Source organism: Elaeis guineensis, chromosome 10 (genome assembly GCF_000442705.2).
Source record: "Elaeis guineensis isolate ETL-2024a chromosome 10, EG11, whole genome shotgun sequence".
In the NCBI taxonomy this organism is placed as follows: Eukaryota; Viridiplantae; Streptophyta; class Magnoliopsida; order Arecales; family Arecaceae; genus Elaeis; species Elaeis guineensis.
In genome coordinates, this window is record NC_026002.2 from 71,095,628 (window position 1) to 71,210,720 (window position 115,093).

Here is a 115,093-nt window from a genome sequence, read left to right on the forward strand (position 1 = left end):
GTTATCGCGTTAAGATTTTTGTTTCTTCACTCAGAGAGTGTGAGAGATTTGATTAAATAGTGAGAGCTTTTTTTTATATCTAAAAGTCTCTAGAGTAAATTATAAAATAAGTATAAACATCCAACTAGAATCTTTGCTCTCTGTTGTTTATTATGTCAGCTTCCAACCCTCTAGCTTGAATCTTAGATATCAACCATTTAACTGAAACTAATTACATAAACTAGCTCACAAATCTAAGAATGATTTTTAATTTTAGAAAACTAAGCAATATTCTTCACCAGATTATTCTAATGTTAACAGTCTGTCCAACTCAAAGTCAATGAGCTATACTTGATGAGTGGATGGACAATGACAATAAAGATAGGGCTATATGTTGAAGTCCATGTTAGATAAACTCCAACGTATGCATGAGCACATGTTCACTGTCAATAACATATTGATTCATCTACAAATATTGTGAAGTGATCAGAGTCGCACAGCATATGAGATGCATGATGGATAGTCAGTCTATCATCATTATTTGATAATGATCAAAGACATTAAGGAGCTTAAAAGGCTCGACATAACCATGCACAAGGAATTGCTTGTGGATTCGATCTTGCAATCTCTTTTTAGTTTATATGGATAGTTTATGGTAAACTACTATATAAATGACCTTATTGGCATCTTATCTGAATTGGTCAAAATATTGGTAACAAAAGAATCTTAAAAAGTTCAGGGGTACATACCTAGAGAGCCTAAAGAAATAAGGACAAGTCTTGAGTAAGCATGTCAAAATTGCTTAATACTATCCTTATAATTTTTTTTTTCTTAGTTGAGCTTAGACTCTAGTGATTTTTATGCACTTTAGTATAGAGTCTATGGGAAGATGGAGGGCTAAAGAAGTAACCCTTAAAAATGACAATAAGATAAGAATTGCTACTGTGGCCATGGGTATCTATTTTTTGTGATTATCATTTGGATTTAGTTCTTAGAGACAGTCTCTATCATTTGCATAGTGATGCATCTGTGAACTTAATTGAGCAAGCCGTGAATGCCATTGGATCTGAGAGATTCAGAGTTGAGATAAACTTTAAGTATATATGGAACCTTGGGTTAGATCGTATAAAAGAAGAAATAATTAACAAACTGAAAAAAAAAATATGAGTTTTTGGGCTCATTGACTGTTAAGTCATATCTAGTTTGTGCATCATCTCTTTGAAAAAAATGATCAAGCTACTCTTGTGGGATAAGAAGAAAAGGATCACTGAGATACTTATTCTAGTATACATTTAATGTGTGTAGCCTATTTGATGTGCTAATAAAGAGAGTTATCTCTACTTTATTATCTTTATCGATGATCAGTCATAATATGGATAAGTATATGAGATATAAATCTGAAATTTTTAGAAGGTTCAAAGAATTCAGATGTAAAATATAGAAGCAAATTGAAAAAATTTTGAAGGTACTTGGATCAGATCGAGGATGAAATATCAAAGAAAAATTTTTTTTGATTATCTCATAAAATGGTATAGTTTCATATTGGACCCCTCTTAGTACATGTCAGCTCAACGAGATAATAAAGAAGAGTCATGGGATTATATGAGATATGGTCCGGTCCATGATGGACTTCACTAATTTATTTTATTTCTTTAAGAATATACTTTATTTTTATGAAATTTGATTCTCTCTAAATCTGCTCCTATCACACCGTATGAGATATGGTATGGTGAGAATTGAATCTTGATTATTTTAAAGTTCAAGGATATCCAGTCTATGTCAAGGATAGCAGGTAGATATGTTAGAAGATAGGTCTATAAAGCTCATCCTAAAAATGTTTGGGATACTAGTTTTTCTCTGAAAAGATTACAATGTGATTGTAATCCATCATGCTATCTTCTTGAAAAATTATTTAATCAAGATCAAGCAGTGGGAGGAAAGTTAAGCTCGAAGAGAGTATCTTTGAAGAGTAGCGAGCCATAGGACCTAAAGAACCTATTCATAATGAGCCAGTATGCATATATTTTTCCTTCACCTTATACATATAGTAGGATCTCCCATCCTCTCGAAAGGTACTTAGGTATGCTTAACAGAGGATGTAAAGAAAAATTATTTCTCATAGGAGATAGGAAACATAAAGATGATCCCAAAACTTACAATGAGACGATATTAGACATTGACTCCAAGAAAGGGATGTGAAATAGCTTTTCTGACTAGATATCTTTTGACGATTTTTATATGGAGTAGTTTATGGATTTCACTTCTCATGATAAGAGATCACAAAATCTGTAATAATTTTGAAGTTAGAACATTCATCTCGATGATATGATCAAATTGTTTGATCAGAAATGAAAAATTCTGAGTTTCCAAAAGGGTCAGTCGGAGTGTCCAATACTGACATCGATTAAAATATGATTGTATATAGAATTATCTATGAAAGATATAAAGCAAGCATCTTATATTCTGAGAATATAAAGATCTATAGAGATGATACAATTGGATGCTTGTATTTTCACGGATAAAGTATAGAGAGTAGATGTTGAAAGGGTTTAGCATAGAAATCTCAGAGAGAAATCTACTACTCTCTGGGGCATAGATGTATGCCATGTAATGTACTTGAACTGATATAGTCAATACTATAAATGTCATGAGTAGATATTAGTTGTATCCAGACTGAGAGTGTTGGATTGCTGTGAAAACATCCTTAGGTACTTGAAAAGAACTAAGGATTTGTTCTTAATTTTTGAAGAAGGATCAAAGCTAGGAGTAGAAGGATACATCAATTCAGATTTTATATCTGATGTTAATGGTAGAATGTCTACATTATAGGTGTAATCATGTCGATGTCTTGGAAGGATTCTAAACAATCGATCAATAGAAGTTGAGTACACTATAGATGTGTAGGATGCATTCTGGTTCTAATATTAGTTGCAGAACTGAATGTCATGCTATCAGATGCCATGATACTATACTACAAAGATAATGGCACCATAATCTTTGCTAAGGAGCCTAGGTCTCACCAGATATCCAATCACATAGAGCAACAGAACACGCGACTACCTCAAGTAGAAATACATAGAGGTACAGAGAGCAATCTCTACATGAGATGTAGTTAACCCACTAGTAAATCACATAGCTAGCCAAAGATTAAAGCCTGTCTTGAGAAGATAGGGCTTAGTATATGACAGATTGGCTTTAGTGCAAGTGAAAGATTGTTGGATGTATGCCCTAGAAGCTAATCTTGGTTGATGCATACCATATTATTAGGATATAATTTTATATTTAATGGGTATTTATATTACCATTCATATTTTATGTGTTCATGAATCATCCAAAGGATCAACAAGATGATGACACATATTCTCAAAGAGTTGAGAATTTAAAACATGTATCATTGATGGTTAATTTCTAAATTGCTCCTAGTTATAGGATCATCATGGGGATGATGATTGATCCAGATAGACCAGTATATGGATCGCTTCCTTCGAGCAGATGAGTCTTGAGTCTGCGGTGTAGTAATACTGGAGTGAGAGTGTAGGTGGTTGTTTGAGAATAACTAGCACTGAGTATGACCAACATGAAAAGTCACATGGATGTCTGCTCGTTCATGACTTTCTCGATGCTGCAGTAGTGTGACTGATCCTTTGACTTATGGTGTTACAGCTGCTCATAGTGAGGCTACTGAAGTTTGACTATACATAAATATTGACTCAATGAGTCTTTATAATGGATGTTGGTGACAGCTGATCCACTGTAGGAGTAGGATATACACTTAGATGAAATTTATCGATCCTAGTAGAAGAGAGTAGTCCTATGGGATTTAAGAAGCTGAATCCTTAATTCTATGACCATAACAGTGTGATTGATGGAAAAAATTTTTTATGAAAATCACACATGGATTCGAGCTAATTGAATCTATCATATGATCGATAATGAGATTTAATAATTTATTCATGACCTGTCATCTGATCGAAACTCACGATAGAGAGATTGTATCATATATTAACTGTACCTAAAGATTCATTACCTTTTATTCTGCTAGATTGCTACTACATACTGTTAGGTGTTACTGATGGATTGTGAGATCCACGAGTATCATCTCAATGATTGATGATCCTTGATGGGCAGAGTTGAAATGATTCAAATCTATTAAAATGAGTTTTGATAATATTGTGATAGGGATCACAATATATCTCACTACCAGACAGAATAGAACCTATGGAGTTATACACAAAGAGACTTTGACTGATCAGATGGTTGAATTACGATTATGAATCATGATAGGATTTAATTATTAATTTGATTGATGATTAATCCAATGCAAAAGTTACAATTAAGTAACTCACTAAAGAGTTAGTGAGTTATAAGAGGATTAATTAGCAATTGAATTGCTAATTGACTCAATTCGATTGAGCAATGAGGCTTGCATCAAGTCTAATTAAATTAAATTTAATTTGACTTGACATGGATTTAATTTGATCAAGCCTAATTGGATTATGAGATAACATAATTGCATGAGAGAATAATTTTTTCTTTGATTAGGATTTGGGTTTGACTTAATTCCTAATTAGACTAGGATCTAACTAAGAGTGTTTGGGTTTTTGTTTGGACTAGAAATTCTTCTCTTCATGGGTGCACTAAATCCTAATTAGATTAGGATTAAATTGAGTTTGACTCAAGCACCAAGAAAGAGTCCAAAAAGATTAGGACTCCTCTAATTAGGTGACATCTAATTTCTAATTGGATTAGGCTTTAATCTAAATAGTTTGGACTCCTAATCAAATTAAGATTTTAATTTATTTGAGTCTAATCAATTTTCAATATGATTAGAATTGGTTAGAATTTTATTTGATTTAAATCAGCCACCTAAAGAGGAGTCCCATGTGGATTGGACTCCATTTTCTCCATGCGCCATAAACCAGCCCCACACCCACTTGAGTTTGGATGCCACATAAGACCCCATGCCCCTCTCCCTTGTGCATGTAAGAGTTCACGTTGAACTCCCTCTTCTCCGTGAGATATGTGGTGCAAAAGGAAATATGGTGTGGGCGGCATAAATTCAAGAGTCCAAAGGAGTTTGGACTCTCACCTAAACCTTATCTCTTCTCCTATTTAAACATGGGATCATGTGGGGTGTTAAAAAACCTGATGTGATCAAGTTTGGATGCCAAAAGAAAGAGAGCATGCGTGAGAAAAATCCTAAAAGAGAGGCACGGCATCAAAGGCTATGGCATGATTTTTGTGTATCCATATCCTTTCTTTCTTACCAACAACTAAATGTTGGTTGTTAGGGCCTCTTCTCTCTCTCTTTTATCCATGTTTGGACGTAAATTTTTTTCTCCTCCTTGTCCAAGAGCTGGACATAAATTCTTACATATCTAGCGTAGAGATTTGGTGCATGAATTTTAGGAAGAAAAGAGAAGAAAGGGTTCTTCTCATGATCTCTAGCGTAGAGATCATCATCCTCTTATTTTCTTCTTCTTCTCTAAGAGTGTCTTAAGAGAAAAGAAGATTTTTCAACTATCAAGATGCGATCTCTATAAGAAAGCTAGCACTCTAGTGAGATCAAGAAGCTTCTGATCAGATCGAAGTCTCGTATAGATATCTGTAAAGATCGGATACTTGTACGGTTTCAAAAAATCTTCGAAAGATATCCATGATCATCAATTATGGTATAGATCCATCCGTGTCAAGGTATGAAGATTAGATCTTCTTTATTTATTTTTCTCTATTTAATTTCTGTATCTGAATCCTATCTCACATATATAGATCCTGTTGTATAGTTTTAAGATTTGATCTTATGCATGTTTAGATTAAATTAGATTTAATCTGAATTTTATATTTTCGCTGCATACTCATTTTAAAAAAATTTTGCATGCATGAAACTATAAAATCCAAATAATTTTATCGATTTCAATCTTTATTATTGCTTCAATCTTTATTATTTTGTTGATTTTTGCTTCAATTATTGCTTTGTCAATTTCATGTAATGGATTAATTATTAGATGGATTAATTTTATCTCATGTAATGGATTAATTTTATCTCATGTAATGAATTAATTTAGATGGATGAAAAGTGTTTATTTAATTATTTTATATTAGTGGTATGTTTGTTCAATTAAAACCTTGTTTATATGCTTGTTTATAAGCTCATTTATAAGCTTGTTCAAAGCTTGTTTAAAGGCTTGTTAAGAGCTCATTTAGGAGCTTGATTAAGTCTATCGAGCCGAGCTCGTTTCGAGCTCGAATAACCTAGAAACTAAATGAACTGAGCTCGAACAACAGAAACAGAGCTTGAAGCTTGAACATGGTAAAAAATAAACAAGTTGAGCTCGAATAGCCCAATACTCGGCTTGGCTTGGCTTGTTTACACCTCCGAGTGTCCCAGTCAAGTTGAAAGTTCAGTCGCCAACTTTCAAGGGTAAGCAATTGGCCGGCCAAAGACCACGGTCCATGTTGCAATACCCTAGACTTAGCCTCCTCCGAAGCAAAATGAAACAATAATAAACTCTAAGATAAGGAGAACATATAGAACTAATCATCCATATTCCATCTTATCTTCATCTCTTTTTGCATAAAATCAAGTGGAAATCCACAACCAAGAAACTTATCAATCAACGAATATTTCTATCTTGCTGCAGATTGATCAATTTTCTTATTCGTGAATGCCACAATCTTACTAAAGCATCATTCCAAAGCCATAACTTCATCCTCAGACACCCAAGATGTCTCCCATCAAAAACATCTTTGACCCTGACCATGACCTTGCCTCTTCAGGTGGTCTTCTCTCCGATTGGGAGGAAAACCTCGATTGAGACCATGATTGAGTTGGAGATGTCGTAGCTCCGGATCTTGGCCAAGCTGGATTAAATGGACCAGCAACCGAATTTCCAAGTGAAGGAGGAAAACCCTAAAACCGTAACATCAACTGGTTCTTTCCTTTTCTCAAACATGATGAAACCTTTTTGTTGGGTGGATGTCTGGCCAGGACACCACCTCCCAAGATCCTTTCAGTACCACACGATGCAGCAGGAAGAAAGAAGAAACAAAATAAAAAGAAAAACAATCAAAATACGTGGATCAGCCACAAAAGGGCTCGCCTCTACGGGGCATGCAAACTTCACTATGAAAAAAAAATTTTATAAGAGGAGACCTCACCCTCAACCCTTGTATACCCAATTCTCTCTCACATAAAGTTCCCCTCACAAAAGCTCTCTCTCTCTTAGAGACCCCCCTGAACCCCTGAAGAGCCTGATGACCGCTGTCCAGGAGCCTCCTACTCCTTCTCTCTCAGCGCCCTCGCCCCTCTCTCTTCATGGGTTCGTACGACTCCGTACGATGCGAAAATCGAACCCCCTGTTCTCTCTGTTCGTCTCAGGCCTTTTTAAAGGCATAAACAGGGTTTAAACTTGATTAGACACGGATTAGGAGTCCTAAACAAAGCCAAAAAACTCCTGAACCGTCGGATCAAGACCGGGAGCCACCTGGGCCATTGGATCGCGCTCCGGTCTATGAAATAGTACCGTGGACCGTGAGAAATGCGTGGAAAATGCCCACGCGGTCCACAGGCCGCGCCGTGGACCACCCGATCCACGGTGGACCGGGGCAAGGGGCCAGCAGGCCTGGGTCGCGCGTCCCGCGCGGGCCTGGGCTTGGGTCGTGCGTCCCGTGCAGGCCTGGGCCTGGGTCTCGCATCCCATGCGGGCCTGGGTCGCGCGTCCCACGCGGGCCTGGGACGCACGTCCCACGCGCCGCCGCCTGCGGCTGCGCCGCTGCCGCCCGCCGCCGGTCGCAGGCGGTCCTCCGCCGCTTCGATTCTCATGCCGACTTCAAAAGCTCGTATCTCCTCCATCCGAGCTCTGATTCAGGTGATCTTGGTCTCGTTGGACTTCATTTTTCGCTGCAAACCTTGCTGTAGGCTTAATGTGAGCTGAATCTCGAGGCATCAAATCCTAACAATCTCCACCTCGACTCGATATTCGGCCTCCTCCAAACTCCAAGAGCTTCTGGATCTCCTCGCCCCCATGCCCTGGGGCAATCGCCTGCTGATCATGGATGGACAAACATGGGAGTCGAGCCAGGCTGCTCGATCCCATCTCCATCGTATGCTGTGCTCCTCCTGACCTGAGACCTGCTCGGGGCATCATCCTGCGGCAATAGGAATCTTACCTTGCGACGTCGCCTCTCATCCTCCCGAGTCTCCTGTCTCGTGTCCGATCCGCCTCCTGGAGCTCCACCTCGCTCTGAGCTCCACCTGACTCCCGATGCTCCACCTCGCACTGGGCTCCCTGCCAGGTAATAGTGTCCTCTGCTCCCCTTCTTCCCCTCCAGCACAATCCTATCGCCGCGTAGCACCCTCAGGATTCCTCCACCAGCTACCATCCTGTAGCCTCTCGAATCCAGTCTGCTAAATGAGATAAGATTCCGTCTGAAATCGGGTATGTATCGGACCTCCCCCAATCTCCTCACTGCACCGTCATGTGTTCTCCAGCTGACCGTCCCAATGCCTCTGATCGCACTGCTCGATCCATCCGACAGATATACAGTGCTCTCACTGTTCTCCAGGGAGTCAAACTGCTCCTCTCTGCAACACACATGATAGGAGCATGCAGAATCTAATATCCACTGCTGAAAAGAAGTAGATACCTCGTCAGATATCTCCAGAACATCTCCATCTGAATCGCTGCCGGCTGTCGCTACAGCAGCCACCGTCCGATTTTTCAGTTGAGGGCAATCTCTGGCTAGATGCCCCAACTCCTCACACCGGTAACATCTGGTTTTGCTCAAGTCCCACCTGGACTTAGACCGCCCTCGTTGCGATCTTCTGTCGCTCCGTCTACCGCCTCCTGCTCCTCCAGAAGCCACCAAAGCTGAGCTACCACCACCTGAGCTCGAAGCTGGGTTCTCCCTTCTGAGAACCTCGTTCTGGAGTATCGCTGCGGTGACCTCGTCCATCTTGATAGTGTTCTTCCCCACTAGAAGAGCAGTCACCAAGGACTCGTACGAAGAAAGAAGCGACGCCAGCAAAACCAGCACCCTGGTCTTCTCCTCAACGTTCTCGCCAACGCTGAGAAGGTCGGTGAGGATCTTCTGGAAGTGGCTCAGATGCTTCTGCACGCTCTGTCCCTCAGTCATCCGCAGTTGGTAAAACTGCCTCCAGAGGAAAAGTGTGTTGGTGAGAGACTTCGCCATGTACAACTCCTCGAGCTTCGACCACAGCATCGTTGGGGAAGTCTCGCTCAGCACATGGATCACCACCTCATCTGCCAGGTACATGCGGATGGTACTCACCGCCTGCATCTGTAGCCATTTCCAATCCCGCACCTCCATGGTGGTCGGCTTCTCATCGCACAAGAGAGCATCGATCAACCCCTGTTGGATGAGCACGTCCTTCACCCTTACCTGCCACAAGGAGAAATTGCTCTTACCATCGAACTTGTTGATCTCCATCTTGATTGTTCCTGTTTTCTCCATCTTCAGTCTTGCTCACCACCACTGCAATCTGCGTCCTTGTACCGCCTTGCTCTGATACCACTTGTTGGGTGGATGTCTGGCCAGGACACCACCTCCCAAGATCCTTTCAGTACCACGCGATGCAGCAGGAAGAAAGAAGAAATAAAATAAAAAGAAAAACAATCAAAATACGTGGATCAGCCACAAAAGGGCTCGCCTCCACGGGGCATGCAAACTTCACTATGAAAAGAAAATTTTATAAGAGGAGACCTCACCCTCAACCCTTGTACACCCAATTCTCTCTCACATAAAGTTCCCCTCACAAAAGCTCTCTCTCTCTTGGAAACCCCCCTGAACCCCTGAAGAGCCTGGTGACCGCTGTCCAGGAGCCTCCTGCTCCTTCTCTCTCAGCGCCCTCACCTCTCTCTCTTCACGGGTTCGTACGACTCCGTACGATGCGAAAACCGAACCCCATGTTCTCTCTGTTCGTCTCAGGCCTTTTTAAAGGCATAAACAGGGTTTAAACTTGATTAGACACAGATTAGGAGTCCTAAACAAAGCCAAAAAAACCCCTGAACCGTCAGATTAAGATCGGGAGCCACCTGGGCCGTTGGATCGTGCTCCGATCTACGAAATAGTACCGTGGACCGCGAGAAACGCATGGGAAACGCCCACGCGGTCCACAGGCCGCGCCGTGGACCACCCGGTCCACGGTGGACCGGGGCAAGGGGCCAGCATGCCTGGGTCGCGCGTCCCGCACGGGCCTGGGCCTGGGTCGCGCGTCCCGCGTTGGCCTGGGCCTGGGTCTCGCATCCCGCACGGGCCTGGGTCGCGCGTCCCATGCGGGCCTGGGACGCGCATCCCGCGCGCCACCGCCTGCGGCCGCGCCGCTGCCGCCGGTCGCCGGCGGTCCTCCGCCGCTTCGATTCTCATGCCGACTTCAAAAGCTCGTATCTCCTCCATCCGAGCTCCGATTCAGGTGATCTTGGTCTCGTTGGACTCCATTTTTCACCGCGAACCTCGCTGTGGGCTCAATATGGGCTGAATCTCGAGGCGTCAAATCCTAACACTTTTCATCAAGATATTCTTTTCAAAAGCTAGCCCCCGGGACTTTAGGCATCGATTGGCTTGGTTCAACACATGTCTATGTTGTCCACCAGCATACTTGTAAATCAGCTGTGGTTAAATGCTTCCCCACCCGTTCTTCACATGAAAAGAAGTTTTGAATTTGCATTCTATTTTTCAAGTTCTTGAAGCTTCAACTAGAATTGGTTGGTGGTATTATACTCTTACTCTCAAAAATAGATGAATGAATGAATGTGTATATAAATTTATGCTTCTTGTTTGTTTGTTTATATTTTTATTTTTCTTGAAAGAGAACTTTGGATGATGATTTGCCTCTTCAACTATGTAATGGAATTACTTCAGAAAACAAAGAAAAAAGTTCTACCAAAAAAAAAACAAAGAAAAAGCTACAGCTTAGAAAACTATAGGTAGGATTCGTTCACCAATCTCATTGATGTTCCATTCATCGAACCTGGCCTTTGCCATGGGTGTGTGGGTGGGTCATTTATCTTCTGTTTGGTATAAAGGTGGATTGAAGAAAGGATGGATGGAGGAGGCAGGATGGATGAGAGAGAGAATGGATAGATGGAAGATCTATCCTTTCATATGTTTGGTGAAATATAGAAAGATTGATAGAAATAATTTTTTTCTCTATTTAATATAAAAAAATAAAAAAAAAAGATGAATGATATTTATATAATATTTTACTAAACTATCCTTTGATAAAAATAATTACTATTATGAATTTATAACATTTACTTATACTAAAGAAATAAAAAATATATAAACTTATAATCATTATAATCTATAATTATATAAAAAAATTATATAAATATTTAATTTAATTTAATAAATAATTTAATAAATAATTTAATAAATTAATTATTAATGAATTAATTATATATTAATTATATAAATAAATAATTAATTTAAAATTTAATTTAAATATTTAGTTAATATTACATAAATAGCTAATTAAAAATAATAAATAAAAATAAAGAAATAGAAGATAATTCTAATTATTTAATTATAATTATTGATAATATATTATTTATAGTATATATAAAAAATATAAATAATATAAATAAAAAAATAAAAAATATTATAGTTTTGTTAAAAATTAATGAGAGATAATTTTATTGATGCAAAAATTCATCTATTAATGCTCCATCCATTCTTCCTTGCATCCTCCCAATTTGAGAAGATACAAATTGGTGGGCCAGGATGGAAGAACAATTCTTCTTTTTCATCCATCCTCTCTATAATTTTTTGAACTAAATAATGGATGAGGTCATCTATCCTTCTAACCTCATCTATCTATCTTCTCCTGACTCCAACCAAACACAGGGTCAGGGCTAGCTTTCATTTTTGCTATTGTTTGAATTTTGGAGGTTCAATCCTTTTAACCCCTTTTCTATCTCATAAATTTATTGGACTAGCCTTCAAGCTTGAACAGAGGTGAATCAAACAAGGATTCGTGCAATGGTGGGCTTTCTTGCTTACCATCGCCCAAAAGTAGACTATATTGTATAATCATTTGTCAGGGAAGATTTTTGGTGCAAATGAGAGCTACTTGAGATGGACTCGATTATTACCAACTTTGAATCAAGCTTGAGTACCTTCAATAGTTTTAAGTCGAGCTCCAATGGCAAATATTCGACTCAAATATTTATGAGCCAAATCGAGTATATATATATATATATAATAAAATTATATTTGTATACATATATTATTATTTTTATATTTCAAAATATAATGTTATGCTATATTTTATTTTAATCATATTTTTTAATTATGACTAAGACTTGAATTCAAACTTTAGTATGGCTTAGTTGATATGCAAGTTGAATTGAGTCAATCTTGAGTATTACTTTATTTTAATTGAGCTAAATTCGAGCTTAGATATTAGAACTCGATCGATCTCGAGTCGAATATTGAGTTCGAATATTTTGAATGAGTTGAACTCGAATCTCTAATTATTTGGCTTGACTTAACTCAATTGCACCTTAAGTTGAGACCTAGCAATAAAATATCTTTTTCCTTTACAAAAATCAAGTGAATTATAAAAGAAAAAAAATGCTAGAAGCAAAGAATAAATATTAATAGTTTTCTTAAAAAATCAAGGGGATTGAGGATGGAAAAATTAACAATTAAAATGAAACAAGTGGATTATAGAAGGAAAAATAAAAAAAAAATAAAAAAAGGAGTGAATTGGCTACAGTGGGAGTTGAAGCTAAAAGAATGAAAAAAAAAATTAAAAAATGTGATGACTTCTTTTTTTCCGTATGTGCCAAAATGGTCGCTAGAGGATTCTACTTGCATAGGCTCATACGCTAAATGTGTTTTGCTCGGTTTGTCTTCTATAGGGTCTATTCTTTCATGGATAAATATCATGAAAAAATTGATCAATTTTTTTATTGACCAATTTACTCATGTTTTCATACTTTTCAAGATAGATATGTTACTTTTTCAAGGATAGTATTTATCCATGAAATAGAAAAGAATCTTACTCGCCAGAGGAAGGCTAAATTATTTTCTCATCAACTGACAAAGTAACCTTTTTACTTCACTCCTAATATATCCTTAACCTTATAATAATAATATATATGATATGATATGATATTATATTATATTATATTACTATAAATAATAGTATTTATATAATATATTATAACTTATTATTATAATATAATATACCATATTATATTTTAATATATTATATTACAATATAATATTCTAATATTAATATAATATATTATAATATATTATTATATATAATAAAATTTAATAATATATTATAATATATTATTATAATATAATATACTATATTATATTTTAATATATTATATTATAATATAATATTCTAATATTAATATAATATAATCTCAGATATTATTTTATATAATAATATTTATATAATATATTATAATATATTATTATAATATAATATACTATATTGTATTTTGATATAGTATATTATCATATAATATAGAATATTATAATAATTTATTATAATATAATATAATATAATATAATATATTATTGTAATATATTATAATAATATAGTGTTATAATAATATAATAATATAATATAGTATTATTATATATAATAATATATTCTATTATATTAATATAAGATATCAACATATTATAATATACCATAATATATAATAATAATATAATATATTATTATATATTATAATATAATAATATCATAATATATTATATTATATATGATAATATTTATATAATATACTATATTATTATAATATATTATTATAATAATAATATAATAATATATTATTTTATTTTATTTTATTATATATAATAATATTTATATAATAAAGAGTATTATGAAAAATATAAATAGATCTTAACAACCTATTTAGAAAACTAATAATATAAAAGAATATGAGTAACAGATTTTTTCAATGTATTAAAGAATATAGGTAAATAATTTTTCTGTCAAATATTGTCCAAAAAATAGTTATCTAGAAAAATATAAATTTCTAGGTAAATTTTTTATCCTAAAAAGAATGGGCCCCTATGGGCCTAGCTGGATCTGTTCATTCTCTCTCTATTTTCTGTTCTATTTTTACTCCTTATCTATTTGTCTTCACCCCTTTGATATTATTCTCTCTCTAGGCTAAGTTTCCCTTACCTATCCTTCCATCGCTGCATCATCATTTCATTACCTTAAAACAAATTATTGCGGGTAGAACTTTGGTGTCCGAACCAAAGACATAGTTAGACTTCGATCGTGATCAATCTTGATCAGCTGCGGACCCCTACATCGGCCGTCGATCCCTACATCAGCCGCTGACCTATACACAAATTTTCAACTTCATTGTCAGCATTCCCATATATAAATCATCAATCCATACTTAGGCCTTTCGACCCTCACATCGGTGGTTGACCCCACCTTCGCACATATAAAGTTATTGATCTACGTCGGTTGTTGACTCTCATCATCAAAGCAACTTTTAGGCATTGGATACTAACCTAGGTCTCACGCTGATCCTCATGTCGGTTTGACCTATGCATCTATTGCTGATTTCTGTTTTCAATAGAATGCATGGCTAGTCACCGACCCATGCCCCCTCCAATTCCTACTGTGATCACCATATTCAGAAATATTGATGAGAAACTCCCATACAACCCCTTCAAATCGTATAACTACTAGGAGTAGTTGGCAACAAGCTGGATAAGGCAACCACAACCATCCAACTTCGAGAAATCAGATCGAAAATCCTAGAGAGATGCATTCAAAGGAGTTGGAGCATTCTATAATTCTTCTCTCTCACAGCTCTCATATCGACCTATGAATAGAGATAATCAGAGGACCATCAAGGTACATAATTTTTCTCTCTCGTGTGCTCCTCCTTTTTTATTTTATCAATTCCTGACTCGAGAATCAGAGGATATCCTATCGGAGCCGACTCCAATCAAGAACTTATTTTGCAGGTTTGTTCATCATCACCTTGCCCGTTGCTGCCTCTCTCCAACTAGTTCGGCCGAAGCCGAGAATCTGCAGCAACACAAATAATGGCAAAGTTTTTTTTTTTTTTTTTATAATTGTAAAGACCATGAAAGGTTAACCCCACCTTTTCTATCCTCCATGCACTTTATCCTCTATGGAAGCTAACTTTAAAAGCAATTGAATTTCTTATCACCTTGCTAGGATAAGGGTAATACCATCCAAGCAAACACTTGGTGATGATGCTAAGTTATTTTTGCCTAGAAAAAATTCGGACATAATTTTTATAATTTCGACTGCAAAAATTTGTTGCTCTCCAAATTATGTACCTATTTTATATTCTATATTTCTATAGTGTGAATAACTAGATCTTTTATGTATAATCTCACGCGTCCATCCTTACCACATGGTTTCGAAGTTGGTCTGCAGATATCATACTCCCTTTTCTTTTTTTGTTTATCACACATACTCTTTCAAGACTACATACTCCAAATAGTTTAGTTTCTATTCAAGAAAGAGAAACACCGGTGTGCAACAAATAAAAATAAGCTCAACTATCAATGTGTTCATCCAGAAATTATTTGGTTTGCAGGAAAATTTTCACCTCACTGGAAAGCTGATAGTTGGATATATAATGTCTGAAAAATTGGCTTTTATATGTTTGATTGATTGAAAAATTGCATATTTTAAATTGACTTATAATTGGTTGAGCATCTATTTTTATAAAAAAATTATGTAAAATTCTTATTTTTCTTTGATAAAGGGAAAGATCTTGTTCCATTCTATCTAAAATTTTAAGAGTGTTTTTTTTTAAAAAAAAAGAAATTTCAGCCCATAGAAAAATGATTTTTTTGTATCCTTTATGATTTTTTTCATGAAATATGGAAATTTTGTTTTTATAAAAAAGTTATTTTTCCATTTCTCTTTTGAAAATTCCAAACAAACGTAGCTATATTCTCTGTTTTCTTATTGACCATTTTTTTCTTTTTTTTCTTTTTCTTTGGATCAAACGAGTCCAAAGTGGTCATGGGTTTTTTTTTTTTTTTTCTTCCTCCATATACGTGGTAGCTAGTAATTAGTAACTACGGCCGTCTTTGGTAAAAAACGGAAAGACACTACCACAAAGCGGAATTTATGTGAACGAAATTAAGGAATGAATAAAGATATCAGACAAACAAAGGAATCCCTTTAATTAGTTTTCAAATAAAGATATCAGACAAACAAGCAAATGCATTTATTAAGTGAATGAATAAGATTAAGAGACAACCGTGTATGAGAAAATGTGGCGGCCTGTCTCATGTACAACCCACTGCTCGGGTTGGGGTGTCCCTTTGACTAGCTTCAGCTCACCCCAGCCCGATCCTCTGCAACTCCCAACATTTGACCCAACCAATCCATCGCAGTCAAAATACGTGGGCATTCAAATTTGCACCCGACCACCCTGGTCACTGGCATTGGACGCAAAACAAGGGGGATGGAATGTCACACTGCCAACCAATCTTGAAATTATGGTATTTGACACAAAAGCGCAACATATCCACTTCAAATTCATTTTTATCGAAGAATAACATTGACAAAAATCTAGATAGGTAGAAGTTAGCTGTATTAGATCAGATTAAATTAGGATATGTCTGCTTCTTTTTGAGTAAGGGGTCGAGTTATATAAATTGGAAGAAGTTTGAGCTAAAATTGATTTGGATCAAATGTAGCGAAGAAAGGGCCAGAATTGGTTAGTTGGGTGCACGCTTATGTATCTATGACCACCACAGAGTTACAACCACAATTACATTCATCTCATTTCATATTTAAAGGGATGGGGAGCAAGGACTAAATCCCATCACATGCAATCGCTTCATATCTAAACGAGCTAGTTGTTCTTTCCCACCCTTCCTTATATCCTCTGCGCTCTCTTCTCTTTTTCCTCTCCTCCTAACAATTCCATATTCTTGTAGACTCTTCCTTCTCATGGTACGTTCGCTTATCACGTAGCACACAATACTCCTCTCCCTCTCTCCCCCCCTCCCTCCTCTTTCTCTATATCTCTCTCCCACCGCCCTCCCCGCTCCTGAATATTATGTACGGATCCTCCTTTTTCTGAACATGTTATTATGAACTTTGCAGGCTCAAAACAACGAGAATATCAGATATGAAGAGGTTAGCTTTTAGCTATCAGAATCTTTCAGTTTTTGGGGTAACATCGATCTAGATGATTATCTTGTTTGTTATTTATATTTTTATTTTCTTTTCTTCTTCTTTGTGCAAGTGATTTCAGGAGTTTATAACGAATCCCCATGGATTAAAGCTCTTTACATGCAGATGGCTGCCGGAGAACAGCGACCCGAAAGCCTTGATCTTTTTATGTCACGGTATGTAAGTTCTCAAGTTTTGGTTTCATGTATGTAATCAAAATCTTGTCGATTTGTTACTATTCTAAATCTATATGTTTTGATTTTATGGCTGGAATTGCTAGGATATGGAATGGAGTGTAGCATATCTATGAGAGGTAATCACCGAATCTGGATATTTTATGCTCCTCTTCTATATTTTTGAATCTAAATATACATGTTATTATCCTTTTCTCTATAAAATTTAAAGTGAATATAATTTGTAATGGAGTATTAATATTTTATGAAATAGACACCGGAATTCGGCTAGCAAAGGCAGGTTATGCAGTTTATGGACTGGACTACGAGGGTCATGGGAAATCTTCTGGATTACAAGGATACATACCAAGCTTTAATGCCCTCGTTGACAATTGCTCTAACTATTTTATGAGCGTTTGTGGTATGAACTCTTTTTTCTTTTTTTCTTTTTCATATTTGGCTACCAAGTGGTGGTGTTATCTCCTTAAGAATGCAATCATCCATGTATATATATAGTTTTTTTACTTGAGGTTATAATTTTCTATTTTCTGGAAATTATCAGAGAGACAGGAGAATGAGAAGAAGCAAAGGTTTCTTATTGGCGAGTCCATGGGAGGAGCAGTGGCTCTTCTCCTCCACAGGAAAGAGCCAACCTATTGGAAGGGTGCCATTTTGGTTGCTCCCATGTGCAAGGTTTTCGGTCTTCCATCCTTTTTTCTTCTTCTTTCCATAACTTTTTCACAAGGCTTATAATATATTGTTTTATTGTTATATATATATATATATATATATATATATAGGTAGAACACAGTATATGGATTTAGGTGTTACTTACTAATTCTTTATGGTTAAGTTATATCTTTGTTTCTTGGTCTAGCATCCTGGAGTATTTATTTAGCTAAGAGCTACAGAAAAAAAAAAAAAAAAAAGCTATCTTATCTTAATATAAACGATAGCTAATTGGAGTTATTTATTTGGTTTCTTTAATATTATTTTATCATAGATTGCTGATAAGATGAAGCCTCACCCGATCGTGGTCAGCATTTTGAGAAAGTTGTGCAACATCGTACCAACGTGGAAAATAGTCCCCACACAGGATATTATTAATGCTGCGGTCAAAAATCCTGAAAAAAGAGAGGAGGTGAACGCACTTGGACATCCATGACATATCATTCTTTTTGAACTGTTATCCCTCTCTCTCCTCTCCCTTTCTCTCTTTTTGATGAGTAGCTGCTAATTGTACACGAATGAATCATGTTTGGTAGATTCGCTCTAATCCGTACTGCTACAAGGGAAAACCCCGCTTGCAGACTGCCCATGAGCTTCTCATGGTCAGCTTAGACATTGAAAAGAACCTAAACCAGGTAATATATTTCTTACGACCAGCATAAGCTTTGATCAATTAGTTATAATTTATTCCTTTATTTTAAGGCTTAATTAGCTCATTTTATTTCCCTAATTTCATATACCATCCACTGAAATTGATATCTGAGCAACTATATTAAAAGTCATTATTAAGAATAGCATCATCGGTCTCACGTCGGTTACGAGTCAAGAAAAAATTTAATTTATATGAAATGAGATATTCTTTTCTTTGTGAGGCATTGTTTGAAGTGCAAAACTGTAAGACCCCGTGCCATAATAGACAGAGGCCAAACAGATAATATCTTATATGTGTGAAAGTGGAGTCGATTCATCTGAATCACGAGCCTTTGACCCACAATATTGGCACACGTCCGTAGGAGCCAGACTATGATACACCTCCTATCTACATGCAGACTCTTTGATTGGATGATGGAATGTGACCTCTCTTCCGTAAGGTGCCAACATAATATTTTGATGGAAATTAATTAAGTTGAAGCTATGGATGCAAATATTCCTTAGATATGCACGTCTAACATCATTAGAAAAATATGGACAAAAGTTGCTCTTGAGCATCTGGTTTAACCAATCCCTAAAAAAAGAAAATTAAAACAAAGCAAAGAGAGAAGTATGCTTGATCCACAGTCTGGTGAGGTAGGACCATGCGCAAGGCTAGTTATGGAGACATGCCACTCTCCTCTTGTTTGTAAGATGGAAACGCACCTAAAATGCACCAGTTATATATTGAGTAATAATAATTCTGGTGTAGAGTAAAATCAACTTAGGTTAGAAGGAACTTGCCGCTCAGTTGATATATTTTTTTAATGGTGTACCAATAGACTTGGTATCACTTAGTTACCACGCAAAGCCTATCAACAAAGAGACCTTCTAAGGCTAATCCAAGGGAATTTTGGATCCATATGCAACACCTATATATGATCCTTCTGTACAATCAATATTACATTTGACTAAAATTCAATTACGCACATATTAGCATAATGTATGTTCAGCCTGCCGTTTCTAGCTTAAAACATAGGCTGCAATCTAAAAGCTCAAAATCTATGATCGGGCTCTACCACTCATAGCGTGGGTCCAATTTCGATCCTTTTTTATGCTGTTGTATCTTTTGTAATACTAATGTGGTTACAAAGCCTATAATGACTGGGCCAATATATCCATATTCATTTTTTTTATGGATATTAATATTAATTAAATGCTCAAATTTGTATCCGCATTTGAATAGGTTTAGATATGAAAATGGATTTTAGTTGATATATTTTCATCCCTGAATTCTCTCAAAACATGAATTGGTCCAACAAATATATTATTTTATATAATTAAAAAAGGTGAAAAAAATGATACCATTGTATTTCATTAAAAGACTGTTATAAATTCTAAGGTTATTATTTTAAGATGATGAAAATATTGTTGTAACTATTATTATTGATAATGACGTTTTTTATGGAGGCCATGTAATAATGGGATAATGCGTTAATTAAAACCTTGGTAGAGGGTACCTAAGATACGAGCCAATTGTTTTGTTGTCTTACATTTAGGACTAGGGAAGTGGATCAGTGGACATTAGGCATTGCATGAGAATTTAAGCAATTAACCTCACAATGCGTCACAAATTCTCGATGATGAGATAGACAACAAAACCAGTATCGAGGTTAATTGAAGCAATTAACCTCAATCCATCCTTATGAGAACGTATTGGATATCCACCTTATCCTCCACTACAGAGCTTGTGGGTGCCTTTGTTTGTTGGGAGTTCTTAATTCAGAGGTTATCCTGTCTTTGAATAGAATACTCAATGTCATGGTTGCACACCTAGGTGCGATTGATCATGTGTTTCATCAATTTCCATGCGACCTTTGAGGCATTTGGGCCAACGGGTGGTGTGTCATGATTGTCGGGTGATTGAGGGATGGTAATGGCGGATAAGGAGAAAAGGATGAGTGATGGTGGACGTTCTTGATCGGAGCCAAGCAGCGGGAAATATTCATGGGCTCATGTTGTGTAGGGGCCATCGAGACAACCCCGATGGATGGAGCATCAGATCACATCAGAGGAGAAGGAGTAGCTCCAACGTTTCTTCATCAAGGTACCGGAGTTCCCAGAGGAGAAGTTGGAAGTTACTCAGAGCCAATGGAGAAACATTTCAGTGCTAGCCCGTAGTCTTGGCTGAAGAGTGCCATCAGAGTCGGTGGCAAGGAAGTTCAAGCTTAAGGGCAATTACAATATGATCCGAAACTATTTGGCCTAGCGGAGGACCACCATCTCGTATGAGGAGGATTGCATGAAGGTGCTTGATGGAGAGCCATAGCTGGTCACCGGCCAACTCATGGCGGTGGATCTGTGGGTTCCAGAAATTGTCCCCAGGGTCAACAAAATCTAACAAATAATGGTTTGGATTCAACTTCCTAGCCTGTCGATGGACTACTGGGATAAGGACATGCTGTTATGGATTGTAGAGGAGGCCGATAGATTGTAGAGGAGGCCGAAAAATCTATCGGCCTTGATGACTTTACTGATCGTTATCGGAAGCTCGAATTTGCTAGGATCTGGGTGGAGGTTCTGCGGAGGAACTCTTGAAACTAGAAGTGTCCATCAAAGGGAGTGTAGGGTTGTTTTGGCAGCCATTTGTGTATGAGAATATGCTGGTGGTGTGCTATCGGTGTGGGCAGATGGGCCACGATGATGGTGACTGCAGCTTCTCATCAGAGGAGAGGGTGGATTGGGGTCATGGGCTTCAACCAAAAAATTTCCCCACGAGCCCCATGATGGTGGAGGAAGCAGCAGCAGAGAGTGAGTAACTGCCAAAGATTATTAGGCCTCAGATGGGGCCTTGGGTGGCTACCTTAAGAATCCAACAGCCTAAACCAACTAGGGCTTCGATGAAAGTGGGAAAGATGATCGATTCCAATCCAGATTCGTCGGCTCCAACTTCATCCCCTTCTTGGCCGAGCTCGCCGCATCCACTGGCTAGCTTCCCCAGATTGCCGCTGAATTTCGATGGCAGGCAAAAGCCAACCAAATTCACCCACCATCATTCATCAGAGAAGGCTCGAGAGAGCCCTAACTCAGCCCTAGTCGAAAACGGTGAGGGAAGCACAGGATTCAGGGTTCTGTCCAAGTTGGGCCTTGGCTCAGAGGCAATGGAGGTGGGCGTCGAGGTGAGCCCAGGCCCAAGCCCACACGACCATATATGGTGGAGGCTGGTGGGTCTTCCCTGAAGTGAGCTTGTAGCCCAGTTCGAAAGTCGGTCCAAGCAATAATTTAGCCTATTTCTGAACCAGCTGAGGTGGGATTGCATGTTGAGCTGAATCGAGGAGAGCTTGACCGATCTGGGGGTGGACATCTCGAGGGAGCGAAGCGACCTCTGGCTGTGGTTTCCACCAACATTCTGGGAGCGTCACACCAGCTGGCCGACGATGTAGATTTCGAGAATGGGTGGAGCTCAACTGACGGTGTGGTAAAAGGTCACAGTAATCTGTGTACGGATGGAGTGGGCATCTCCAGTGGTCAGGCGAAGGAGTCCTAGGGGTAGTGACCTGGGGTGGAAACAGGGAAGCCGATCTCAGGCACGGACATCAACAAGGAGCCCCCATCAAGCGAGAAGATGAGCGTGGGGTACAGTAAAAGATGGAGTGGGGCTCAGGAGCAGGGGCCAAGCAGCTTGTCTCATAAGGAGGCCGTGGGCTGGGTCAAATAGGCTCTATGCACTTTGGAGAACCAAGAGAAGGCTGTGAAGGGGGATCAGGCAGCTAGTGAAGGGGGTGTCTCAGTGCAAGGCTCTCCTACTCCTACACCTAGTTCCCCATGAAAGTGCTATTATGGAATGTGAGGGGGGTGTGGAAATCAGTCTTTCACTCTTCTTATAGGAGATAATTGCAGCAATATGATCTTGATCTGTGTATTTTGATAGAAACAAGATTGTCGTGGCAGAGCTTGGAGCATATCTAACATTGCTTCCCTACTACTTGGGGGATCTATGCCATTAAGTTTCAGGGCATCTTTGGGGGGACTATTGTTATTTGAAAAAATGATGCAGCTTTTGTGGATGTGATGCACCAATGTGACTAGCAAGCTATAATTATTATTTCTAAAATGAATGGGATCATTTAGCTTTTGTGTGGGGTGTATACGAGCACTGATCATATGGTGCACCATGCCTTGTGGCGTGAGGTATCAACCCTAATCAACCAGGGGATCCCAGCTGTGGTGGAGGGTGATTTCAATTGTATTGTTGGACCTCATGAGAAAGGAGGGGGCAAACCTTATATTGATAATGTGGAGGCCTGGGAGTCCAGGGACTTTATCCACGCTAATGATCTTGTGGACCTTAAGTTTGTCAGCCTTAGATTTACTTGGTGCAATAACCATTAGGGAGCGGCCAAGGTTTGGGAGAGGATTGATAAGCTCCTGACGACATTCTCTTAGATCAGTCCCATCCTGCTCATGTGGTTCGTCATCTGCTACGGATCGCTTCTGACTACTGTCCGATGCTATTTGTTACGGACACTCTCCTCTCTCATTACAGCCCCTTCTGGTTTGAGAAGATGTGGCTTTTCTACCCCTGATCCTAGGATATTGTGAGGGAGGTCTGGTGCATGCCAATCCATGAAGATATCAGGTACAGGATCACTCAGAGACTGGAGGTTGCAAGAAGGAGGCTTCGAAGATCGAATAGAGAGGAGGTCGGTAACATCTTCAGGAGATTGGAGGCCATTGAGACATCCATTGCTAAGCTCCAGGAGCAGGAGTATGGGCTTGTAGTTAGGGAGTTGGCTTCCCTTCGGGGGTTGTTGTCTGAGCATCACTCACTTTTGAGACAACAAGAGGTCTTCTAGAGGCAGAAATCCAAAGTGCACTAGATCAAGGATGGGGACCATAATATGAGATTTTTCTATCAGGTTACCACCATTTGGCGACATACGAGGAAGTCGGTGGATAGTGGCTGATGGATGAGAATTCGATCAGACAGGAGATAGTGAGCTTGTTCAGATCCCGATGGACGGCACCTCTTGGAATGAGTTAGATCTTCAATGCGCCTGCCCTAGAGCATTGGGTTATAAAGCAGGAGAATAGGGATCTTATTGGTGAGGTGACGGAGGAGGAGGTTCGAGGGACTCTGTGGTCGATGACAGAAGATAAAGCTCTAGGCTTTGATGGTTTTTCTTCACTTTTTTTTAGGTATTATTAGCCTATCATTTGCTCTGAGGTTGTGATGGCAGTGCGAGCGTTCTTCTCTATAGATTAGATTCTGGAGGCTTGGCAGTAGACTTTCATTATCCTCATACTGAAGAGACAGGATGCATCTAAGCTGGGGCATTTCAAACTTATCAACTTGTGCATGACCATATATAAGTTATGCGCTAAGCTGATGGCCTGCAGGATGAAGTATATTCTTCCACACTTGATCTATCCAAAGTTGAGGGCATTCATAGGATGTCACAGTATATCGGACAACATCCTTATTATATAAGAATTCATGCATGACCTTGTTCGTGCTCCACTCCGTAGGGCGCTCATGGCGATTAAGCTTAATATGAAGAGAGCCTACGATCGGATGAACTGGAGATTCATCGAGGAGGCACTGTGGTGCTTTGGATTCCATTCCCAGTGGGTTGCTTAGATCATGGTGTGCATCCAAAGCCCGACATTTTTCATTCTGATCAATGGGATGCCCTCGAAGTTCTTCTCTTCTAATGTGGGGCTGAGGCAAGATGGCCCTCTCTCTTTTTATCTTTTTATTATGTGTGCTGATGCTCTCTTAAGAGCTCTTCATGCTGCATTCTGGAGCCGATGATTGTCCCTTATGTGCCAGGTCCAAGGGCCCAACCGATTTTCCATCTCCCTTTTGTAAATGACTATTTGCTGGTGAGCCGGGCTACTATCCAGAGTGCTGTGGCTTCGGATCGATCCTAAGGACTATTATGGAGCCTCGGGTAGAAAGTGGATATTCTCAAGTCGGCAGTATACTTTAGTCCAAGGACACCAATGCAGCTGCACCATTTCATCAGGGAAAGACTAGGGGTTGTTGAGCACAATGGGACTTTGCAGTACCTGAGTGTGTCCATCTCCGAACATAGATTAAGGAGACTCGATGTCAAGATATGATGTGTGCTGTTCGAGAGTGGCTAAAGGACTGATAAGCTCGAACCCTATCGATGATGGGTAGAGTGACCCTAGTCAGGTCAGTGCTTAGCTCTATGCCTGTTTATCTACTTTCAAATGCTATCCTGTTTAAGACAACAGTGCTAAGGATTGAGCAACTCTTTTGGAGCTTTCTGTGAGATTCATGGCCTGGTGGTGGTGGGGGTGTATATCTGGTGGCCTGGGATGTGGTGTGTCAACATCAGCAGGAGGGTAGTTTGGGAATCAGTCCTTGATAGCTAGGTGGGAGGCCTTGATTGCTCGGTACGCTATCAGATTTATTCTACACCTAGACTCCACATGGAGCATAATGATGAGGACCTAGTATGGTACTTGGACAGTTGGAGGAGAGACCTAGGTTAGTCGAAGGGCCTTGGCTATGTGAAGAGAGATCTATGCTGGTGCCTCAGATATCAATCCCTAGACGAGATGGATTATTAGTGATGGGTGATCCATGAGCATTCTCTATGATATTTGGATTGTGGATATACCCTTGACCCAGTGGCCGACATTTGTGAGCTCCGAGGTGACTGACCAGATGAGGGTTAGTGAGCTCCTTTTTATTGAGGGTATAGGTTGGGACCCAATTATTGTGACTCATTTTTTTGGAGAGTTGTTGGATAGACGGGTGATGTCCTTGGCTATTCCTTTTCCCCGATGTCTAGACTCTAGGGTGTAGGGCTCCTCTACTATAGTGAGACCAATTACAGTAGATCTGTACTGCTTGTACCTATCGGAGGCCATCAGGCAAGTGGATGGAGGTTGGATCTAGAGATCGGGGGTGCACCCAAGAGTGAGTCTCTTCCTTTGGAAGGTCATCTAAGGTAGACTCCCGACCTGATACATCCTGAGGGAGAGAGGCATAGATATTCAGGTGAGCTGCCCTAACTATGAGAAGGAGGAGACGGTGGAGCATACTTTTTTTTTTGTCCATCTGCCAGATGGATTTGATTTTTAGCTGGTTTGTACCATCGAATCGTCTAAGCAGAGGATCCAATCGGGGCATTCATCGATCTCTTGAGGTGGAGGGCTGGAGACGATGTGTCTAGAGAGACTGCTGTTCGAGCTACCTATATAGCCCAGCATATTTGGTTAGCCAAGAACAGCATTGCTTTCGAGTCCAGAAAATGCCCAACAAGGATCACTTTTGAGGGAACCTCGATTTTGGCCTGGGAGCTGATTGATTCGACCTCCATGCCCTTGGAGACCTAAGAATTCCATCTTGCTCATGTAGCGACCTACTAGGTGTTCATTGTTTGGAAGCTCTCTTCTCTAGAATATATGATAGTTAATTTTGATGGGAGCATTGGGGATAGGAGAGATGGAGCCGACTTTATCATACATGGGCTCAATTCCAGATTGATGGCAGTAGAGGGTCAGTACTTGACTGAGACTATAGCTCCTGAAGTGGAGCTCCGTGCAATCTGGGTTGGAGTTTTCTATGTACAAACTGTGTTGGGGGACCATATAGCTGTTGAGAGTGACTCAATTGTTGTGGTGTCTTAGATTGAGAGGTCTCTGCAAAGGGCGTCCAATAATCTCTTCTTGCGGGACATATTTACCTTTCTCTCTGGATGTGCTGGATTCACGGTAAGGCATGTTTTTAGGAAGATAAATTTGGTAGCAGGTTGGATGGCGGTCAACGTTATGGAGTACATTGGAGATAGTTTGTGGACTTTCGTAGAATCAACCCTGAGGCAAGTGAGAGATAGAAGTTAAAAAAAAATAAAGCAACACTTTCAGTATCTATCTTTTGGAAAAGTAAAAAGTTATCATTACGGATACGACTTTGATTGTTGGGGCCGTTTCCTCCGATTTCCTTGCAATTCATCAATCAACATCATAAATTTTATTTAGGTAAAATCAGTTTTTCAGAAAATATTTTTTTATGAGACAATTACTTAAGAAAATAAATATTATCTATCCTAATATAGCTTAGAAAATCAAATATATCGCACTGTGTTTCCAAGGAGAAATGTAATGTTACTAAATTAGATAGAAAATAGTTTTTTGGCATCAAAATTTATTTGCTTTGCTTTTGTCTGTATGATAGTTCACGTAGCATATTATCCTCTCATTTAACCGATGCATGACTCTCTTGATCTATGACAAATAATAGTGGGACAACAAATACTTATGAGAGTCGCCCTTCGCACTTTATAGACCAACTTCATAATTTTCTTGGAAGGAAGACTAATTTTTGTAATTGGTCTCATTAAAAAAGCGTTGCTGTATGATTTATATCTACCAATTAGCTTATCTTGCTTAACCAATGACATATATATAATTAGAAGGGACCGAGATCATTTGATGAGAAAGTTCCCTTTAATTGTGTGCATGGTGTTGTTCATTAGGACTTGTCAAGGACTTTGACTAAGTCATTACAAATCCAAATATAAGTCGATTTGTAGTCATTTATTGCACCATCCGAACTTCAATTTTTGCATCTTCTCTATGTTGCTAGGTTTCTCTGCCATTCTTGGTTATGCATGGTGGAGACGATGCCGTAACCGATCCATCGGTGAGCAAATTGCTCTATGAATCATCCTCAAGCAAGGACAAAACATTCAAGCTGTATCCTGGAATGTGGCATGCTCTCACCTCTGGCGAACCACTTGAAAATATTGAACTTGTGTTTTCCGACATTGTGGCCTGGCTAGATGAGAGGGCTACGTCCAGGAGACCCACGGTCTGAAATGGCGCAAAAATCAAAACATGATGAGCATATCCTAGAGATACAATCCAAGAAGATGCTTAGAGATGCCTAACAAATTGGATTTTTATATGGCAGTCTCTGAGACGGAGAGATGGTAATGGGATTGTACATAGAATTAAAGGTCCGTTTGGGGTCCCTATGATCAATTTGCTATATTGGGTTATATGAACAGTGTCATCGATGTATACAAGTTTGACTCCTCCATTTCACATGAAACAAAGGTTGGGCTTCGCTGGCATTCGGCATCTTGTCATCTATTTCTGAAGAAATCGGTGGCCTTCTTAATGATGTACAAACTATAAAGGAGCTTTTGTTTTTCCGACTATCCATTAAAAAGGTATTTGATTGGGAAGAGTGGGGGTCTGAAATCGAAATCGGAATGGATGACTCCCATTCCAACCATTTGGTTGGGAGGAGTCTCGTTCCGATTTCGATTTCGGGATGGAATGAGAATGGGTCAATCTATATAGAGCTCAATTCCTATTCTCTTCTATGGATTCAATTTTTCATTCCGATTTCGATTCTGATCACGAACTAAATGCTTCGGAAGATTTGGCCATTTCAATTTTCATTCTCATTCTAATTTCGATTACCAACCAAACGCCTCCTAAATTTTTAATAGTCTTTTAAAGCAAGGAATAAATACTTGTAAATTTTATGCACACACAGATGTAAGGGTTTCAAAAATATTCTTTGTAAATTCCATTTATTTTTGAATCTCAAAAATATTCTTCTATATTTCTTTTTAGATTATCCATACAATTATAACTTCAAGCTATATACAAGTAAGGAAAGAAAATTAAGATGCTGGTTTTAGACAATAAAGAAATTCCATTATAGCAACAGATAAATAAAAAGCTCAAAACTCTTGGCTTCCGAATGAAATCGGGAAAAACTGGAAAAAGTTAGAAATATATAAGAGAAGGTTCATAAAATATATGCGGATAGAAACTAGTTTCACTGATATTGTCCGGTTCCAATTTTATAACAAAATGATGCTGGATGCATGGATGCATTTGAAGGCGGTTACAAGGGTACGATAAGAAGGGGTGCGCGTGCTAATGTCTGAAAGATTTAGCAGATGGTACGGTATCCTAACCATCTTTTCTCCAATTAGTTTGACCTGATCTAACTTGATCGAGTATTTTTATCCTAATACAGTTAACTAAGTCACAATTCCAATTTGATTAGAGCAATAGTAGAAGCCTTTGAAATACAAGTAGACATCGTTGTAACTTATAACATTTACCATACTACTCTTTACGATAATTTGCCAAAGTTTTCAAAACCCCATCTATTATCCAAACTTTTAAAATTCTTCGCTTGGAGAGTGTCTGTGTTTAGTTGGGAGAAGTTGGGGTCGCAATAGGAATGAGAATGAGTGATTCTCATTCTAACCATTTGGTTGAAGAAAATTCTATTTCAATTTCTATTTTGGGATGGAACGAGAATGGCCCAATCCCCTGAACATAATCCCAACTTTTTTCTAAGAATCCAGAATATTTGATTTTGGAGATTTAGAGTCTAGAATGAGAATATGAATGACATAATCCCAACTTTTTCCTAAGAATCCAGAATATTTGATTTTGGAGATTTGGAGTCTAGAATGAGAATATGAATGGATGACTCCTATTCCAACTATTTGATTAGATTTGATTTTAATTCCGAAGTGAAACCTAAAATTCAATCCTAACCATCTCTCAAAGATTTAAGTCTCCATTCTACTTTCAATTCTAATTATGAACTAAATACTTTGGGATACGATCATTCAAATTCCTATTTCAATCTATTCAAATTTTGATTACAATTTCGATTTTGGCCATATATCAAGCACCCTCGAAATCTTCCAACCGTATTCAATTTAGATTCTGATAATATATATATATATATATATATATAACAACACTCTGTAAAGGAGCATTGGTGTATTGTCAATTCAGCTTATCAAATGAGTTTTATTATACCATCTGAAAAGAACACCTCTTTACATTAAATTATATTATTAATATATAATATTATTATATTTTTATAATTAAAATTTATTTATATAAGTAGTTAAAAATATAAAATGATTCTTAAAATTTTACTGAATATTATTTTATTATTAATATATAATTTTTTAATTTAATCAAATTTTAAAAAAAAATTCTTTTGTAGATCTCGTGTAATGTATTGAACTTCGACTAGCTTCATTTATAAACCAAATAGCTGGGGGATGTGGTTATTTCAATTTCTATTTTAATCAATTCTGATTCCTGTTTCGATTTCGGTCGCGAACCAGACATTCCCTCAATTCCACCCAAGTGAATAGCCGAACAAAATCCATCAGCGAAACAGCATAATCCTCCTCCTCCTTCCTCCCCCACCCCTACTTCTCCTCCTCTTCCGCCAACGGAATGGAGATCGTGGTGACGGTCGGGGCGGGGTTCGTGGGGACAGCGTCAACGTCATCGTTTATTCTTCACGGGGCGGAAGGAGAACCTCCAGAGTCCTAGGTTCGAGCTGATCGCCACCACTTCGTCGTGCCTTTCGTGCTCCCTGTTTCGCCGGTTCTTCTTCTTGTTCTTTTTGGAGACTATTTTGATTTATAATTCCGGTTTTGTTTCTTTATGAGACGAGTTTAATTTATAATTGTTCCTCGATCTGTCCTTTGTCATTGCAAATTATGGGATGCTTGATGTAGTTGAAGTTTGAATTCTTAACTACGATTACAAGACAAATGTGATGGGAAATTTGCTGGGCTTAGCGAATACCAGTGAGGGTTTATGGAAATCCACTTGAACACACACAAAAGGAGACATATTGGGGCAATGTCAACCCTATAGTTAAGATACATGCTAATTGATACTTTTTTTGTGTGCTGAGGAGTTCTTTGATACTTTGTGATCTTTGAATTGCCTCTCAAACCTTGTGTTGATGCTTGGTGTTCGTAAGTGTTAGGAGTTGTTGTGGTGAAGGGAAAAGAACAGCAGAAACTTCAACCATGAATTACCATTTAGGAGCAAATGTTGAGGCAACCATGTTCAAGTATCTAGATGAATTAACTATATTGCATAGTAATGGTAGTTTTTTTGGAAGCAACTATTTATTAATGAACTGTTGAGAATCAAGTGAATGCCCTGAATTTGGCATGCTGTTCATTCATGAATCACAGTTAGATGATGAAGAATGCTAGAGAGTCTGAATTGAATAATGATGCAAAATGCTACATCTTTGTGCATGTCATCAACATGCATTGCTTAGCATGTATTCGGCGGTTTCCATGGTGGTCCTATGCTGAGGACCTGCAAAGTGCACACAGCAGGAATCAGTTTGTGGCAAATGGTGTATAGATTTCTAGAAACACTTATATCAATGATGGCATTGTATGCAAGATGCACAACAAAGTGAATGTCAAACACAGCATTGTTTTATGTTCCAGATTCCCTGAAATAGCGAACTGATTGAAGCATGATCGCTAAGCATAATACTGATGTAGTATCCCATATCAATATACTGATACTAGATATCCAGTACACCACAGTGAAAATTTAGTGATATTGGGACCTCGAGTAGTCGAAATTCCTGCATCCCATCTTATGATATATACACTCCTACTGGCTATTTTTCTGCCTAAATGTCTGTAAAGCTAGATAAGGCATTTGCAAGTGGTAGAATAATTAAAGCCTTGATTAATTCTAAAAATACATTGTTATAGTTGTCATTTAGGAATTGTACATATGTTACCTGAAAAAGTTAAGCAAGGGTTCTCATTTGGAGTGGAAAGGAGGTGGTGGCTCTGTCATCGGCACATTTAGAAACAAAATATCTTCAATAGTAAGAATTATATAAAAAGCAACCTTATTCCATTTATTCTGTGTCGGCTTTGTATTTTCATCCATGGAGTATTGAATAGCCTGCTATTGTTTTCCTCAACATTTAATCATCCTATTGATGCAGAAATTCGTCTCGAGGTCGAGATGGCTGGAGTGATTACAAGTCGGGAATGGTGGGGCAGTGGCAGCAGGACCTGCAAAAGAAGTTTCTAACCGAAGTTGGCTTTAGCGGGGACCCTTCGATGCTCAAGTCAAATTTTTGTTCAATAGAGGAAAGAGTGAGCATTTTGGGAGAGAAGAGATCACGTACCTCGAGGGTCGCTCTTTAGGTCTTTATTTATAAGTGGAGGTTGAAAAGCTGCGAAACAGGGAGTGGCTGTTAGAGATCTTTTCGCCCTCCATTGAATATCCTCGGAAATCATGTTGGGCTTCCTGATTTTTTGGATTTAATAGGTAGTGTCACCTTTTAGCATGTGGGGCCCACCTCCATTAATGGCATGGATTGACAACCAGCTGTTTTGAGAATGGAGGCCCTTCTTTTACTCCTAATTATTTTCATATTTTAATGGGATGATGTGACAGAATCAAGACTAGGCCAACCTTGATATGGCTTTATGTCCCCATATGTCTTACGTCTTCGGCTAGTGTGAAATTACCCCCCAACATAGCCTCCCTACTTTCGAGTTCGACTTAGAATTGGATCAGACGAAGGAAGTATATCAAGTCAAAGCAGCCAAAGACGTGGGGCGTATGCTCCTGTTTCAATTGAAATGAAGCGTTCTCCTACTTTAATTTGGTTGCTGAGGTCCTTGGAGACCAACTTTTGTCTTTCATATGATGTCGGTCGTCGATGTCCCATTTTGGAAGAATCTTTGGGCCTAAATTCATTCTTCGAGTAGTGGATATTTTCTTCTGGCGCTGTTCACCAAAAGATGAAGGGCCGTTGGGGTCACTGCTCACCGAGCTGAAGGGTTGTTGAAGGTGCTGTTCACCGAAAGGTGAAGGGCCATTAGAGGTGTTGTTCACCATAAGGTGAAGGGCCGTTGGAGGCATTGTTCACCAAGGTGAAGGGCCGTTGGTGCTGTTTGCTGAAAAGTGAAGGGCTGTTCTTTGTTGGCGCCGTTTGCTTAAGAGTGAAGAGCCATTCTTCGTTGGCGCTGTTTGCTTAAAAGCGAAGGGTCATTCTTCATTGATGCTGTTCGCTTAAGAGCGAAGGACCATTCTTCGTCGGCGTTGTTTGCTTAAGAGAGAAGGGCTGTGGGGGGTCCTCATAGGTTAGCCTTCAGCATGGTCTGACCTTTGCCTTGGTTTAGTTTTGGCATAGGGACCTATGGTCCTATAAGAAAAAAGAAGAAAATAGAATATATACTGGATAAAGGCTTGAGGGCCTTTTACCTTAAGGGATTTTGTTTGAAAATCTTTTGGTTTTACTTAGCTTTTTATTTTCCTTGGTTCAAGCACTCTTCACCTCGGCTTGTCCTTGATTTTGACTTCGGCTTGGCCTTGATTCTGACTTTTGGTTCAGCCTTGATTCTGATCTTGGCTTGGGCCTTAATCTAACTTTGGATCGGCCTTGATTCTGACCTCGACTTCGGCCTTAATCTAACTTCGGATCGGCCCAGGTCTAACTTCGGACTAGGTTGACTTTGACTTCAGATCTGCTTTAATTTGGATCTCAGATCAGACTTGGGTCTGACTTTGGATTGATCCAAGTCTAACTTCAAATTGGTTATAAGCTTGGCTTCGGATTTGTATGATCTCCACCTCAGATTTGTATGATCTCACCTCAGATTGGACTCAATTTGGCCTTGATTTGCTTAGATTGATCTTTTGATGATCTTAGCCTTCTCATCTTTGTGGCCTTGATTTTATCTCCACTTCAATTTAAGTGCTTAAAGACTTGTTGTTCAAAAAAAATAATACAGAATAATAGATAGGGTCTGAAAGTTTTTTACCATGAGAGCTCTGAGCTCTGTTTGAGAGCTTTTGGGCTCTATTTGAGAGCTTTTGGGCTTTGTTTAACTCCTTCCTGTTATTTGCCTCAGTTTGTACTGGGGCATTGTCTCAGTTTGGGCCTATTTTTGCTTTAGATTGGCCTCATTCCATACTTTGGATCAGCTTCATTCTCGACTTGGGCTCAACCAAGATCAGACTTCGGTTCAGCACTTCGGATCAGCTTTGATCCGGCTTCAGATTGGCTTAATTCTGAGCTTCGGATTGACTCAATTTTGACTTCGGATTGGCCTGCATCTTTACCTCGGATGGGCCTTGATCTGACCTCGGATGGATTAGATTTTTACCTCAGATTTGCCTTGACTTCACCTCGGATGGATTGGATTTTTACCTCGGATTTGCCTTGACTTCATCTCGGATGGATTGCATTTCACCTCGGATGGATTGGATTTTTACTTTGGATTTGTCTTGACTTCACCTCGGATGGATTGGGTTTTTACCTCGAATTTGTCTTGACTTCACCTCGGATGGATTGGATTTTTAACTCGGATTTATATGATCTCATCTCGGATTTGCATGATCTCGCCTCGGATCTACTTTGAGCTTGACCTTGGATGGGTCTTGAGTTTGACCTCGGATCTATATAATCTCACCTCGGATCTATTTTGACCTCACCTCAGATCTGCTTGATCTCGCCCGGATCTATTTTGATCTTGGCTTGACTTTGATTAGATTTTGGATCGGCTTCGAATGTGCTTGATTTTAATCTTGGATTGATCTTATTTTTGTCTCAGTTTGATTTTGATCTGCTCTCTTCTCTTTTTTTTTTTGTTTTTTTGGCACTGCCCATGGGGTGGATAGCTCTTTTGGCTGGACCTGATGGCCTCAAGGTCTGGATTGAGATCTTCTGTCATGCCTCCGATCCGAGATTGTGAATCGAGAGTCATGGCAACCGCCGCATACTCATAGAAAACTCTTCCCATAAGCATGCAAGGCATCTTATCATGTTATCTTAAAATAACAGCAGAATAATTAGTCAATAATTCAAATCCAAAACATAACGATCTAAATTTCTTCTTTATTATCTCAATAAATTCAACAATGATTCATAGACCTTACATCAAATTCAATAAGACTTTCAACCTAAAATAAAAGTATAGGGATTCTGCTTTTGATCACTCTTCCATTCATATCTTGTATCATTTTAATTCCTCAACATTTGTAAAAACAGTAAAATAGGAGATAATGAGCTAGACAGCCTAGTAAGCAATGATCACTTTTCAACAGATTTCATCAGGCATTTAAGTAAATAATCATTTATAGAAAATAAGCATATAGAGTTCATCAATTCGAAATCAATTTCAATTATGCAACATAATTCATGCCAAATTCATTTCTTTTTCGAAAATTCAAGTTTCTTTTCAGATTTCAATTTCTTTCGTTCTTAAATTTTTTTCGTCAATCATGAGCTATGACCATATTTTTCGGTCATAACACCGCGTATCTTCTTGCGGTGAGCTGCGAATCATCTGGCAGCAAAGTCCTTCGGAACCGCTGGTCTCTCTGGCGGTTTGTCGCTGGTCTCTCTGGTGACATGAACCCTCAGGATAAATCAATTGCCAACGTATATGCCCCCATTGGCGGGGTCCTTTACATAGTCAGGTTGTCAATTCATATTGTTATTATATCATAATTCTTCATAAATCATGTTTCATATTTTAATTTCGATAATAAAATATATAATCATGTAGTATCGAAATCAATCAATATAATGCATCATGAAATTAATATGTTCAATCATGCTTTATCATAACATTTCAAATAAGATATTTTCATAACAAAATATCATTCATCCAATTCATGCATCGTTTCACAAATCATGTCAGAAAAATACATTATAATTTATCGATAAATCTAGAAAAATTGAAACATTACTTACCTCGAACGTATTCCAATAAATCCACATAATTCTATAAATTTTTTTTCAAAAATTATGTTCATAGATCATATCGTGATATCCCATGATCAAACATCCACAATCCTATACAGAATCAATTTCAATAATTAAAAAGAATACGAATATCATATTTCAACAGTTTAGATTGGGTCCGATCATCTAATTTTATCTAATCAAAATCTAATTAGGACCTAAACGATCCAAAGTTTGACTATCAGATCAAATCGGATTTGAAGTGATAGGATCGAAGTTTCTTCATCGATTTCATAAAATAAGTGGAGAGAGAAAATCAGAGGAGAGAGAATTCATGAGTTACAATTTGAATTGATCAGGTGACACAATCCAACATTACGATTGATCCAATATCTCGATTGGTGAAATCAACATGATCAAATCAAGTCATGACTACATCAGGATCATGGATGATCAAATCTAAAGATTCATGGTCTGATCAAGGTGGGTGCCAGTACGCTGTCTGACAATCATGGATCAGGATTCTTCATTAGAATCAGATCAAGACTATTAAAAGAAATTTCTTCATTCACTAACCTTTTTAGAGAGAGAATCAATCAAGAGAGAGAATATTTTAGAGAGAGAAAATTTTAGAGAGAGAAAATTCATCTTGAATTCTTCAGATAATATGATTCAACAAATTCGATCGATCGGATCAAATCATGCTGAAATTATCATGTGGACAATTCAATAAAATCATGAGAAATAAAATCTAAAAACACCTGATCTGATCAAAGTGGATGTCGGTGTACCGTCCGACGATCACAGATCAAAAATCCATCACGATGATCATTTAAATTCATCATCATTCTTCTCAAAATTCTAGAAAATCTTAGGAGAGAAAAATACTAGTTCAAGCTGAAGGGAGAGAGAGAAGAGAGAGAAACTCTCTTTCTCATATTTTATTATTTATATTATTATTTATTAATTAATTTATTTTATTTTTTTTTCTTCTTTTTTTTCTTTCTTTTTTTTTCTTTTTCTTCACGGAAGAGAGAGGAGAGAAAATCCTATTTATTATTATTATTATTTTATTTTTATTCTTCTTTTTCTTCTTTTTTTTCTTTTTTCTTTTTTTTTTTCTTTTTTTTTCTTTCTTCTTCTTCTTCTCTTTCTTTTCTTTTCTCTTTTTCTTTTTTTCTTTTTCTTATCTTTTCCTTCTTCTTCTTTTTCTTTTCTTCTTCCCGGGCTTACTTTGACCGAAACAGGGGACCGGCAAGTCCCCTCCTTTTGAGTTCCGACCGGCGGCGTAGCCGACGTGGGGCGGCCGTCGGCAGGAGGGGGTGGCCCAACGACAAGAGGAGGGCCAAACCGGCGCCCAAACATCCAACAAAACTGGAAACCCCCCTTTTTCTCAAAGAAATCCGATGACTCCGGTCGCCGGCGAGCATGCACACCGGCATGGAAAGGAAAGAGGAGAAGAGAGGAAGGGAAGGAGGCTTACCTCCGATGCCGGCGAGGCTTTTCCGACGAGCAAATTCGACAGGCACAGGTCAGTCTTTCGCGGTGATTTTTCGATGATTGCCGCCGACTGGGCTTAGGATCTTCGGTGGAAGGGAGAGAGGAGGGATCTCCTCTTTAAATAGAGCGAGAGGAGGGATCTTTTCCGACTCCGATTAGGAGCCGGCGAGAGGAGGAAGAAGACTCCCTTCGAGAGTTCTTCTCCTCTATTTTTCTTCTTTTTTTTCATTTGGGCTTTGGCTGATTCTGGGCCCAATAAGACCGAGTGATCACATTCTTCCCCTCTAAAAGAAATTTCGTCCTCGAAATTTTTTTTGCTTGAGTCTTCATAGTTTCTTACTTGAATCTTATCCATAAATATTTCAATATTCTAATTCTTAATATAAATTCATTCTTAAATCATTTCATAAGAAAAAAAAAATCGGTACATCAATATCTATCTGAAATGGAACCATTCATTTTCTTATTTATCAAGATCAATATCTCAAAGATTTTTAATATTTCAAGAATTTCAAAATTATGCTCTCATTCCCTATAAAATAGTATTCAATACCTTATGACTAGATCAAAATCAAATCTATCTCTTGTAAATAGAAGAAAATCAATGTCTCTATTCTTGCATAAGAACTTCATTCATCATCATCATTCATTTTTTTTTCTAAATATTATCCATTCTTATTTTCAACCCATCATAAGATAGGAAAACATACTTCTATGAATCATTTGATGATATCCTAATCAATCAAAATTCAAAAATATTTTCTCTTATTCGTATTTTCAAAAGTTGAAAATTTATCATTTCAATCTCATTCTCGAACTTTTGATATTTAATTCTCGATACAACTTCATCATTAAGTCATTTCATAAAGATCAATATCACTATTGTTGATTGAATCAATATCACTATTTCTAGTCATCGAAATTTTCTTACTCAAACCCTCAAACTCTTAAATATTCTAATTCTTGAAGCAAATTTTATCATTAAGTCATTCCATAATAAAAATTAATAACTCAAAAATTGGTCTAAATCAAAACTATATTTTTTTTATAATCAAAATTAATATCTCTATTCTAAGTAAGTATATCAATTTTCTTTATCTAAATATTAACAACTCTTAATTAACCGATTCATTATCAAATTAAATTATAAATAACTTCAATCCATCTTTTATAGAATAATCATCAATATCAATAGATAATCTTAATCTTTTCCATTCAGTTAGAAGAATAATAATGATCAAAAGAGTTCAAACTTCAAATTTTATTATACTCTGGAGCTAAATATTTGAGTATAATAATTTAAGATCAAAATCATCATTCGATAAATGATCTCAAATTCTTTCTAATAAATAGAGAATTATAAAATTCAATTTTAGGATAGAGAAAATTTATCTCTAAATATTCTAAATCTAAAATCAAAAATTAAGGGTCCACTCATCTTAGAATTAGGATGCTAAATATATATATATTTTTTTAGCATAGTAGGTGGAAGCACTACTTTTAAAAATCACATTAGGATATCTAAAATAATTTAAAATTTTAAAATATTATTCTTTCTAATATCAATAAATTTTTTGTATCAAATCATATCATCTATCATAATTCTTTAACTCAAAGGGTCAACATTCCTGACTTACTCAAAGTAATCCAGATTACCATGCTTCCACTGCGTACTCTGATCTAACAATTAAAATTTTTTAGTTTTACCAAAAAAAAAAAGTTTGATCAAATTATTTCTTTATCTTATCAATAGAAAAAAAAATTAAATTTTAAATTTCAATTGAAGCCAAAGATTAACTTCTGATTCTCATTCCTACTTCTACTGGTATACAATAATCTTGATTAACCTTTGAGTCAAATATCATATTTAAATCATCATATAGATTTACTATAATCAATATGAATCAAATCTTAATTCTCATATCAATTCAATTCGATAATCAAAAATCTTTATAAGTCAAATCAATGAAGAAAAAATCCTTCGATGCTCCTCCAAATTTGGACAAAATCAGAATATATAAGAATTTCAAATCATTATTTTTTTTCTAAAATTTCTATCATCAGGATTTTCAATATCTATCAAAAATCCTTTCATAATAATCATACAAACTTCAAAAAATCAAATCTTCATTTAATAGTAGATTCAATTAGGGACCTCGTTAACAAAAGCAAAGGAACTCTATATCAATTTCTAAATCCAAAATTTCTAAATTATAAATTCACATGGATCCCTTAATCTGAAATAAATATAAATCAGATCTTTTATCTTAATCTAAAGATATCAATTTTTCATTAACAACCTCAGAAATAATATCAGAAAATCTCTTAATCAACTTAGATGCAAAATCTTTAAATTGAAATTTCATACACATTATGTAGTCTCCAAGAGACATAATAAGATCCATTATTTAGATCTAAGGATGATGATTAAAGATTCCAGTACGATGAATATTCTACAATCTCATAATCGATTTCATCAATAAGAAATAGATTTCTTTGCAATATCCTTAAATATGCATTCATCCTAATATGCCACTTTATATATAATCCACATATCAAATTCAATTTCGATAAATATTCCAATCAAGCATCATAAAAGATTTTTTTTAGTCCATCCTGGAACAATATTTTATCATCAAATCTTTATCTTGCCAATAAAAGTCAACTTCTCAACTAGAAGTAATATTATAGTATTATTCTCACATCAAATTTGAACTTATGATTTACTTGAATAACCAATGATCAAATTAATAACCACAATTGCATAATAAAATTTTATGCCAATCCTTTTGTAATTATTTTCAATCAAAATCTAACTAATCATATTATGATCAATAGATCATCCATCATATTTCAAATTCTATATGTCATAATCTCTTATGATCCTTTCATACATAATCTCAATATTTAACCAAAAATTCATAAAGATTTCTCCCACTACAATCATCAAAGATCTACACCATAATGTTCTTAGTGTCTATCCACTAACACTCCTTCTATACACATCTTAGTTCATCTACTAATGCTCTGATATCACTTTAATTGTCACACCCCCGACTCGAGATTGTGAATCGAGGGTCATGGCAACTGCCGCATACTCATAGAAAACTCTTCCTATAAGCATGCAAGGCATCTTATCATGTTATCTTAAAATAACAGTAGAATAATTAGTCAATAATTCAAATCCAAAACATAACGATCTAAATTTCTTCTTTAATATCTCAATAAATTCAACAATGATTCATAGACCTTACATCAAATTCAATAAGACTTTCAACCTAAAATAAAAGTATAGGGATTCTGCTTCTAATCACACTTCCATTCATATTTTGTATCATCTTAATTCCTCAACATCCGTAAAAATAGTAAAATATGAGATAATGAGCTAGACAGCCCAGTAAGCAATGATCACTTCTCAACAGATTTTATCAGGTATTTAAGTAAATAATCATTTATAGAAAATAAGCATATAGAGTTCATCAATTCGAAATCAATTTCAATTATGCAACATAATTCATGCCAAATTCATTTTTTTTTCAAAAATTCAAATTTTTTTTCAGATTTCAATTTCTTTCGTTCTTAAATTTTTTTCGTCAATCATGAGCTATGACCATATTTTTCCTGTGGCAAGGTCATAACACCGCGTATCTTCTTGCGGTGAGCTACGAATCATCTGGCAGCAAAGTCCTTCGGAACCGTTGGTCTCTCTGGCGGTTTGTCGCTGGTCTCTCTGGCGACATGAACCCTCAGGATAAATCAATTGCCAACATGTATGCCCCCATTGGCGGGATCCTTTACATAGTCAGGTTGTCAATTCATATTGTTCTTATATCAGAATTCTTCATAAATCATGTTTTATATTCTAATTTCGATAATAAAATATATAATCATGTAGTATCGAAATCAATCAATATAACGCATCATGAAATCAATATGTTCAATCACGCTTCATCATAACATTTCAAATAAGATATTTCATAATAAAATATCATTCATCCAATTCATGCATCGTTTCACAAATCATGTCAGAAAAATACATTATAATTTGCCGATAAATCTAGAAAAAGTGAAACATCATTTATCTCGAACGCATTTCAATAAATCCACATAATTTTATAAATTTTTTTTCAAAAATTATGTTCGTAGATCATATCGCGATATCCCATGATCAAACATCCACAATCTTATACAGAATCAATTTCAATAATTAGAAAGAATACGAATACCATATTTCAACGGTTTAGATTGGGTCCGATCATCTAATTTTATCTAATCAAAATCTAATTAGGACCTAAACGATCCAAAGTTTGACTATCAGATCAAATCGGATTCGAAGTGATAGGACCGAGGTTTCTTCATCAATTTCATAAAATCAAGTGGAGAGAGAAAATCAGAGGAGAAAAAATTCATGAGGTACAATTTGAATTGATCAGGTGACATAATCCAACAGTACGATTGATCTAATATCTCGATTGGTGAAATCAATATGATCAAATCAAGTCATGGCTAAATCGGGATCATGGATGATCAAATCTAAAGATTCATGGTCTGATCAAGATGGGTGCAGTACGCTGTCTGACAATCATGGATCAGGATTCTTCATTAGAATTAGATCAAGACTATTAAAAAAAATTCTTCATTCACTAACCTTTTTAGAGAGAGAATCAATCAAGAGAGAGAATATTTTAGAGAGAGAAAACTCATCTTGAATTCTTCAGATAATATGATTCAACAAATCCGATCCAAATCATGCTGAAATTATCATATGGATAATTCAATAAAATCATGAGAAATAAAATCTAAAAATACTTGATCTGATCAAAGTGGATGTTGGTGTACCGTCCGATAATCACAGATCAAAAATTCATGACGAGGATCATTTAATATCATCATTATTCTTCTCAAAATTCTAGAAAATCTTAGGAGAGAGAAATACTAGTTCAAGCTGAGGGGAGAGAGGGAAGAGAGAGAAACTCTCTTTCTCATATTTTATTATTTATATCATTATTTATCAATTAATTTATTTTATTTTTCTTTCTTGTTTTCTTTCTTTCTTTCTTTTTTTTTTCTTCACGGAAAAGAGAGGAGAGAAAATCCTATTTATTATTATTATATTATTATTATTTTATTTTTCTTCTTCTTTTTCTTTTTTTTTCTTTTTTTTTCTTTTTCTTTTCTTTCTTCTTCTTCTCTTTCTTTTCTTTTCTCTTTTTCTTTTTTTCTTTTTCTTTTCTTTTCCTTCTTCTTCTTCTTTTTCTTTTCTTCTTCCCGGGCTTGCTTTGACCAAAACAAGGGACCGGCAAGTCCCCTCCTTTTGAGTTCCGACCAGTAGCGCAGCCAGCGTGGGGTGGCCGTCGGCAGGGGGTGGCCCAACGACAAGAGGAGGGCCAAACCGGTGGTTGACGGTGACCACCGGCGCCCAAACATCCAACGGAACCGGAAACCCCCTTTTTTCTCAAAGAAATCCGGCGACTCCGGTCGCTGGCGAGCATGCACACCGACATGAAAAGGAAAGGGGAGAAGAGAGGAAGGGAAGGAGGCTTACCTCCGACGCCGGTGAGGCTTTTCTGGTGAGCAAATTGGACGAGCACAGATCGGTCTTCCGCGGTGGTTTTTCGGCGATTGCCGCCGACTGGGCTTAGGATCTTCGGTGGAAGAGAGAGAGGAGGGATCTCCTCCTTAAATAGAGCGAGAGGAGGGATCTTTTCCGACTCCGATTGGGAGCCGGCGAGAGGAGGAAGAAGACTCTCTTCGGGAGTTCTTCTCTTCTGTTTTTTTTTTTTTTTCGTTTGGGCTTTGGCTGATTCTGGGCCAATTGGGCCGGGTGATCACATCTTCATCATAGATGCCTGCATCTGGTACAGCCTCCTGACATCAATGGTGGTCTCCTCAGAGATGCCGACGAGCCTCTCCTTTATCTTGTGGTACTTCTTGGGATCCACCTTGAGGTTGTCCTGGATGAGTCCCTGCATGATCTGGAACTCAACGTTGTCGGTGGAGGTTGGATCGAGCATCTTCCCGGTCTTCTCATACTCCTCGGCCTTGATGCCCTCATGGATGAGGAGGGTGGCATCACCACCGTCGTCGGCGATGAGGTCGGGGCCACCGACGGTGCCCCAGTCGAGGCATCGCTCGGTGCACCTCCAGTACTCCTAGAGGGTCTCTCCCCTCTAGGCGAAGATGGTGGCGGAGTCGCGGGAGGTGGCGGCAGCAGCGTGGTCCTGGGTGGAGAAGATGCTGCAGGAGCACCAGTGGACCTCGGCACTGAGGGCGGTGAGGGTCTCAATAAGGACGGTGGTATGGATGGTCATATGGGGGGAGCTAGAGATGCGGGCACCCTTCAAGCGCTGGGAGGTGCTGTATTTGGATCGGTAGACCATGAGGTCGGACATGTCCACCTCGACGAGCTCGATCTCGAGGCAGTCAAAGTCAGCCTGCAAGAGGTCCTTCACCTTGTACTCATGCCCGGAGGTCTTCTCTGTTGGATTATTTTAAACTTATCATTAAATGATTTTGGAAAACTAAAAGACCTCTTGGAAAACTAAAGGGTCTCTTGGAAATCTGAAAGGCCTCCTTGTAAAAAGGAATAGGCTTCTTGATAGATGAAGAATACATAGAATTCTGTAAATGCTTCTTAGTATTCCATGCATGAATTAAATGCTATGGAATATAAAAAGGCATCTAGGCATCTATAAATAGGAAGGTGATTTGTCCATTGTGGTGTGTGAAGCAAGTATTCTTCTTGTCATCTTTCCACTATAAGAAAAGAGTGTTTATTATTTTTATATTTGAGATTCTTCAATTCTATCATTTGGTATCAGAGCCTTGTCTTGTTGAGAAGACTGATCCTAAAAGAAATGGCTAGTGATGGTGTGCAAATGCAAATCCCAAAGCTTACTAAGGAGAACTTTGGGAATTGGTGTATCCAGATGAAGTCATTGTTTGGCTCACAAGATCTATGGGAGATCGTTAATGATGGCTACACCGAGCCTACATCAGATCAAGAGAGAGGGTACAATCAAAATCAAAAGGAGGCTTTGAGGGTTACGAGGAGAGACAAGAAAGCTTTGTTTCAATTATATCAAGCCTTGGATGAGGTGACATTTGAAAGAATTGCTGAGGCAACTTCTGCAAAGCAAGCATGGGATACTCTCTCCATCATATTTAAAGGAGAAGAAAAAGTGAAGCGAATCCGACTACAACAACTACGGGGAGAATTTGAAGTCACCACCATGAAGGAGATGGAGAATATCTTCAACTACTTTTCTCGGATATTGGTTATCATAAACCAATTGAAGAGGAATGGAGAGAAGATAGATGATGTTCGAGTGGTAGAGAAGATACTTCGATCTTTGACACCGAGGTTTAAGCATATTGTTGTCGCTATTGAAGAAGCCAATGATGTGGATACTCTATCCATCAATGCGTTGATGGGTAAACTTCAAGTCCATGAACAAAAGAAGCAAAATAAAATTGAAACAGCTAATACAGAGCAAATACTTCAATCAAAGGTGGAGGCCAAAGATCAAAAAGGAAAGGATCAAGGGCAATCTCAAGCATTTCGAGATGCTAGTAGCAACATAAGAGGTGGTGGCAACAACTACCGTGGTCGTGGTCGAGGCCGTAGTCATGGTCGAGGAGGCTACAATGGTGGAAGAGGCCGAACTCCAAATTTCAACAATGGAAGAGGTGGTAGAAGAGGTGAACATGGTCGAGGTAGAAGATTAAATGGAGGTCGTGACCAAGCAAGATCCAATGTTCAATGCTATAATTGCCACAAATATGGGCATTATAGCTATGAGTGTTGGAACAATGAGCAAAGCAACTACAAATTCAAAAACCAAGAAGGAGAGCCAACTCTTCTTTTGGCATGCCAACAAAATGGAGACTTGAAGAATATGTGGTTTCTTGACTCAGGAGCCACAAACCACATGTGTGGAAGAAAAGACCTATTCGTGGAGTTGCAAGAAGGGGTGCATGGTGATGTGAAGTTTGGGGATTTCTCCAAAGTTCCCGTCAAAGGAAGAGGCAAGATCATGATTCAACAAAAGAATGGTACGTCTGATTTTATTTCCAATGTATATTATGTGCCAGACTTGAAGAGTAATATTCTAAGTATTGGCCAACTTTTGGAGAAGGGTTATATAATTCATATGAAAGGGTCATCACTAACCTTAAGAGATTGGAATGGGAAGCTGATTGCTTGTGTCCAGATGGCGAAGAACAGGATGTTTCCTCTTCTCTTGAAGACAGATTCTCAAAATTGCTTGCAAGTGGATATCAAGAACCCTTCTTGGCTTTGGCATCTCAGGCTTGGATATTTAAATTTTGGAAGTTTGAAATTGCTATCTAAAGATGGTATGGTGAAAGGTCTTCCGCATATATATTATCCAAATGAAGTTTGTGAAAAGTGCACACTAGCAAAGCATACAAGAGCTCCCTTCAAAGGTGGAAAGTCTTGGAAAGCAATGAGACCATTGCAGTTGGTGCATACTGATATATGCGGCCCTCTTCCAGAATCTCATGGTGGTAACAAATATTTTATAACATTTGTTGATGATTTTAGTAGAATGTTGTGGGTTTATTTTCTTAAAGAAAAGTCGGCTGCACTCTCTACATTTAAAAATTTTAAATCTTTAGTTGAAAAGAATGTAACTATAAAGTACAAATTTTGAGATCCGATAGAGGTGGAGAATACATGTCAAATGCTTTCAGGAACTATTGTGATGAAGAAGGAGTTCGACATCAATTCACTGCTCCGTACTCTCCACAACAAAATGGAGTAGCCGAAAGGAAGAATCGGACCATCCTTGACATGACAAGAAGTATGTTGAAAGAGAAGAACCTTCCCGAGCAATTTTGGGCTGAAGCGGTGGCATGTGCAGCCTATCTCATCAATCGAAGTCCGACAAAGTTCATCAAAGGAATGACACCAAAGGAAGCTTGGAGTGGCTACAAGCCAGGAGTGAGCCACTTGAAGATTTTTGGGAGCATTGCTTATGCCCAAGTGCCACAAGAGAAGAGAAAAAAGCTTGATAATCGAAGCCAAAAGTGCATCTTCATAGGATACAGTGAGCAATCCAAAGCCTACAAGTTGTATGATCCAACGGCAAATAAGGTAATCATCAGTCGAGATGTGGTCTTCAAGGAAGATGATGTATGGGATTGGAGTGGCACAGATTCTCATACCAAATATGTACCACTTCATACTGAAGCTGAGGAGAACATAGAAGTGGAGGCTGCCCAACCAATATTATCACCTGCAAGATCATCTCCACCACCACAAGCTACACCGGCTTCTTCAAGTCATTCTATATCAACAAGAAGTCATGGAAGAAAATTTAGAAGTCTTAATGATCTTTATGATGAAACAGAAGTAGTTGAACAAGTTGATTTATATTGTTTATTTGCTGATGTTGAATCTCTAACATTTGATGAAGCAGTGCAGAAAGCCGAATGGAGAAAGGCAATGAAGGAGGAGATCCATGCCCTAGAGAAAAATAATACGTGGGAGTTAACTACACTTCCAAAAGGACAAAAGGCAATAGACGTTAAGTGGGTGTACAAAGTGAAGCACACTGCTAATGGAGAAGTAGAAAGATACAAAGCTCGTCTTGTTGCCAAAGGCTACAAGCAAAAGAAGGGATTCGACTATGATGAAGTCTTTGCACCAGTTGCTCGACTTGACACCGTGAAGCTTATCTTCTCACTTGCATCTCATCACAAGTGGAAGATGTACCATATGGATGTGAAGTCAGCATTTCTCAATGGCTACCTTGAAGAAGAAGTTTATATTGAGCAACCGGAGGGTTATATCCTTAAAGGCATGGAAGATAAAGTGTATAAGTTACGAAAAGCTTTGTATGGGTTGAAGCAAGCACCCCAAGCATGGAATACATGGATCGATCATTATCTCCAAGGATACAGCTTTGTCAAGTGCCCCTATGAATATGCCACCTATGTGAAGAAAAAAGGAGATGATATTTTGATAATATGTTTATATGTAGATGACCTTCTTGTGACAGGTAGTAGCAAGGAAATGATTTATGAATTCAAAGCAGCTATGGGCAAGGAGTTCGAAATGACGGGTGGAGACTTGATGTCCTATTTTCTTGGCATTGAGGTAAAGCACAGAGAAGATGGCATCTTCATTTCTCAAGGGAGATATGCAAGAAACATTCTAAAAAAATTCAAAATAGAGAGTTGTAAGGAAGTAAACACCCCGGTGGCTTATGAAGAAAAACTTAATAAAGAAGGAGAAGGCAAGGAGGTGAACTCGACTCTCTTCAAAAGTCTTGTTGGAAGTCTTCGCTATCTCACTATAAGTCGGCCCGATATTGTTTATGGAGTTGGTTTGATTAGTAGATATATGGAGCATCCAAAGGAGTCATATTGGATGGCGGCAAAGAGGATTCTTAGATATTTTAAAGGAACTCTTGATCATGGTATGTTTTATGCTCATTCCAATGATGCAAGTTTAATTGGTTTTTCTGATAGTGATTGGGGTGGAGATCTTGATGAACGGAAGAGCACTTCCTGTTATGTTTTTTATTTTGGTACTAATGCTTTCTCTTGGAGCTCAAAGAAGCAATCTATTGTGGCACTATCTACATGTGAGGCGGAGTATGTTGCAGCAGCATCATGTGTATGTGAGGCTATATGGTTGCGCAATTTGCCAGAAGAATTGGGTCATCCACAAAAAGAGCCTATAAAGATCAATGTTGATAACAAATCTACTATTGAGCTAGCCAAGAATCCAGTCCAACATGGAAGAAGCAAACATATCGACACTAGATTCCATTTTCTTCGTGATCAAGTCAAAAAAAAAATTGTGGAGGTTGTGTATTGCAAATCAAAGGAACAAGTTGCTGATATATTCACAAAATCACTCAAAAGTGAAGACTATCAAAGGCTGAGGAAGATGCTTGGAGTCATAGCACCAAGATGAACAAGTTTAAGGGGAGAATTGTTGGATTATTTTAAACTTATCATTAAATGATTTTGGAAAACTAAAAGACCTCTTGGAAAACTAAAGGGTCTCTTGAAAATCTGAAAGGCCTCCTTGTAAAAAGGAATAGGCTTCTTGATAGATGAAGAATACATAGAATTCTGTAAATGCTTCTTAGTATTCCATGCATGAATTAAATGCTATGGAATATAAAAAGGCATCTAGGCATCTATAAATAAGAAGGTGATTTGTCCATTGTGGTGTGTGAAGCAAGTATTCTTCTTGTCATCTTTCCACCATAAGAAAAGAGTGTTTATTATTTTTATATTTGAGATTCTTCAATTCTATCATTCTCCACATGAAGAGCCATGGTGATGGCATCGGCTTCTCTCTCGAGATCGACCGACGGAGAAGGGAGAAGAGGGTTTTAGGACCTGGGAAGCGAGGAGAAGCAGCGAGCGGGGTGACTTCAGTGGCCCAGATCTAGAAGAAATCAGCTCTGCGATCAGGGGAAGCTTGGATCGCCGGATCTAAGAGAGATCGGCGCGGGCAGAGCTAGGACATGCGGGAGACCTTGGGACCACTGTGGACGGTCCTAGTGCCGGCAGGAGCAGCTTCGGCTATGTTGGAGGTGCATGTGGGCTTCGGCACCACAGATGACTTCGGTCGCGTTGGGAGCGGTCACACGAGAGGCTTAGATGCCGATAGGGACGACGTGCATGCAGAAGCGCTGGGCTAAACCCGCTCCGGCAATGCTCGCAGGGGACCTCGGAGAAGGTAGAGGACGGTTGCGCGCACCGGGGACTTCGATCGCGTTGGGAGCGTGCGGACTTCGGTGCACGGGGGACGTCGGTCGTGGATGCGTGCGGGCTTGGGGAGGCCTGTGGATGCCACCTTTTTTCCCTCTTTCTTTTTTCTTCTTTTTTTCTTTCTTTCTCTTTTTTTTTTTTGGTGGAGGGACTTCGGTGCCTTAGCGGAAGGATTTTGGAGCCACTCGGGCTGCTTCGGTTGGGTCTGGCTTCGACACGGTCGGGGCGGCGTCGGACGCTCAGATCTGGAGAGGATTAGCATCGTGGAGCTGTGAAGAACTTGTTTTGGCCTCGTCCGGCTCGATCGGTCATAGGAAGAGCTCGATTCGGGTGGGCCTTTTCGGCCTTTTCCACCTTTTTTTTTTTTACCTAGGTGTTGCACCTGCAAGAAGGAGGATAAATAAAAAAGTTGATGGGAGGTTTGGAAGCTTTTTACCATAAGATTTTTATGGAATTAATTTTCTATGGTCTCGTTGGTTCTACAGGAAATAGCTTTCGATCAGATCTCTATGGTAGCGTTGCACGAGGTACTCAACTGGTCTTTTTTGAGGAAAAGACTAATTTCAGTGCCACATCCGAGGTTGTCTCTTGTTACAGCAGATGATTAATCGGCCTGAGAATCGGCCTAAGATTTCCACACGTGAGGTTCAGGCCCTTTTTCTTTGGATTATCTTCTTCCTCCCTTTTTATTTGGATCCTATTTGGATCACAAACCCTCTAGCTTCAAGTCCAATTTTAATAAGTTGATCGATTCAGGGGCAATCAGATCTGATCGGCATCAACCGATTTGTGGATAGCTAGATTATCTTGGTATTGGAGTAATACGATGAAACTCCTCTCGTTGAACACTCACATCTTTCCGTAAACGAGCCTGGTCGTTCCTGTAGCGCCAATCTGTTGATGCAGAAATTTATTTCGACATCGGGATGGCTAGAGCGATTACAAGTCGGCGATGGTGGGGCGGCGACAGCAGGACCTCCAAAAGAAGTTCCTAACCAGAGTTGGCTCCGGTGGAGATCCTTCAACGCTCAAGTCAAATTTCTGATTAACAAAGAGAGGAGCGAGCATTTTGGGAGAGAAGAGAGCGCATACCTCGAGGATCCCTCTTTAGGCCTTTATTTATAGACGGAGGCTAAAAAGCCATGAAAAAGAAAATGGTTGTTAGAGATCTTTTCGCCCTCCATTGAATATCCTCAAAAATCATGCTGGCTTTTTAATTTTTAGGATTTGATAGGTAGTGTCATCTTTTAGCACGTGGGGCCCACCTCCATTAATGGCATGGATTGACAACTAGCTGTTCTGAGAATGGAGACCCTTCTTTTACTACTGGTTATTCTCATGTTTTAATGGAATGATGTGACGGAACCATGACTAGACCAAGTCTGATATGGCCTTACGTCTCCATATACCTTACGTCCTCAGTTAGTATGAAATTACCTCCCAACACATCCCATACTGATGTAGCAATGGTAGTTGGTTTTTGTAGGCATTTCTGAATAGTGTAGGTGAACAGGAGTCACTAATGAAAGCCATGCCTTCACCCTCCCTCACAGTCTACTGGACGATATTCCTCTATGGTTTTTTCTCATATTTTCTGAACATAAAAAGTGGACGTGGCATTGTTGGAGCTCTTAGCCTCTCAAGGATATTGCACTTCAGTTCATGAGATAGTAAGCTTCATGATTCCATTCAAATATATTTAATTAGCAAGGGTACCCCCAGTTTGCTTGCTTACCATGGGTGCAGTATTTGTAAATGGGTCTATGCTTCATGGAAATTAAGAAATATTGCATTTTCAGGTTCATATTGCATGTATTTTCAATACTTAGGGGCCTTGCATGTGCATTGATGATGGGAGCATTGTTAGCAATTTTTCGAACAGGTTTTCATCACCCTTACATATGGATTGAATCAGTTACCTTTATAATGCGTAAAACGTGACCTTGAAATGGTAAAAGATAATAAGCACAGGAGATCTAAATCTTTTTTATTTATGTTTTATAGGCTCTCCATAGACAGCCATTGACAGTGTTGCCCAGCTATGCAATCCAAGAGGGGGATGAATTGAGTTTTTGAAAATTTAAAATTAATTTAGAACCATGAGGATTAAGTAATAAAAGGCAAGTTAGTTGAAGTGAGTAATTTAAGCAAGGTGAAGATATTAGATGCAAGAGTGTAAGAAAGAAAAGAAAATAAGATAGAGAACAAGTAAGCACATCATAAACAACCAAGATTTATAGTGGTTCGATGCCAACTTTGCACCTACATCCACTCCCCAAGCTCCTACTTGAGAATTCAAATCCACTAAACCGTATTCAACAAGAATACAACGTCGATACCTCCGACTCTAGCTATCCTAAGCTAGAATATTTATTTTTCGGATACAAGCCAACCCAATACAATCCGATTCAAGGTTCAGATCAACCTTTTCATGTTTTGGAATCCTTCCAAAACTAAAGATCAACTCAAAAATAGAGTATAACAGTTAATCACATGGAAATACAAATATAGCTCCTTTAATGAGCAAATAAAGCTTTAAATATACTTTACACAACAATGAAGAAGCTTTTCTGATTCTCCTCAAGGTTGTTCAAGACTTGAATGAGCTCTTGAGAGGTTGGTGAACTTGAAAATGAAAGCTTCTTAACTTTGAGAGAGCTTTTTGCGTAGGATTGAATTGAATGCTTGAAGATGCTTCTTTATTCCCTCCTTTAAGTACTTTTTATAACTTCAAATAATGGTGGAGAGTAATCTGGACTGAAATAGAGCCGTTGGAGATCATTAAATAAGCATTAAATACGTCAAAACGAGCTGAAAAACTAGCTGTTACGAAATTTTTTCATCGCAGGGGTCGACTCATAGGGTCGACTCATACATATGAGTCGACTCATGGGGTCGACTTCTGTGGCACAGAAAAGAAAATGACTGTTCTGTAATTTTGACATACACAGCAACAAAGGTCGACTCATATGGTCGACTCATGCACAGGGGTCGATTCAATTGGGTATGCCAGCCAAAAAATCAGCGCGCCGTTCAACTCCTTTTGACATGAGTCAACTTATGGGGTCGACTCAATTTTATAAATATGATTTTCTTTTAAAATACACATCCAAAAATATTGAGATTGCCTCCAAAAGATCACAAATCTTCTGTTCTTGCTCTTGAGGCTTTCGAGTTAGGACTTGGTGAAATTATGATTTTATCCCTAAAAAATAATAAATTTTTTTAAGCCAAAATTATTAGTAACCCCCTCAAATACTTTGTAATCATTAAAATCAATTCAAAGAGCAACAATCTCCCCCTTTTTGATGATCATAAAATACTTGAGCAAAAGCAAAGTATAATATATATAAGGCATTGAACATGAATTTCAAATTTATGAAGATGCATCACTTAAACATCATAGCCAGTTATTTGAATAAAATGCATCATGAGTAGTTTGAAGATCAATTTGAAATTTGCTTATTAGATTATTTGCTTTGAAAATTGCAGACAATTTTGGTTCTTTGACACATTTGCTTTAACAATTTTGCTTATTGCTCTCAATTCTATTTCTCTATTGCTTATTACTCGATCACAATTTTTGATTCTCTACTCCTTTTTGATAGCATCAATTAAGATCTTAAGAAATTTTGAAGAGAGAAAAAAAAAAGATAACATAAAGGACATATTTTTTCTACTCCCCCTTTTGATACCATATTTTATTTCTTTACTCCCCCTCTTTCATTGTTTATTTCTCTACTCCCCCTCATTATAGCAATTATAAAGGACATATCAATTTGCTCATATAGAAGATATTGCTATTTATAATATTTCATAGCATAAATATGAGTTATTTTTCATATCTCATAATTAAGATAATTTTATTGATCCCAATCATAAACATTCATTGAAATTCAAAGCATATAAATATATATATATATCCAAAATGTAACAGAATACATAAGTATCCCAATACATATGAGTCAACTTAAAATACAAAAGTCATGGATAACAACTATCCAACAGTCAATCAGCCAACAAATACAAAGACCATAAGATAGATCCTAGACATAAAAGACTAACTATGCAAGATCTAATAGATATCATGGCTAGAGGGATCAGAATCTGAAGAGTCAGAGATATGATGAGGAGATGTAGGATCAAATCCATAGGTACGACCTCGACCACGTCTGTCTCGACCATGGGTAGAAGTACCGGCACCAGTAGAGGGGCGAGAGGATCCTGGAGCCTGGAAAGCTACAGATTGTGCCAGAAGAGAAAGTCTGATGGTGTCCAAAAGATCTAAGACTCTCGACATAGACTGCATCAAGGTACTAAACTGAGTAGAGACAGTCTCACTGGAGCCCCCGATCTCTCTCCTCAAAAAGTCAAATCCATCCTCCAAAACTCTCCAAAGTCTAGCCGCCTCTGCAGATAGGTCTGAGACCTCTGTGATGTCCTGATGTGATTGGGGATAGACTAAAGCTAATACTTGCCCCTGCAAATCTAAAACTCTGCCTGTCAGTCTCAAAATATATCCCTCAAACTGCTCAATATGTACGGACTGAGCAGTAAGCATCTGAAAGATAGTAGAGATATGAGGGATCAAAGTCTGATTTGAGTCATCCTAAGATGTTGACCTCTGAGCAAAGACTGAGGTGGCAAACTGCTGAGATAAAATGGAGGCAACACGTTGGGACATCAGCTCAATCTGATCATTTGCAAGTCTGAACTTTGGAGGATGTACCCTGCTCTCTGACTGTGAAACTGAAGCATGCCTCCTCACTGACTCTGAGGGACCAGCCTCGTGATCAGAAACAAACTAAATATCAGGAGATGCTCTATGATCACGAGGAGGTAAAGACGGTCTCTCCTCCTCTGCTCTCTCCTCAACACCTTTTGACCAACCGCCATCAGTCTTTGAAAAACCTATGCAGTGCAGTGTGTGGCGGTTGATGGTGTCGGAATGAGATAATCTGGCAACTGCCTCCCCCTCAAAACTGACTCTGAACCTCCTAAAAACTAGGGTGAGTGCCATACCATTAGACAAGTAAGCCTTAGACCTGTTCAGGATCTCCCTCATGGCCTCAAATATTAAAGCAGAAAGGTTCAAGGGGGTCTCGATGATCACATGGTACATGATGCAAATGTCCTTACCAGATAGGAGATCATGTCTGCTACTCCTAGGGACAAACAGTTTAGTTATCATGTGATGTAACAGCCTCATCTCAACAGAAAGAATTTTTGCTTCTAATTTATTCAAACTTTCAGTAAAAGTTCTCCCTAAGATAACATTAATTTCTTCTTCTTTGATTGGGAGCTCCATATTAGTATAGCCTTCACAAGGCAAGTGTAGGATTTGTCCCAAATGCATTGGATCAAGAATAATATCAACATCTTTCACTGTAAACTTTACTGTTCCATTGAAGTAACTTAAGTTCAAATAAAATTCTCTGACCAAATCAACATACATATTTTCCTTCAATAGACAGTAAAACTCTCATTTTTTATTTTTAATCTTTGATCCAATAAAGAATCCTTCTTTTTCAAAAAACTTGAAATCTATATTCTTTCCGGATTCCACTTTTCGATCAGAGACAGGTACCTTGCTTGGACTGATTGGAGACTATGTAGAAGCTGAAGTAGGACCTAGAGCTGGGATTGGAGCAGGAGAGGGCTCGACTGCTAATCTTTTTCTACGCACACTCTCTTCCAACCTGCGAACAGATTTTCTTCTTTGCGGTAGCTTCGTTTTGGGAGCCATTTGGACAAAAGAGACTTGCAAAGAGCTTAGGAGACTAAATGAGAGGTAGAGAGGAAAGGATTTTAGAAGAAAAAATAAAAATTTTGGAGAGGTAAATCATCGATTTGGAGAGGAGGGGTTGAATCTAGGGCAAGCTCGAACTGTCCAAATGAGAAAGAAAGAGGAGAGCAAGTTGGTTCCTAAACGGACAATTTGAAGGATGAAAATCGATGGGAAGAGAGATTTGAGAGAAATCTTCGATTCGAGGGAGAAGAGAGGGAGAGCTTTTGGTTCGGTGGGAGAAAGAAGAAGAAGGGCTGAGTCGGCTCAAAGAAAATTTTTCAATAAAAAGAGAGCGCCCAAAGGGTTTTGACAGAATTACAAGTTTATCCTAGGATCAACCCTGGGGGTCGACTCATAACACAAAAAAATTCATAAGAATGATGAAAAAATTTGAAAAAATCCAAAACTTTGAGGAAAAAGTGTCTACCTAGAGATTGATCATGTGAAGTATAGTTTTGAGCTTTTAAGAGAAAGAAGAGATGAGAATTAAGCTCAACGAATTTGGTTCAATGAATTTTTTGGCATTAAGAACGTGGAATTAGAGAGATACTTAAGCTGATGGATCAAGAATTCCTTGTTCTTTTCTAATTTTATAAAATTTATCTTCACTTAAGGTCTTGGTAAAAATATCAGCCAATTATTTCTCAGTACATACATAGTCAAAGAATTATATTATTGTTTTGAACATATTCTCTTATGAAATGATGTCTAATTTCAATATATTTTGATCTAGAGTGCTGAATTGGATTTTTAGTTAGATTGATAGCACTAGTATTATCACATCTTATGGAAGTTTTATTGAGTTTGATGCCAAAGTCCTCAAGTTGTTGCTTAATCCACAAGATTTGAGCACAACAACTTTCGACTGCAATGTATTCGACTTTGGCCGTAGATAGTGCCACCGAATTTTGCTTCTTGCTAAACCAAGAGATTAAGTTAACTTCAAGAAATTGGCAAGTTTCACTAGTACTTTTTCTATCTAATCTACATCCAACAAAATTGACATCTGAATATCCTATTAAGTCAATTGATGAGTTCTTAGAATACCATAGTCTTAGAGTTTGTGTATCATTTAAATATCTTAGGATTCTTTTAACTACATTCAAGTGTGATTCTTTTGGATTTGATTGAAAGCGAGCACAAAGACAAACACTAAATATAATATCTGGTCTACTAGCAGTTAAATATAATAGAGAACTAATCATGCCTCTATAAAATTTTAAGTCTACATTTTTACCTCCTTCATCCTTGTCAAGATTATATGATGGGCTCATAGGTGTACTACTTTGGAACCCTCCATTCCAAATCTTTTGAGTAGTTTTCTTGTATATTTGCTTTGAGTGATGGAGATCCATTCCTTTGTTTGTTTGATTTGGATTTCGAAAAAAAATATAAGTTCTCCCATCATGCTCATCTCGAACTCCCCCTGCATGAGCTTAGCAAAATCTTGACAAAGAGTTTCATTAGTAGACCCAAAAATAATGTCATCAACGTATATTTGTATAACTAAGATATCATCTTGATTTATTTTAATGAAAAGGGTTGTGTCTACATTTCTTCTTGAAAAATCATTATTAAGCAGAAATTTACTTAGCCTTTCATACCAAGTTCTAGGTGCTTGTTTCAAACCATATAATTTTTTTATTTAATTTAAAAATATAATTAGGAAAAGCATGATTTTTAAAATTGGGAGATTATTTTACATAAACTTCTTCAGCAATATATCTATTTAGAAAAGTACTTTTGACATCCATTTGGAATAACTTAAAATTCATAAAGCAAGCATATGCAAGTAAAAGTCTAATTGCTTCTAATCTAGCAGGTGCAAAGGTCTCATCAAAATCAATTCTTTCTTCTTGATTATAACCTTTTGTACCAATCTTGCTTTATTTTTTATCACATTTTCATGTTCATCCAATTTATTCTTATATATCCATTTTATGCCAATTACTGAATAATTTTTTGGTCTTGATACTAAAGTCCATATATTATTTTTTTTGAATTGATTAAGTTCTTCTTACATTGTATTTATCCAATTATAATCTTTTTCAGCTTCATCTAAAAGTCTAATTACTTCTAATCTAGCAACAGGTGCAAAGGTCTCATCAAAATCAATTCTCTCTTCTTAATTATAACTTTTTGCAACCAATCTTGCTTTATTTTTTATCACATTTTTATGTTCATCCAATTTATTCCTATATACCCATTTTATGCCAATTACTGAATAATTTTTAGGTCTTGATACTAAAGTCCATACAATATTTTTTTTGAATTGATTAAGTTCTTCTTGTATTTTATTTATCCAATTATAATCTTTTTCAGCTTCATCTATGGTTTTAGGTTCAAAATGAAAAACAAATGCAAAATGATTGTATGCATCTCTAAGAGAAGAACGAGTTCTTACTCCATATGTAGGATCACCAAGGATCAATTCTTTGGGGTGATTGTGATCATACTTTCATTCTTTAGGTAAATCATTTGAGCCTTGAGATTGTTCTTGTTGTTCTTCACCTTCATCCTCTTGTTTGTTTTCATGTTCTTCTTCATTTTGAATTGTTGAGTCTTTTAGGGTGATCTCCTTCATCCCTTCTATAAGAAGATCTGCATCATTAATACCTTCATTCTTTTTTGAAGGAAGATCGTTAGTTTCATCAAAAACAACATGTATTGACTCCTCTACTACTAAAGTTCTTTTGTTGAAAACTCTAAAAGCTTTGCTAGAAGAGGAGTAACCAAGAAAACTAGCTTCATCGAATTTTGCATCAAATTTTTCTAGTCTTTCTTTACCATTGTTCAAAACAAAACATCGGCAATCAAAAACATGAAAATATACAATATTTGATTTTCTTCCTTTCCAAAGCTCATAAGAAATTTTCTTTAAAATTGATCTAATTAAAGCACGATTTAATATGTAACATGCCGTGTTAATTGCTTCTGTCCAAAAATATCTTAGGAGGTTGCTTTCACATAGCATGGTATGGGCTATTTCTTCAAGGATTCTATTTTTTCTTTCTACTATCCCATTTTGTTGGAGTGTCCTAGGTGCTGAAAAGTTATGGTCAATATCTTTTTCATCATAAAACTTTTAAAAATCTTAATTTTCAAATTCGGTTTCATGATCACTTTGAATATTTTGAATTGAAAAATCTTTTCCATTAGTGACTTTTCGATAAAATTTTGAGAACACATGAAAAGTTTCATCCTTATGTGCCAAAAAGAAGATCCATATAAAACGAGAGAAATCATCAATAATCACAAAGCCATATCATTTTTCACCTAGACTAGTAGTTCTAGTGGGTCCAAATAAATTTATGTGTAATAGTTTAATGGCCTAGAAGTTGAAACAATATTTTTAAATTTGAATGAGACTCTTGTTTGTTTATCTAGTTAGCATACATCATAAATTCTATCATTTTCAAAATTCAATTTGGATAAGCCGGTAACTAATTCTTTTTAATAAGTTTTGAAAGTGAATGCATGCTAATATGTGCAAGCCTACGATGCCAAAGCAACTAGTCTCATTAATCTTGGCATTCAAGGCTACTAGGCATTGCATGTTTATTTTGGAAAGATCATTCAAATCTATCATATAAACATTACCATGTCTATACCCAACAAATTTAATACCCTTATCAATAAGACTAGTCACTATGCAAAATAAAGATTCAAAAATAATTTTATATCTTTTATCACAAAATTGACTGATGCTTAATAGATTATATTTCAAACCATCTACTAATAAAATATTTTCAATATACTTAAAGGGAGTGATACCAATGTTACCTATACCAATGATATTTTCTTTGCCATTGTCACCAAAGGTGACCATCCCTCCATCTTTAGCATCAAGTATGATGAATTGAGATTCATCACCAATCATGTGTCTTGAGCATCCGCTATCAAGATACCATTTCTGATTTGTTCCTTGGGATGCAAGACACACCTACATACAAAAATCAAGTTTTGACTTTAGGTACTCAAGTTTTTTTGGGTCCTCTTTTGTTAGTCACAATGGTTTCTTTTGGAACCCATATTTTTTTTACATTAGAATTTTCAGATTTATTAGAAAAATATGTATAGGATTTGTGTCTTATTTTAACATATTTAAAGCAAGTTATATTTGAAAACTTGTTGATGATGAGTTTACAAAGATATTTTTCAGAAATTTTTGTTTCTTTAAAGGGTTATATTAAAGATCGATTTTATCATAAATGACATTTTGATTGTCAAATATCATTTGAAGTTTATTTGAACTTAAAGTAAACTTTTCAATCATTGATTTTAACTTGGCAATCTCATTTTTTAAGTTCAGATTCTTTTGAGACAAGATTGATTTTTCATTTGAAATAATCTCATTTTCTTTTAGTAAAGATTGATTCTTTGATTTCAATTCTTTGTTTTTTATCCCTAACTTCTTTAGTTCATCAATTAGATCATAAAATACTTCATGAAGTTCTTCAAAGGTAAAGTCATTAGAAGTTTCAGTGTTTACCTCATTTTCATGTGCCATAAGGCACAAGTTGGCTTGTTCATTTGAATCTTCTTCTTCGGAGCTTGACTCATCACTTTTGCTCCATATAGCCATTATAGTTTTTTTCTTATACTTCTTGGGACCCTTCTTAAGTTGTGGACATTCAGACTTAAAGTGTCCCGACTTCTTACATTCATAACAAATAAGGGGTTGCTCCTTATCCTTCTCTTTGCTATGTTCTCCTTTTGTAGGTGACCTCTTCCTCATTCCTTGTCTTCTTTTCTTCAAAAACTTCTTAAACTTTCTAGAAATAAGGACTATTTCTTCATCCTGCTCTTCATTTTCTGTATCATTGGATTCTTCATCAAGTTGAGCAGTAGATTTGAGGATGATTGTCCTCTTCTTTTTGACATCTTCTTCTTGATATTGTTTCATGCTTAGCTCGTGTGTTATTAGCGATTCTAGAAGCTCCTCCATGGGTAAGATATTCAGATCTTTGGCTTTTTGGATTGTGGTCACTTTGGCCTCTCAAGTCCTTGGTAAAGATCTAAGAATCTTTCTCACGAGATCACTGTTAGAATAAAATCTATCAGGACTTTTTAGATCATTAATAATATCAGTAAAACGAGTAAATATTTCAATTATTGATTCATCATGCTCTATTTTAAAGAGTTCATATTTATGCACAAGCATATTAATTTTTGATTCCTTCACTTAATTAGTTCCTTCATGAGTTACTTCTAGTCTATCCTATATTTTCTTAGCTGACATGCATGTTGAAATACGATTGAATTCATTAGCATCTAGAGCACAATATAAAACATTCATGGCTTTTGCATTAAGTTGAGCCATTTTCTTGTCAACCTCATCCCATTCTTTTTCGGATTTGGTTGATTCCACACCATCAATTATTTTAGTGGATGTGTGTGGTCCATTTACTATGATACTCCACATATTATAGTCAAGTGCTTGAATAAAGATTTTCATCCGAGCTTTTCAATAGGTATAATTTGACCCATTGAAAAGTGGAGGTCGGTTTGTGGACTGTCCCTCGGCTAGTGAAGCACCAACTTGAGTTGCCATAGATCTTTAGCTCTTTGATGGTTAAATCAAAGTAGGTCTAGAGCACTGGGCTCTAATACCACTTGTTGTCCAGCTATGCAATCCAAGAGGGGGGGTGAATTAGATTTTTGAAAATTTTAAATTAATTTAGAACTACAAGGATTAAGTAATAAAAGGCAAGTTAGTTGAAGTGAGTGATTTAAGCAAGGTGAAGATATTAGATGCAAGAGTGCAAGAAGGAAAAGAAAATAAGATAGAGAACAAGTAAGCACACCACAAACAATCAAGATTTATAGTGGTTCGGTGCCAACCTTGCACCTACATCTACTCCCTAAGCTCCTACTTGGGAATTCAAATCTACTAAACCGTATTCAACAAGAATACAACGTCAGTACCTCCGACTCTAGCTATCCCAAGCTAGAACACTTATTTTCTGGGTACAAGCCAATCCAATACAATCCGATTCAAGGTTCGGATCAACCTTTCCACATTTTGGAACCCTTCCAAAACTAAAGATGAACTCAAAAACAGAGTATAACAGTTAATCACATGGAAATACAAATGTAGCTCATTTAATGAGCAAATAAAGTTTTAAATACACTTTACACAACAATGAAGAAGCTTTTCTGATTCTCTTCAAGGTTGTTCAAGACTTGAATGAGCTCTTGAGGAGTTGGTGAATTTGAAAATGAAAGCTTCTTAACTTCGAGAGAGCTTTTTGCATAGGGCTGAATTGAATGCTTGAAGATGCTTCTTTATTCTCTCCTTTAAGTGTCTTTTATAACTTTAAATGATGGTGGAGAATAATCTGGACTGAAATAGAGCCGTTGGAGATCATTAAATGAGAATTAAATATACCAAAATAAGCTGAAAAACTAGCCATTATGGAGTTTTTCTGTCGTAGGGGTCAACTCATAAGGTCGACTCATACACATGAGTCGGCTCATGGGGTCGACTTCTGTGGCACAGAATAGAAAATGACTGTTCTATAATTTTAGCGTACACAGCAACAGAGGTCGACTCATAGGATCGACTCATGCACAGAGGTTGACTCATGGGGTCAACTCAATTGAATGTGCCAGCTAAAAAATCAGCGTGCCGTTCAGTTCCTTTTGATATGAGTCGACTTATGGGGTCGACTCAATTTTATAAACATGATTTTCTTTCAAAATACACATCCAAAAATATTGAGATTGCCTCCAAAAGATCATAAATCTTCTGTTCTTGCTCGTGAGGCTTTCGAGTTAGGACTTGGTGAAATTACGATTTTGTTCCTGAAAAATAATAAATCTTTTTTTAAGCCAAAATCATTAGTAACCCCCTCAAATGCTTTGTAATCATCAAAATCAATTCAAGGAGCAACAGGCAGTCTATGGTGATGGGAAGCAAAATTGAAGTTTCTAGTGTGTCCCTGATTTGGCACTGAATAAGTATTTTTGGTCCTGTTTATTTTTGTTTGGAACCACGTGCATTTGTTTTTCTTCCTAGCATGTAGTTTAACTTGTAATAGTTGATGATCTTGTTTGTTTCAAACTACCAGTTGCTTGCTTCATTTTGTAGCATTGTTACATCATCTCTGATCTGCAATTTAGTTGAAAATTAGTTTTCTCACCAGTAGTTGATAAATACTAAGTGAGCTTTGCATCAAGCTTGAGAAATGTGGATCAGGCACTAATTTTTGGTGTCCCTTTGTGGGGCTTTGTAACTAACCAAGCTTTATAGCTTTATATTCTGATGCTGTTTAGTTAATCATGTTTGAGATTATCCAGAAGTAGGTAATCTGTGTATGGTAGAACTTTTTTTTTTCCTCCCTGTTGGATACAGTAGAACTAGACTATATGGTGCTTGCACCATCATTTGTCAGTAATGTCAGCTCTCACTCAATCATCCAATATGTTGGGCTTTGATCCCTGGGTTAGCTGATGTTTTTTTATTTTCTATCTTCAAAAACAAGAAAACCGATTAGCATCTTAGAATAGATAGACACAAACAAAGATCCTAAATACGTACCATATGGAGTTTATTTGGTAAATGAATATGAACTTTTTGTACTATGAAATTACAGTTGTTAAGTCATTAGAAGATGACTTGAGTTTTATATTTTCCCCCTGCAGGTCAATGGATTGTTAGCTCTAATGGAAAGTGGGCATATTGGAACATTCAACTTGGGCCATCCAGGGAAATTCACCATGGTGGAGATTGCTGAGGTTTGTCTGAGAATTGTTTTCACATGAACTGCATCTAGCATCTTTCCCCAAGTAACTGCATCTCTATCTCTGCAGGCTGTCAAAGAAACAACTATTCAACGTGCTACTCCCTTAAAAGCCCCCTCTGAGGCAAGGCAAGTTCTGTATGCTGTTTAGCTTTGTCATACCGGTACGATTTCAGAGAACAACTTATTAAGTGCCCTTGCAGCAGCACAGGATTTGAAAGCAAAATACAAAATATTTCTATTATTATAGTGTTGAAGAATCCCCAATCCAACAGGCTGTAACCATTTGCTCTACACTATTGGCTTTCTTCTTCTTTCATGTAGACTGGTCTGGCAATTGCCATGATCTATGTTAGCTGTGACTGAAATTTTGAATACTATTATTAATTTCCAAGATGATGACGTCAAAGTAATATTGGAGAGGAAAAAAAAAAGTAAGAAAAAAATGGGGGAAAAAAAAAAAACTTAGATCCACAGTGATTCAGAGAACCCTGTTCATGTTCTCCCTCTCACCAATGGACTTGACTATGGCAAGCCTATTTGCACGATGATGTCTTCCTGTGCAACCGACACCTGCAATGTGAGACTCTGACAAACCCAGGTGGTGGACCCCAAAGAATCCGAGGCTGTCAGCCCTCCTGCCTTCCTGGAAGGTGACCCTTCATTGCCTCCATGTGACTGCTGTTTATCACGTAAATCCCTTGCACCTTCTTGATGCTTGGAAGTCGGCAGTAGGGTGTTTTAGAGGTCTTCCAGCTCTGGGCGGGAACTGGGAAGTGTCCGGCTTTTGGTTGATGGACTACTGCTGATGAAGATGGACTATTTGGTCTATTTTGAATGAAGTCAGTGGATGGATTTCATGAGCAGGGATTTGGAATTTGGATGAGTCATTTGGTTCTATGCGGAGTGGGTCACATGGTTGAGATGGGGAACAAGTATACGTGCTAGCAACCTAACAACTCCATTTCTAAAGCCATGTTCTCTGTATTTAAGTGAGAAATTCTTTGTACACCGTCGGCGGTGTAGAAATACGCACACCATCCATGATGATTGGTTCATGCATGGGGTTGGGGTGCGATGTATAAAAAAAAAAATTTTTTTCATGGGCTCCGGGCGGGAACCAATTACTGTGGAGGGTGCGCACGGTCCTGTGCTGCCTGCAGTGCGCAAAGAATTTCTTTATTTAAGTTCATCTGTAGCCCAAGACAATTATTCAGAAATTCATTTAAGTTCATCTGTAGCCCAAGACAATTATTCTAGCTGAATGACAAGCGCCAATGCCACGAGCAAGACTTCCATGCCACCTCTAGATCTCTAATTTCAAGCTCTTTCGCTACCTTGGCCTAAGAAACTGTTAGAGGTATAGTCCTGCAATCCATGCCATCTACCATAGAAATTTCAAAAGAACATAAGAGGTTGGGATGCCATGCAACTTAATTATTTGAGAGCCACAGTACTTGTGAGTCTCTGGTTAAAATTAATTCAAGGAAAAAAGGGGGAAAAAAAGGAGTGAGCCGGTATGCTTTGAATTAAAACACTAATTAGTACCAATCATCGTCTGATATTTAATGGCTAGCTTCGCCAACAATTGCAAGGATTCAAATCATTCAATTAATACTTTCATGAAATCTATATACAAATTTATAAAAACTTTTATAAATTTTGTTAGCAATAAAAGTGCTAACTTTCGGTGTTGATCATGAGAACTGCAAACTCATGGGAGATCCCATTGGTGCAAAAGATGATAGCTTTATTAAATTTCCATCAAACAAAAAGAAATAGAAATTATCGCCACCAAATTCATTGCTTTCAAGTTGCACTTCTTTTCTTCTTTCCTTTTCTTTTCCCCTCTTGAATAGAGGCACTTCTTAATACTACTAAGAAAACTGCTACGAAAAAAAAAAGAATGGATTCAACATCAGCATCAAATATGATTTGCAGCTGCAGCTAGGTACCTTGAAGTCAAAAATGGCAGAATGTTGGCTCCACCATTGACAAATATAAGCATTCCTCTGAACTATGGCTATGAAGGCTGGCAGTCCTTGTTCATCAAAAAAAAAAAAAAAGGGCTGGTAACCTTTGTCAATATCATGCATGTAATTTCCTGGAAAGAACCCATCCGTCAGATGGTAAAGGCCGACACACCTAGCTCAGGATTCCAGTGCAAAATCAATCAGCAGGGTGTGGTACAAGAGTCCAGATACTAGTCACCATAATGTATCTTCACATATCAAGCTGTTTCCTTTTCCTTTCAAATTCAAATCTAGACCTTAGCTTGCTCGAGCCATCTACCAAGTTACTTACCATAAGAAACAGCTAAAGCTTGGACCAAAGAACTTTATGTCAGAGAGTCCACATCCAGGAAAAAGAGATGAGGAAGCTGAATGGGTTAAGGAACAGATAGTCCATGGTCTAAAGTTTGTAATTTCCCGAGTCAAAGTATGTTTTTGTTGAGGCTGTGAAGGAGCTGAGGTCCTTTCATTTCCCAAGTGAGGAGGTAACTTTGCCCGTCCGGCCAAGCAAACATACCACTTTCCCTTTTAAATGTTGAAAATAAATAAATTTAATTATGCTTTGGATCAAGAGATATTTTTTTTGTATTCTTAAGACTCCTTGTTTCAAGAGAAGATATTGGAATTAGAAAACTAAATTAATGTTATCTTGTTATTAGCAATGACTCTTGGTATTTTCTATGAAATGCACTTAGAATTCCTCTCTTTGTATAAAATCAAAGTGTCATTCATAATTATGACTCTTTAGTATTTTGTGTAGAGGATAGTTGAAGGGTTGTAAAATTATCTATACAAAGGGATGTACTTGAGTCACTTTGAATTAAGAGTGTTGAAGGAATATCAAACAAAGCTAAAGTTCTCTTCTTGCAAAAATCTCTATCCTCTTCATTTATTAGTGAGAAATACTTCAATACTCCTCTCTTCCTCTATCCATCACAACAAAGTGGTATCAGAGCTATGGCTAATGTAGGAGGACTTTCACAATTTTCTCTTCCTCGTCTTACTAACACCAACTATGAGAATTGGAGTATCCATATGAAGGCGTTGCTTGGATCTCAAGATATTTGGGACATAGTTGAAAGAGGTTATGAAGAAGCTGAAGAAGCGGATACTCTGACGGTGCAACAACGAGAGGTCCTGCGGGATAAGAGGAAGAAAGATAAGAAGGCTCTCTACTTCATCTATCAAGCCATAGATGAGTCGGCTTTTGAGAAGATTGCGACGGCCATAACTTCTAAAGAAGCATGGGAGATTCTTCAAAATGCATACAAAGGAATTAAGAAAGTGAAGAAAATTCACCTTCAAACTCTTAGAGGTGAATTTGAAGCCCTACAAATGAAAGAGTCCGAATCCATCTTGGATTTCTTTACAAGAGTCTTGACCATTGTAAATCAATTGAGGAGAAATGGTGAGACACTTGATGACAATCGGGTCGTAGAGAAAATCCTACGATCTTTGGACCATAAATTTGATTATGTTGTGGTGGCCATTGAAGAGTCCAAAGATTTGGACACTATGACGGTGGATGAGCTTATGGGTTCACTTCAAGCCTATGAACAAAGAATACTAAAGAGAAGACAAGAGTCATTGAAGCAAGTTCTGCAAAGCAAGCTCTCCGTCAATGATAAGAAGGATGAGTCAAGAGGCGAAAGTAGCCAAAGAAGCCGTGGTCGTGGTCGAGGACGTGGTCATGGTAGAGGTCGAGCCTATGGTCGTGGTAGAGGCCGTGGTGACCACAACAATGTTGAGGAAGGCAACCAAAATCACGGAGGAAGAGGACAAAGAGGTAGAGGCCGAAGGTATGACAAAGATCAAGTTCAATGTTACAATTGCAATAAGTTTGGGCATTACTCTTTTGAGTGCTACTCTAATCAATCTAATCAAGTTCATGAGAAAGCAAATTATGCCAAAAAAGATGATGATGAAGATGACGTGCTTCTACTAGCACGAAAAGGAGGAGATGCTACCAATCAAAATATGTGGTACTTGGATTCCGGTGCAAGTAACCACGTGTCCGGGCATAAAGAAATTTTCATGGAACTTGATGAAACGGTGAATGGTCATGTCTTATTTGGAGATGCTTCTAAGGTAAAGGTGAAGGGCATTGGTAAGATATTTATTCAACTCAAAGATGGAAGCCAACAATTTATTTTCAATGTCTATTATGTGCTTGATATAAAAACCAACATTCTTAGTGTTGGGCAACTCTTGGAGAGAGGATTTAATATGCAACTGAAAGAAGGAAGGTTCTATTTAAGGAAACAAAATAAATTGATTGCTCAAGTTCCTATGTCAAATAACCGCATGTTTATGCTAAATATAAATCATGTTATTGCTAAATGTCTAAGTGCATGTATGAAAGATGTTTCTTGGCTTTGGCATTTGCGGTTCGGACATGTAAACTTCGGTGCTATAAAACTTCTTTCAAGTAAGAGAATGGTGAAAGGGCTGCCCTATATTGATGCCCCTAATAATATATGTGAGGGGTGTGTTTTTGGCAAACATCCAAGGAGGAGCTTTCCAAAGGAGTCTTATAATAAAGCAAAAACACCACTTCAACTCATCCATACCGACATTTGCGGATCGATTACTCCTAGCTCATTTGGAGGTCGTCATTATTTTCTAATTTTTATTGATGATTTTAGCAAAAAAATATAGGTGTACCTTTGGAAAGAAAAGTCAGAAGCATTTCAAGCTTTCAAGGAGTTTAAAGCTTTGGTGGAGAATCAAAGTGGTTATACTATCAAGGCGTTGCGGTCAGATCGTGGAGGAGAATTCACATCCAAGGAGTTTGAAATTTTTTATAAATCTCATGGTATTTAGAGACCCTTGACCGCACCATACTCACCTCCGCAAAATGATGTCGCAGAAAGAAAAAATCGGACTATACTTGATATGGTCCGAAGTATGCTTAAAACAAAAGAGATGCCGAAGGAGTTTTGGGGCGAGACCGTCAATTGTGCAGTCTACTTGCTTAATAGATGTCCTACAAAAAATTTAGAAGGGATAACACCACAAGAAGCATGGAGTGGTTACAAGCCCAATATCTCTCATTTGAAGGTGTTTGGGTGCATAGCTTATGCACATATTCCAGATCAAAGGAGAAGCAAGTTAGATGATAAAAATTTGTCATGCATCTTTATCGGATATGATCCAAGATCTAAGGCCTACAAACTCTATGAACCAAAAGAGAAGAAAGTCATTATAAGCCGAGATGTAGAGTTTCAAGAAGATGGCATTTGGAATTGGAACACTAACATGGTGATGATACAAGATGAAGAACAAATCAAGGAGCAAACTAGAGAACCAACACCACCTTCATCTCCTATTTCATCGGATGAAGAAGATTCAACATCAATAAAGACAAGGAGCATTCAAGATTTATATGAGGTGATAACTCTCCTAAATCTTATTTGTCTTTTTACTAATGAAGAAATAATTTCTTTTGAAGATGCTATCAAAGATGAGAAGTGGAGGAAAGCCATGAATGAGGAGATAAAAGCCATAGAGAAGAATGAGACATGGGAACTCACTTCTCTACCATAAGGTTTTGAGCCGATTGGAGTAAAATGAATTTTTAAAATCAAAAAGAATGCACAAGGTGAAGTAGAGAAATACAAAGCACGACTTGTGGCTAAAGGCTACAAGCAAAAGGCCGGGATTGACTACGAAGAGGTCTTTGCTCCCGTTGCTCGAATAGAAACCGTTCGCTTGGTGATTTCTTTAGCAACTCAAAATAAATGGAAGATTTTTCAACTTGATGTCAAATCAGTCTTTCTTAATGGCTATTTGAATGAAGAGGTATATATTGATTAACCTAAAGGTTATGTCAGAAGTGGGCAAGAAGACAAAGTGTTGAAATTAAAAAAGACTCTTTACGGTTTGAAACAAACACCTAGAGGTTGGAACTCAAGAATTAATACATATTTCAAAGTTAATGGCTTTGTTCAATGCCCCTATGAACAAGCTCTCTATGTCAAAAAGAATGATGGAAATATATTGCTTGTCTCATTATATGTTGATGATCTTATCTTCACCGGTAATTTTACACAATTGATCAAAGAATTCAAACAAGCAATGGCGAAGGAGTTTGAAATGACTGACATAGGACTTATGTCTTATTTTCTTGGCTTAGAGGTGAATCAATTAGAAAATAGGATTTTTCTTTCCCAAGAGCATTATGCAAAGGAAGTGGTTAAAAGGTTCAAGATGGAAGAATGCAATCCTATTAGCACACCAGTGGATTGTGGTGCAAAATTATCCAAGAATGATGAAGGTAAGGTAATTGATTCTACACTCTACAGAAGCTTGGTAGGATGTTTGAGGTACTTGACATGTACAAGACCAGATATACTATATAGTGTTGATCTGGTGAGTCGATTCATGGAGGAACCAAAATCAACCCATTGGAAGGCGGCTAAGAGAATCCTACGTTACATTCAAGGTACTCTAAGCCTTGGTTTATTCTATTCTTATTCAAATAACTTTCAATTTGAAGGCTATTCTGATAGTGATTGGGGTGGAGATATGGATGATCGAAAAAGCACTTTCGGATTTGTATTTTTTATGGGTGATACGGCATTCTCATGGATGTCAAAGAAGCAATTGATTGTTACTCTCTCAACTTGTGAAGCCAAATATATTGCAGCATCTACATGTGTTAGTCATGCAATATGGCTAAGAAACTTGCTAAAAGAAATTAATTTTGATCAAAATGAAGCTACACAAATTTATATTGATAGCAAGTCGGCAATTGCTTTGGAAAAAAATTCGATCTATCATCAAAGGAGCAAACATATAGATGTTCGCTTTCATTCAATCCGGGAGCATGTGAAGAACAAAGATGTGGAGCTTATTTATGTAAAGACTCATGATCAAATTGCGGATATTTTTACTAAACCACTTGGAGTTGATCTCTTCAACAAATTCAAAGGTCTACTTGGTATGAAGGATGGAAGATAATTAAGTTTAAAGGGGGGTATTGAAAATAAATAAACTTAATTGTGCTTTGGATCAAGAGATGTTTTTTTTGTATTCTCAAGACTCCTTGTTTCAAGAGAAGGTATTGGAATTAAAAAACTAAATTAATGTTATCTTGTTATTAGCAATGACTCTTGATGTTTTCTATGAAATGCACTTAGAATTCTTCTCTTTGTATAAAATCAAAGTGTCATTCATAATTATGACTCTTGGTATTTTGTATAGAGGATAGTTGAAAGGTTGTAAAATTATCTATATAAAGGGATGTACTTGAGTCACTTTGAATTAAGAGTGTTGAAGGAATATCAAACAAAGCTAAAGTTCTCTTCTTGCAAAAATCTCTATCCTCTTCATTTTTTAGTGAGAAATACTTCAATACTCCTCTCTTCCTCTATCCACCACAACAAAGTGGTGGACTTATTCAAGATAAGCTCTAGTTGTGGTGGATAGAGGAAGAGAGGAGTATTGAAGTATTTCTTACTAAGAAATGAAGATGATAGAGATTTTTGCAAGAAAAGAACTTTAGCTTTGTTTGATATTCTTTCAACTCTCTTCAAGAGTTGCCCAATACTAAGAATGTTGGTTTTTATATCAGGCACATAATAGACATTGGACATAAATTATTGGCTTCCATCTTTGAGTTGAATAAGTATCTTACCAATACCCTTCACTTTTACCTTAGAAGCATCTCCAAATGAAACATGACCATTCACCATTTCATCAAGTTCCATGAAAATTTCTTTATGCCCGGACATGTGGTTACTTACACCGGAGTCCAAGTACCACATATTTTGATTGGTAGCATCTCCTCCTTTTCGTGCTAGTAGAAGCACGTCATCTTTATCATCATCTTTTTTGGCATAATTTGCTTTCTCATGAACTTGATTAGATTGATTAGAGTAGCACTCAAAAGAGTAATGCCCAAACTTATTGCAATTGTAACATTGAACTTGACCTTTGTCATACCTTCGGCCTCTACCTCTTTGTCCTCTTCCTCCATGATTTTGGTTGCCTTCCTCAACATTGTTGTGGTCACCACGGCCTCTACCACGACCATAGGCTCGACCTCTACCATGACCACGTCCTCGACCATGACCACGGCTTCTTTGGCTACTTTCGCCTCTTGACTCATCCTTCTTATCATTGACGGAGAGCTTGCTTTGCAGAACTTGCTTCAATGGCTCTTGTCTTCTCTTTAGTATTCTTTGTTCATAGGCTTGAAGCGAACCCATAAGCTCATCCACCGTCATAGTGTCCAAATCTTTGGACTCTTCAATGGCCACCACAACATAATCAAATTTATGGTCCAAAGATCGTAGGATTTTCTCTACGACCTGATTGTCATCAAGTGTCTCACCATTTCTCCTCAATTGGTTTACAATGGTCAAGACTCTTGTAAAGAAATCCGAGATGGATTCGGACTCTTTCATTTGTAGGGCTTCAAATTCACCTCTAAGAGTTTGAAAGCGAATTTTCTTCACTTTCTTAATTCCTTTGTATGCATTTTGAAGAATCTCCCATGCTTCTTTAGAAGTCGTGGCCGCCGCAATCTTCTCAAAAGCCGACTCATCTATGGCTTGATAGATGAAGTAGAGAGCCTTCTTATCTTTCTTCCTCTTATCCCACAGGACCTCTCGTTGTTGCACCGTAAGAGTATCCGCTTCTCCAGCTTCTTCATAACCTCTTTCAACTATGTCCCAAATATCTTGAGATCCAAGCAACGCCTTCATATGGATACTCCAATTCTCATAGTTGGTGTTGGTAAGACGAGGAAGAAAAAATTGTTAAAGTCCTCCTACATTAGTCATAGCTCTGATACCACTTTGATTCTCCACCAAAGCTTTAAACTCCTTGAAAGCTTGAAATGCTTCTGACTTTTCTTTCCAAAGGTACACCCATGTGTTTCTGCTAAAATCATCAATAAAAGTTAGAAAATAACGACGACCTCCAAATGAGCTAGGAGTAATCGGTCCGCAAATGTCAGTATGGATGAGTTGAAGTGGTGTTTTTGCTTTATTATAAGACTCCTTTGGAAAGCTCCTCCTTGGATGTTTGCCAAAAATACACCCCTCACATATATTATTAGGGGCATCAATATAGGGCAGTCCCTTCACCATTCTCTTACTTGAAAGAAGTTTTAGAGCACCGAAGTTTACATGTCCGAACCGCAAATGCCAAAGCCAAGAAACATCCTTCATACATGCACTTAAACATTTAGTAATAACATAATTTATATTTAGCATAAACATGTGATTATTTGACATAGAAACTTGAGCAATCAATTTATTTTGTTTCTTTAAATAGAAGCTTCCTTCTTTCAGTTGCATATCAAATTCTCTCTCCAAGAGTTGCCCAACACTAAGAATGTTGGTTTTTATATCAGGCACATAATAGACATTGAAAATAAATTGTTGGCTTCCATCTTTGAGTTGAATAAATATCTTACCAATGCCCTTCACCTTTACCTTAGAAGCATCTCCAAATGAAACATGACCATTCACCATCAAGGTTACAAGCTCTGATACCATAGCTCTGATACCATATAATTCTCCTCTTCATTCAAATAGCCATTAAGAAAGGCTGATTTGACATCAAGTTGAAAAATCTTCCATTTATTTTGAGTTGCCAAAGAAATCACCAAGCGAACGGTTTCTATTCGAGCAACGGGAGTAAAGACCTCCTCGTAGTCAATCCCGACCTTTTGCTTGTAGCCTTTAGCCACAAGTCGTGCTTTGTATTTCTCCACTTCACCTTGTACATTCTTTTTGACTTTAAAATCCCATTTTACTCCAATCGGTTCAAAACCTTCTGGTAGAGAAGTGAGTTCCCATGTCTCATTCTTCTCTATGACTTTTATCTCCTCATTCATGGCTTTCCTCCACTTCTCATCTTTGATAGCATCTTCAAAAAAAATTATTTCTTCATTAGCAAAAATACAAATAAGATTTAGGGGAGTTGTCATCTCATATAAATCTTGAATGCTCCTTATCTTTATTGATGTTGAATCTTCTAAGGTAAAGGTGAATGGCATTGGTAAGATACTTATTCAACTCAAAGATGGAAACCAACAATTTATTTCCAATGTCTATTATGTGCCTGATATAAAAACCAACATTCTTAGTATTGGGTAACTCTTGGAGAGAGGATTTGATATGCAATTGAAAGAAGGAAGCTTCTATTTAAGAAAACAAAATAAATTGATTGCTCAAGTTTCTATGTCCAATAACCGCATGTTTATGCTAAATATAAATCATGTTATTGCTAAATGTCTAAGTGCATGTATGAAGGATGTTTCTTGGCTTTGGCATTTGCGGTTTGGACATGTAAACTTCGGTGCTCTAAAACTTCTTTCAAGTAAGAGAATGGTGAAAGGGCTGTCCTATATTGATGTTTCTAATAATATATGTGAGGGGTGTACTTTTGGCAAACATCCAAGGAGGAATTTTTCAAAGGAGTCTTATAATAAAGCAAAAACACCACTTCAACTCATCCATACCGACATTTGCGGACCGATTACTCCTAGCTCATTTGGAGGTCGTCGTTATTTTCTAACTTTTATTGATGATTTTAGTAGAAAAACATAGGTGTACCTTTTAAAAAAAAAGTCAGAAGTATTTCAAGCTTTCAAGGAGTTTAAAGCTTTGGTGGAGCTGAAGTCCTTTCATTTCCCAAGTGAGGAGGTAACTTTGCCCGTCCGGCCATGCAAACATACCACTTTCCCTCTTAAAATCTCTTCCTGCCTGACCTAAACTATGACCTGATGGCTCTTTGGCACGCATGTTAGCTATAGACTGAAACAATGCTCTAAAAACTTCATGACTCATAAGCAAGTTATAGAGTGACATTGAGTGTCTTTTTTTGGTTACATGATATTGAGTTCAAGAGATAATAAATGTAACAAATCGTAGTTACCAGTAGAGCAATGAAGCGAAAGGTAAGGAAGATGATTCAATGGCCTCTATCCTATTTATAGCTTTAGAAGAGTGAAAGCTGCTGTAAGCCCCAATGCTGGCATCTGGTATCCTGTAAAGTATCATTTTATAATGCCTGTTGATCGACTCTGGGAAAAGAGAAGGCAAGGATGGTAGCACGTTCTTGGACAAGGGAGTACCTTGCCCAATTCAAAAAAGGTATGAGCGGTGGAAATGCAAGCCTTTTAGAAAGTCAGGACAATCTCTAAATCTTCGTGACTGCCCAAATGTAACTATATGAAGGGATATGGTACTCAAATTAAACGCAGCATTTTTTTTTTCTGACATAGATTTAAGCCAATTGTGCCAGCTAGTTCGGCAAATTCAGACATCCACGTCATCCAGCTGAGGTACACAGCATTGGTATTGCCACAATGGTCACAAGGCTCTCTCCTAGTCCTGAAGCCACTCATACATTTGGCAAGTAATTGTTATGAGTTGATCTATTGATTCCCTCTAGTATGATAGGATTCATAATTTGAGTAGGGAGAAGAAGGGATATTCAAATGATCATGGATCGTGTTGCGGCTGAAATCCATCTTGGGCCGAAGGCGATGGATAGAGATGACGTCCGGTGGATTGACGGTGGTCGGACCTGTAAAAAAAATGTCCATCGAAAATGGCTCCAGTTGGGACCCTCCGATGCTCAAGTCAGATGTTCCGCAACAGGTGGAAAAGAACGAATGTTTATGAGAGGGACAAGAGGCATACCTAGAGGATCCTTGTTTTATCTTTTTATAGGTGAGATTAGAACCTTGGAGAGTAGGAAGGTCGTAAAGGACCTTTTTACCCTTCATTATGCCCTTGAAAACCATGCCTTGCCCTCTCACTTTTTGAGGATTGATGAGTGGTATCATCTCATAGCAAGTAGAGACCATCTCTATTAATATCATGAGTTGACAGTTGGAAGCTTTGAGAATGGTATGGTTTTGTTCATAACTATCTTTATATTTAAATAGGATGATGTAATCGGACCGTTGAGAAATCTCTAGGAGTCATCATGATAAGCCGTTGCCTTTAATGATCTGACTTAACAACTATTTGAAGACTTTGCATAAATGTTATCAGGCGTGGTAGCCGAATCATAGATCGGGAGAGATAGGCCTTGGGCTGGTTATGCATTGACAGGAGGTGAGTTTAGTGTGAATGCTGGAGCTAGAGCCAAGGATCGAAGTCCGAGGTTTGCTGGTCTGGATTGGATGCCGAAGTGACTTGGTCCCACGTGGGGTGACATGGTCCGATGGGATCGTGCAAGGGCCGATCTCTTCAAAGTAATGAGTTGTAATAGTGAATGGCTTCAAGGCCGGTTAGGAGTAAGGTTCTGTCAAAAATCTTTGAGGAAGAAACTTGAGTCGTGGTATCCCTTGGGTTAGCATCTAAGGTTCAGTAGCCTGACTTTGGATCGGCCAAGATCTAATTTCGGTAGAGGCCTCTATTTGACTTCGGCTCTGGCCATGTTCCTGTCACTGAGATTATGACAACTAGAAGCTGAGAGTATGGGAGGCTTGCTCTACTCATTAAAAGGGGGTGATGTGACAGCACCATAAAGAAGCCTCTTAGGGACTAACGGCCAAAGTTGGGAGTGGAGGCCGATGCCAGGATCAGAGGCTGAGAGGAGGTTGGATGCATGTGGAGAGCATGGACATCTGCGGGCGAAAGCCGGATGCACGGGTGCATCCTCATCCTTCTCTTCCTCTCCTACCACCTTTTCTCTATCCTCCATCTCCTCCTTTTTTCCTTTTGCCTTGCTGTGATTCTTGTGGGAGGATGGGGCAAGAGAGAGAGGCAATCAATGCCTCTGCCAAGTTCAGATGACCCAAGACAATCCTCGTAATATATACAATGGATGATGCACAATCGAAAATTAATAAAGTACACAGGGCAGCATGGCTGATGAAGACCTTTTAGTACTGACATGGGCTGATTAAATTGTTAACATGCTGGACCTTCGGTCTCTTCTTATTTTCGGTCTAGGCAAAATTTCTTCCAAAACATGCCCTCTTACTTTCAAGCCTGAGTCTTGGCTCGAGCGAAGGGAGTACTGCAGGTAGAATGGGCCGAAGATACAGGAACTTGATGCTTTTTAGTTGAGATATGCATGCAACTTTTGACGGATGTGAGGAGTTGCAGAGGAACAATGATAAGCTGCATTTCGAAAAGCAATGCATATTGGGGAGTGTGGATTTTCATGCAGCACTTGATCGGGATTTGCGTATCTCATGCATGATATTAAGTCACTGCTGGAGAATAGGTCAAGGTAGAGACGAACAAAGTTCGAATTCATGCACATTTGAACTGGGCGCTGGAGAATCCAATGTAGGTTTCTTTAAAAGGGATGGTGCTAGAGGCTTCGTTGCACGGTCCTTTTGGAGGAAGGCCTTGATTCCATCGAAGATGTGAGTGAGCATAGGGAGCTCCTCGCTCCAATCTTTCTCCTCTATTCGAAGTAATCATGGATAAAAAAATTTTGATTAGGCTGGTACATGGTCCAGACTTGAGGCTCGATGTAGGGACCGGACATTTGTACACTCAGGTATTACAATGTGTCATTCGTAATGGGAGCAGTGATGGTCCATAAAGGAGAGATCGACTATAGCAAGCATCCAAAAACTTCGAAGCTTCTTGTGAGTGACTATGGTTTTGCCCGAAGCCAGATATAGGGGCTAGTGAAGCGGCGTGCACAAGAGGGCTATGGGGTCATAGTCAGCCTCAGACCATCAAAGTTATATACGAGCATGCAAGGAGCCTTCGGGTATGCAAACCCGATGCAGTCTGATGCCGATGGGGCTGCATTGTGCATGCACACAGGGAGCATGGGGGCCGTTTAAAAGGACCTCGACATCGATAGAGGATAGATGCATGCACAGAGGAAAATTTAGATCTACCTTCAAAAAGTCCTACCCGAAGATAGTGGGGAGTCGGAGAGGTGAGGCTCGATTTATCCCAGAGACTGGTTCAATCCACACCATGGAATTCGAGGTGGTGAGAGTCAATCTTCTAAAAGTGATAAGTTGTAATAGTGAATAACTCAGAGATTGATAAGGAGTAAGGATCAACTCAAAACTTTCAGAAAAAATGCTAAAGTTGAGGTTTTCCTCGGCTCCACTCCCGATACTCAGATATTGCCTTAGGGCTAGTGACCAAGGGGTCAGTCGAAGGTAGAATCAATTGTTCGAATCTCGATTGTTAGTCGAAATGGGGTTCGCTGGTCGATGCATGGATCGATAGGAAATTGGAGTCGGTGGTCGAGGCGGGGATCGGTGCTATGACCTTCGTCGGGACCTCTTCTCTATTCATTGAGAGATTAAGGTCAAGGGTGGAAGGGCCCAACTGGCGCACAGTCGATAAGTGGAGTGACGTAGCTAGATGGTATGTCCTGATAAGTTTGTATAAAGAGAAATGATTAGTGTCCTCCGGCTTGGACCTCAGACGGAGTATGGCTAATCGATGCTCGATTGGGGGTCAGTCAGAAAGGAGATCAGTCGAATCACTGAAGTCTGCCTAAGGCCCATTAGCCGCTGGGACTGGCCATTAGATTAGGATCTGAAAGTCGGGATCGGCTTAATCCCAAGAGGGGGCTTCGGACCATGGCACGGGTATTGGGGAACCCCCAATCTTTGGGCAGCACACCTGTCGCAAGGATCGGACTAACTGAGGCGATGCAGATTCCATGGAGATTAGTTCTGCCCAGACATCAGTGGAGACATGCTTCAGTCCATATTTAATACCCCTCCCCAACATATGCCCCTCTACTTCTGGGTGTTGGGTGAAGGGAGTAATCCCACATGCACTGACCGAGAATATGAAGTGCCACCTTGACTGTAGGTCATGCGCGTGACTTTTGGAGCATGTCCATACTTTTGTGTCCGTATTGAATGCACATCACCTCGAAGTCCGGGAGAGGGGAGGTGAAGTGGCATGGCTGCTCTACTCACATCCGAATTAAGTGCGTGTCAGCAAGGGCGGTGCTTGTGACCAACCCTAGTCAACATGTATCGTCAGTTAATAGGGGTGGTTACAAGGCACTTGAATTTGGCTCCTCTTTTTATAGGGCGGAGATCTCCCCCACCTCCATCTCAGAGTGGAGGTTCACTTCTTGCGTGCTATGATGTAATGGGGCAGTTCCTTTCACCTTGGGCGTGCAGTGGGCATCTTCTTCACTAGCAGAGGACCCCACCTTTCCGATCGGGGCCATCGCTTGTCGTCTGAGGGAAGGGAGTCACTTTGTAGATTTCATCTTAGCTTGGGAGGTATTGAAAATATTCATCTCGTCTGGAGGAAGTGCGGATCAGCAGCTTTGAGGGATGACTTCAATGCTATGCTCAGAGCGGGCATGGCTTCGATGACTGTCTCTCATGGTGCATCTGTGGGGTATGTGCTTCCAAGAGAGATGGCCACTGGACTGTGCAGTCGGTCTCATTGCAGACCGTGGTCCTCACTGTCAGGAGGTCTCTTCCTCAGGGCCCTAAGTGGCCTACTGATGCGATTTGAACATGGCCTTCACCCACCGCCACCAGAGCCCCGCTTGCTTCCCGACTGGATCAGGTTTCCATTTTGGGGTAGAATGAGGATGGCGGTCGCCGTTGGTCACCTGGTATGAGAGCGTCTCTTTCTCCTTCTCGCATATTTTTTTTGTGGGTTGGAAATGTGGAGTCGGAGAGTTCGAGGCCTCTACCATGCGCGGAGAGAAGGTCGCCAACATAGATACTTCTGTCGCTTCAACGATCATGGGGCCTGTGCGGGGAAGGTGATGGTGCACCCAGTTTCAATTTTCTCCTCCTTGACGAAAGACAAAGGAAGCCTTCCCTCGAACAAGGCGTGGAGTCGATGTTGGCCTCTATTGTTTCGCTTTTTCTTTTTTTCTTCCTTCTTGTATGATCGCATTTGCTTCGATATTTTTTTTGTAATTATTATATATGAAATATTTTATTTGGAATTGAACTTACTTTGTGTTCCCCTGATCCCTCATAATTTTATCTCCGAACTGTATTTAGCAATCTCATGTTGGTTAGATCGAATCAGTGGGGACACCGTCCACCTTGAACCTTCCTATCGAAAGGAGGGACCCTCAGCCTTCTGAAGGATAGGGTCTCTAGGTCTTTGGAGTTCCCACTGAAAAGTGGAGTCATCATCATTGACCCTATATGTATGAGGCAAGAGCGCTTATCGACCTGGTTTAGATTAGACCATTCTACGCTCGGCTTCGGGGGAAATTACATCTTGGAGATCGATTTTGTAGAGTTCAGCGTCCTTAGCCTGGTCTTAAAGATTGCTTCATTTTAGGCTTCGATTTGGTTTCAATCCAACTTCGGATGGATCTTGATCCTTTAATTTGACAGACCTCGACTTTAGCTTTGCTCATGAAAGTTTTGCAAATCTTTTTAGGGCCTGTTTTCTCTAGCTTGGATTGCTTGCCCCCCAGTTTCAGGCTTAATTAGGATAGTCCGAGGCATCCTTTCCTGTTAGGAGATGCTGGGGCAGCTTGGTCAAAGGTTCAAAAGTTTCTATTGGGCTCAAGCTCGTGGTAAGCAGCTTTAGCAGCGCCCGAGATCTGATCACTAACACCGCTTGAGATCAGGCCGGTCGTTGGTCTCGATATCGTTCGGGACTTGGTCCACCAACGGGTAGCTTCAGCCCTGCTTGCGAATAAATGTGGAGACATGCGCACAGGGAGTTTCAAAGAGTTTTCGATCACTTACTAGTAGTCTCATAAGTATTGAGGATTGATTTTGTCGGTAGAGGCTTAGGTGTTGCTTGGAAGCAAGTCATTTGGCGAGCAGCTTCAGGACTGCCTAGAGTGGGTGCTTCAGCATCACCTAGGAGTGGGTTGGCCGATGGGCTTCGGTATCGCTGGAGAACAGATACACGGGGGAGCTTCGGAACTTAAAAGAAAATGGCAATGTTGGCTGGGAAACTCCAAGTCCGCGACTCAGCGTGCGCATGCAAGAGAGAAGGTCAAAGTCGCTCGCAAATGGTTTTGACGCCTGCGGTGGCTGGGCATGCAAGAAAGAGAGTCTGAAGTCACCAATGTTGGCGCGGGCAGAGGCGAGATGCAGTGCGAGGACTTTGGGGTCCTGGATCCGATGTTCGCTAGGTTAGGAGAACCTCAATACATCCTGCGAGTGACTTCAGTACCACTGGAGCTGGATGCCAGGGAAAAGATCGATGTCATAAACTCCGATACCATACACAAGAGGCCATCATAGTAGGCCTCGGAACCACTTTCAATCGAACTCCCCAATTTTATGAAGCCCTCCTTGGAAGCACAGTCTCTATCCACCGCGTCACCCTCTCATCCATCTATCTGTCTGTGGACAATCATAACCCCACAAATACGTGAGCATCCAGACCGAGTTCTTTGGTGTTGTTGGTGCAAAAATCCACCGACATCAGAGAAGCTGGAGTCGAGGGAGCCGCGGTCACCGTCGGGACCTGCAAAGGAAGTCTAAACCGGAGTTGGGGGTACTCCAGCAAGACCCTCCAACGCTCAAGTCAGTTCTCTACCTCAACAAGAATGGAGTGCTCGAACGAAAATTTTATCAGAATTTTGAGATAGAAATTAAAGCTCAGAGAATAACATATCTGGGGTCCCCTTTTTATCGGCGGAGGGTGCAATAGACTGATAGCGACGTTTGTAACCGTCTGGCAGTGGGCCATTCGGGGCCAGGAGGAGTTTGTTATGAAGAGTAGTGGAGTGAAATCGTGGCCATCACCGTGACCTGCCATGTGGAGTCTGTTGCGAGGAGTAGAGCGGCATCCGTTGTCGCGACTTACCAAAGGGTGGAGGAGCCGTGCGGTATCCATCGTAGGAAGTGGAGCAGAGTCGTGGCCATTACTGTTGCCTGTCAGGGAGTGATGGAGCCGTGCGGAACCCGTCGCAGGAAGTGGAGCAGAGTCGTGGCCGTTACTGTGGCCTACCAGAGAGTGATGGAGCCGCGCAGAATCCATCGCAGGAAGTGGAGCAGAGTCGTGGCCGTTACTGTGGCCTACCAGGGGGTTCAGGCCTGTCGACCGAAGTTCGGTTGAGGTGCCTGACGGAGAGAGGTAGCTATCCATCTGAGAGGAACTCGAATGTTGCAAATCCTGTTGGGTGCCTTGGACGTTAAGACTGCAGGCGAGGACCACTTGCCGTAGGAGCTCGGTCAGAGGCTTTCCGCAGATGCAGTCCGATTTTGCATAGAATTCGACAGAGGGTCGACCGACGGTGGATGTCAGATGGCACTGGAGAGGTTCATCCGCTGGAGGGGTCCAGCTGCTGGATTTCGTGAGCCCAAAATTTGTCCGCTATAGAAGTTCGGTCGGAGTCCGATCTCCATAGAATTCTGGATGGGGATCATTTGTCAAGGAATCTCGATCAAGGCCTGTCTACAATAGAAATCCAAAAGGAATTCATCCACAATGGAAGCTCGGGTGAAGGCTTACAGTGAAAATCCGGCACGGATCGCTCATGGTAGAAATTTGAAGTAGATCGTTTGTAGCAGAAGCTCAGAGTGGGTCGCTTGCAGTAGAAGCTCGGAGTCCGGCCTTTGTAGGAGTTCGGAGTGAGGTCTACCTGCAACAGGAGTTCAAGGCGGAAGTCCGACTCCCGTAGGAGCTCGGACGAAGTCTACCTATTCGGAAAAGAAGTCTGGCTCCTGTAGGAGTCCGGACAAAATCTACGTACAGTCGAAGTTCAGGGAAGAGGTCTGGCTCCCGTAGGAGCCCGGACGAAGGCTACCTGCAGTTGGAGTTCGGGGAAGAGGTCTGGCTCCCATAGGAGTCCGAACGAAGGCTACCTGCAGTTGGAGTTCGGGGAAGAGGTCCGGCTCCCGTAGGAGTCCGGACGAAGGCTACCTGCAATTGGAGTTCGGGGAAGAGGTCCGGCTCCCGTGGGAGTCCGGACAAAGGCTACCTGCAGTTGGAGTTCGGAGAAGAGGTCCGGCTCCCGTAGGAGTCCAGACGAAGGCTAGAAGGTGGTCAACCACCGTAGAAACTTGGATGGAGTCCGTCCGTTATGGAGAATTCGATTGACACTGATAGGGGTTTATCCGTCGGCATAACTTGGGAATGTTGCAGAGGCTCGACTGCCGGACAGGTTCGAAAAGATGTCGTCGAAAGTCGGACATCGGTAGAATCCCTAGAGGGTCACTCCTGATATGAATTTCGGCTGGAAGATATTTTATACCCAACACCAGTCCCCCTACTTTCGAGTTTGAATTTCGAATGAAGTACAGAAAAATTTTCACAGCCGAAGTTGCCCTCTCGAATCCTGCGCGCGACCGTCCTCAAAAATTCTGGCATTTAATGCATGCGTGCTGGAGTCTTTTCAAATCGGGGCGATCCGAAGAGTCCTTTCGAAATTCTCATCGGAGCGTAATCCCAAGTGCCACGCCATAATGGTCCCACCAGCAGTCAGCCCTGCGCCATGGTGAGTGGGACACATGGCGAGCATTGGTTGACCTAGGGATATCCGCCATCATAACTGTGCCGGACCCCATCGCTTATTTAAGTCCCCTCCTTCCCTCCAGTGGCTTCATTTCACCTGAGAGTCCAGACGACGCCTTTCTTCTGCCCAAGAGTTTAGCCACCCATCAGCGCCTTTTTCAACCTTAAGCATTCTTTGCGCCAATCTTCGCCATTCCCGCTGGCTTCCTGCTGCCTTCCGTCTTCCGAGCCCTTTCGGGGAATCCTCCCGTCGGGACTTCTACCCTGGAGGTCAATCTCGAGAGGATGCTGCGAATCGAGAGGAGTAGGAGGGGGAAAATAGTGGCCTGCAAGTTTAGCGACTGCCGAACTGCCATCGAGGGCTCCCACAGCTTCGCAGGGGGCTCGAGGGAGAATTCTTTCAACAACAGAGATTTGATAACGGAACTAGCCGGTGAGCGCGTCCTACCCGAGAATTCTGAAGTAGTTGAATGGGGCGACACCAGTCAAGGGGGTAGAGTTGCCGTCATAAGCCGTGGCGGGTTCCTCGACATCGTCGGGGTCGAGGGACCAGAGGCGGTCGGCGCTGACGGTGGGACAGTAGAACCTGTTGCAGGGGCGGTGGAAGTAGCACATGCCGACCTCGCCGAAGTACCTGGGATAGTGGTTATCGGGGAGTATGCGGTGGTGGCGCATTTCTCCGGCATCGTCGCGGCCTCCGGGGTGCTTCCGGTTCTTCCCGATACAGGTCGTCGCCGCCGTTATCCCTTGAATTCTATCCCCCCTTTTCCCCTTAGGGTTGGGGTTTCGACAATGGTGCAGAACGAGGCGGGGGCGAGAGCCGATGGATTCATCACACGTGCTGGGAGATACTGCTGAGGAAGATGGAACCGGAAGGGGAAGTCGAAAGCTTAGAGCGATTTTTAATGTATTCTTTTCAAGTCTTGTACCGTACCCCTTGTTAATCAAGAATAAAAAGGAGATTTTTGTTACCTTGCCCGTACTCTGCATCAATTTGTCGCCTGCCGAACTTCTTTCATTCACTATTGTTAGTGTGGTATTCCCCCCTCCTTTTTTCCTTTGATGCCGAAATTGTCTGGAGGTTCCTGGTCGCCGCCACGTCGGCCCACTTTTTTTTTTTTTGTCATCTTTCTTCTTCAGCCTCAAGGGCTTTGTAATGCTTACTTAATCAATGATATGAGAAGGGAATTTTTCGTTACCTTTTTTACTCACGTGTTGAATTGTCATTTACCGAGCTCCTTTCGACTTTTGCTTTGTTCGATATCGATGCCGTTTGGAGGTATCCGATTGCCGTCACATTGGCCCATCCTTTTGTTTATAGCCGCAGATTTGTTCGGGGCCATTCAGGTCTGACGCCTCCTTTCAGGGTTCGAGCTCGGAGGTCTGAGCTTCTCGTCGCCCTGAGGATGCCGTCTTATCCTTGGCATGTGTTGAGAGCTCTCTGGGAGACCGGAGATTCTGATAAGAACCCCAATCCTCGCTGAGACGAGGTTTCCTGTATCTTTGATGTAATTTATTTTTCGTTCGTCGCTGATGCGATTCGTCGCTTTCCTTTTTAACCCCCCTCCCTTTTTTCTTTTCTTTTCTTTTCTCGAGTGAGGGTTTTCTCTCTGCTCTTAGTCGGGTCACGGGAGCGCGGAGGGGCCACTGAGAAAGTTCCCTTTTTCTTATCTAGTCTTGAATGATCGGATCTTAGTTGGTGTCAGGATGAGGTTCTTCTCCTATTTCCGATGTAATCAGTTTCAGCTCAAGTTAGGACGAGGTTCTCCCTCTGTTCCTAATAGGGTTGTGGGGGCACATATGGGTGTCGCAGGGCCTCTCCCCCCATCCGATCTAAGAGTAACCGGGCCTTCGACTTTGCTCATGTTAGGGCGAGGTTCTCCTCCTGTCCCTAACAGGGCTGTGGGGGAGCATATGGGTACCGTAGGGCCTCTCCCCCCATCCGGTATAAAAATAATCGGGCCTTCGACTTTGCTCATGTTAGGGTGAGGTTCTCCTCCTGTCCCTAACAGGGCTGTGGGGGCGCATATGAGCGCTGTAGGGCCTCTCCCCCCATCCGATCTAAAAATAACTGGGCCTTCGATTTTGCTCATGTTAGGGCGAGGTTCTCCTCCTGTCCCTAACAGGGCTGTGGGGGTGCATATGGGCACTGTAGGGCCTCTCCCCCCATCCGGTCGAAGAGTAACCGGGCCTTCGACTTTGCTCATGTTAGGACGAGGTTCTCCTCCTGTCCCTAACAGGGCTGTGGGGGTGCATATGGGCACCGTAGGGCCTCTCCCCCCATCCGATCTAAAAATAACCGAGCCTTCGACTTTGCTCATGTTAGGGCGAGGTTCTCCTCCTGTCCCTAACAGGGCTGTGGGGGCGCATATGGGCACCGTAGGGCCTCTCCCCCCATCCGATCTTAAAATAATCGGACTTTCGATTTTGCCCATATTAGGTGTTGTTTTCGTTGTCTGAAGGGGTTATCCCCCTGTCATTACAAGTCCATGCCAAAAGGGAAAGATGTGCAAATCTGAAAGGAATCTTGATTTAAAGCGAAGTCGTTCGTAATACATTTACAGATTTTTCAAATCTCAAGACTGTAGAAAGTCTGCTCCCCATCAAGGTCCTCCAGAGACGGAGTTGATGATCCCAATTGGAGGCCGATCTCTGGGCTGCTCTTCCCTCCTCGGTGGCTCAGGTTGCAGCAGGGCCCTTAGCCGATCTTCTCTACCCTTAGATCGGCGCCGAATGAACCTGTCGAGCCGACCTCGTCTGATGAGCTCTTCGATCTCGTCTCGAAGTTGAATACATTCTTCTGTGTCGTGGCCGTGGTCACGATGGTAGAGGCAGAACTTGTTAGGATTGCGCTTCCCGGGATGTGTGCGCATCCTTTCTGGCCTTGGGAGCTGCTCTCTGACTTCCATCAGCACCTGAGTTTTCGATGCGTTGAGGGAGGCATAGCTGCGGAATCTTCCTGGGGGAGAGCCCCGACGAACCCGGCGCTCCGGGCTTCTCTGTCTGCGCGCTCAGGGAGGAGTCTGGGCGCGCTTGTGCCCGGGAGGAGTTCGAGAACGTGGCCGAGCTTCTCTCGACCCTTTCTCGACTGCGGGCTTACTCGAGTCTCCCACTTGTCGCTCTCTCGCGGTCTCCTCATCCTTCATCTTGAAGGCTTCTTCTACTCGGGCGTACCCTTCGGCCCGAGCCAATAAATCAGCAAAATCCCTGGGGTACTTCTTTTTCAAGGAGAATAGAAGGTCATTCTTCTAAAGGCCGCCTTTCAGAGCGGCCATCGCGATCGATTGGTCTAAGTTCTGGACCTCCAACGCGGTGACATTGAAACGGTTGACGTAAGCCCGAATGGACTCCCCCTCCCTCTGCTTGATGTTGATGAGGGACTCCGAACCCTTTCGAAGATGCCGGCTGCTAACAAAATGAGCCACAAACTGGTGGCTCATCTGATCGAAGGAAAAGATGGTACCCGACTTCAGTACCAAGTACCAGTTTCTCGTCGCTCCCTTCAAGGTGGATGGGAAAGCTCGGCACAGGATGGCGTCCGGCGCGCCATGAAGTAGCATCATTGTCCGGAAGGCCTCCAGGTGGTCAACTGGGTCAAAAATCCCGTCGTAGCTTTCAAATTGAGGAAGCTTGAAGTTTGACGGGATCGGTTCCTACATGATCATTTGAGAAAAGGGAGGGTCAGTACAAATATCCTCACCATAAGTGGGGGGAGCGTGGCGGAGTTCTTCGATCCGTCGGTTCATCTCCTGGAGCCTCCGGTCTAGGAAATCCTCTCGACTATGGGTCTCGAGGGTCTTCTGGCAGAATGGAGGTAGAGATCTTTCAGGAGTAGAATCGTGATCTGACTGAGGGCTCTCCACCCTCGGATTCGTCTTTCTGAGAAAGACGGGGCGACTGGCCCAAGTGGCCCATCCTACTGCCGGATTTTGGAGTTCCGACGATGTTCTCTCCAGTCGTACCGATGCCTGCGGCTGTTGCTGCTGCTGCATGGCCTATACCGCTTCAGTGAGGCCTCTGACCTGCTGAACCAGCAAGTCGAATTGCTCCGCGCCAACCACCGTTGCCGGAGGAGGAAAAGCCTGGAAAACTGGAGGTGAGGCCGGAGCCTAAGATCTGGCCACGGAGGTCGTGGATCACTGAGTGGATGCTTTGCGGGGAGGCATCAGGCGAAGATCTGGTAGAGGAAGGAGAAGAGGATGTCGGAGAGGATGATCGGAGGCGGTCTCGTTGAGCACTCCTTTAAGAATAAGGGTACTGCGAAGACACAGCCCTTCCTCTAGCACCAATCTTGTTGGTGCAAAAATCCACCGGCGTCGGAGAAGCTGGAGTCGAGGGAGCCGCGGTCACCATCGGGACCTGCAAAGGAAGTCTAAACCGAAGTTGGGGGTGCTCCGGCAAGACCCTCCGACGCTCAAGTTAGTTCTCTGCCTCAACAAGAATGGAGTGCTCGAACGAAAATTTTAGCAGAGTTTTGAGATAGAAATTAGAGCTTAGAGAATAACGTATCTGGGGTCCCCTTTTTATAGGCAGAGGGTGCAATAGACTGATAGCGACATTTGTAACCGTCTGGCAGTGGGCCGTTCAGGGTCAGGAGGAGTTTGTTATGAAGAGTAGCGGAGTGGAATCGTGGCCATCACCGTGACCTGCCATGTGGAGTTTGTTGCGGAGAGTGGAGCGGCGTCCGTTGTCGCGACTTGCCAGAGGGTGGAGGAGTCGCACGGTATCCGTCGCAGGAAGTGGAGCAGAGTCGTGGCCATTACTGTGGCCTATCAGGGAGTGATGGAGCCACACGGAATCCATCGTAAGAAGTGGAGCAGAGTCGTGGCCGTTACTGTGACCTGCCAGAGAGTGATGGAGCCGCACGAAATCCGTCGCAGGAAGTGGAGCAGAGTCGTGGCCGTTACTGTGGCCTGCCAGGGGGTCCAGGCCTGTCGGCCGAAGTTCGGTTGAGGTGCCTGGCGAAGAGAGGTAGCTATCCATCTGAGAGGAACTCGGATGTTGCAAATCCTGTTGGGTGCCTTGGGCGTTAAGGATGCAGGCGAGGACCACTTGCCGTAGGAGCTCGGTCAGAGGCTTTCCGCAGATGCAGTCCAGTTTCGCACAGAATTCGATAGAGGGTCGACCGGCGATGGATGTCGGATGGCGCTGGAGAGGTTCATCCGCTGGAGGGGTCCAACTGCTGGATTTCGTGAGCCCGAAATTTGTCCGCTATAGAAGTTCGGTCGGAGTCCGATCTCCGTAGAAGCCCGGATGGAGATCATTTGTCGAGGAATCTCGATCGAGGCCTGTCTGCAATAGAAATCTGAAAGAAATTCGTCCACAATGGAAGCTCGGGTGAAGGCTTACAGTGGGAATCCGGCACGGACCGCTCGTGGTAGAAATTTGAAGTAGATCGTTTGTAGCAGAAGCTCGGAGTGGGTCGCTTGCAGTAGAAGCTCGGAGTCCGGCCTTTGTAGAAGTTCGGAGTGAGGTCTACCTGCAACAGGAGTTCAGGGCGGAAGTCCGGCTCCCGTAGGAGCTCGGACGAAGTCTACCTGTTCGGGGAAGAAGTCCGGCTCCCGTAGGAGTCCGGACAAAATCTACCTGCAGTCGAAGTTCAGGGAAGAGGTCCGGCTCCCGTAGGAGCCCGGACGAAGGCTACCTGCAGTTGGAGTTCGGGGAAGAGGTCTGGCTCCCGTAGGAGTCCGGACGAAGGCTACCTGCAGTTGAAGTTCGGGGAAGAGGTCCGGCTCCCGTAGGAGTCCGGACGAAGGCTACCTGCAGTTGGAGTTCGGGGAAGAGGTCCGGCTCCCGTAGGAGTCCGAACGAAGGCTACCTGCAATTGGAGTTCGGAGAAGAGGTCCGACTCCCGTGGGAGTCCGGACGAAGGCTACCTGCAGTTGGAGTTCAGAGAAGAGGTCCGACTCCCGTAGGAGTCCAGACGAAGGCTAGAAGGTGGTCAACCACCATAGAAACTTGGATGGAGTCCGTCCGTCGTGGAGAATCCGGTTGACACTAATAGGGGTTTATCCGTCGGCATAACTTGAGAATGTTGCGAAGGCTCGGCTGTCGGAGAGGTTCAGAAAGATGTCGTCGAAAGTCGGACGTCGGTAGAATCCCTGGAGGGTCACTCCTGACACGAACTTCGGCTGGGGGGTATTTTATACCCAATAGGTGTCATGGGTAATAGATCAGTACTGAGGCATGGATTGATGCCATGAGAGGTGGTCGGCACTGTCAGATGCATAGAAGGTGCGCAAGAAGCTCCTTCGATCGGAACTGCATGCCTTGATTGGGTATACAAGAGGAGCAGGAGGTGCTTTGGCTTCGTGGGCATGCTAGAGGGGGTTCAAGCCTATGATGACTAGTCTTGGGGCAGCCAGCTAGCAATTTCGATGTCGTCCAAAGCTGGAAACATGCGTGGATACTTCCCTTCTTTTTTCCTTTCTTTCTACCACCTTTTCTCTCTTATCCACTTTTTCTTTCCTTCTTTTTTGTTTGATAATGCTACTTGCAAGGAGGATGGGACAAAAGAGTTATTGCATGTGCTAGGTTCAGGTGACCCAAAATGCATGCACAGTAGAAAATACAAAATCGAAAGTCGATATAGCATAAAAGTGCCATGGCATTGTGTACTGATGGCATCCCTTGCCACAGACTTTGACACCATCAAAAGCTAGATCTATTCTTGGAGTCTCTTAAACATATGGGAGAGGCACGGTTGCTTATGGGGATCCCCACATAGGCGACCTCATCATGGTCCGACGTCGGGCATATGAGGTCCCTCTTTCTATAATCAAGCATTATTGTGGCTTGATTTCTTTGTCTCTGTTCATTGCTTTAGTTTTCATGTATTGTTGTATCTCAAACTTAAATATGCTTAACATCAATGAAGTTTTCTGCCCCTCCCCCCACCAAAGAGTGGGGTCTTCGGCTAGTGACCTAGCTGGCAATCTTTGACTCCTCACTGAAGAGTGGGGTGTTCGGCTAGTGGATTTCGGCTTTCATCTTCATGGGCATATTCTGGCCTACTCTGACCCCACTAGTGATCTTCGACCCCTCACTGAAAAGTGAGATCTTCTGCTCTTTCATGACTCAGTGATATCTTTGCTTTACCAAAGTTGGACAGCATCTTTGCTCTATCGAGGCCCATCTTCGAACTAGAATTCGACGGCATCTTTATTCTATCAAAACTCAACAACATCTTTGCTCTATCGAGGCTCGTCTTCGATCCAAAACTTGATGGTATCTTTGCTCTACCAAAAGTTGACGGCATCTTTGCTCTATCGAGGCTCATCTTCGATCCAAAACTCAGTGGTATCTTTACTCTATCAAAACTCAACGGTATCTTTGCTCTATGGAGGTCCGTCTTTGATCTGAGACTCGACAGTATCTTTGCTCTATTGAAACTCGACAGTATTTTTCTCTATCGAGGTCCGTCTTCGATCTGGAACTCGATGGTACTTTGCTCTATTAAAAATTGACGGCATCTTTACTCTATCAAGGTTTGTCTGGCATCTTTGCTCTATCGAAACTCGATGGCATCTTTGCTCTATCGAGGCCTATCTTCAATCCCTCATTGAAAAAAGAGGTCTTGACATCCTGGACGGTTAAGATCTTCATGGATATCGACTCGCTGAAAAGCAAAGTTTGGCTTTTAGGGGTTCAGATCGATTATCCCCAGCTACTTAGTCATCGAGGGCTTCGGCCCCTCATTGAAAAGTGAGGTCTTGATTTGCTAATCTTGGTTTGCCTTTGGTTAGCTCCATCTTAGCCTCCAGGAGCTTGACTTTGAGAGGTTATCCTCACTTTAGCTTTGAGTTTAAGCTTTTACGAGACACCTAAGGATCTGTTGCTCTGCAAGAAGAAAATAAAAAAGTGGGAGGGACCTAGGTGCCCATTACCATAGAAGTTATTTCTGTTAGAAAGCCCTTGAGTTCTGCTTGATTTCTTATCACTTGCCTTGGCTTGGACCTGAGCTCTGCCTTAGTTTGGTGGCTTATTTTTTATTTAGATCAACCTGATTATGGGCTTTGGATCGGCTTGGATCTAGCTTCAAATTGGTCTAGATCCAATTTTGAATTGGATTGATCTAATTCTGGGCTTTAGATCGACCTTAATTTCAACTTCAGCTTCGACCTTGATTTGGGTGCTCAGAGGCCTGTAATCTTTTCTAGAAGGATAGAAAATAAAGTAAAACATGAGGGCTCAAGAATCTCTTACCAAAAAGTTTTTAGTCTTTGAAAGTTTGCTTCCTCTTTCGATCCGAATTGCATGCTCCTGATTTACTGGACTCAACTGGGACTGTCTAGGGGGATGTTAACCGATCCATTCGATTTATCATCGTGGATAAGGAAGCACTCAAGCAGTTGGGTTCGGCACCCTTTGCAAACTCGTAGATCATCTATGGGACTTTCTCTATGAAGTCTCCCCTTTCCTCCTTTTCTCTTTCTCTTTCTTCTTTTAATGCAACCTAAAAAGAGGAGAAGCCATGGGAAGAGAAACAGGGTCCTTAGAGTGAGAGAAGGCTTCTTCCGAAGGCTGAATGTTTGGCCAATTTTATCTTTGGAGATTTGATGCTGTTGAGGTGGTGCGATGGAGTTTCTTTGATAAAGTAGTTACTCCCTCCTATGAATGAGCTTGTGTCCTCCCGACTTAAATTATTTACCCCCCATTCTAGAGCCTGAATAGATGTGCTTGAAAAAAAAGGGAGGATGCCTCTCATTTAACGAGGTCGAGCTTGATAGTTGCACAGCGTGGACCACCTTATTTCTTCCGAGGGTCGGCAAAGGCGGTTATGAGGCCACGTCCGGTGGCTAATGCAGGGCGTGGTTTCTGACCAAAGCTTCTACGGTTGAGTGTGTCTTGGGTTAGAGTGTCTTAAGGATGCTCTTAATTATATCATAACAATGGATTGCTTGCTCTTTTCTAAAAATGGACAAAAGTCCTTCCTCTAGTGCTAATCTATTATGGTTGAAATTCATTCTGGATTGGAGGTGCCGGAGCAAGATGATATCCGGTAGATCGATGATGGTTGAACCTACAAAAAAAATTTCTACCGAAGATGGCTCTGGTGGGGATCCTTCGACATTCAAGTCAGATTTTTTCACCTACCTCTAGCGGGGACCTTTCGACACTCAAGTTAAATTTTTTGCAACAGATGGAAAAGAGCGAGCATTCATGAGAGAAAGAAGAGGTGTATCTGAAGAATCTCCATTTTACTTTTTTATAGGTGAGTTTGGAGCCAGAGTAGGAAGGTCATAAAGGACCTTTTTACCCTTCATTATGCCCTTGAGAACTACACCTGGCCCTGTCATGTTCTGAGGGTTAATGAGTGGTATCATCTTATAGCAAGTGCAGGCCATCCCTATTAATATTATGAGTTGACAGTTGAGAGTTTTGAGAGTGGTGTAACTTTATTCATGACTATCTTTATATTTAAATAGGATGATGTGATCGAACCATAAAGAGATCTCTAGAAGTCATCATAATAAGCCGCTGCCTTTAATGATCTAACTTGACAACTGTTTGGAGATTTTGGATAAATGCTATCAGGCACAGTAATCGAACCATAGATCGGGAGAGATAGGCCTCGAGCTGGTCATGCGCTAGCAGGCGGCGAGCTTAGTGTGAAAGCTGGAGTTGGGGCCAAGGGCCGAAGTCCAAGGTCTGCTGGTCTGGGTTGGATACCGAAGTGACTTGGTCCCACATGGGGTGACACAGCCCGATAGGACCGTGTGAGGTTCGATCTCTCCAAAGTAATGAATTGTAATAGTGAATGGCTTCGAGGCCGGTTAGGAGTAAGAATTTGTCAAAGATTTTTGAGGAAGAAGCTTGAGTCATGGTATCCCTTGGGTTAGCATCTGCGGTTCAGTAGCTTGATTTTGGATCGATCAAGATCTGACTTCGGTACAGGCCTCTATTTGGCTTCGGCTCTGGCCATGCTCCTATCGCTAAGATTGTGACAACTAGAAGCTAAGAGTATAGGAGGCTTGCTCTAGTCATTAAAAAGGGATGATGTGACGGCACAATAAAGAAGCCTCTCGGGGGCTAATGGATAAAGCTGGGAGTGGAGGCCGATGCCGGGATCAGAAGTCGAGAGGGGGTCGGATGCACAAGAAGAGCGCGGGTATCCGCTGGTGGAAGCCGAACGCATGAGCGCATCCTCACCCTTCTCTTCCTCTCCCGCCATCTTTTCTCTGTCCTCCATCTTCTCTTTTCCTTTTGCCTTGTTGTGATTCCTATGGGAGGATGGGGCAAGATAGAGAAGCAATCAATGCCTCTGCCAGGTTCAGATGATCCAAGGCAACCATCGTAATATATGCAATGAATGATGCACAATCAAAAATTAATGAAGTACATGGGGCAGCATGGCCAACGGAGACCTTTTAGCATCGATGGTGGACTGGTTAAATTGTTAACATGCTGGGTCTTCGGTCTCTCCTTATCTTCGGTCCAGATAAAATTTCTCCTAATGTGTAGCAACTTCATCTGAACTAACAAGAGTTAATGCAACTTTAATATATGGTTCCTTCACTGCTTGCAAGCCACTATTGTTCATTGTATTTGTCCATGACCATTTTTAGATATGCCTTCAAAAGGCACTGACTCAAGTATAGCCTGAATAGGGCATGCTGTTTTTTATCTTAAATATGAGGAAAATATCAAAGCTCACCTGAACGAGATTGGATTTTATTCGTTCATGGTACAAATGCCCAGACCAGCACTCACTTCTAGTACAAAGTGCACCACCCAACTAGACCACACAGCTCAACATGGATTTCAGAAGGAAAAGATAGGAAGAAAAGGAAAAGGCTAATTAGGCCTCCTTACAAGAAAATGATGAAGAGAAGAAACAAAGTTGTCACTCTATTCTCCTTTTTTTTGAGGTAGCGACGTCGAACTTCCTTGCCGGTGGCCCACGCAGCATATGATGCACTGCATATATTCTTCTTTTCCAAACATCAAACATCATATATAATTTACAATCTCCTAAGATATACTAATCTGGTTTAGGACGAAGCTGATGATCATGATGGTGATGGCCAGAATTGTGCATTCTTCACCTTTGAGATGCTGTTCAGCACACCCAGTGGCGTGACATCTCCGATCACCGTCACCTTTTTCATGGCGAAGTCGATGTTGAAGGACGTCACTCCTACTTGAAGATGAGTAATTAGGAAATAAAACCACAAGAGGGAGATCTCCAAGTTATTCAGAAAGGTAAGATGAGGTGAATTAGAAGTCGTCACTTGATCAAACCATGACTTGGCTCGAACAGCTTAACAAATCTCACCTGCCATCTTGGAGATGTGCTTCCTTACTTTCCCTTCACAACCCTTGCAGTGCAAAGAGACCCGTAACACCACAACCTAAGAAAGATAACCAAAGTTCAACATTTTTAACTCTTAACAATATACAACAACAATAACAACAGCAACAATAAGAAAGAGGAAGAAATACTTCAATTCGAACCTGATCTTGTGGTCTAGTAGAAGAGGGTCTTAAAACAGCCGACTCTTCTCCCCTAAAAGCAGATGACCTTGAAACAACTGAATCATCTCCCTTAAAAGAAGATGGCCTAAAAACAGGTGACTCGTCTCCCTTAAAAGAAGATGGCCTGAAAACAGCTGAATCATCTCCCACAAAAGAAGATGGCCTTAAGACAGAGTAATCATCAGCTTTAGAAGAAGATGGCCTTGCAAAAGTTGAATCATCTGTCTTGAAAGAACATGGCCATAAAATAGCTGAATCATCTCTCTTGGAAGAAGGCAGCCTTGCAGCAGCCGACTCATCTCCCTTCGAAGTCCGCAGCCTTGCCGGTTCTACTTGGAGAAGAGGAGGAACTGGTTCCTCCAACTCAGGAAACACGTCTAAGAAGGGAGAATCATTTAGTAGATACCGAGAAGAACCTGCAGGGCTAATTAGTTCAACTTGTTTGTCTGAGCTTTTCCTGCTCTTCTGCTTGTAGGACTTGGACTTAGATGAGGCTTGAGACATTGGATTACTAATAGCTTTGGCTCTTCGCGAGTCTCGTATATGAGGCGAGTGACGATCGAGGGCTCTCCCAATGCTTGGCCGGACCATGGATCTACGGTCTATGCTCGTGCATACCGCAGCGGATGCCGGGGATGCACAAGAGAAGTTAACTCCTTTCATTTCCTTGAAGAGCAAAGGAGCCATGGCTTAATGAGAACTAGCATGAGTTGTGGGTGGAGGGGAGGGGGGAGAGGGACAGAGACTTCTTAAGTGAGCTTACTTTGATGTGTTTATAAGCTTGCAGAAGGAGAGGTGGTGAGAAAGGGGAGTCTGCAGACGCTTGGTGAGACTAAGCTAACTATAACAATGTTCCCTGTCCAATTTGAAAAGGAGTTGATAAACAAAGCACTTCTCATACTGAACAACTGGAATCAGAAAAATACTTTATACTTTCTAACAGTTGGGTTTAATGATGAATTCCTGATTGTGTTATTATGAGTGGAGAACAGCAAAGTGTAGAAAGAGTAATAACACGGGGAGTTTCTGAGCTTGTCCCACAAAAGAAGCTCCACCTGAATTGAGGTGGATAAAAGTGATGATTAAAGGCTAACATTGACCTCAGTAGCAAACTTAAGATAGTATAATCATCTTCTTTCGGCCCCGTTGCCACTATAATTGCGATGTGCACCAGCTCAGTCCTTCTGCCACCATCACCATGCTATCATTGATCTCCTTATCCCCATATCATGGATGTTACCGCCAACTGTTTGCCATTTTATGTGGACTTTAATGACTTTCTTCGTTGATCCAGACCTCCCTCTTTTCCTTCTCTAGCATTTCTTGTGCCATTATTAAATATTGTTAATCAAATAGATTGTTTAGGCCATAGATTCCATCATCTAATTCTAGCTTACATTGATGCAGAACCTACTACTTTATCCTTCCACTGATTTTTTTATACTTCAACCAAATTCCAAAATCTTGGTTTTAAATATATTTTAAAGAGCAATTCGTCTTATTGTTGCAAAACATTGCCTGTGACTGTCCTCTTTTTGGTTACAATATTCATCCAAGTTGCTCTTCCAGTGACCATTCCTTGAACCATGCTTTGTTTTGAAATTATTGAGCTTTGCTAAATACAAACAAATGGGGTAGGATTGGCCCAAGGCTGAAGAATAAAATTGTGTGATCTTTTGTCTGGAACTCTTCTGATGATTCAAAGGAATAATTCCACAATCTTGTTCATCAGATCAGCACAATGGCATCCCCTCATTAATTGAGCCATCAATTCTGTGGTCCCTCTATGAGATCAGAGTGCTGCTTGTGATCTGTGGATACTCCAAAACAAGGGATCTCTTTGCGTGCAACATTAAAGAGAATAAACTGTGATGATTGACTGTCTCATCTGAATTAAATAATTCTGTGGAGACCACCTAACAGCTAAGCACAGACTACAGTGCCGAGCTCTTCTCAGCATGTTGGCAAGATATAACTTTTCCTAGCGATAGCTTCAATAAATAATCACTGGTTATATATTCCACGTGATACAAGGCCTGGCTTCACGTGATTTCAGACTTATAGCAGAGCAAAATCCAAAGGATAAATCGATATATATAGTTTAGAACTGGGCGTGCACTGCTTTGCTACCATGCTCTCACATTGAGCTTGCTGCTTTGTTATCAGTTGCTGCTCGGACAATTGCTGTTACCTGTGTATTTAATATCTGATAGATGCTTTGTTTTCAACTTAGGTAGACCGATCATAGTTTGAGATGTCTGTAAATGTTGACTACTTCACAAAAATTTATTTTCTGTTACAAACGGATATATTAATGATAATAATTATATATATGTTATGAATGTAATAGAAGTTATTTTGGTGTTATAGTTTGAAATGTTAGTTGATGTAATAAAAACTTTTCCCTTTTTCTTGAATGAGTTATAATGGTATGGCAAACATATTCTGAGCCAAATCAAGTATGCGCCCTTTGAATTAAATACCTCTTAATCAGCGTCATATTACTGCTTCACCATGACTAACCGTTTGAGTTGGAGCTAATCTAAGCGAATCTGGCTTTGAACCTGACCTCAACTACCCAAAAAACTGGGCCTAAAGCAAAAACTAGTTCATTTGGTGCCTAGATTCATGTTGGTTTAGCGTGAATCACATTCATGTTGGGGAAATTAAGTCCATTTTTAACCAAGAAAACCTCATTGGATGGTCAATAATTTCGGATTGCCATGTGAGCTTGATAACCAATGTCAACCACAGCAACATGTCAACTTTTATTTGCTTATAGGATGCAAGACATTATACAAATACCAGCTTGTTATAAACACCAGACATGATATTATATAGTATTCCCTTCCCGTGCATGCATGTGGACCATGAAACAAAGAAAACTTTGATATCCAGAAAAGAAAAAACAAGTTGTTCACCCAAAAAAATAATAGGAAAAAACAAAGGAGACAGGATAGCCTGATTCATGGAAGTGAATGATCACCTACCTATTGGAAATGGCACCAAGCTAAGAAATCAAATTGAGCAAGTGAGCGAGCGAGGGAGCGTGAGAGAGAGAAAGAGAGAGGGAGAGAGCTATGCAACATAAGTGTGGTAATAATTTGGGACATGAAAAAACTCTCATCATGATCAGATCATTTTTTGAAGACATTTATTCATAAGATGTTCACTTAATTTTAATTAGTTATTTGTGATTTTTACATAAATTAATCAACTGATTATTTATTTAGTTGTAGCTTGGACCTCTTCCATTTTCTGACTTGCATACACATACGTAATTGTGTACATATTAATGACAAATTTTTGCTAAAAAAATGGACATGGTATACCAATATTTTTTTACTTTACAACATGTAATGCCACTGAATTAATTGTTTATCTGGTCAGCATCCAAGCAGACAGTATCTTTTATCAATTTTTCAATAATAAATTTACTGAATAATGCTGTGATTTCTGATAACCTTCGATCTGGTTCTCTAGAAAAGAGAGAATAATTTGTTGTAACAGCTGATCATTAAACTCCCACTCGATCAGTAGTATTTTAGAAAAATAGTAGGGAATGGGAGGAAGAATTCTTCTACATACAGCTGTGGACTACAGTCCAAAGAGCAGGAGAGACGGTGGGCCACTTTTCCTGTCCATTCTCTCTCAGACTTTCGTCCATAAAATGGATAGAATCTGATGCTTCTTCCAATTTCTTTTTCCCTTCCTTTATACCCCTTGGCACCGGTAACGAGTCTCAATCACAAGATTCCTCACCAGGTGAGCCACAACACTCATGTTGCTTCCATGGATGGATTATGGCCAGAGCTCCTTCTTCTATGTAGCGACCTATACAAAGATATCCATTTCTCTTCATGTCACTTTCCTTTTGTTTCTCGGAATTCCACAATGCGTGTTATAGCTATCCATTTGATATCATACTGCACTAGATCATGAAACATTCCCAGCTGTTTTTTAAGAACATTCTTCTCTCGGACCGTGAGCTTTCCGAGATGTAACCTTGCTAACTCTTTTGCCCAAGATCACGCCAGTAATTAAGGCAAGGTCTAGAACTGACTTGAAACAATATCAACTAGTCTTTTGGCTTGTTAATTATGCATGGACTACCAAGTCTTGGGTTTGCGTTTGTCTGGAGGCTAGGGAGAGCATATAAAGGTAGGAAGGTTGAGTAAATGGGGCGTTCTCCAGAATCTTCAGCATGTTCACATCAACTACTTTGGAAATCAATTTTTGTCATTATGGTGGGGTTTGTTGTAGTATTAACTTCTAAGAAATAAGTAGTTACTAAACAGTGCCAACCATAGTCCACCACCAAAAGGAATGGATTTTAGAAACAAATGATTTTGCCAAAGTGAATCAGTGTTTCAGCTGAATTGTGCTTTGAAGTGATCCATGGGCCTTCAAAATCAACATGCTAAGCTTTTGTATCTAGATCACTTTATTCTGATCGAGAGAAATAGCCTAGATCACTCTTACAGGACAATTTATTTAATTGGAAAATGTAAAGGTTCTTTAAATTCTTTTTCTATGCACAACCACAGCAAGCCACCACCTTTGACCTTTCTTTCTCTCTACCTTCTTCCAGCCTCTTGTGTCAAAGGAAGTCGGTTTCACAAGCAAAGTTTTCCACTTTGATCACCTAACATCACATATTCTACTCTTGAAGAACAAGAAAATATGAAGCACTGCTATCAGAAGATAAAAAACTGACGTCGTACTCACCTTAATTTCTCTCCAAAGAAAAACCTCTTGCTCACCTAAAGAGATTAAACTTCAGCTGTAATTAAGAGAGGGATACAATTTTCATTAAAACAGCCACTTAGAAGAAAGCCTTGTAGAAGGACGAATCTAGAATATCAAAAGGTAGGTCTTTAGACAGTACCTGTTCACCCTTGGATGAAGACTAAGTCAGCATGGATTTGGATATTGGAGTATGAAACACTTTAAGATATCCATGTCTTGTGATAAAGCTTCTATTCCTTTTTGACAAATGAGAGGGCCCAAGATATTAATGAATTCCATAGGGAATGTCGTGATGTGGTTGGTAGGGTCCGAAACAACTTCATCAAGACACTAGGTCTGTGCTGGTGGATGCCCTTGGTCCCATACTGATCTTATTTCTTATGCCAGGCAGCTGGTGATATATTAAATGCATTAAGCCTACCTTTTTCCTCATTGGGTGGCTGGAGTCTCATGATGATATCAAAGCATGCTTATGAGATTAGTCTCAGACAAAAACATATTCTATTTGTTTTTTTTTTTTCTGGACGATAAACCCACTTTGGTTTTGTTGCGGATACGGTTATCTGATAATATATATGCTTATCTTTAGAGCAATTATGTCACTGAATATGTTAAGAAACCACAAAGAAACTTCGGACAGAGACCCAATGGGACATATGCACACTTTATATATATGCATATATAATGATCCCTAATGGTTTCTTTGCGGAAAGTAAGGTGGACTTTTTTGAGGGGAAATGAAGTGAAAACTTCCCCCAATTTATTTATAAGTCAAAGATACTTACAAGAGGGGAGGACGTGATTACAGGAGAAAAAGTATCAAAATTTTACGTAAGAGGAGCAAGATAGCTAATAGAACTTGATGACTCTCCTTCCTTGTCTCATTACATAGATTTTGCTGGTGTTGGAAGGTTTGAAGAATCTTGTGGAGGGTTGTATTGGTGGAACATTCCTTACAAAGGAAAATTAGAGCATTTCTTTCCACCAAATATACCAAAAAGTATGATGATGTATTGACCTCATACTCTTCTAATGGAGGATTTTGTCTTTCTTCTTCGGTGCCGCATCATCCAAAGATCTAGGAGATTCACCGGCCAACGTTTTAGCTTGAGAATTTTTTTTCAAGTTTAACCAAATACCTCTTACAAATGCGCATCTAATGACTAGGTGCGTGACAATTTCAAAATTTGTGACGCATAAAGAATGACCTGAGCTTGCTCCCAACCCTTTTTTGCTAGCATATCTTTGGTGTGTAATTTATTTTTAACAGCAAGCCAAAGAAAGATTTTTATTTTTCCTAGTGCTACCGCTTTCCAAATTGCTTTGGAGAAAGGCCGAAGGATACCTCCATGGTTGATAAATTTGTAGAATGAGCTAACAGAGGAATTTCTATTATCTGTGACAATCCGTATTAGCACAATAGCAACTATGATTGGTCTAATTGGTTCTAATAGTTCCAATAGAAGCTCCAGTTCTCTTGATTCATATAAAGATAGAGGTCCTTGCAACTCCATCTTACTCTCCTTCACGTTGCAAGGAGAGTCAGATGGGCTGGCAGCCACATTCATAAGTTAAACATTCCTATATGATTCACATAGGTCAAAGATTCAGGATTCAAAAGATTGCAAAATATTAAAAGGAAAAAAACTAATTGTCAAACCATTCTTGTATTTTTTTGTTGATTACACAAAAAGAAAAAAAAAATGTGCCAGAAGCAATTGCAGCAAACATTAGCAGCAGCATCACTAGTAATATGAACAACAAATAGCAACATCACTGACAATATAAACAACAAACAACAACATCAAACAAGAACACATGTTTCTCTTGATATGAAAATTGGCAAGTATTTCAAATATCCAATAATACTTTAGAAAATAATTTGGCAGATAAATAATTTTTGCGAAAAATCCATGCTTCTTTCAAAAAAGCAGTCGCCTAACTGAGCTCTAGCGGGGTATTAATCTGCAGTGGCTGGACCATAAGGCTAGCTGAACCCCATCAAAATGTGCCGAATGGCTTGGAATTTTAGAATTTTCAACAAATGATAAGGTAGGACTTGGCCCAAAGCTTCCGTCAAATCTGTTTGAAGTCAATGTTGGACTATCAGAGCCGAGGACTCAGGCTCCATTAATAAGAATACAAGAATCCAAGGTAAATAGTGAAGTCTCGGGCCTTCTCCTGGTCTTGGTGGGTGTCTTCATTGCTTCAAGTGAAATGCTCGACGGCCTGCCATTGTTAAGCTAAAATATAAAGCCTGACTTGCTCCAGAGCCTGTCCACACTGTTACTCTTGTGTGCCTAATCGCCTGGCCCAGCTTCAACCTACTGGCAATCCATATGTCCCATTTTTTGCCCCTCCACCTCAGTTCAATTTTCTCAGCAACCGAACAAAGTCTAGAATTTTAAATTCGGGGCAAAATGATTGCAGATGGCTGAGCTCTGAATTGCCAACCCTTTCACACACACACACACACACACACATATATATATATATAGATATACATACATACATACATTCATACATACATATATACATATACAACACAAATATATATATATATATATATATATATATATATATATACATATACAACACAAATATATATATATATATATATATATATATATATATATATATATATATATATATATATATATATATATATATATATATATATATATATATCCAACCAACAAAATATTTCTATATTTTGACCCGTACTGATTCCACCATGGAGGCAGTTTTCTATTTCTGAGGCAAATCGTGGAAGCACCATTCACCAAAGCCTAATATGTATTTAAAGTAGTCGCAATCTTTTTATAACTAAGCCGGTTTTTGGATTATTTCTGAGCAATTGGTTTAGTCAATACGCTGCATGAGTCTTTAAAATTGTGGGTGGTTCTTGTCATCATATGACGAAACCAATAAGGAGGATCCCTTGCTGCTTCAAAAAGCTGGTGCTATTTAGAGATGGCAATCAGGTCAGATAGATCACAAATAAATCGGGTCAAATACGGATTGGATTAAAAATATTTAAATCTTAATCTATTTATTAAATAGATCAGATATTGAAATCTGAATCTATCCCATTTAATACATAGGTTATCCAATCTGATTTGTTTAATCTGTTTATTAAATAGATAATCTGTTTATATTGTCATATCCTAAATTCGAGACATAATACGGCCATGCTACCGAAGAATGGAACCCACGATAACGCGAAGTCAATCCATCATAATCATCTAAAATTCATCAAATAAAAAGATTCAATTTCATTATTCATCAAATAATTGAACCAATATTGATTCAAAGCATCTAAATCCAAAACAAATATAAATCCATATCTCAAAATCTATAATTATTTACTATAAGCTCGTGATCATCATATATCGAATCTTCATCTATAAAATTTCCAAGCTTGCATCGCAGATCTCCAAATATGAATTCTTTTTGCTGGTCCTAACCTTATTCCTCGGTACAAACAAAAAGAATATGAGCTATACTAGCCCAGTAAGTAGAACTTGCGCTTCCTTATCGGATCCAGCTTAAGTTTTTCATGATAATACAATATTTAAAAATAACAGATAATACAAAATAAAGTATTTCATAGAGCATATAATAAAACAAGTGATAAACTAATTATGCATGCATAAAATCATGTATATTTCACAATCATGAATCATAAATCATTCTTATCATGTATTCATATCAAGTTTTGAAACATTGCTTATAGATATTCATGCTAAGATCACTATTATACCCATGACAGGGCCATGTTTCTTAATCAACAGAATTCTTGTTTCATGTGCCAACTTTATACCCACTGGTAGGGCCATGTTTTGTATGGATGTTAGCTTCGGATGTCGACCTTTCCAAAAGGATTCATTCATAGCTATTTGAGAGCCTTTAAAATTTTTATATATTTTTCTGAAAATATACATATACATAATGAAAAAAAAATAATAAAATTTATGCTTCATAATCATGCTATTTTTATAAGACATATTCATGAAATCAATGCTCATAATAAAACATACTTTTTCATACCACGTATGCTGATCTTTATTTTATTAAAAATATGATTTCATTAATAAAAGAGTATATGTATGAAAATCATAAAAATTTAAAAATAAATAAGAAGCATAAGATCCACTTACCTCATTCATCTTAGATCTTCAGACTTCATTAGAAGAATTAGTTAATCCTATTTAAAATATCAAATTATAATCAATTTTTATTTCATAAATATAATAAGATTAAATCATAAGGAAAGAGGACTGTTGATCAGATGTGTCGAACCATCCAGATACTAGGATAATTCAGGATCTCTGATCTGAGGGTCAGATTTAAGTGATTTGATCAAGAAATTGTGAAGCCAAGATTAGATCAAGATCAATCAATAGAGTTCATTAATAATGAAATTGAAAGATACTTGATATAATCAAATGAGATTGACATACAGCACGGATATCAAAATAACTTCGGATCATCTTGTTAGAGTCAATGTGAGCCCCTAAAAGATGAAGGCATGACTCGGTACAAGATTCACATAGACCTTCTTAGAGAGAGAAAGTCGGTCATGAGAGAGAAAATAGAGAGAGAAAGTGAAGAGAGAATCTTCGTATCCTTCAAAAGTGGCAATCATGATTGAGATCATCAGAGGTCATATCAGGATGACTTAATATGGATTAACCATGATCGATATTATCAATTTCGAATAAAGATCGAATCGAGATCTAATCTACTGCATGAATTTCAAAGCAATCTTAGGTCATTATATTTTCATCTCAAGTTTATCCTAGGGTCTATGATGCAATCAGAGAGAGAGAATGATCCTAGAGAGACAAAATCCATAAAAAGAGATAAAAGATCTAGAGAGAGAAAATAAAGAAAAAAATTAGAGAGAGAAATTGGAGAGAGAAGGTAAAGAGAGGAGAGAAGAAAGAGAGAGAAAATTCTCTCTTTTTTTCTATTTTTTCTTCTTCTTCTTCTTTTTTTCTCTTTTTCTTTTTCCCTTTTTTCTTTTTCTTTTCTTCTTTTTCTTTTCTTTTCTTTCTTCCTTCTTCTTTTCTTCTTTCTCTTCTCAGCCGAACAGGGGATGGACTGAGTGGGGCTCAGTGGCTCAGTTCTGACGAGGGGTGGTGGTGTGGCCGGATGTCCGACAGTGGGGGTTGACGGCGGTGGGGCAAGGTTTGGTCGATGAGTTTTTTTTTCAAAAAATAGGGGACCCACCTCTTTTTTTCTTTTTATTTTTCGATCATTAGTCAGTCACCGATGACCAAGACCTTTAGAAAAAAGGGATAAAGAGATGAGGGTCCTATCTTAGGGGTGAGACGCTGCAACCGACGGCACCGGTGGCCAAAAAAGAGAGGAAGGTGGCTCTGTCGAACAGGACAGAAGGGGATCTCATCTTTTCATGGATTTTTCGATGATCCCGATGGCCGACGAGGGTGCACGAAGCTATGGAAAAGAGGAGAAGGAAAAGAAGAAGGAGAGTTGGTGCTTCAGCGAGAAATTTCGAGAGGAAGAAGATAGAGATCTCAAGGCTGGTCGTGGTTAGCTATTGAGGGGGAGAAGGGAGATTTATAGGAGTCTTCCTAAGATTTTTCAGTGGCCTTGGAAGTCCTACTCTTGGTCGGACATGGGGAAGAAGAAGACTCCCAACAAGAGTTTTTGTTCTCTTTTTCTTTGTATGGACTTTGGGCTTCTAGATGGGCCTGGTCCAAGACCCAAAAAGGCCAGGTATTATATTCTACCCCCCTAAAAAAAAAATTCATCCTCGAAACTAAGTTATATTGTTTGAGATATCTAGGGTTCTTCTTAGCATTATCTACAATAAAATAATCTACTGATAAAAATTATCGGACTATGATCGATTAGATTAAGATCTATAGTATTCTTTTATTATCAATAAAATCCTTCCTTATTTATAACTAATATATTCTATAATATCTTTTGATTAAAAAGATTAATATTTCTAATCAATTCAAACCACCATGCTTTTACTGCGCACTCTGATCTCAACTTACCAAATTATCTAAGTCTATCAAAAATAAAAATATCTTTGTATGTTAAATCAAACAAAGATAGATCCAACTTTCAGATTTCATATAAAATTTGATACAAAATTTTAAGTTTTCTTGTCATTACTATCTCTTAGGCATAGCATATCAAAATTAAATTTTTATCCACCTTCTATGTTTGAATTTATTACATAAGCTTCACTACTCCTCAAGAATCTAATATGTATAGAATTAATTTGAGTTAACCTTCAATTTATCTTACAATCATTTAGACAACTTTCAAACCAACCTTTCTTTGCAAAAAAATTAACATCAAAATCAACAAAGTTATCATGTCCTTTACCCATATAAGTTTAGCATTCCAATGTCATCGAATATACCCAACATAACATATCAATACCTTCCACTTCATTCCAGGGTCAACACTTCTCGTACTCAGATCAATCCTACTAATTGAAATCCAAGATATAACTCATCAATTCTATTATAGACATCATATGCCACTTATGCATAAATTTCATCATAATATCTATTGATTCGAAATCAAATTATTGAATCTTTTTTTTATATCTATCATGTTCCTCATGATCTTAGCCTCAAGTTCAAATATCACTAAAGTCACAATCTCGAATAATGATAACCTTAAGCTCAAATATCATTTAAGTCATATTCTCTAGTGATCATAATCTAAACTTTATATCATTCATTCACGTCCTTAATGATCATAATCTTAAGCTCTGATATCATCCATCATACTCCACTCTGTCACATCCTATTGACCATATATAAAGTTTTAATATCACTTCATAATCTTAGTGATCTTAAATCTAAGCTCTGATATTATTCTATCATATCCTAATCACTTATATCATAATCCCCAATAATCATAATCTAGGCTCTGATACCATTCTGTCATATCCTAATCACTTATATCATAATCCCCAATGATCATAACCTAAGCTCTGATACCATTTAATGTCATGCCCTAAATTTGAGACATAACACAACCATGCTATCGAGGAATGGAGCCCACGATAACACGAAGTCAATCCATCATAATCATCTAAAATTCATCAAATAAAAAGATTCAATTTTATAATTCATCAAATAATTGAACCAATATTGGTTCAGAGCATCTAAATCTAAAATTAAATACAAATCTATATCTCAAAATCTATAATTATTTACTATAAATTCATGATCATCATATATCTAATCTTCATCTACAAAATTTTTAAGCTTGCATCGCAGTTCTCTAAATCTGAATTTCTTTTGCCGGTCCTAACCTTATTCCTCTGTACAAATAAAAAGAAAATAAAAAGAATATAAACTACACTAGCTCAGTAAGTAGAACTTGTGCTTCCTTATCGGATCCAGCATAAATTTTTCATGATAATGCAATATTTAAAAAATAATAGATAATATAAAATAAAATATTTCATAGAGCATATAATAAAATAAGTAATTAACCAATCATGCATACATAAAATCATGTATATTTCACAATCATGAATCATAAATCATTCTTATCATGTATGCATATCAAGTTTCGAAACATTAATCACAGATATTCGTGCTAAGGTCACTATTATACCCATGATAGGGCCATGTTTCTTAATCGACAGAGTTTTTATTTCATATGCCAACTTTATACCCATTGGCAGGGTCATATTTTGTGTGGATGCTAGCTCCGGATGTCGACCTTCCCGAAAAAATTTATTCATAACTATTTGAGAGCTTTTAAAATTTTTATATATTTTTCTTAAAACATACATATACATAATGCAAAAAAAAAAATAAAATTCATGCTTCATAATCATGCTATTTTTATAAGACATATTCATGAAATCAATGCTCATACTAAAACATACTTTTTCATATCACATATGCTGATCTTTATTTTATTAAAAATATGATTTCATTAATAAAAGAGCATATGCATAAAAATCATGAAAATTTAAAAATAAATAAGCAGCGTAAGATCTACTTACCTCATTCATCTTAGATCTTCAGACTTCAATAGAAGAATCAGCTAATCCTATTTAAAATATCAAATCATCATCAATTTCTATTCCATAAATATAATAAGATTAAATCATAAGGAAAGAGAACTGTTGACTGGATGTGTCGGACCATCCAGATACCAGGACAATTCAGGGTCTCTGATCTGAGGACAGATTTAAATGACTTGATCAAGAAATTATGAAGCACAGATTAGATCAAAATCAATCAATAGAGTTCATTAATAATAAATTTGAAAGATACTTGATATAATCAAATGAGGTTGACATACAGTATGGATATCAAAGTAACTTCAGATTATCTTGTTAGAGTCAATATGAGCCCCTAAAAGATGAAGGCATGACTCGGTACAAGATTCATAGACCTTTTTAGAGAGAGAAAGTCGATCATGAGAGAAAAAGTAGAGAGAGAAAATGGAGAGAGAATCTTCATATCCTTCAAAAGTGACAATCATGATGGAGATCATCAGAGGTCATATTAGGATGACTTAATATAGATTAACCATGATCGATGTTATCAATTTCGAATAAAGATCGGATCGAGATCCAATTTACTGTATGAATTTCAGAGCAATCTTAGATCATCATATTTTTATCTCAAGTTTATCCTAGGGTCTGTGATGCAATCAGAGAGTGACCCTAGAGAGATAAAGTCCACAAAAAGAGATAAAAGATCTAGAGAGAGAAAATAGAGAGAGAATTTAGAGAGAGAAATTGGAGAGAGAAGGTAAAGAGAGGAGAGAGGAAAGAAAGAGAAAATTCTCTCTCTTTTTTTTATTTTATTTTTTTTCTTCTTCTTCTTCTTTTTTCTCTTTTTCTTTTTTCATTTTTTTTATTTTTCTTTTCTTTTCTTTCTTCCTTCTTCTTTTCTTCTTTCTCTTCTCGACCGAACAGAGGACGGACTGAGTGGGGCTCAGTGGCTCAATTCCGATGAGGGGTGGCAGCATGGCCAGATGTCCGGCAGTGACGGTCAACGACGGTGGGGCAAAGAATGGCCGACGGCAAGGTTTGGCCGGTGATTTTTTTTTCGAAAAACAGGGGATCCACCCCTTTTCTCCTTTTATTTTTCAGTCATTGGCCGGTCACCGGTCGCCAAGACCTCCAGGGAAGAGGGATAGAGAGATGAGGGTCCTATCCTAGGGGTGAGACGCCACCGCCAGTGGCCGGGAAAGAGAGGAAGGTGGCCCGGTCGAATAAGGCAGAACGGGATCTCATCTTTTTATTGATTTTTCGACGATCTCGATGGCCGATGAGGGTGCACAAAGCTATGGAAAAGAGGGGAAGGAAGAGAATGAGGGTCGGGGCTTACCTTCGACTCCGGTGAGGTCTCCAACGAGAAATTAAGGCGAACACAAGAACGGGGTCGGCAGCTTCAATGAGAAATTTCGAGAAAAAGAAGACGGAGATCTCAAGGCTGGTCGTGGCTGGCTATTAAAGGGGAGAAGGGGGATTTATAGGAGTCTTCCCAATGTTTTTCAGTGGCTTTGGGAGTCCTGCTTCTGGTCGGACATGGAGAAGAAGAAGACTCCCAATGAGAGTCTTCGTTCTCTTTTTTTTTTTTTGTATAGGCTTTGGGCTTCTAGATGGGCCTGGTCCAAGGCCCAAAAAGGCCGGGTATTACGTATATAATCCGACCTGACCCATTTATCTGTTTAGTCATCCATTGTCATTTCCAAAGAGCTAATTTTCATTACTCACCAAAAGAGAGCAAATTTTCATTTACTGGGGTCTAGAACTTCAAAAATTGATCTATTACAGCCACAGCGACCACACAAGCAACCAAACACCTACCACGCACAAAAGAGTAGATGATGGACCCTCACCACCATGGTAATCAAAACAAACACTTTGATGATTTATGACAAAGAAATCTAAAACAGGCATGGAAGACTTGTTTCACTTATTCAAATCACCAAAACAACAGATGAAACATCAAATCTCTTGACACCAATTTCCTTCAGCTTATTAAACATGAATGCCAACACAAAAATTTCCTAGCAATCCCTACGGTTAGAGAAACGGGCATCAAGGAGCAACACTCATTTGGCAGCACAGCATCAATGTAAGTAGGAACTTCACGAGCTAATTAAATTGTCATATCCCAGGTGTCCAAGGATAGAAAAATCAAATATCCATAATAAGTGAAACTAGCAGTCATATGCTGCTAAAGATGACGCAGTCAATAGGAAAGTAAACTCCAACATGATCTAGGACATTGAAACAGAAATGATAGATCAACAGTCTTGTGCTTCTTCTTTAAATGATCCTAAGAGCTTCCGCAATGACAGCTGAAGGGAATGCCCTTCCAGGTTGGCGCTCAGCAAGTGGCTCATGGCATCCAAGTAACTGCACCAGTAAAGATATGTTAATAATAGAGTCCATCTCATACATTGTAAATGGAGTAAATTGACAGCAAATTTCTAAAACACATCTGCTACTTTTATTTGCTACCATCCAACTAAAGTTCCCCTAGCGGATTGACAAGGTGAGATAGCAATATAATGAGCTCCAGTCAAAACAAAGGAGATATGAACTAGCCCATCAAAATGCAAGGATATTTCAATAAACATGACTGGCAGAAAGTGGAGAAGGAGGCCGAAGAAGACAAAGTGACCCTGTCAAGAACCTTAAATTGGTTCCATTTGACAGAAGTTGGATTACTCCAAATTTTGACTAAGGATTAACACAAGACTTCTGAAGTAGGTCTCTAGCTGGTCGATCCAGGTATCCAGCTTTATGGCATCCAATGTGCCATCGAAGGAAGGGATGTCGATCTTTGCCTCCACTTTGAATGGCCGTGGCTTCTCGCCTATGATGCTCATAGAGTCGATGTCGAAGTCCAATTCCATCACACTCAAATGGCCCTGAAGGAACTCCTTTGCAGGGGTCACATGCACTTTTAGGGGAAGGGTGTCGTCAGCCTTCGTCGCCTCTTCATGTTCTACGACTATTGCTGGATTAGTTGGTGGAGTAGATGGCTGTTGCTGGTTCTTCTCGATGTTCTCCACTCGAGCCAGCATAGTAGCCATTAGGTCCCCCATCTTCTTGATCTTCGTAGCCAGCTCATTTGTCAAACTGATCTCCTTAAAAGAACTCATCTTCGACTATGGTGATCGTCTGTGCTTCATCAAAATGATGAGGGGTTCATCGGTCGCTTGGTATACAGCCCTCATATGGACCATATATAGCTTAGAATCGTGCTTTGATGCCAAAACTTGATTTGTATAGAGACCTGCAATATAGAGATTAGCCGAAATGAAGATAGCAGACTATTGTTGGGATCTTCCTATTTTTTCTTTTCCTCTACAACTCCTCAAAAAAGATATTTATAGGCCAAGGGACTCCCCAACAGATTGGGATCTCCTTGGCATGTATAGTTAGTAGAATATAGAAAAATAGCATGATTTGGCTGAAAACTGAATGAAACGAATTCTTAGAATGAAAAAATGTTGCAGCAACCACCCGCCCACCACAACTTCCACTATGCATGACAAGTGGACTGAAAAAGAAAAATCCCATATGATATGTAGTACTGTGGAATCTTTTCTGTGGATTTAATTCTGAACCCGTATGAGATCTTCTGTAGAGCAAATCCATGTAACCTCCATATGACTTCACATTCGGCTTCGTTATTGGTTGCTTCTCAAATTGTCCCTGATCAAATCTTCACCAGTCTCATTGTTTATTTATTCTCTTGGAATCAATTAGAAGGGCCAGATAACCTAGTAAACCTTTTTTATATAGCAAAATAAATGATGAAAGAGATGCAGAAGGACTGCCATAGAGGTCAGAAACAAACAAGAGCAAATAAAAGATGTTGAATAGCATAAATGTTTACATCTATTGACATCTGGAAAAGAGATGCTCAAGTATTTGGGAGAAGCGTATCACTGAATTGATCAAAGATTCATAGTTCACAAAAAGAGAGGCAGCACTAGAGAGAAATCCTAAAAAAGAAAAAATATTAAGAGATAACAAAGGGAAAAAAATCGAAAGGAGTAATGTTACTGTGTATCTTCTCTTGCCTCGCATTCCCTTCTTTCTCTTGGGGCTTGGAGATCCTCTGAATTCTGAGAAGAGAGTGAGAAATCCTAACGAGAGAAACTTAATTATCGATGGAAGACTGGAACCAGGGGTCCATCCAAAAAAAAAGGCAAAGGGGAAAGAAACTCAAAATCCTAATGAGAGAAACTCAAAACCCTAATAATGGAATAGAAGCCTCTGGAGTCTAGACATCAAACAGAAAGTGGATGGGGGTGTTTACTGGCTCAAAATCCTAATGAGGTAGCTACTCTTTGCATGATGCGAATCATGGATGAGATTGATCCAATTTCTTTTTCCCATCACGTAACTGAAGGTCTGAATTTTGAAACCAAAAGTATAAATGGATATAAATAGGTTTTATATCTGACTTGACCTGATCCAATTCATTTAATAAATGGGTTAAATAGATTAAATAGGTCAATAGATTAGAATCCAAACCCAACCCATTTAATAAATGGGCTAAACAGATTGATCCGTTTAGGATCCGAATCCGTTTAGACCAAACTCAAACATGTTTATAATGGATCGAATGTAGGTTGGGTTGCTTTTTGTCGGCCCTAGTGCCGTTGTTAGCCGCTATTACACACACGAAAAAATTTTATGCCATTATATGAAGATGGAGACTAAAGTAACATAAAAATCTAGTACCAAAAGCAAAAAGTTCATAGAGATGATGTATGACAGGAGAGTCATCCAAGAGGATCCCTGAACTTGATGTGGATTACTTTGGCCACTGTAACACCCCGGTCCAAAATCAGCCACAGCCCAAACCAAAAAAAAAAAAAAAAAGGAAAGAAACAGGGGAGAAGACTCCCGAAGGGAGTCTTCTTCCTCCGTTCACTGGCTCCCAATCGGAGTCGGAGACAAGCTCCCTCCGGCCCTATTTAAGGAGGAGATCTCTCCTCTCTCCTTTCCATCAAAAAATCTCGAGGCAAAACGGCGGCAATCATCGAAAATTCCTCACGGAGACCCATCACTGTGGCGTCTAATTTCTCGCCAGAAAAGCTTCGCCGGCGATGGAGGTAAGCCTCCTCCCCTTCCTCTCTCCTTCCTCTTCCTTTCCGTGCCGATGTGCACGCTTGCCGGCGACCGGAGTCGGCGGATTTTGTTGCGAAAAAAATTCTTATTTTTGCCATTTTCCGTCGTCGGTGGTCACCGCCGACCATCGGTTTGGCCGCCTCTTGCCGCCGAATCATCTCTCCTTTGGCCACCGACCATCCCCACACCGACTGCACCGCCGGCCGGCCAACCAAGGAGGGGATCAAAGATCCTCTGTTTCGATCAAAAATAAGCCACGGGAAGAAAAGAAAAGAAGAAGGAAGAAGAAGAAGAAAAGAAAAGAAAAGAAAAAGGAAAAAGAAAAAGAAAAGAAAAAGGAAAAAAAGAAAAGAAAAAAAAAGAAAAAGAGAAAGAAAAAAAAAAATAAAATAAAGAAGAAGAAGAGAGAAAAATTTTCTCTCCCCTCTCTCTACCTTCTCTCTCCAGTTTCTCTCTCTAGATTCTCTCTCTATTTTCTCTCTCTAGATCTTTCTCTCTTTTTATGGATTTTGTCTCTCTAGAGTCTTTTTCTCTCTCTGATTTCATCACGGACCCTAGGATAGAATTGAGATGAAAATAAGATGATCTGAGGTTGCTTCGAAATTCGTGTGGTAGATCTGATCCCAGTTCGATCATATTCGAAATTTGTAACACTTGATTCATATTGAGTCACTCTAATAGGACCTTTGATGATCTCGATCATGATTGCCTCATCGAAAGAATACGAAGATTCTCTCTCCACTTTCTCTCTCTACTTTCTCTCTCTAAAATTTTCTCTCTCTTCATGAATTTTCTCTCTCTAGAAGTCTTATGGATCAGTGGAGGATCTAGATACTTAGATAAATCCTAATTTTGATTAATCCTAAGAGAGGTCCTCGATCTGTGTTATTAGGATCGATTATCGGTAATTTTCTCTATATATGATTTTTATGTTTGATCAGGGTTATGAAGAGATGATTGTCTGCATAAGATATCGAGTGGAATATCTTGTTAGAAAAATTTATAAATCAAAGAAGAATATTGATTTCTGTGTTTGGATCAGTCACCGGTAAAGGTAAGAATCCCTGTACATGATCATCATTATATATGTTATTTTACCGTTGATTTTATCTCATTGATTTTGCATCATTGGATTTTGAGATCGATGAATTTGTTATATCTGAGATATTGTTATTTATTTATTTATGTGATTTTGAGTATGAGTATGTTATATCAATACATATGTATCAGTGATTGATGGCATGATTATGTGTATGACATATTTATTTCACTGCAAAAGATGAATTGATTAATGAAGTCAAATATTTTAATTTCATGAAAATGAGAAGAAAGAGAAATATGGTTTGGACTGGCCTTGTCATGTGGAATAGCTTGCCAGGAGCTTATGCCTGGGACAGCCCCCACAGGCTTATGTGTGGAAGAATATGATCCGAGAAAGATCATGAAGAATCTGATCCGAGAAAGATCATGAATGATTTGATCTGAGAAAGATCATGGCCACTTTGATCCGAGAAAGATCATGAATATTTCGATCTGAGGAAGATCACAGAAATCGATCCGAATAAAAGATCGTCGCATGATCCTGGTAGTCCAAAGCCAAAGCCAAAGCCAAATCCAAAGCTTAAGCTAAAGCCAAAAAGAAAGGATTAAAGATGATGTGATAATAGAAGAAAATAGAAAGATAAGACATGAAACAATCGTTAAATAAAATTATTTCACTTATTTAACATATGATGATGCATCTCTTTTGATAAAACAGATAATCTATAAATGTTTGCAGTATTTTGGACAGTGAACATCGACTTTTATGTGTTATTGCTTATCTTTATTTTCAGATTATATTATTATATTGGTGTGATATGGGAATTCTTACTGGGCTGTAAAGCTCACACCCCTTCATCTTTCTTTTTCTTCTCAGAGTTACAGGATGCTTATGATTGGCTATGACTTGGATTTATGGGTGAGCAGAAGGATAAATAGAGTGTCATAGTATCTGATCAGAGAATTGAAGAAATTTAATTTGTAATTATGCAAGGATTTACGAATTATTGTTGAAAGTAATTATTATGGATGTTGAGATTGTAATGATTTATTTTGGCCTTGCATATTCTTTAGGGCTTGCTCTCAGGAGTGTGCGGCCATCACGTATCCGACCCGGATGTTGGGTTCGGGGCATGACAGAATGGTATCAGAGCTTAGGTTTAAGATCACTAAGATTATGAAGTGATATCAAAATCTTATGTAAGATCAGTAGGATGTGACAGAATGGCATCTGAGCTTAGAGCTTAGGTTACGTTTATTTGGAGACAATGATACAAGTGATTAGGATATGACAGAACAGTACTAGAGCCCAAGTTTAAGGTCACTAGGGATTGTCATATAAGTGATATCAAAACTTTGGGATTATAATCACTAGAGTATGATTGATAATATCGGAGTTTAAGATTATGATCATTAGAGATATGATAGAATGATATTACAATTTAGGTTATGATCATTAGAGAATATGATTTAAGTGGTATTTAAGCTTAAGATTATAATTATTTGAAATTATGACTTTAGTGATATTTAAACTTAGGTTATGATCATGAGGAACATGATAGATATAAAAGAGAAGATTCAATATTTAGATTTCAAATCAATAGATACTAAGATGAAATTTATGTATAAGTGGCATATTATATCTATAATAGAATTGACGAGTTATATCTTAGATTTCAATTGGTAAGGTTGACCTAAGTATGAAAAGAGTTGACCTTGGAATGAAGTGGAAGGTATTGATAAGTTATGTTGAATATACTAGAGGATTTTGGAATGTAAAACTTATATGATTGAAGATCATGATATTTTTTTTTAATTTCGGTGATAATTGTCTGAGCATTATGAATTTTGGACTTATCAAAGAAAGTTAATTAGGATATGGTCTAAGAAGAAATTACATCATATGAAAGAGAAATATTTTTGGACACTGAACCTATAAGAGGTCATATATGAAACTCAATCTTAGATGAAAATATACTTAAATTTTATTATGAGAATATGAGATACACATCTTGATGAAATCTTTGGTTACTCAAAATATCATATTCTGAATATGATTCCTTAATCTTTCAAATTGCATTGAATTTCAAATCAAAAGCTTACTTTTCTAAGTGGATCAAAAGTATTTTGATATTATTGTTAAATTAGAGAAAAAAATTTATTTTATCAGAGTATGATATACAAGTTATGATGAAATCTTTAATAATTCATATTACCATCTTTGGATTAGTTTTTTAATTTTTTTTGTAATTGTTGAAGATGGTGAAGTGTATTAATTATTCAAGTCAAAGTTTGGATTTTTTTTAATTGAACTAAGATATCTTGCTAGTGTTAAATTTTGAATGACTTATACATGGAACAAGATTTTGTATGGATTTATTGATTAATATTAAGGGTTGTGATGAAGGGAGCTCTATAAGAAATAATCAAGTTGATTTTACTTAAGGATGTTGGCTTGAGTTCTTCTAGTTTGTCAAGTTAGAATTAATTCTTTGAAAAAAAAATTGATTAGAAATTATATAATGATTGTAAGGTAAATCTAAGGTTAACTCCAATTGATTCTAGACATGTTGGATTCTTGAAGAGTGATGAAACTTATGCAATGATTTCAAATATAGGAAGTAGATCAAGATTTAATTTTTATATGCTATACCCAAAGGTAGTAAAGATAAAGAAACTTAAAATTTTGTCCTAAGTCTTATATGAAATTTGAAGGTTGGATCTATCCTGGATTGACCTAACATATAAGGATATTTTTTTTATCTTTGATAGACTTATATAATTTGATAAATTAAGATCAGAGTGCGCAGCAAAAGCGTGGTGGATTAAATTGATTAGAAATATTAATCTTTAAAATCAAAAGATATTATGATGAAATATATTAGTTGCAAATAAGGAAGGATTTTATTGATAATGAAAGGATACTATAAATTTTGATCTAATCTGATCATAGCCGGATAATCTTGTCAGTAGGTTGCTTCATTGTAGATAATGCCAAGAAATTCTAGATATCTCAAGTTTATTAATAGCTTGATAGTTCTGATATTAGTTCAAACTTAGAAAGTCCTAATATAGATCTCATATTGTAAAAAAAAAAATTAATATTGTTACTTAAACTGATATAGAAGATTGAGATTTTTTTTTTAAGATGAGAGTCTACATATAAAATTTGTTGGAAGATCATGAGAAATAAATAATATATAAGACATTATCGTAAGCTTGAGAATGACATGAAGAATGTATACTT

At 39.1% G+C, this 115,093-nt stretch overlaps 3 protein-coding genes, 1 long non-coding RNA gene and 2 pseudogenes across 4 annotated transcripts; 3 read left to right on the forward strand and 3 right to left on the reverse strand.

The window, feature by feature from the left end:
• Positions 1-16,705: 16,705 nt before the first annotated feature.
• Positions 16,706-27,812, forward strand: LOC105035144 (caffeoylshikimate esterase-like; annotated as a pseudogene).
• A 2,008-nt stretch (positions 27,813-29,820) lies between these two features.
• Positions 29,821-62,442, forward strand: LOC140852138 (uncharacterized). The gene is made up of 3 exons (XR_012135065.1): positions 29,821-30,123; positions 61,965-62,057; positions 62,133-62,442. It is a non-coding gene; the product is annotated as an uncharacterized lncRNA (long non-coding RNA).
• On the reverse strand, positions 42,601-44,644 carry LOC105035145 (adenosylhomocysteinase-like; annotated as a pseudogene).
• A 2,589-nt stretch (positions 62,443-65,031) lies between the features above and the next one.
• LOC140852224 (uncharacterized) lies at positions 65,032-66,310 on the forward strand. Its single transcript, XM_073245197.1, has 2 exons — positions 65,032-66,181; positions 66,270-66,310. Exons 1-2 carry the CDS (start codon positions 65,032-65,034, stop codon positions 66,308-66,310), a joined length of 1,191 nt encoding a protein of 396 aa, XP_073101298.1.
• Positions 66,311-69,674: 3,364 nt separating this feature from the next.
• Positions 69,675-70,784, reverse strand: LOC140852225 (uncharacterized). The gene has a single exon (XM_073245198.1). The coding sequence runs from the start codon at positions 70,782-70,784 to the stop codon at positions 69,675-69,677; it is 1,110 nt and encodes a 369-aa protein (XP_073101299.1).
• A 21,245-nt stretch (positions 70,785-92,029) lies between these two features.
• On the reverse strand, positions 92,030-94,008 carry LOC105035143 (uncharacterized). Its single transcript, XM_010910582.4, has 3 exons — positions 92,907-94,008; positions 92,728-92,803; positions 92,030-92,589 (listed from the first exon to the last, which is right to left on the reverse strand). Exons 1-3 carry the CDS (start codon positions 93,612-93,614, stop codon positions 92,462-92,464), a joined length of 912 nt encoding a protein of 303 aa, XP_010908884.1. The 5' UTR covers positions 93,615-94,008; the 3' UTR covers positions 92,030-92,461.
• Positions 94,009-115,093: the final 21,085 nt, after the last annotated feature.

What these genes read in the sequence shown, in the direction of transcription:
- LOC140852224 (XM_073245197.1), top strand. Translation starts at nt 65,032, where the DNA reads ATGGCTAATGTAGGAGGACTTTCACAATTTTCTCTTCCTCGTCTTACT. An exon ending in GGTAAAGGTGAAGGGCATTG is followed by an intron (nt 66,182 to 66,269) that starts GTAAGATATTTA and finishes CAACATTCTTAG; the next exon opens with TGTTGGGCAACTCTTGGAGA.
- LOC140852225 (XM_073245198.1), bottom strand. Translation starts at nt 70,784, where the DNA reads ATGAAGGCGTTGCTTGGATCTCAAGATATTTGGGACATAGTTGAAAGA.
- LOC105035143 (XM_010910582.4), bottom strand. Translation starts at nt 93,614, where the DNA reads ATGGCTCCTTTGCTCTTCAAGGAAATGAAAGGAGTTAACTTCTCTTGT. An exon ending in CTACTAGACCACAAGATCAG is followed by an intron (nt 92,804 to 92,906) that starts GTTCGAATTGAA and finishes TATCTTTCTTAG; the next exon opens with GTTGTGGTGTTACGGGTCTC. An exon ending in GCACATCTCCAAGATGGCAG is followed by an intron (nt 92,590 to 92,727) that starts GTGAGATTTGTT and finishes ATCTTCAAGTAG; the next exon opens with GAGTGACGTCCTTCAACATC.